Raw genomic sequence first — 126,898 nt, forward strand, 5'->3', positions numbered from 1 at the left:
GTGCAATATATTCCACAGATAACCAAGTCATCTTTCATTTGAGACTTAAGGATAACAAGGACATTTTAAACAACTTTTAAGAAAGGATGGAGATGCAGAGAGGAAAGTTGACATGCCTTCTTGTAGAAGAGATTTCCTATCCAGCACTGAGCAACAAAGAAAATATGAAGTGGTTTATATGTAACTGATTAAGTATAAGACCTCCTCCTGATCAAGCAGGACAAGACTGAAGTGTAAATTAATACAATGGAATTTAAATCAGAAAGATAAATGGCAACCCCAGAGCCTAAAAACCACAGAAGTGCTTTTAGACTTTGTGCAGCTGTGGAGGGAGACGGAGATGTCTGTGGTGAAATAGGGCAGGCTGAGGTGGGCAGCTGCTGCTGAATCATAGGCAGACACAGACAATTTCGAGTGTTTACACACACTGTATAAAATGAAGTTGCATTTTACCCAGCTTATGGTTTTTTTTGAGTCACATATACTACAAAATGTGAATTACTTTCATCTACATAAAAACACCCAACACCAAAATATTCCCCCAAATGTATTGTTAAACAATTTAGCTGATTTGAGAGTTCCCAACGCATTGCAACATGAATCAGTTATGTGGTTAGCGTTACAGTGTTGCCACTGTTAGTCAATTGTTGTGTGAAAGTTCTCATATTGCGAATTGATAGTTGGCTGAACAAGAAATTAGTAGTTCTCTCATCAAAAATGTCTGCATTTAGTTAACAAATTCACTTTTACTAAAAGCAGTTACTGAGGACAATTATTAAGACGATCTGTGCATCTTACTGCATCATGATGCTCTAATTTTTTAATGTTTGCTCAATTCTTTTTTACAGTGCGTCTAGTTAATCTAATATCACAGCATGGAAGGATATTCTGCTTGGAGTGTCAACGGAAGGGCTTAAAGGGATAGTTCACCCAAAAATGAAAATGTAGTCAGTGTTTACTCACCCCTGTGTTGTTATAAACCCGAGGGCTGTGTATTCTGCTGCTCTCGTGCATTCAAACAAAGAGCAACAGAATTTTCATTTTTAGGGTGAACCATCTCTTTAAGAGCTTCACAGCTAAATGCATTGATTAAGAGGGTGGATAAGTAATTATCAGTGGCACTTCCATAATTAAATCAACTATGGTTTTTAAAGTTTCCTACTTGAGTACAACACCGTTTGATTCAAGACACTAAAACTATATTTTCAGCTAAATAGATGCACTTCTGTTTCCCTTACATCAGTGTGACGAGGAGGAGGGCACACCCGGCCCCCAATAGGCCTAATCAGCCGAGGAGAGGGGTAAATGCAGCAGTTCGGGAGAAAGCCACATGCAGCTGCTGTGTGTGTGTTTATTTGTGTCTTAAGTTTTCATTAAAATATTACTTCGTTGCATCAGCCAGTTTCCACCGCCTCCTTGCCCATTTTAAACCTTGTTACACTCAGGGAAAACAATTTTCCACAGCAACTGATTTACAAGAATTCAGCTTGAAGAAACCCACAAGACATTGTGTAAATTTAAAATAAACTTTGTGATTTTATTGGTTTTATACTTACTTGTACACATCATACAATCCTAAATTTCAAAAGAAAAGAAAAAAGGTATCTGGTTGTGTCTCTGGGGGACTGGGCACGCTGGTGAATTAATCCATGAATGCTGGTTAATATACTGCTCAATATGCCTGAGCTGAAACTCACATCACCCATCTGAATGTTCTGATGAACTGCTTGAAGTGAATAAAACCTCAAAACCTTCACTATCACTGTATTATGTAGAATCTGCCCTTCTATTTTTCTCGTTAACATGCAATAATGCCTGTGAATCATTGCTATTGTAGAAGGGATACTGCATTAGATTGACATAGTGCCAGCGATTTGAAAAGACACTGAAGGCAACATTAGAGGTGAGGAACTGTGACCCAACAGGCTTTCACTGCACTGGAGCTTAATATGGTTAGACATGATAAACATTACCAAATATTTGGCTACATTCACACTGTTTTGTGTACTCAGTTTTAAGCAGTGGCATCATAACTTGAGCCCAACATTCACATTTTTGTACAGTCTGACAGGACTGTAAAGACTTGTATGTACTGGGAGAGGAGTAGGACATACAAAGAGTGAGTTCCAAACCCACATTAAAAGGCTTATATATCAGGCTCAGCCAACCATGGTGTGTATGCATGCCAGCTTTTCGAGCCACTTTCAGAGAGCTGCTTTCACACCTGCTTTCGCAAAGGCTCTCTTGAACTGTCAGCACCACTGAGGATAATGCTCCAATCACAGACGGTACTAATTAAAGCTCGGGTCATTTCCTTAAAGAAGCAAAGTCATTAAATAAGCTAAGGCCAAAACTTCAAATCACACAGCAAGGTATTAGTTTGGTGCCAGTGTTGGCTATAAAATTGGTTACATCCACCTAGCTGCTTTCAGGATTAGAGCCACATAGAAAGTGAGGTTGTATTAAAGTGAGGTTCTGCCTTGTTAAGTTAGGTAATTGCTTATGAATCATGCAAAAAGTTGCACTTCAAGAGACTTTTTCAGGCTACCTTGCTGGACAACGTTAAAGACAAATACAAAATGTCCCACATGGTAGTTTCAGCTCTTTTACAAAAAAAATACACAAACAGCCAGCACAAAGACACAGGCCTCACTCAAAGCATGGCAAGAAACTCAGTGCTGCACCTTTCTCCTTGCATATGAGTTAATAAACACTACATACACACAAAACAAACTTTCTGCTGAACCTTTCCCCCTCTTCTCAGAACCTTGCAACATTCTATTAAGAATAATTCAACATGATTGGTAGCCACATAGTATTTACATTAGGGAACACAGTAGAAACCTTTTAATTTGGATGTCAGTGAGTCAGGCTCCATTCAATGCATTGTAACAATGGAAGGACATCAGGGCTGGATTGGTAATCTGGAATACCGGGACTAAGCTGAAATGAGCCGCCGAGTTATGCAGAACGGGCCACAAAACGGCATCGCGATATCCCGAAGGGGGCAACGATATGCAGAAAAGGACCGATTTCTCTTCCCAGTCCACCCCTGAACAACATTGCTTTGTTTTTACATTCTTGTTCAGTTCAAAGTTGCAATCTAGAATGTTGCTGTAGCAAACTTTGCATTTGGCCTAATATCTGTGCAAGCATGCCAGGCTTGTCTGTTTGGGGAAGTGAATGCATCTTCCACTATGAAATCATTAAGCCTAGCAGTATTCATTTGTTATTGAGGAAATACACATCTCAGAAAATGGAAAAGTGTTATGTAATAAATTATCAACCAGTTCCGTTAGCTATCATTCATTGGTCTGCTGGTGGTTAATAACAAATACCTCGCTTCTCAAAGCTCTGTGACTCCGAAGGAAAGGTCAAAAGAGTTCATCGCTGTGTGCACAGGCATGCATTAAAATAACGGGCCTGCTTGGTTCCCTACAGCTCTAAAGATTCTATGCTGTTAAACTTGTGTGATGATACTGAAGTGGTTCCTTTTGTTGTGATTGGATTCTGAATTGACGGATAATTTTTCAGCCCAAACTTGTCCATTTGTTTTTGAAGATACAAACAAGACTCAACTCTCTGTAAAATCAGAACCTATAATGCTTAAAATGGATGCATAACTAGAGAGAAATGTTTAAGTATAGTTAAGGGATTACATACAAATGGAACAAATTGATTATTTTTGGGGGGACACATGCTTCCAATCCTCCAGTACCAACCAACCAAATGATAATACAAAAATAAATAGAATGCAATCACACAATTCAAGCTACATACAATATATTAATATAGATCTTCTGATGCCATACACTCATTAAAACAGAAAAGGAAAGAAAAAAACCTCAGTCACTCACTTATGTCAAGGCTCTGGCTACACCCCACCCCACCCAACTCCCCCTTTAAAACACATCCAATAACTATTCATGCACCCAACAATATCATGATAAATCAATATATAAAAGAGAAATATGTTGTAAATGCACAGGCTGGGATTTGACATGTCAGGGTTATTAACCAGAATAAAGAAAAACACACAGAAAAAGAAAATTTTACATGGGTAAATGTGGGAGTAGTCATTAAAATCTATATTCTTCAGCAACAATTTGCAGTATCAGGTAAATTCCCATTCTCTCGACGCCCCCCACCCCCCTGTATCAAAGCCTCCGCTCTCCAGACTCATGAACCCACATCCCAAGGCTTCTATAAAAAAATAATGTTATTATCCTAACAAAATCAATGCCAGGGTAAAAACTAAAGAGTCGAGTCCACCCCCCCCCCACCCCCAATTCATATGGATGCACACCCGACAACCAATCCCTCTTCCCCCTGGCTCTCCAGAAAAAAGAAGAAAAAAAAAAGAAAAACACTCACTCACACACACAACATTTCTCATCATGTGTCACACATTCACACACACACACTTTACACTGTCCTTCCAGGAGAGACAGGGAGATTATGGTTTAGGGAGTGGCCAAGCAGGGGCAGTACCCTATGACCTCACCCACCTTATCCTACAATGAAGAAATGAACCCATTTTTAGAATGGTGTTATTCAGCGCCATGGTTCCAAAACTTGAAGGTCAAAGAATTTAGCTCTCTAAGCCATCAGTTCTCATAACTTCTGAATCTTCTCAGCTACCACAATGGGGTTCTCCTTGCGGATGCGAGCCGCAGCAGCTCCTCGGTAGTCGTAGGGACAGTCATGTTTGTCAGAGTAACGGTGGATAGCGCAAAACAGGTTACCACAGCGACAGTCGAAGCCTAAAGACAACAATACATCATGCAAAATATTTTGAGTTAGTTCAGTCTTTCAATTGACCAAATAATTCTTTAGCTAGAGTGTTGAATTCTCTGAAGTCAAGGCTGGATACCAGCACCACGTGAAATGCAGCACCAACCTGCAGTATGCTGACTGATCCCAACTGTTGAAACTATGAAAGAACCTATGATTTACTCACTGAAATCAATGAAACTTGGTCAAAAGAAATTCACAATTATGTTGAAGTTGATCTTACAGTCAGTCTGTAATAGTTCCTGACCGATATATCGGTCGATATATCATGCTTTGCTGTTACCGATTAAACAGTCCTAAAATGGCACCGTTTAATCGGTCTCATGCTGAAGAGCCGCTTAAGTTTTGTTTTCTCTCATGTAAATGTAAACGAGTGTAAATGCCAACATCATCATATATGTCGAAAGGACTGATGCCTGTCAACCAAAACATGAGCTCAATGATGTCATTAAATGAGTTTGCTTTTTTATTTTCTGGTCAGAGGCTGCCGTATATATTTAGTTTATACGAAGGGTTACGTTCTACCTAAGTTTGATGGTGCAACAGTCAAATATTTAGTAGAGCGTAAATTGTGACTTAGTGCCCATTTACACCACAACTAGGCTAAGTTGTAACGTACGTATAGCTGGTGCAACCGGCCCCTGATGTTTATTTAGCTATTTATTTTATTTTTATTTATTCTTTATTTAAATGATCAGCCACTGACTGATACTAAACAGTACTGATGTTTATTTAGATATTTATTGTATTTTTATTTATTCTTTATTTAAATGGTCAGCAATTGACATACTAAACAGTACTGATGTTTGTTTAGCTATTTATTTTATTTTTATTTATTCTTTATTTTAATGATTAGCATTTGACTGATACTAAACAGTAATACTGATGTTTATTTAGCTATTCTATTTGAATTTATTCTTTATTTAAATGGTCAGCATTTGACTGATACTAAACAGTACTGATGTTTATTTAGCTATTTATTGTATTTTGATTTATTTAAATTGTCAGAAATTGACTGAGAGAATAAAGAATAAATAAAAATACAATAAATAGCTTAATAAACATCAGTACTGTTAGTATGTCAATTGCTCACCACTTAAATAATAAATACAATTAAAATCAGTACTGTATGTTTAGTATCAGTGTTCATTTCTAGACTTTGTTGACAAAGTATAATAATAATGTCAAATGTTCTTTTATAGAATATTTGTTTAAGAAAGCAGCCTTTGCATAGTCACATCGGTGCAAAATCCACATAGAAAAGGTCTGTTTTCATTCCAGCTAAAAAAAATTGCTATACCAATGGTCACCATATCGGTAATTGGTGAATTTTCCCTCTCTAAAATCGGTCTCAAAAATCCCATATCGGTCGGGTTCTAGTCTGTAATATATTATAGACATAAACAGACATACAAATACAGTATGTACATATACTGCATGTCATACGTCTTTGGCTGCTGCATTGTGTCTCGTTGTTCCAACGTCTATTCATTAACATAGGCTGTTATAATGTAGTCTGTTACAATAAGTACAAAAGAGGGCATAATCAAAATATAATGCATAATATTTTGTCATTGTGAAGACTCGCAGATCAGTTCAATGAAATAATGTTCAGAACGTGCATCTCTGTTCTTCCTTCAGGTTACTGTAATAAGCTTAGCAATTGCGCACCACTGTTACTGAACCGTGTATCTGCAAACCGTGGTTTCAGTGACACCATAATCATCATGTTTTTAAAATGCTGTGTTAAGTTGAAAATAGTTTTGAAGACCCCGCATTCTGTTACATTCAGATTTCTTTCTTGAAAGAAAGATTTCGCCTTGTGTGTGTGTGCGCTCTTCTCCTGAGTGTAGAGCACAGTCTCTGCCCCGGACATAAAGTCATGCCGTGCTCTGAAGGAGTTTGTTGCTGTGATGATTCATGCATCCTCCCATTTAACTTAGAATTTTAAACTTCATACTGGGAAAACTGCAATGGAACGACACTTTACGTTGGACTTACAACTTGTGCGGAAATCTTCAGCTCTGATTTCACTGAGATGCAGGTGTGTCACGCTACATAAACATGTAGGCACCGAGGGAGATTTACAATCAATGATAAACCTTTTATTAAATAATATACATTAATGGGTGAAAGTTTCTACATTTTATGACAATAAAACCTGTTTAGAAAACGTGTGCAGAGACAGATGTTCAAAACACAGTGGATTAAACTTTCTTTTGATTATCGTAAACCTGTAGAACAAACGTTAGCATTGCAGCATTGTTTATCAGTTTGGTTGCTATGAGGTGTCTCTGTTGACAATCAAGGTACCACTGAAAATGACAACGTAATCAATCTCAAAATTAAAAATAAGGCCCCTCTTTGATATGTAGTGTATAGTTGTCAGGTAGTTGTCACTGAATTTCGAATTCAGTGAAAGTCACATCAAGCATTTTTCATTATCGATCATTGTTTTCATGATCGATCATTTCTGTCACTTCCGAGTACTCGGGTGCTCGAGTACTCATGCCCATCTCTAATATTAACATGCAATTGTAGCTTCCTACCTCACAGATATATGCTTAAAGCCCACATTTTGGATGCAGATGTTTAAATGCACAAAGGGAACAGAGATACGACTAAATGCCAAAAGAAACACAGAAGTTAGAGCATATAAACTTTTGTGGTCTGCTCCCAAAAAGTGCACCCCAGCCCTATGCAATAACACTGCCCTTCCCTTGGATCTTACCTGTGAAGCCAACTTTTTTTCTACAAGTGAAGCATCGATTCTTCTTTTTGTTCTTATCAGGAGTCTGATCTCCATCTGAAGAAGCCTGAGCAGCCTCCCCTACTGGCCCTGTTATGAAATGCATGGTCAGCCTTAAGAAATCATTTTTAAATCACAAAGAACTTCCTTGCTTCTGGGGCAACATGTTACTCTGACACTCAGATCAATGATTCATCAGCAAAAATAAAATGAGCTGAACTGCTTTCTAATGAAGATTGAAAGCAGGGCTTTAGTTTGGATGTTGTTCAAAATTTGTTTCTTCTTTTTCCCCAAACTATTCTGATCTTTCATAATTGGCATATGCTCAAGATTAAATCTATCAGACTGTTATCAAAACCAGCAACTATAAATTACAATACATAAAAACTCACAACAACGGAGAGAACTGAATGTACAAAGGGAATGATATACTTGTGTCAAGGGTAACATATTGACAGTTAAATGTGCTTTTAAAATCTTAAATTCCTACTAATGATTTTGCTCCACATACAAAAGCAGAGACAAAGGATTTGTTTATAATCTCGTTCACGAAGAGATTCCAGAAAAACTTCCAGAAAATTAGATCTGGCAACCAATAAATTTAGCTTATTCACACTGCCTGAGCTCTCTCATAATCTGTGCTCGCATTCACACACATCCAGGAAAAATTCCATAAAGACAAAAGTGACATCACGATCTAATGATGTCTAACGTTCAGTGCCTTGAGTTTACTGATAACCTGTGACTTTTCTCTCAAGAAGCCCCGGTCTTTTATCCTCTTGTATAAAAATGCATCATGTACGGTACCCCTAAACCAACAGTTAATTTCGTTGTCTGCATGAATAGCAGTTAGCTCCCTGGTCTTGGTATCACTCTAGTTCGCGGTCACCGTTATCTTTTTTGCATTTTTTTTCCGATATTAGGGGTGCGACGGTAAGCGACTTGCATGGTAGCCAATGACTATTTCTGGCAGTTATTACTTTTATAAATTCAAAAGATCATTTTTATATGGTTCGATGTTAATTGTTTTTGTTACTGGCTGCTGTCCACCTACTGAATTGCTTTGAGGACAACAAAGATGGAAAGTGAATATTAATATTAACATTGAATAATAATGAAATAATATTATTAAATATTATTTTTAAATAAATGTTAAAACAAAAAACAAATAATTTGCACTAAGTGCCTTGCAACAGTTAAGACGTACATTTGATAAATGGCTGCTTTTGTAATATAGTTTGATTCTAAAAAATATCTATCGGAAAAAAACGAAAATAAAATCTATCTACTCGGACAAGGTAAAACTATATTTTTTTTTCTTAAGACATTAGTATTTATTACAATCCAAATTAAATATTCATTTGCCATTTATTTGTTGGTGTTTTTTCTTTTTTTTCCCAAAATACTTTCTATTTCCATGTGAATACCTCAAACATAAACATGGTGCTTCACAGTGTTTGTATACAGCTTTTACTCTTGTTTTTGAGGACATATTTAAACATATGGATCCATCATTACATTGCTCAAGATTGTCAGAGACGACATCTATGCTAAATACGACAGGTAATGTAATTACATTATATTGTATGAACTATGGCTTAACTTGCTAAGTTCTGTAAACTGTTACAGTGGAATCATTATTAACATTGGTGTAGCAGATGGTTGTATTTGGATTTTTGCCATTGCATATAATATTATTGATTGAGAATCCTACCGTTTTACTTAACAGATAGACGCAATCTTCCAAACTTAGTGAGTAGGTGGTAAAAATCTCATTACAGAACAAAACAATGCACAAAATAAGATGACAACAGTGTAAGAAAAGCTAACAAAGTTGGAAAATATAACAACTCACTGAGATCAGCTGCAGAGGACAACGGCGATTCACTGTTTATCACAAGCGTTACTGGCTGAATTCAATGCCCCGTTTAGTTATCAGGCTGGTCAGTGTCTGAGTCCAAAACATCATTGCACTGTCTACTGTCGCTTTTGCTTATGTCCTTCTTATGGTCTCTTAAGTGTTTTTCAATTTGTTTATGATTTGGTCAACTGTCTGATTAAAGGTGGCGTGCATCATTTAGTGCTGTATCTTCATTCTCGTAGAGTATTTTTTCCTTTGCGATCTCTCTAGATTATCTCGGATCTTCATAAATACCATAGAGCACTAGTTTCGTTGTGTTACCTGAACACTTTTCATGTCTGATAATTGTGTGTTTTTTTATTGTTGTTGTTATAGAGTGAAGTACTCCTTGTTGCAGACTGTAGCTACTGTTGTTAGAGATGCACCGATGCTCCGATACTGAAGCTTTTAGATGGATCGGGCATCGGTCCGACGAGCCCGTTCCAAATCCGATACTATGTGTTAGTCATGTTTGTTACTGTCAAGCTCCAAAAATGACAAAAGAATCATAAAAACACCATTAAGGCAGTTCATGTGGCTCGTGCATTTTATTCAAAGCCACTTGAAGATGTATGACAGCCCTGTGAATCACAAAAGGCTGTGTTTAATAAATAAATATACAGTATGCGCAGCGCCAGCGCATTAATGAATGGTGCTGCTCTATTGACACAAACTCACGCACAGGCTGGTGATGCACTCGCGGCTACTTTTAGCCTTCACAGCGGTGCGCAATATTTGAGCGCTACTCAAGAACAGTATCTCAGATGTAGATGCTCAATAGTTCGGTTCACTTATAATATGCATATAGAACGGCACCAGAGGTGCATTTTACCAGAATTTGAATAAGAAGCGAATTAAACTCCTGTGAACTTGCCAACAAACAGACACATACAGGACTTCCTGGAGAGTTTACAATGTCAAAATAAAAGCGTGAGGGTTTAAAAAGTGCACGATTTAAATATATTACTGTTGAATTTAAAATTAAAATTAAGTCAATAATAATATAACAATTTATTATTATTGTCATCATTAGTATTTGTTTACAATTTATAATATTTAAGTTGAATGGGTTCCAAAAAATAACTGTGTGAATGAAAAGTGGACTGATGTCTTACAACTAAATTGAACAAAAAAGAGATCTGAATCCTTTAAAGACCAGATGCAAGATGAAACATTTTCGGGGGGAAAATAAATAAAAAAGGCAAAAATAAAACACTGGTTTCTTTTCTACTGTAAACTTGAAGACTGGAATTATTGTTAATTTTGCTGCTACATTATCCAGTATACTAGTTAATAATAAAGTGTTTTTTAATAAGCTATACGTTTATATTGAAATAATGTGTAGTTAGAGGTTTGTGTTTCTTTACATATTAAAGAGTACTACCAATTAGTTCCACACAATAATGAAAAGATATTCTAAACTGATTATGCAAAAAAACAACACTGGTATCGGCATTGGCAGATACTGAGATTTCCGATATCGGAATCAGAAGAGAAAAAGTGGTATCGGTGCATCCCTAATTGTTGTTTGGGAAAACTTTACCATGGTGACGAAACATTATCCTGCCCTCCGTCCCGACATAATCGGGTCCTGCGTAGAGACCAGCAAGCTTTTGGGGCCGATGCGGAACCAGGTTTTCAGCCCTGGAACGGTCTATTCTGCGGTGGAAATGCGCGGAACAGTTCGAGAATACGCACCGGCCCAGGAACCCGCACCTGAACCATGTCAGTGGAAAACAGCTATGAGGAGACCCTCTCTGTGTAGAATAAAACAGCTTTTATAAGGCTACTGATATGACTACAGTCTTCATCTTATGTGAGTGGCCATGAATTTACACACGTTTCAAAATTACAATTAATTTCTTTAGGAGTAAAACTTTTTGAAGTGTAAAAAATTACTGAGTGCACCTTTAATAGAGTCCATAATTGATCAGCCTATATACCAACTGTATTTTTACTTACATCTATGCAAATTCCGTGGGATGATGCTTATAATAATGGTACTTCAGATTTGAAACCATCTGCAACATTTTTAATACCCAAAGTATTCCCACACTGCAGACTACAACTGCTCAAGTGAGAGAAATAGATTGAAAGTGTATTGAGAGTGAATATTGAGAGTGCTGCGCTCTCTGATTGAAAGAGGAAATGTATTAATGTATAAATGTGTTTATTTTATCATGTCAAATTTATGATGCTGTAAATGTAGCCGTTTGTCTCTAAATTGAACATATGGCACTTTTCCATTGCACGTTACGGTTCGACTCGACTCTGCTCGCTTTACTTTTCTGAGCTTGCTTTTCGACTGCAGTTTAGTGCAGCCTCAACGTGGGTGGGATTATAGGCTGATCGTCATAGTTGCGCCGCCTCTTCGCGTCGCCCCATCCAGCTCTCGTTGGATCCTCTCCTCGGCTACTAACAAGAGGAACATCTGCATCTCGTTTATTGACCATGCCGTGGTTTTGCGCACAGCCATTTCATTTTAAAATTCGAAAGTCGCGTGAACAAATGATACCGCTATCGCTGTTGCTAACTTTAAAACTAGCGGGTTGATGTCCCGTGTCACAAATCCAGTGACGCTGGTAGTGACGATTCTCTCTGACCAATCAGTGATCTGCAGGGTTTTGACGTCACATTTAGTATCGGTTCAGCTCGTTTGGAACCTCAACTGAGGTGGTACTAAAAAAAGTAGCAGGTACTATCCACAGTGGAAAACCCCCAAAGAGTCGAGTCGAGCCGTACCGTGCAGTGCAGTGCAGTGGAAAAGCCCCATTATATTTACAATGGAAACATGAATTCCTCTACTTGGATTAAAAAATTAAAAATTAAAAAATAAAATAAAAATCCGAAAAAAATCCTGACTTTATTTTCAAACAACGTCAAATGTCAACAGTATGACTACCGTCTGTTTTTAAAACCGCGGTATACGATAAAACCGTTACATCTCTAATCTGAATACAAGCTTTCTCTTCCGCATGATAAATACATAATCCCTACGAAACACACCATTCACTTTATCAGCTCTGCCTTTGTTTACACAGACATGTTCCATGATTGATCCCAGCAATGTTAATAGAGTCTGATCCCGGGGAACACATTTTCTGGCATTCCGGATTGCATTCACACAGAAGGCTCCTCTGCAATTTTTCTGGAAAATTCCCGGAATCAAAGCCCAGGTTGAATGCAGTATGTGTTAGAGAGAACATAGAACATGGGTCAGCACCTGTGCTTTTAGACGAGCCCTCCTCTTCTTCCTCCTCCCCTTCTGCTTTATCTGAATCAGTGGTTCCAATGTCCTGGGAGATGCTCATAGCAGTCATTTGTTGGGTTACTGGGCTGGGTGAACTGTTGCATTAACACAATCCAACCAAATACTTGTATTAGTTATTTGTTATAATTGCTTTATTATCATAAGTGGAATTTGCTTGCCAAGATAACAACTTATCTATTATTTGTTTTTATTCGTACAGCGTTTTTGACAACACACTTTGTTTCAAAGCAGCTTTACAGAAAATTAAGCTGTAACAGAAAATGAAGCTGTAATGTCTTAAAGTCTTCATTGTAAGGTTAGACGAAAAACGTGACCCTAAATATGAGCAAGCCAACGGCAACTATAACTTAGAACAGACAGTTTTGGAACTATAGTTTGTGCAAATTTTAAATTTCTTACCTAGACATACGTTCTTCCGATGGGGTGACAGCTTCCAAGGTGGGAACAGGGACAGACTCCACCGTCACTGCAGAGGCACCTGAGGAACCTACAGGTGATGTGGCAGCTGGAAGAGAGACATGAGCTCACCAACTCATGGTCAAACCAATCCAGTCCAAGCACTTCTTAAAGGGTTAGTTGACTCAAAATAAAAATTCTGTCATTATTTCCTCACCCTCATGTTGTTCCAAATGCTTTTCTGTCTCCCGTGGAACACAAAAGGAGACGCTAGGCAGAGTGCTAGGGACTGACAGCCTCAGTCACCATTCACTTTTATTCTATGAAAAAAAAGATCCAATGAAAGTGAATGGTGACAGAGGCTGTCAATCTCTAACATTCTCCCTAACATCTTTCGTGTTCTGTGGAAAAAAAGTCATAAAAGTTTGGAACAACATGAGAGCGTAGAAATGACAAAATTTTCATTTTTGGGTGAACAATCCCTTTAACTTTCAAGTTCAACTGAGTGAACAAAATTGGTTCCCAATGGAATAGGTGCATGTGAATGGCAATCTTAGGTTCTCTTGCTGTTCAATGATAGGCTTGGCAGCCTCATCTGCTTCAACACTGTCCCTTTTAGCAACCCGATCACCTGACTAAATTAATTTCCCAGTAGCCTACCTTTCTCACCTGGGGGGCTGCTTCGCCCCCCTCCTTGTTGTCTCTGCAGATGTTCCTTGTAGCAGACAGAGCACATTCCATTGGTGCGAGGGTTACCATAGAAACCACATCCCATTGTGCAAAGCATTGGCACCTGCGTCTGATTTGTCTCCTGAGCCATGCTTTCTGAGAACGGGGGTAAGGGGGACGGGAGAGGGCAACCCTGGAAATAGAGTTGAAGAATTAATATTTTAAGAATTAGTGTAATGTATCATGAAGTGGCTCAAAGACCTCAGACAAGTCAAACTAAACAGATCATTGTATCCACCTCCTTACTTTGGGCTTTAGCCTTGAAAAATGCTGACATGGTTAAGGTTTGGAAACAGCAATCCATAAGTTTGCACTGTATTAGGTGCTGACATTGGTGATTGATTTGCACAATTTCATCAGCACTAGTGACATAGAAGATAACAAGATTTGTTCATACACAAGATAGAAAGAGAAACTGATACTTAAAATATCAAAGCAGCTCGAGCTGTTCAGCCGCATGAAAATGACAAGACTAGAAAGTGATTTTCCCAGTGATTAATGCTTGCTTGCTTTGCTATGGTGAAATTATTTTACCATATTAGTCAGACCAAACACCAAAATTTAAACCAGATGGCTTATTTGTTGGTGACCCTGCTAGAGCCGGGTGCAGTATTTACAATATGTTGCATGAAAACAGAAGTTCTTTTGTTTGTCTGTTTGCTAGCTTTTCGTTTTTCAAACAAACAAACGAATGATCTAGGTTATTGTAACCTTAACAGCCTAGTGATCAAATGACGATTAGCAATCTGGGAACAGTAGTGTTATAATTCGAAAATAATACGCACATTACATCTTTAATATGGGAATATAGTTTTTATAACTGTCTGAACGATAAATCCCCCTGCAAACAGGAATGAATGCGGTTATTTTGGAGGCTGTCCAGGGGAAACCAGCTGAGAGCAGCTCCGCAATTAGGAAAACATTTTGTCTTTGACCCTAGTATCGGGACAAACAACAAACCGTCGTGCTGTCAACGTCAAAGCGACACCGAAAGAGAACATTTCCTTTCAGAAGTAGTTAATAGTGCGTACAATTGACCATGTTAACGTCGCTGACTTGATGAAAGTCGTTTTGTTTGCGATATTCAACTAGCCAGGCTAACGAGGTAGCTGTGCTAACGGCTAGCTTACGTGATGGCATGCACACAAAACGGTCAGCTGGGACCTCGAGACCATCCCGCGGACGATTACGGTGGCTTAAAACCCCCTTTACCTCGGATATTTACCCGTATTTCGGTGTGACTGAGGAGAAATCGACGACCTTGATCCACAAAAATCTGTCAGAGTAGATTCCTTCTACGCGCGTGCGGCCTGCTACTCAGCGTCATCTGAAACAACGGGCGTGACGTCACCCAACGATTCATTCTTTTGCCATCATCGAAAGCGCGTCATACTTTTCACCAGTCAGCCTCAGTAAAGCTGCCAAGTATATTGATAACACGCATTTAATTTGGTTAAAAAAAAAACTTGTTTTGCGCAAACAGCTGTGTAAATATGCAGTTGTTTTTCAGAGTTGTTTATGTAAGCAACAGGGTTACAGAAAGCCATACTGCAGAAGCTGGGGGTAATCTTTTAACATACTTAAAGGTGCAATATGTAATATATTTACTGTACTTACGCATAAAATTAAACTAATATGTTATCAGATATTTAGGAAACATGCTAAGTTTAAATATTGGCTTCTCCGAAAACAATGCTACGGCCAGTATATTCTACTTTGAAATGTCCTTTCCGGGCCAGAATTTCTGTTTGTGCTTTGGCCTGTGTGATCCCGCCCACTGCCCATTTCCCAATTGTATTTCGACACCAGGGTTGCCAGATTTGAAACAAGTTAACGGGCAAACACAGCGCGCTGCAGCCATGGAAGCCAGCAATACATCTAGCTAATATTGACAGAGTTATAAAAAAATCCACATGAGCTAGTTATCATTTGCGAACAATAAAAACAATGCAAACGTATACATTAGCTGATCAACTTACAGCGTAAGACTCGTCGCTTGCCATTGTCAGTTTCCTCGTTCCTGTTGCGTATCCTCAACCTGGCAACCCGCGTGAGCTTCGCGTCAGTGGAGATGGGGGCATGGGAGACAACTCTTTCCTATATTTTGAACTTGTACTGCAGTACCCATTTTAAACGCGTGATATCAATGTTACATATTGCTCTTTTAAAAAAATTTAACTGTTCACCCAAAAATTTAAAATCTCTCATCATTTACTCACCCTCATGCCATCCGAGATGTGTACGACTTTCTTTCTTCTGCTGAACACAAACGAAGATTTTTAGAACAAAATCTCCACTCTGTTGGTCCATTAATGCAAGTGGATGTGACCAAAATTTAGAAGCTCCAAAATGCACATACAGGCAGCATAAATGTAATCCATTTGACTCCAATGGTTTTATCGATGTCTACTAAAGCAATCCAATCGGTTTTGGGTGAGAACAGACCAACATTTAACTCCTTTTTTACTATAAATCTTGACATCAGCAGTCTTTTTCAAGCTCCATTACACTTCATGGCACCATGTAGCGCTCTGTGCATGCGTCAAGCACTAGGAAATGTAATTGAGCTTGAAATAATGATTGTGCCTAGAGACTGCAATGGCAAGATGTACAGTGATAGTTACATTTCGGTCTGTTCATACCCAAAATCGATTAGATCGCTTCAAAAGACATGGGTTAAACCGCTAGAGTCATATGGATTGATTTTATGCTGCCTTTATGTGCTTTTTGGAGCTTCAAATTTGTATCGCCATTCACTTGCATTATATGGACCTGTAGAGCTGAGACATTCTTCTAAAAATCTTTGTGTTCTGGGGAAGAAAGAAAGTCATACACATCTGGGATTGTGTGAGGGGGAGTAAATGATAAGAAAATGTTTTTAAACTATTCCTTTAATCTGTTTTTCTCCAACTTTTTACTGGAATGTGTATGCTTTCATTTCATTACCATTTTACATTTACATTTATGCATTTGGCAGACACTTTTATACAAAGCGACTTCCAGTGCACTTATTACAGGGACAATCCCCCTGGAGCAACCTGGAGTTAAGTGCCTTGCTCAAGGACACAATGGTGATGGCTGTGGGGATTGAACCAGCAATCTTCTGATTACCAGTTATGTGCTTTAGCCCACTACGCCACCTACTTTTTTCTTTTCTAAGATTTCCTTGTAAAAGCCTCCTACTTCAGCCCCTTTCTGGAAAGTATTCAGTCTTGACATGCTTTAAATAATTGCACTCACATATTAGATGTACAGTTTTATTCATTCATACTGGATATACAACTAATATACAATATTATATTAACAGTGTGTATTTTGCTTTTATATATAACCTATTATATAGCTCTCTGTAGAATCCTTAATTTGTGCCAACACAAATAAAACAATATAAGCAAAAACCAAAAAAATATTTCAAAGTTATTTTATTTCCGCAATTTATTTAGCAAATTAGGTAAATACAAGCAATCTCAACTTTTTATGATTAAAAAAATAATAATGATTCAGTACAAAATCAGGGACAATGAAGTACTGTGTTTTCTTTCATTCAGTGAGATCATCTTCAGTAGACATTTATTAGTGCATAAGCATGTCCAATACTCTAGGTTTAAAATACTGACATTGATGAACTAATAATTTGTATTTCTATGTGCCTTTTGAAATGGAAAATTACAATATGACCATTTGCAGCATATATTAATCTCTTTCATCACTACATGTCTTTTATTTAGGCTGTGTGCCATTTTCAGATTCCCCTTTCTCTGTTATCTGAGGTGCAAAAGGCCCAACCAACCAATTGAGAGGCGTGTTATGGAGGAGATACTCTACGACTCCATCCAAAGACTGTCGTACCTGTTGAAAAAGATACACAATTAAAATAGTCATTACAATAGACCAGTTTTAGAACAGAATAGAGCACAACAATTGGCATACACTCAAAAAGACTATACCTGGGTTATCTGCTGGCGTGTCTGCTGTAGGAGGAAAGGAGTGAGTGTTCTGGTGCTGGCCAGAGATGCCTGGAGTTCTTCAGCTGTATGTCGAGCACTGAGAAGCTGTTCCTGCACAGTGCCTGGGAGCCCCTGCACACTGGACACAACCCCTGAACACGCTACCTTCAGCTGGTCACTTAGACCTCGAACCATTGACAGGGCTCTCCCCTCCAGCTGCTATGGGGAGAAAACGACACATAAAAACTATCATGAAAAACCTGTGTTTGAGAGCAAACTTTTGTAATGCACTGCAAGTCCAAAAACTACAAATACCATAAACATCTCTACCTCTCCCTGGTCTTGTGCAGCATCCACCTCTTCCTCCAATTCCTTGGGTTGCCCTTCCTTCCATTCTTTCCATCGCTGAATTAAGTGCTCTGGAGCACCTCCTAGCTGCTGGTTGGCACTGGCCAAGGTAGCCCGGGCAGTTTCCAGCAAGTCTAAAGTGCTGGTGATTTGAGTCACAGCCACATGTGTGGCGTCTCTGGCTTTGTGGGCCCTAATGAGGGATTGCTCAAGTGCCCTCTCCCGAACATTGGCAGACAGCTTACCCAGGCGGACAAAGTAGCTGGGATTAGAAGTTACAATGAACCCTTCCTCTTCACCAGGTCTTGGTTCAGCCAGGGCAGCTGTTGGCAGAACATACAATAATGAGGTAATTACCAACACCTTGAAATGGTACATTGTTTGCTCCATGTAACTGTGTAAGCAAACAACCTAACTCACATATTTGTTCAAACCAAGTAAGCTTAAAGGGATCGTTCAAACAAAGATAAATCCGTCACCATTTACTCACCCTCATGTTGTAACAAACACAGTTGACTTTCTTCCATGGAACACAAATGGAGGTATCTAGTAGAATGTTAGCCTCAATCACCATTCACTTTCATTATATGGAAAACAGATGCAATGAAAGTGAATGAAGACGGAGGCCAGCATTTTTCCTATCTCGTTTTGTGTTTCACAGAGGAACAAAAGTTTTACAGGTTGGGAACACCATAGGATGAGTGAATGACAAAATGTTCATTTTTGAGTGAACTATCCCTTAAAGACACAAAGCTCTGCGGGCAGAATTTATAGTTTCTTAAACTTACGCAAACATGTTTCATATTAAAAACTTTAAGATTAAGTGTGTTGTAACAGTTTATCTCGACTGCTTAAACACATCTTGAAATTATGCCTCCTTTTCTCGAAACTCTAAACACAAATCCATAACGTCTCACCCAATTCCCCAAACTTCCTATTTTCAGGTCAAAATGAAGCTCTCCACTCAAAACCATTCAATCTTGCTGAAAAAACAAACTTTGTCCTCAGACATGACACACAAGCCCTCAAAAACACACACACCACAACACAGTCTTACACACTGGTGAGATAAATTCAAAATAACACTACAAAAACCGATAATAAGTTATAATGCTTGTGGTTCTCCCCCTCAAAAACCTTTTCACATGATGAACACAACAAATGTATACATTTGCACATTTATTCCATAAAAGTACTGTACAGTACAATACACCAAACAACAAAAAAATTATTCAGCCCCAGCATCCCGTCTTTGGTCTGGGACAGGCCAGAGAATCACGTTGTCGACTCAAGTTTGGCTGTACTTGTTGCCCAGCCTCCCTCATAGTCATACCATGGACAAGGACATGGTCAACTAGAGGGGCATGAATTTAATCCGAGACTGCTTGTCTCCTTGCCCTTCCCCTTCCCCTTCCTCTTCGTCGTCCTCCTCCTCCTCCTCCTCCTCTTACACTTACTCCACTCCCTACTGGTGTCCTTGACCTCTTCCTTCACGTCTCTCTTGATCCATTGTTCCAAAACTGAATGAACAGACTCCGGCCCTTTTATCTATCTATTGAAGGTTCTGATTGGTGTGTGATCAATTTTGACTCTTAGTGTTTCCACCTGGGTAATTGTGTGCCAATTCAGCTCAAGCTGTGCTGACTTGAGTGAACGATATTGAATGCTAGTGCTTCCTAAATGACCACATGGTGTAGGCAATGAGAAATGAAGGGATTTGTGTGTAGAGTTTTGCAGTGACAGTTCATCAAATCTGACTCGTGTGTCAAAACAGGGGAATAGTGTTTACAGTTTAGGGAAATGGGTGTGCTTTTTGATAAATGCCATTATGGTTTTGAAATTTTAGTTCAAAAGCCTGGTTATAGTGTTTAAGCAATCGAGAAAATCTGTAATCGCATTAGTGGGTAATAATGCAATAATAGGACTTGAAGTGAAATGGGCTATTGCTTCATTTAGCATGCTGTTGCCAAAACTGAAAAAGAAAAATCTTTCAAACAAGAATGTGTTCTTGTATTTTTAATGTGACCATGTGTATTCAAACACAAAGCTAATTTAAGAAAAGATTATGATTATTCTAGCAATTGTACCTTTAACCTAACCTTTAAAAACCTATAGTTTTCATCATTTTCAATTTAATTACTTCATTGTAATTACATTACTAGGTCTAAAACACAGCTACACTCACCGAGCTCCTTCTCACTGAGTGGAAGGTTTTGGTCCACCCAGTCTTCAGAATGGGTGAGAGCCTTATTTACTCCATTACTGACCATCTGACCCATACGGGACCCCATGACTGTGTTTATGCCTCCTGTCACGGCCATACGTGTCTTCTCCACACCCCCCCACACAGCCCCCATCACAGCATCCTTTGCTCCTGATACAGACTGGTACACCATGCCCACAGTGTCTGAAACCAACTGCAATGGAGAAATTAACAGAGACAATTGATATCCCTTTAGCAAATTAACTAACATATAAATCTTACAGTTTACAGACAGAAGAGGCATTTCATGGCGAACACATTTTTGCATCCATCTGTTCTGTTTTTTTAATGGTTTTTCCTATATAAACATGCACTAGTTGGTAGTCTTTGACCACTGCAGTGAACAGGAGCACCACGTTTTTCACATGGCGTGACAAGTTAAAACAAATGCAACTTTTTTCGTTGCCCTGCATTTAGCTTTTTAACGCAAGAACGTTTTCCGTCTGAATGGCCCTTAAAACTGTTAAGCATTACCTTGTCTGCTGGTTGTTGTAAAATGGGAAGTTTTTCTTCTACCTTGTCCAGCCCTTTCATGGCATACTCATTTACCACAGAGACTGCAAAAGAGAAAGAACACAAAAACAACAACTGTTATACAGTTTTCAACTATCAGCAGGTAAAAATTTGTCAATACTAAAAATATGCATGGAGAATAATGCAGTAAGAATAAATGAGCATAAAAATAAATAAATATAAATGATATCCAAAAGGAATAGTTCACCCAAATTACAAATTCTGTCATTCTTTTAATCACCCTGTCAAGTTACAAAATAGACAAAAAGCACAGAAATTGAGGAATAGGTTGTGAGGAAAAGGTTATAAGTTGTTAGTGAATAACAACTTAAATTTGCAGTCTGTTTCTCACACAAAGCTTGTATGACTTAAGAAGACTTTGAATCTAGTGCATGAGTAGTATGGACCACTTTTATGGTGTTTTTGTCCTTTTCTTTTACTTGAAAGCCCCTGGTCACTGTATGCTTTTGTTGTTGGAAAAAAGCAAAGTGGACATTATTTAACATTAACCTTAGTGAACATTATTTCTTCTCCTTGTGTGTTCCACAGAAGAAAGAAAATCATATGGGTTTGGAATGACATGAGGGTGACTAAATAATGAAAGAATTTTCATTTTTGATGAATTATCCCTTTAAAAGGCATATAAGACATTAACTGCATCCAGGCTTAAGATACTTACTCTGCGGTTCCAGCCGGTCTAGAATGGGTTTGGAACCTGTTGTAGCAGCAGCACCTAGAGTGCGCACCCCACTCTCTGCCACCTCCATTACACCTTTCAGGAGTGGCACACTGTCTTTAGTAGTGCTGTAGGCATTGTACACCGCACCACATGCTGAACTCACGAGCGGCAGATTACCTACTCGGGATACTACACTCTGAAACAAGTATCAAAGCTTGGTGAACTGTATGCGTTGATTTAATAGTTTGATTTTATTCTGTTGTTTATATACAAAATGGGACTTATTAATGAAACACGAGCATGTCTAAATCATTCGTAAAACCATTCGTGCAACAATTAGTAAGAATGGTTTCACTAATGATTTACACAGCAATTCGTACTGTTCATGTTTCATGAATGAGGCCCTGTGGTTTTTTAGATAAAAAAAAATAAAAATTTCTGATCGGAAAAAAAACAAAGAAATTAACTACTGTGTATAGCTGAGTGTTAAAAAACATAACTGACCTGTTGCTCCTGGCTAGCCTGTGATGTCTCTGTGTCCATCCCAACTTTGTTCTCGTTATCTGCCATTCTGTGGGAGATACTGCAGAATTTAACAGAACCATCTCAAAAATACAAAGCCACAGTCACCAATAAAACTCACAGCCTGGTCAGAAATACATCAGGTGACCTTTTCTAGAAAAAAAAAAAAAATGTATGACACCCACATGACAATGAGCCAATGAGTGAGGACCACAGAAAAAGTAGATTAACTACTGCACAACAGACGATGCAATGTAAAATCCTTTGTTGGCCCTGGAACAACATTCCTAACAAACAATCACAGGCAAACTCTACCCCTAACCCATAACCTACCCAAATTAAAGAAAAGTCATAGGTTGATAAGAATGTTCTTTAAGAGTCAAACCCCTGCTCTAACCCTACTGTAAGTCTAATCCTTACCCTAACCCCAAAATTGGTTGAAAGGAATGTTGTTCAAGTGCCAAGAATTTTGCTCTACAAACATGTCCTACTCAGGTAAGTCCAGTGATGGGTAAGTTACTCAAAAATACGAATCCACTACAAAGTACTAATTACTATTTACTGGTTACTTTATGGAAAAGGTTATCATATTACAAATATCTTTACCTTTAAATTTACTTTAAATAATTTTTACAAAAAAAAAAAAAAAAAAAAAAAAAAAAAGTTTAGTTTTTCTGCCCAACAAATTCAAAATAACGTCTTTATTTTCTCCTTGTTAATATGAACATAATTCATGATTTAAATGTATTCTTCATAAATAATATTATTTTAGAAATATCTAACCAAAGGGGGCCTGGGTAGCTCAGTGGTAAAATACACTAGCTACCACCCCTGGAGTTCACTAGTTCAAATCCCAGGGCGTGCTGAGTGTACTCCAGCCAGGTCTCCTAAGCAACCAAATTGGCCTGGTTGCTAGGGAGGGTAGAGTCACATGGGGTAACCTCCTCATGGTCGCTGTAATGTGGTTCGTTCTCGGTGGGGCTCGTGGTGAGTTGAGCATGGTTACCGCGGTGGATGGCATGAAGCCTCCAAACGCACTATGTCTCCATGGCAACACGCTCAACAAGCCACGTAATAAAATGCACAGGTTGACTGTCTCAGACGCAGAGGCAACTGGGATTCGTCCACCGTCACCCAGACTGAGGCAAATCACTATGCAACCACAAGGACTTAGAGCACATTGGGAATTGGGCATTCCAAATTGGGAGGAAAAAGGGGAAAAATCCCCCCCCCCAAAAAAAAAAAAAAAAAAAAAAAAAGTCTAACCAAAGTAATGTACTTGTAATAAACCTTTTCAACTCAGGTGCATTTTTTGGCTCCAGCCTTCAATTTTTCACTCCCAAATTTAAAAGCTACACACATACATGGACTAACTGCATAAAATTGGTCTCTTTACAGAAAATCCCCCAAATTTTAATAAAAGATTCCAATCATTCATAAATAATATTCTATAGGTTTACAATCTTAATCTTAACTTCATAAGCTTGTAATTCTGGTTCTGCTTGCTCTCTCTCCTTGCAAAAATTATTATTCATTCCACTAGATGCAAAATAATCTTTTATTTGATATACAACTTGTGTATGTAAGGGCTATGTGAAAGACTTTTATATGCATATGCATATTTCTACATAGTCACCTCTAGGTGGTGCTCATTTGCGACAAAGTTTTTAAGGATTTTGTCATTTTACATAACATAAATGCAAAAGTGATGGTATTCTCTGAAAAGTTCAGTTTCTAAGCTTTCAACTGATACCACATACTGTATGCCTGACTTCTGTATCCAGGGACTTTATTGTTTTAAGCATAAACTTATTTCGCAATATGGCGCATCATTTGGACCCGCCGGTGGGGTTTTAACTTGATTGCAAGTCAGTAACTTTAATCTTATGTACTCACACTTTTGGAGCTCATTACTGAGATCATTTTTTAAATATAATTTACTACATAAAATCACAACAGAGTGATTAATCACTTTATTTTAGAAAGAACAGTAGTTTGCTACAACTCTTGACACTTTCGGAAGACTGTCTACCGGAAGACTGTTAAGCCCCTCAGATTTGGCCGGAAATACGTAGGCTAAATTTCATGCAGAGATTTCATACCAGCACAGCATATGAAAATCGCCCTGTGTCTCAGTCAGCTCCCTATGTCGTGAATCAGTATCTCGTGAAAACGAATTAGGGCACTGATCCACTCAGCATTGGGACACTTATGACTCAATCACCTGCGACACGTTAACGAGCTCGCGCACTGAAGCGCCGCTGTTATTAATCAGCACCATCGCGGTATAAAATTACACTATCCTTCATTTTCCTTTAAGATATTCAAACATAGTTTTATTATAACAAATAAACGGCGTAAAGGAATACAAATATCTTGGAGTGTATTATAAACCTTTTAACAACTCAAATATTCAAAAGATTGTTTCACTTTCATGGTAATTATGAATGAAAGACATTACAAACAACATCTCTTAAAGCGAAAATAAGGCTTGGACTTCATAGTTTTATACTAGTGCTCGTCATTTAACAACTTGAGAAACTTTAGAAGACATGACAAAGTTTCCGCTAAGGGAACATAGTGAGCAACGATGGGACTGTCTCTTTCTAAAAAGAGGCCCCCTGAATAAGGTTTAGTTCAAGTGAGGAAATCACATATTGTTTTAGGTTTTGCCACACTTAAAAGAAAATTGGACGTTTTGCATCTAGACAGCGTTAATTCTGTAATGACGAAAGCGTTGTAGAGAAAAGGGTGTAAACTTTCACCCACTTCCTCAGATATTTTATTGTTGCGCCATTCCATGTGGAATCTGAAAGCTAGACAGTCGAGACTGAAACGACAGACAACACACATATTCACACAACAGTAATATCTTACGACAGACTAATAGACTTACTGTAGTAATCAAAATATACAACCTGCTTTACTGTTTCAGAGGTATGCGCGACTTGTATGAAAGAACAACAATAGCGAAAAACACGTCATCGTAAACTCGCCTTCGCTCTTTGAGAAATGTAGTTAAATTAAATGACAGCACTTTTATTTGCTTAAAACTCGTTGCCACCGAACCCACTATAGCAATTTCCCAAATTTCTTAATCAGCCGTTCCTTATGCACTGACCTGTTATTGACGCGCTGACCCTCGTTGAGTTGATGTGTGAATCTCTGATCGCTGTCTAATCAAACGCATTCAACATTCGACTGCAGTTAGGCGGAGTTTTCTGAAACAAACCAATCACCCTCTCTAAAATCTTATTGTGAAACTACCCACGGTCATTTTTGGCCCATTTGTATTAGTTTCTCCTTTTAGCCTATTTAACATCAGGTTTGATTATTTCCTACTATCTTGTTGTAAAAGGCAGATTATGCAGCATTTTAACATTTTCTTCATTTAAATGTTGAAAGTTGTCATTTTAATGTGTATTTTTAATGTCATTGCATGTCATTTAATATATATTTTTAATATATTTTTACAGATATTTTATATATATATATATATATATATATATATATATATAGATAGATAGATAGATAGATATCTGTAAAAATGTGTGCAATATTCTTTATTGCCTTTTAAATTGAGAACAATATATAATCTAACAACACAAAATATCTTTGTCAATTTTATTTGTACCCTGTTTCACTCCCATAGTATTTTGAACCTATGCATCACATTTATGAGGGTACTGATGAAGAATCTGGGGGTTTCCAATCTGTCATTTCCTGAGACTTTCTGAGTTATTTTGAGGTTAAAAGGGCAATATGACAACTTAACAAGATAAGATATGTAATCTTAACCAGTGACAAAAAGCAACATCTACACTTCTGCTAATCAGTTGAGATAATGGCAATCTGTATGTTGTTGACTTGTAACCATTAACAAACCGGGATACTTCGCTATACTGAAATAATATCTACCAATATTAACTATTTTGCTATTTTATTTACTACTTTTGAATGTTACACTGCTAACATCAATTAACAGCAATAAGACAGTTTTCATGTGCATTTGTGGATCAAGACACTATTCACTATTGACTTGAGTCATCTGTTTAGAATCAAATAATGGAAAAGATAAGAATTACAAAACAAAACAGCTTGGATGAATGAATCATAGGCCTATGTGGGAAGCAAACATATTCCAGTCAATTTTCTGAGTTCTTGTCAGTCTCAATTTAATTCATGACAGGTAATATTTAATTACAAAACATCATTTTTCATAATTATAATAATTTATTCACTAACTTGTTGTAGATAGACAATTCTTTGGTAGTGAAGAAATATTCAAAATAAAGAATTAAGTAAATTCACAAGTGCTGATTGGATTTGAAAGACAAATAATCAAAACAAACACTGCTGCCAAACTACTTTTAAAACACTAAATTTGATCTTTGTTGAAACTGTTAGTGTCATCAAAGTCTTGTCTTTTCAATGTAACAAATATAAGTGTCATTCAGCTATAGTGAGAGAACAAAACAAAGCAAAGGAAAGTTTGGGACATTCTAAATTTGGTGTCTGTTGATGTATTGCCCAGAGTGACCCCAGGAAGTTTTAAACTAAATATGGACAGAATACTAACAAGTATTAGACACCATACTAACAGGTATTATGATATGAAGGGCATTATGTAGAGAGAAAATCCGGTTTAAGGCAGGAATTCCATAAGCCTTTCAAAGCCGTTAGGTGTTAAAAAATGCCTGAGAGTAATGCAATTAGTTTTGGTGTAAAACATGTTTTTGTATAAATATAAGTAATATTCATCAGATGCAGAGAATGAACATGTCTCAAATGTTTGGGAAAATGTTTCACTTGGTGACAGGGTTACTGTGAGAGTGAATTGTTGGACTGGTTGAAAAACGTAAGCTATACAATGCGTCTCGCAGTCCTCAGAGTGATTGTGGAAATGTCTGACTTGTTTTAATGTTCACTTTACAATCACACAAACTCGTATTTCACAGTTTTTTAAACTTTCTCTTTTAGTTAAACAAGTATTTTAAAACTTTCAAAATCATTTTCTTATAGATATCATGGATATTACTTCAGCTCTTACAAAAACATATGTATAAAAAAAGAAACAAAAAGAAAAGTATATAATTATTATAGCGTCGCTAGAAGACAGAAGAGAGGAAGGCTACAACAATGGACCAAGCGCTTTTTGAAGTACACACCAATTGACTCCGCCACCCCTTAAGCAAGTGCCACTGTATCAGTGAGGAGGGCAGCTCAATCCAGGTTTCAAAAGAGAAACCCATCCTATTGGTGTGACTACACATTAAAGACACAACACTGATCCAATCATCAAAGGAAAGACAATTCCACAGACTTGATAAAACCAAGTAGGAACCAATCAGAACGCATATTTTCTGCATTCGTCACACAGCTCACAATATGAGAAATACATAGATAAAATGCTTAGAATAGGCAGAGAAGGTTGTGAAAAAATAGGCAGCATGAAATTGAGTGTCAGGCCACAGACTTCATAACACCTTGTGTTTTATCATAGGTGTATCATTCACAATACCTAGATGAAACAGTTCTTTTTTTCTTAAATTTGGCCTCAACAAAGATGCTACAATTAGAGTAATATTAAAGAAATCTAAAAGAGGGAATCTATGCATTGCTATGCCAGGATCTTAAGTGACAGCAGCCAGTCTAAGCACTTTAAGTCTATGTATGCAGTCCACATTGTCCACACAGTGCACAAGGGGACACAAAAAGGACACATTGACAATGACGACAACATCACAGCTCCTGTAGGTCATCTTCAATACTGATGCAATATTTCCATCATTACCATTTAAAAAAGGTAACATGGATGTCATTTAAGTTCTCCTACAGCTTATTTCCTTCTCTATCATTCTCTGAAGAAGTTGTGTAGGCCTCTTGGCTGGGAAGAGATGTGCTCTTATGAAAATACTGACAAAGAGCAGGAGGGTCGGGGTGTGTGGAGGCACATGCTACTAATAGAAATAAGTATATTTCTTCAAAAGGCAGAATGGAAGACCTTGAGATGCCAAAATCAGTCAATAGACTATAAAGCTCATTTTCTAGGTCTCCACCCTCTGTAGTCTTTGTATACAGTCCTCTCCTGTCCAAAAAAGGGCAGAGGTCACAGTGTGACCTTGCTGAGCCTGTGGGACAGACTGGAGCGTTGCTGTGTGCGTGGAAGTGTGGAGCTGCAACGACTGCGAAGCTGAACTGGCCTTCCCTCAGACCCACGCAGACGCAACAGAAAGTCAAAGTTTGCAGAGGTGCTCATGGCGTAAAACACATTGGCATTATCAGGGATAAGCAACTCTGGAGACACAGAAAAGAGAACAGGATGTGAATATGATGAAGAATTACACCATAACAAACGCAAATAGACAAAATACACAAGCACCAAGGCTTCAAAACATGCTAGTCCTTCTCAGAAGGCATTTTGTTTACTGTTAGTGTTCTAAAACAATTAAAAAACAGAGACTAAATGCAACTGTTGACTACACATTGAGTAATGCTTTAGTGTAAAGATGAAAAGTTTTAAAGTCATACCTCTCTCCTCAGAAATCACCTGCACCAGCTCATAGTCAGCAGCCTGCTCGTCCTCCAGGTTGTGTTTGGCCATGGCTCGAGAGATAACTGCAGGAGTTTTGTCCTGACTAGTCAGCTGCACAAAGAGACAATAAGGCATTTTACAACAGAATCTGTGCTTCTGTAAGAATTTAGTACCCATTAAAAATCACTTTCACATCTCCCTAATTTGAAACACATAGTAGTTAGACTTATTACTAACTTATGAACTTAATATAAGAAAGCTCTTAAACTGACAATTGGAGCTCCTGAGCAGGAACTTAATCTCTCAGTCTATATTAAGGCTACAAATTTTTTTGTTATACTTTTCTCCCCAATTTGGAATGCCCAATTCCCAATGCACTCTAGGTCCTCGTGGTGGCATAGTGACTCAATCCGGGTGGCGGAGGACGAATCTCAGTTGCCTCCGTGTCTGACACTGTCAATCCACGCACCTTATCATGTGGCTTGTTGAGCACGTTACCGCGGAGACCTAGCGCGTGTGGAGGCTTCACGCTATTCTCTGCGGCATCTACGCACAACTCACCACCCGCCCCACCGAGAGCGAGAACCACATAATAGCGACCACGAGAAGATTACCCTATGTGACTCTACCCTCCCTAGCAACCGGTCCAATTTGGTTGCTTAGGAGACCTGGCTGGAGTCACTCAGCACACACTTGATTTGAGCTCGTGACTCCAGGGGTGGTAGTCAGCGTCTTTACTCACTGAGCTACCCAGGCCCCCTTTGTTACACTTTTTTAATGCTCTACCAATATTTTTAATGGACTACAAAAATGGCACACCGATGCCACTGATGCCAGACATTCATTGGTTCTCAGGTGTCTTGTGATTAAAAGCACCATATTAGATTTTAAGGAATAGTTCACCCAAAAATGAAATTTCTCTCATCATTTACTCACCCTCATACCATCCCAGATGTGTATGACTTTCTTTCTTTTGCTGAACACAAGCGAAGATTTTCTTAATAATATTTCAGCTCTGTAGGTACATTCAATGCAAGTGAATGGTGACCAGACCTTTAAAGCTCCAAAAATCACATAATGGCAGCATAAAAGTAATCCATATGACTCCAGTGGTTAAATCTTCAGAAGTGATATATATAGGTGTGGGTGAAAAACAGATAAATAGTTCAATCCTGTTTTACTATAAATATCCACTTTCACTTTCAGAATGTGAGTAAAAGTGGAGACTGATTGTAAAAAAGGACTTAAATATTGATCTGTTTCTCACCCACACCTATTATATCACTTCTGAAGACATAGATTTATCCACTAGAGAAGTATGCATTAATTTTATGCTGCCATAATGTGATTTTTGGAGCTTAAAAGGTCTGGTCACCATTCACTTGCACTTCTTCTAAAAACCTTTGTTTGTGTTCTGCAGAAGAAAGAAAGTCATACACATCTGGGATGGCATGAGGGTGAGTAAATGATGAGAGAATTTTCCTTTTTGGGTGAACTATTCCTTTAAGAGCTACAGTGGAGGGAAAGATTTTCAGAGAATAATGACTAAAATTTCGGTCTGCTCCTTACACAAATTTATTGTACAACTTTAGAAGACTTGGAATATAGCGCACAGGTTTTATGGACTAATTTTATGATATTTTTATGGTGCTTTTAAGTAATTTTGAAGCTTGACAGACCCATTTTCCTTTCATTTTCAATATATCGAAATAATTTGGTCTTGCATAGTCCATCCAAAATTCACTTTTGTATCACAACAGAAGAAAGAAACAAACAGATTCAAACAGGTTTGGAACGATATGAGGCAGAGAAAATTATAATAGAATTTGTATTTTGGGTGAACTATTCCTTTAAAAACAGTTGAATATGTAAGGAATAATTAACGACGGACTGTTGGAATTGTTTAAAAAATAATGCACACCCGAGGTGGTAATGTGGTCACGACATGCAGCGGAGTGACCGTTACACCTTGGGTGTGGATTACTTTTAAACAATTTAACAGGACGGAGTCAATTATTCCACTTATACCACGGTTACCACACCTTAAGACATCATTCAGGGTTTTATCTGAAGACATTTTCTGGTTTTCGTCCTTAAAACGCTCTTATGAGATGAACTACTTTCTTTTGCCACAGATTCAGCATCTTGCTTTAATACAGTCTGAGTCTGTTGCTAATTCAAAAACGTCACTTCAGAACTAGCAACAGAGGATTGCGAGGCTTGCGCTGCTTTACTGGAGGACTTACTGGAGTAACAAGTTAGTGCGTTTGTGCGTGTGTGTATGAGTTAGTGTGTGAGTTTGTATTTGATGGATCGAAAGAGAGAAACTGAGAAAATGGGTGTGTCCACGAGTGTGGGAGTGTGTGTGTGAGAGGGGGAGCGCGAGGGTTTTTCACAGAGATATTTCAGATAATATAGAAACTGTTGTATTGATCAAATGTATCTAGCTTTGATACAGCTCAAGCCTTCGTTGCTAATTCAAAAACGTCACGTTAGAACTAGCAATGGAGGATGCGCTGCTTTTCGGCATAGGAGTAAAATGGTAGTGCATGCTGGTGTGAGTGTGTGCGTGTAAGTGCAGGGGAGATGAGGGAGGCTCTTTTTAACCGAAACTGAAATAAATGTAGGATATTTTTGACATTGTTTTGATGTTCTTAACCAATTTACTTTAACCAATGACTTTGTTTTAATTTGTTATTTTGTTGTGGTAGCCTGTAGGGCTCTTTGAAATAACTTAAATAATTTGGCGAAGTGATATGGAACTGTTATGCGGTCAAGACCAAATATTTTATAGTCATGAAAAATACTTGAAAAATAATTGCACACCTTAGAACGTCCGTGAACCAATCAGAATCAAGTATTCAACAGACCCGTGGTATAAATTGAAGAAAGGATCAGCAAGAATGCATTAAACACATTGATAAAAGTAGAAAAATGTAGTAATCACTAACCATGATGCTCTTGTAGAGGTTACCGTTGCCCTGTTCAAGGCTTACTCTGATGATGCAGGCATCCTGAGCTTGTGTGTTATAGGCAGGTGGAAAACTGGGCGAGGTAGGAGTCATGGGCGTCAGCGAAACTGAGCACCGGTGCATACAGGGGGGCCCAGACAGCGTCGGGGAGGCCAGAGATATGGTAGCACTGGCCGAGGAGGAGATGTCCATGGAGTGCAATGATGTACAGGAGGAAGACTCTGACAGCTACCGTTACCATACAAATGTATTTTTAGTACATGCACTGTAGTTCATAAAACAGTGTTATCAACTCTTAGCACGATTTAAGATGTTTGTACCTTCTTTAGATGTGTATCTATGACATGTGTGGGCGTCATGCCCTCGCTCTCTGAAGGACTAGAGTCACTGGAAGACACGCTGACCGAGTCCATGCTCTCCCCTGAGCTTCCAGTAGGGGGCGACCGAGGACTCTCTCTTACAGGACAGTTTACGTTTGTAGCATCTGATCCCAAGAAGAGTCTAGTGAAAAGACAACGAGACAAAAAACTACTAAGTATTTTTCTTTGAATATAACACACATATAATCATTCCCAAAATTCCCAAAATGACTGTAGCAATATATTAGACATCTTAGAGAGTTTTTCCTTAGGGAGACACTTTCGCCATTGTTTTGCTCACTTGTTAGTAATGCACTATTCTTTGTAAAACTGCTTTGGAACAATATGTATTGTGAAAGCACTATATAAATGAATTTAACTGAATTAAAGACCCCATGAAATGGCTTGACGGGGGCAGTTTTCTTTGCTGTGTTTAAGTTTTTCCTTTTAAAGCAGGAATTTGAGGCGGGGCATATCGAAAGGTTTGTTCCTTTTTTAATCGCCTTTAGTTTACATCAAAGCCGTGAAACATGATTTGCTACTTGTGCTATTGCTAGTCTAAGGCTGGTGATTTTAGGGGGAGGGGACATTCTCATGCAAGAGAGCATTTAATTGAATACAAAAATGTATACACCCATGGTTGTAAGATGAGTCATCAATATATTGGTCTGTTTTCCCAGGAAAGAAATGTAAAAGTGTATTTCTGCTAAAAGTTAATTGTCAACTTGGATTACACTAGAATATAGAAAAGCCACAAAACTCAGATTGTGATTTCATGAGGTCTGTAGTACAAAATAACTTTTTGATTCAGATGTCAAGTTTTTTGTATTGTTACTCACAGGCTCAGTCTCTTCACCATACTCTTACGGGGTTTTGGCGACGTTGGGCTGTTGTCACCCAGTCCTTCTATCTCACATGAGAGCGCATAGCTGCAAGAAATTGGAGACTGATATTAGCTCCTCAGACTCCCAAATTAACCAGATGTGGGACAAGACAGGAAGAAAAGGGGTAAAACTGTGTATAAAGTGACAAAATGTTTGTACCTCTCCTCCTCTGTGTGCTGAGGTTGACTTTTAAACCAGCGCAGAAATGTGGGGTCAGGAGTCAGACAGTAACTGTTACATGCAGACTGCAGGAGCTTAATCTGAGCGATCACCTCAAACTCCTGCAAAGAGGTATAGTCAAGAATAAAGGCTTGAACAGTTGTTTGACTAAGACAAAATAATGATAAAAAAAGTTGGTACTCACTCTGCGACGCTTTTCAAAATTAATCAGTCCTCCCTGTGAAACACAGAAAGACACTTTAGCCCAGATTCTCCTAATGTTTTTCCTCATAACAAGCTTTGACTAAAATCTACCAAGTTCTTGCAAAACAATTCACAAGGTCACATTACAAACCTTGCTAACAAATACCTCAGCACCCTAAGAATCAGAGTATGTGAGTGGAGTGGCAACAATTTCCCTTCCGCACTCAAAGCATTCTATAATCACTCAGCTCCAGCTCCACTCCGGGTTGTCTATTTCCCGCTCCACGCACCTTCCTGCTCCTTCCTCGCTCCAGTATGCTTTTATATGTTACAAACCTCCATGTAGAAGATGTATTAAATGAAAAATAAACTCAAAATACAATGTGAAAATAAAATGTGCTTTATTACAACACCTACATTAGCCAAAGTCTATATTAATTATTTAAATTAACTTACTTTTGAAATATGTTGGCAACATTACCAAACCCATTAAATTAAATAACCATTTTTTTTAAATAAAATAAATAACAAAATTATAAAAAGCTATATATTTCCCAAAAAAAAAAAAATCAACTCAAAGGAATAAATTACCAAACTAACATATATATATATATTATATATATATATATATATATATATATGCCTTGTTGATGAGAGAGGACAACAGAGAATGGCCAGACTGGTTCGAACTGACAAAGTCTACGGTAACTCAGATAACCACTCTGTACAATTGTAGTGAGAAGAATAGCATCTCAGAATGCTAATCTGAGACACGGGTTGGCGATGCTTTGGCGGCACGAGGGGACCTACACAATATTAGGCAGGTGGTTTTAATGTTGTGGCTGATCAGTGAATATATTTATATTATCATTATTATATTATTATTATTATTATTATGCCTATGTATTATTATTATTGCCCTTTCTTTCTTTAATTTATTAATTAACCTTTGCCTATAATTCTGTGAACGAAAAAAGCCTGGTTGAATGACATTCTCAGAATGTTCTACACTTTTTGTTTTATCAATACTAGATAAGACTATCAAAACTATCAAAATGTCTAATGCTGAGTTCTCTTTCAGAAATACCAGCTTTTAAATATTATCTTTTTAAATTGTAAAAGATTTTAAATCTACTCCTCTACTTCGATTTACGCTGAGCTTCTTCATCTTCATCTAAATTTAATATATTACGGCACTTAAATACATTTTAGATGGCAATCAATTAAAGTCAAACTACGCAATATTAACAAATTGATAAGTTCAGTTGGTGTTTCAGGTCATTAAAACAGTTGAGATGCCGATACATTCGATTAGAATGATGATATGATTATTCAAAATAATTTTTCCACATGTGAATGGATATTATCGTTTTTTTCTGGAAACATGCCTTTTAAGATTCCACAACAAACCTTCTCCTTCGTCATCATTAATTTAAACAGATGTTTGTATTTATTCATCATATTCTTTCTGATTATATTAGAAATGCCATCTTTCTTTCATGCCAATAGTGTATAACACAGCTTAAAACATGATGAATTCTTGCTGCATTATGGGCCGTTAAATGTGTTGTGCTGGTGATGGAGCGATAGAAAACGACGCTCCGACTTTCAAAAAACCCACTCCTCGCTCCAGGCAAAATCAAGCCGCTCCGCTCCACTCGCATACTCTGCTTTGAATGATATGTCATTAATATCACAAGGGATACTGTACTTCTTTCCCATGTTCTTTTGAGCTCTCTCATTGTTGCTCTGTAAATGGGAGTGGTGAATACAGCTGACTCACCTCCACATGGTCAGGCAGTGCTGTATCAAGCATGGTCAGATCTGTGAGAAATGTGCCCAGATATGGGATCGTCCCCTGCATGGCACCCTGGAGACCAAAAGTTATATTTAAGACTGTTTTTGTCCACTTAAGATCTTCCGTGAAACACAAAAGGAGATGTTAGGCAGAATGTTAGTCTCACTCACCATTTACTTTCATTGTATGACAAAAAGATGCAATAGTGACTGAGGCTAACATTCAGTCTAACTTCTTCTTTTGTGTTCCAGGTAAGAAAGAAGGTCACACAGGATTTAAACAACTACTGTATGTTGAGGGTAAGTAAATGATGACATAATTGTAATTTCTGGGTGAACTACCCCTTTAACTCCCACTCTCAAAAAAAAAAATACATACTGTAGCTATATTTGTTCTTTGCTTACTCACCATCTCTTTCTGTAATTGCAGTCTCTTTTGCGATCTTTTCTGATGGTCTTTGGCACAGCTGTCCAAGCTGGCAAATTTTGAGGTGCCCTCCTGAGGAGATCAGAGTGATGGTTAGTTATAAATTATAGCCAAATTACAACACAGCCTGTTATTGAGACAGCCTGTGAAATTGCCTCAGTGAAAAGAAAGTTGCCTCAGAGATGAGAAAACAGTGTGTGTTTGTGTGTGTGCGTGTGTGTGTGAGAGAGAGAGAGAGAGCTCACCCTCATTAGCAGTTCTCGACTTGTAAGGTAATTATTGTGGTCAGAGAAAATATCAGACAGCTCTTCAAACATCTGCATGCTGTCTCTAATATAGCAGAGTGGAACAAAAAAATAAAAGTCAGAGAGTATCATTACAACTCATTCCAGATAACAGTAATTATAGAATATATCCATTATATCAATATACAATCCAATGTATATACAGTATCTAGATACTTATAACCAGTACCCATAACATAATCAGTATTATGAAAGGTATACAGTATATAAAACAATTGTTCACATGCCGATGATAAATAAATAGTTGATTGACAGAACTCACTTGGAAACAGAGGCCCATGATTTTTTTAGTCTGTATAAAGGGTTGGACTGCAGCGCTGACACAATAGCTCTCAGAGACGAGAAGTTCTTACGAATCCGACACTCCTAAAAAAAAATTTAACACAGGTTTAAACATTAAAGAAAATTCAGTTACAAATGGACCCAATAAAACATTTCATTTGAAATCATTTGTGAGGTTGAATTAAGTTTTATTGCAATTTCTCTGTCTCGCATCTTCTCCCCATTATGCCCTGTCCTCTCTATAATTTTCCTATCAATAAATGGGGCAAAAAGTAAATACAAAATACAGCAAAGCTGCCCAGTCTAGGCAGCTAGACTAGGTCTAGGTTTTTACCAAATGCATTAAGTATGGCAAATGTATTTTAAATATTCAATTTCACATCGACCAGCCTTTTTCTGTGGCAGGAAATCTGAAGTATTTTTAGAATTCACATAATACTAAAAAGTGAATGTCTGCTGTTTGACCATAAAACTGTGTGCGTTAGTTACGCACCTGTGCGATATCAATCCAGCTTTGGATGACACGAGCGCGCAGGTATGGGCGTATTTGCCGATGGCGGAGGATGGTACTGACCACGCATGCAGCCACTGCATTAAACTGGGTGATGGTGGCACGGATGGAGGGTGCACTCTGTTTACCATCCTTCTTATCACGCTGAGACCAGACCGATCCCAAACAGTGATAAGGAACCACTTTCTTAAACAACAGCTGTGAAAGAAAATCACAAATTTAGTTCTAAAGAAAGGTTAGAGCTGCAATTAACTCTACATTTCATAGCCTGTACCAAAAAAATCAAACAAATGTGTAAAACATAAAGCTATTGTTGCTTCCTGAAACTATTGACACTTCATTATGATGAGCAGTGTCTCTTGAGTGTTAATATTTGGGTAGTTGAGATGAAATACTTCTGAAAAGTTTAAATGTCCTGCAGTGTGATATGCTACACTCCATCTAAAACTATTTAAAACAGAATTTTGCTCATTATATTATAATTATTATGCATGGTGGAGCTTTTATGACCTTATATTACAGCTCAAGCGTGTAACTTCTGCACCACTAGCGCCACCAAACGGAGTTGCAAAAATAATGATTTTTTCAAACAGCTTTCCTGAATACTCCCCCCTTCTGGCATTGGTTGAATAAACAGATAGTCCCGCCCCCAAACTCACACCATTGGTGGGGTCAATATTGCTATGTCATGCAGTCGGGACACTCAAGCAAACAAAGCAATGCTTTGATTGTTTTGACATCTACAGAGCAACAGTGTTTACAGTTTTTGGAAAAATCAACCGCCAAATGGCTTATAGTTGTTTCTGCATACTAAGCATATTAGAATATATGTATTTTATGATATACATTTTCCCCTTTACATTCATATGAATTATAACCTAAAACATGGACATGTTATGTGTCAACTAATTTCATGTCTCCTTAAGTCCAGATTTTTAAAAAATGTTTCTCTCTCTCACCGCATCCATGTAGGTCAGCTGCTCCGCTACAAGGTCAACCTCGAAGGAAAGGAAGTCCTCCTGCACCTCGATCTCCACTTCCACATCTTCTGCCAGGCAGAAGTTGTTGTTTCCAAGAAAGCTTCCTGCAACAGACCAACAGCAAGTGGTTTTAAATGCAAGAAAAAACATTAAGAGACAAATTAATGCAAAGATGGATTGGGAACATGAACAGAGATAAAATAAATGAACAGTGACCGAATAAGATTTACCATCCGTTTCATTCTCTAGGCTGGCCTGGACACGCAATTGTTCTAGCAGACTCTGAGCTCTGCGCATTGGCTCAGAGCCTGGCATGGCCTTCTGCAGGAAACCCAGCACACGATGCAGACTTGGATATGATGGAGGTTCCTGGAAGTCCTCTGGACACTGATCCAACCAGGCTCTCAGGATAGAGGCTAAAGCACTGCAACAAAATCAATTACAGATGTGAATGCATACTCATTTAAATCAGGCCATAAGCAATGCAGTTAGCTAGGAAGGGAATCCCTAGTTTCTTCTTAAAGTAATTTAACTGCAACATTGTGATTCATGTAGCAACCAAACACTATCATTCATCAGTTTCCTTTTTAACCCTCATACTCACAGAAACTCACAGACACATTAACAAAGAGTTTCACCTCTCTTTTAAAGCTTCCATGGAAATGAAACAAAAAACACGAGAGCTGCTGATAACTCACTGCAGATAACCACAAGGAAGACAGAAACTCACGTTCTAACAGCTCCTCTGCTCTTTCCAGCCCAACTCTGGTTACTCTCCCCCTCACAATCTTCAAAACTGCCATATCTGCAGAAGAGGCAAGAGACCAAGTTGAGCAAGTTGAATAACAGGAAAATAATCACTTCAAAGGCAGTAAGGAGCCAAAAGTGGAACACATACATCATCTCATACATCTTTATTAAAAAAAATTCCACTCATCATTTTAGTAAGTTTTTTTTTGTGTGACAATAACAGTACATTTTATCCCCTTTTCTCCCCAATTTGGTATGCCCAATTCCCAATGCGCTCTGATTCCTCATGGTGGCATAGTGACTTGCCTCAATACGAGTGGCAGAGGACGAATCTCAGTTGCCTCCGCTTCTGAGATTGTCAGCCCACGCATCTTATCATGTGGCTTGCTGAGCGCGTTACCGCGGAGACCTAGCGCGTGTGGAGGCTCACGCTATTCACTGCGGCATCCACGCACAACTCACCACGTGCCCCACCATGAGCGAGAACCACCTTATAGTGACAATGAGGAAGTTAACCCACGTGACTCTACCCACCCTAGCAATCGGGCCAATTGGTTGCTTAGGAAGCCTGGCTGGAGTCACTCAGCCCACCCTGGATTCGAACTCACAACTCCAGGGGTGGTAGTCAGCATCTTTGCTTGCCGAGCTACATAGCCCCTCAACACGAACGCTTAGCGTATATGTACAGTCGAATGCGAGCCTGCCAAATATACCTTGTTTGACTGTGCGCACATACATAGGCGGTTGGCGCAGGCGCGCTACAACTGCTATGAGATACTTGACTATTCCTCTTCAGGAGTTTAGACACATAAAGATGTCTTGATATTCCTTCAGACTCAAGGACAGGTATCTCATGACCTCCTCACACACGCACTCTTGACGTGCACATCCACTGCTGTTGTTGTTTCAACATTCGTCTCCTGTTGTTTACTTATCTTCCTCTAGCGCTTCTTTGTGACTGCAACGGCTGTCTAATTAGTCTAAATAATTCCAGGCGCATGCGCATTCTGCGTGTTTTAGCGCAGTTAGAAAAAAGTGGCTGCATATGTTTAATGCTCGAGCCCTCTGCTGATGACGAAATTTGCGTCACGTTCTGACCGAAGTATACCTTGGGTTTTAGAATTAAAAAAGCCCTTGTTGTGCATTTAAGATTTCTATCTTTGCATGTTAAATGAACTCACACAAAAGATTTGTTGAAAGGATTTGTTGTCAAGTACAATATTTTATAACTGCCCCATTCTTCAATAACATCCTCTTTGCAAAGCCTACATATATTGAGTGGTTCATATAACAACCTGCACTGAAATGTGCTGCTAAAATTGTTAAAATCAGATTGAAATGACCAGGGACCTTGTTAAAAATAAACTTTAGCCACCTGTTTCTAATGTTGCTGAAGTTTATGCAGAGTGGCAGGTGCTACACACATCCAGGAACAGCACAAGTTTTGGAAGCGTTTGCCACTTTTTACTCTTATCATTAGTTCCTCTTATGTTTAGGGAAAATAATATCTATCCTACTTCCTCTTTATTAATTCACTGTAACTGTGCGGGAACTCCCAGCTGTTGTTGACGTGTTAATGTTGATGATCTTGTGTTAATAAATTAATCGGTCCGACATCAGTAAGTTGTGGAAGAATGAGGTGCTTTTGCAGCTTTGTTTCAATAAATGGCCTTTTTTCGGTTATAGTATGTTTTCATAGTACATCAAACTCTTTTTTCTGAAAAGATCAAGGAAAAATTTTATTCCTCATGACATGACACTTTAAATGGAGTCTCTTTTCCAAATGAGTTCAAAAACTTCCTTTCCGACAGGTTTCCTGTGACATTTATGATGTGGATTATAATGTGTACATACACACACACATGTACACACCTGTCCAGCAGCAGCTCCAATACACGCTGTGTGGTGGCAAATGCTCTGTATGTGGAGAGGAAGATGCTGGTGTAGGTCAGGTCATTATCACCGAATGCTGTGAGCAGTGTCTCCACTAAGCGCTCCAGTGTCCCCGCACGGATACTCCTGATCTTACAAGTCTCCAGCTGACTGACTGTGTGACCTGGAGGCAAGCGGTCACCCTCCGCCTGATAGTGGAGAATGAGAGGGAGAATAGAATTTAAATAAAATATGTCAGCTCTTTAGCTTTAAAGCAAGTGTCCAACTACTAGCAGAATTTAGAGTGAGAGAAATAGAGTAGAAATGTAGAAATGAACAGGGACAGAAAAAGAATGAGACCTTGATACTGCTAGCACACTACAACAAGAAACTCTACAATCTGTTTTTAATCAGAGTAACCCTCCTCCTCCCTCTTCTCTCTCTCTCTCTCTATCTGAGACACACTGGAAAGTCGGCAGACTTTTTAATGCTTCATTAGGAGATGAAACAGCTGTGTGGTTCACACAAAGAAAAAGTGACCACAAAGTCAGACACAAAAAGGTGGATGGGATATCAATAATACTGTAATAGGGATTGCAAAAAGAAAAAAAAAGAGAGGTTTATACTTGAAACAAAAACTTCCCTTTGAATTAATTTTTTTTTTTCGTGTTTTAGGCATAAACCTCCCTAAATTTGATTGATTTCTCTCAAAACAAACTTAATTTCTTATTTTGCTTCTCAGGTAAATTAATCTTGTTTTAAGATATTTTGATAATTTTTTCGCACTGTACAACCTAAAAAAATCTTTAAGACCCACAAATAAAGTAAATGGTTTGCAGTTGTTAAAACTAGGTCACACACGAAGCACCATGACCTCTCTAAAATGGGCCTCTAACTCATGTCGGAAGACATGTGCTTTCTTTATATTACAATGTCAATCAAATTACTGTGATTCAAGAGCATGATTTTAGTTTAGTTGCTATTGTAATCAGCAGCATTATCACAATTCACATTTATGTGGCTGATTCTAGATTAAACTGACCACGTTTCACTTTACACTCATTCAGTGCTGAAACAGCTGTATGACAACAAACTAAAACAACATTTTGTTAACTTTTAGTATGGAAATAAAATCAACCCATGAGCGTAGTTTTTTATGTTGATTTAGTAAGGTGTTGACAATATGGACAAATGTTACTGTAAGGTTAAAGCAACAGACAGATTAAACCATATTTACAGCTGTAATTTGGAATGGAGACATAACAGCATGCCTCCACAAAATAACAATGTTGAAACCACATGCAATATATTTTTTGTTGCAAATGTTTAACATTGAACTGAGTTCAATGCTTTCCTGATTTGATAACATTAACCAAGCTGTACTTTTACCAAACAAACAACTCTATATAATGTTTAAAGGGCTTTCTTTAAATATCCTACAATCCATGAAGACAGATAATGACAGGAACACTGTAAGAACTAAAATACTTCCGAAGACCATAAAAAGTTTTACAGGGTCACCCCTAATATGCCCTATTGTCTGTCCAACCCAGCATGGGCAGTCGAAGTGTTTCTTTAAATAAGAGTAGAAGTACATTCAGATCAAAGGCCTGCTCTCACCCCCAGCCATCTTGCGCCTTTATTCGCCGCCTGCTGGATTTGGACCCTCTTTAGAGTCACGTTGTATATGGCCCCTTCCTCAACCTCCTCCCCCCAGTCCTGCACAGAGCTCTGTGGAAGAGGAAAACAATTTTAGAAAGCTCTGACATAAAACTGGCAAAAAAAAAACAAAACAATTAAGATGTCTCAGTTCTGCAGAATCAAGAACTTCTGCAGGCTTCACATTTTAGGACCAAAACACAAAAAGAAAGATACTGGATGGGGGTGGGGGGAAAACACAGATTATTTTATTATATTATTTAATCTTATTTTAAATGAGAAATTATAATTATTATTAACATAACTGGCAATTCTTTCTCTTATTCAGCTGTCCGTGTTCCGGAAGTGTTTTTCAAATACATTTCTTTGTATAGAGTTTTCATTTAATTGTTCATAAAAAGAGTTTCATGTCATGAAGAAAACCAACCAGATCCAAGGTGAATCACAACATTACAAACTTTGATTAGAAGCAAAAAAGAATTTGAAAATCGAACTGAAAGACAAAAGATACGAGACTGTGTAATGAGGGAATGAACTACAATCCCATGAAGCATTTTGAATGACATAATCGAATTAAAAACAATTGAAAAATATAAAACTATTGATTTTAAAGTGTTGATTATAAGTATAGAATCAGAATATTTAAAGTATGTCATAAAATATTCAGATATATACAAATATAAGTAGTTTGAGTGTAAGGGAGACAGACTCGGTTGCATCGTTCACAGTTCGCTGCGATTATCTGATTGGTGGATTATTTTCTGCTGGATCATGGATATGTAGCTCTTAACAAGGAATTCCACTATTCAATGTGATTTTTTTTTCTTCAAAAGTTGAAATAACATCAACTAATGCCATACCATTGATTAACAAACCTCAGAGCTCAGAGTAGGTCTGTCTTTAACCCTTTAAGCTCTGAGGGTGTTTTTATTATGATCAATTTTGAGACTCTCAGCCTAAGATACTGCTGAAAAATCACAAAACATTTGTTTTAACTTTCTTTCTTATTTTTCCGATTTGACATTATATATCTCTGGGTGTAAATAAGGTGGGTCTGAAAAACTGCTTTTGTTTTGTTGTGTCAACTTTAAATTTAGCGTTGATTTAACAAAGCAATCAAAAGTTATGGCATTACAAATATAATTTAGCTCCAAGTGTCCAACAACCTCCCCAAACAAATAAAACATAATAACTGTACATAAGATCTAGTTACACATGCAAACACAACAATGATTAAAGGTTTGCAAAGCATGCAGACATGATTTTAGTAATGAGATTTCACAGAATGAGTGTCATTTGAGTCGTCATTGAGTCTGCATCATGAGCTTGACGCCATCTCCTTGTGGCCAAATGTAACAGTGTCTCTGCCCAAATATGGATGACTTTTTGCACCGATCTGAACCCAATCCGATTGGTTTAGTGTTCAATGACGCTACATCATTTTCAATGACGTCATCTGATCCAGGAATGCTAACGTGTTTTCAGCCAGATTGCAAGATGTCAATTATGCATCTGATTACCTTGTGCGTAGGCTCGTTTGAAAGATAATCACCTCTTCTAAGTAATAATATGTGATATGTTATGTTATGTTTATTTTTTGTGAAGTTATAAGCAAAACCACGGCATATGAGCAACACCTGTTCACATGAAACATAAATATCAAAGACATATACTTAGCTATTACTCGCTATATTTTTGTCTGTGAGTAAAACAGGCTGGTTGTATTCTACTCTTTGAGAACTTTCCAACAACATATGATGCATGGCTATTTGATGAGTTTGATGTTTTTACTGATTACAATAATATGTAGTGCAAAATTATTCATAAAATATCATTTAACAGAACACTTCTGATTTGTCTGCCAATTTCAAAGCACTTGTTCTGTTTTGATCATAATGCCTACATGCATTGTAAAGTAGAGCTTCTAAGCTTTAAAACAATACATATTTTGTGTTGGTCAATACTGTAGTTATTCATATTTTGACAATGATTTTTTTTCTAGCAGGCCCGCCGGCGAGGGTTAAAGGTTTACAAGTTATTGTTAATAATCAATTTCCCTGTGGGAAAAAAAGTGAGTGGGATTTTTACTTCCAGAACCAGACTGTTGCGCTCTATAGATGCTTTACCAATACTGTATTCAAAACAGTCATGCCAAAAAAGTTTTGAAACTGACAAATTGACAAGTGGGACTCAGAGAATGAAGAAGAAATGAGATCAGGGTTGGCATCAGGTTTTGAACAGCTTTTACAGATTCTCAACAGTGATGGATTTCTCCATCCAGCCTTGGACTTTAAGAACCTTCTCAAGGAGAAGACTATAAACACACACACTCATCCACACACACACAAGTTCTCTCTCTTTCACACACACAGATACAAACAGTATAATGGGATGACCAGCATTAAGTGTCTGGTTGAGTGAATACTTATACATTAAACTGTCAGACAGTGAATGATGCCTTCATCAATACATTCTGCCCACTTCAGTCAATAAAAATAAAGCAGAGTTGTGTCTCTGTGAGTGATATGGTGTATGAAACCCTGCATGCTCTCTCATCTCCAAAACATTTCTGCTCTTCCTCTTAAGTGCAAAACAAACGATGGGACCTCTTATCAAAGATGAGAGTCCCTGTTAGATTTGCACATTGCAAAAAAAAAAAAAAAAAAAAAAAAAAAAACTGCGGGTAGATAATGAGACATAATAAATTAAGCCAGGTTTCAGTTTAAAAAAAAGTGTGTGTGTTGTTTCCAATGAAACAGGAATAAAATAGACTTTAATTCATGATTCTGTAATCTCTCTGAGAACAAGTATTAATATTTGATTTTGTCATTTATTTATGTAAATGTTTTAATACTAATTAATTTATCTTGTTTTTGAAATGTTTAAATATTTTTTACATAAAAACAAGACAAGGATAATGATTTACAATGCATTTTTTTCCCCAAGATGTGGGAAGACTTTGAATGAACACAGTTGTTTAGATACTTGAGAGACTGTTGCCTAATGCTGTATTGCACACTAACGATGTCACCAGACCTTTTTCCAAACAGATTCCAGAACCCCAGAGAAAAAGTCAGGCTCTACTGTGCCATCGTGGGCCTTTTCTTAGATATGCATTTAAGTTTCACTTACTGTCTTTTGATTATTGTGGAAGTCAGCACAATGTACCAAGACATATTTATAAGCAAGTATTTCTGTAATAATTCAGCCAGGGTCATGCTTTGTAGGCCCAGCAAATGTATCCAGCTCTATCTTGGGTACCAAAAATAATTTATGAATGCCAATACAGACAAAACTCACAAAACCAATAGATGGTGTGTATGCAGGGCCATAACCACCATAGACATTGAGGGGGACATTCTAATTTTCAGAAAAGTATTTGATCAATACATTTTTTTCAATTACCGATTCTTACATTTTTCATTTGGTCACCTCCAGTCTTTTTTTCCCTTTTTTTTATAACAAATCTACAGTACAATATTCATGTGTCTTTAGTTTTAAAGGTGCACTCAGTCATTTTTCGTCATTTAAAAAAGTTTTACTTCTAAAGAAATAAATTGTAATTTTGAAATATATGTATAAAATCATGAGCACTCACATAAGATAAAGACTTCAGTTATATCGGTAACCTTATAAAAGCTGTTTTATTCTACATGGAGAGGGTCCGCACATGGGGGCTGCCATGTTAGAATCACATGACTAGCCGAATACGACTCACTTATTCTCATTAACCGCAATGTTATTGGACACTTTAACTCATGGATTACATAAATCATGGCTGACTCTGAATATTGATTTTCTACAACGACATTGATAACTGAAAACTACTGAATTTGAATGATGCTGCATCCACACTGCTAAGTGTCAGTGTAAGTCCAAGATGTCATATTTAAAAAAATCACTGAGTGCACCTTTAAAAGACCATTTTTGTATATGCCTTTCAAAATCATTGACAATGAGATTCAAGATTAGCATGCATTTCTACAAATGTATACACTAAAATATAATTAGATGACCTTACTTTACCTTTTTTAAGGCAATCGGTTTGCAAGCTTTTTTTAAGTTAACATATGGCTTAAGTAAAGTGAACTTATTTACTTAAATGCAGTTAACTAGTTACAAGTAAACTTAACTCATCTGTGATTAAAGTATTGTTGTTTTTATAAATATATTATTTATATTACAGTATACTATAAGGGAATTTATGACTGAACTCTGGGTTAACCATATGGCACATTGGATTCTCTGCCGTACTTCTTACTGCACATAAATATGCACTTTTGTGAAGTAAAACGGAGTAGAGAAGACTAACTTAAACTTAACAGGCTCCAAGTATAACATCACCCTAATAGTGACTTCAAAAAAATCACAACTATCAACTAGCTAAAACAAAACAACAGCAATAGTCATAACAATTAAAACTATATACATTTTTATTACATATTTTTAATATATTTCTACATAAGTTCCCTTGTCTTGACCAACCATACATAGCTTATTCAAGAGCAAGAGCTTATGGGTATTCCACGCAGCCGTAATTTTGTACTTGATCATTTTGAGTAAGTAGTACTCGAAGTCAAAGTTTAAAGAACGTATATATTTGAGTTATGATTCCAAAATTTCAAGTACTGTTTAATCAGGACCACTTGATTGTTTTTTATTAATGACAACTTTAGGGTAACCTATTTAAAACTAGTAAGAATGGTAAAAACTAAAGCCTAAGTTGAGTCAACTATTTTTTTTTAGATAACTATTAGTATTTAATGTCCATGTTTCTTCCATTTTAAAAGAAAATATCTGTATATTCCTTTCAAATTCATTAACTTAGAGATACAAAACATCTTCCTATCAAGTCTTTCTACTGCAACACATCAAGACTACATCTGCATCTTTATGGGCCTAAAAGAGTAACTGTGCCTGGAATGAAATGGATCAGTTTGTCTGTATTTCCCGGCCCTTTTCCTGTACAGTGTGTTCAGATAAATACTCAGTGGATGAGTCATGCAGTCCTCACTCAAAAACAATGGCAGGAGGTCTGCGCGCTTGCTGCCCGGACGCTGAGTCCACAGTCTATGCGCTGTGCTGCCCCTTTGTACTGTAAGAAATGTTTTCCAAAGCGGCTTTTAAAGCCTGCTCAGCGGAACAGGCAGATATAACAGAGGGTGGGGCTACATGAGGGGAAACAAAATAGTTTTGTTTCCCCAAAAGTTGTGGAGTACTAGAACTGCAGCCATATGTGATGCATCATACTAGATGGGAGCTCTTTCTAGGTTAAGTTGAATTTTTTGGCAGCAGGGACTAAGAGTCTATCTGGATGGATAACATGTCCAAGAAAAATACAACTCTTCCTTTAAACTCCTTTAAATTGGAACATGGATATTTAATACACAATAATAAAAGACCTGAAAAGCATTATGAGAAATTAACTAAACAGTTTAATTGAAAAGTGAAGCTATGGAACATTTTAGTACTCTGTTTAGGTCACTTCAAATCCTGTAAACAAACATCATCCTTTAGATGCTGTCAGTGTTAAAAACAGAAAAGTCTTCTACCCCCCTGCAGCCTGCATACAACAACCCAGTCCGTGAGAAACAGTCCCTCACATAACAACAACAAGGGTCTTTAAGCCCATCTGTCCGCTTTGTTTTCGTCTGCAGACTCACGCCTGGGGGCTATTCATCATCCAACTACAAGTTCTTATTTCTAGAGTGAACTAACGGGACTTTTTCATCTGCCGCCTACGTGGAGACTATCAGATCCAAAGTCATGTCATGCGTGGATGACATAAACAGACGAGTCCAATACATTTTCCTGCGCAACAATGCAACTTAAAAACATTATTTATATTCCCCACGACCCCCTCCCAGACGCTTTCTTCAACCTCCAGTCCAGGCTCTCCCCCCCTCCCGTCTTTCTCCCTAAAAGCTCAACACTGCAAAATCAACAGTGTGCAGAGGGCAAAGAGAACCGTCCGCAACCTCTTACCATTTTAGCTTTCCAAGCGAATTTCATGGTGAGGGCCTCTCTCATCGTCCGGTAGCGTCATTAGAACACAGCATAAGTACAGCAAGAAAGGGAAAACGTTTTCAAGTGTATCGGCCGACTGAACTCGAATTGTCCTCCAGTACACACATGGACCGCCCTATATCTCTCTGGAGTCTTCGGCAGCTCTCTCTCTCTCTGCAGTCAGTCCACCCCCGCTACTCTCCTCCGCCTCACTAGTGAATGACTCAACTCCGCCTACTTCACTCACTGCCTCTCTATTGTATTTCCTTTCCACATCTTTTATTACTGAATTAACAATTATTACGGGACGCTGAGTATGTTCTCTATTAAGTATTTTATTTTCCCGACATAAATAAAGCGCAATAGTGCCCTCTCACTTATTTAGCCGTCTGGGTTCCGGAAGTATTTTTCCCATTCATTTTTCCCATAGACTTTTCATAAAATCCTTCATAAAAGAGCTGTAAGCAATGAACCAAACCAGCCAGCTCCGAGGTAAATCACAACGTCACAAATTTAGTTTTGAGGCAAAAAAGTAGCCTATTGGAAAATCACAAAAGACCTCTTTCATGAGGGCACGGACTTTTATGCCATTGAATAAAAAACGTTCGGTTGTTGATTATGAATATAGAAACAATATATTTAATGTTTATTGCAATGTATTCCGATATGTACAAATAGATATACCGACTCGATTACATCAATCACAGTGCGTCATTGGAGTGGGCGGTTGCTCCGAGGCACGTTTCACGGGCTTGGTTGGACACGGTTCTCTGATTGGTGAAGCTTTCTGTGCTGGACTTGGGTAATGTAGTTTTTTACCATAAATTCCACTATCAAACACAATTTTTAAACCATAAATTTGAGACAGAGCAGAATGATGGCTTCAACGGAAGCATATACCCTCAGTGAACAACCTATGTGCTCATGGTAGGTCTGTCTTTAAAGGTTTATAATTTTTTTATCTATCCCCTTTTTCTCCCCAATTTGGAATGCCCAATTCCCAATGCCAAGTCCTCGTGGTGGTGTAGTGACTCACCTCAATCCGGGTGGCGGAGGACGAATCTCAGTTGCCTCCGCGTCTAAGACTGTCAGCCCACGCATCTTATCACGGCTTCACGCCATCCACCGCGGCATCCACGCACAACTCACCATGCGCCCCACCGAGAGCGAACCACATATAGCGACCACAAGGAGGTAACCCCATGTGACTCTACCCTGCCTAGCAACCGGGCCAATTTTGTTGCATAGGAGACCTGGCTGGAGTCACTCAGCATGACTGTCTTTGAAGGTTTATAAGTTACTGTTAAAAATCAATTGTCTATTGAAAAAACGAATGGGATTTTTACTTCAGAACCAGACTGTTCCACTCTATTGTATGCCGCAGATCATGTATGGTTTTGATTAACTAGCCTGAGGGTAAAGAATGTGGTGAAGAAACTTTTGAAATGCCCAAGCATGTAACATTTTCAGCATTAAAATACTTTCTACTATCCCAGTTTAATATGCAGCGACATCTCTAATTAAGTCATTCATGGGTTAATTTTCTTGAAAACTGTACACTGTGTCTCTGTTTGTTTTGAGTGACCCATCTCAAGAGAGACAATAACATTGACTCGACCAATAGTGTGAGTTAGGGGCAGAACTATCAGTCGGTTCAAGCTAGGAGACAGAAGGGGGGCGTATTCAGAAAGGTGTTTTGAAAACAATGTTTATTTTTGCAATTCCGTATGGTGATGCTAGTGGTGCAGAAATTACATTAGCTTTAAAGAAACAGTTCACAAAAAAAAAAAAAAAAAAAAAAAAAAAAGGTAGGTGCATACACAGAACGTTCAACTAACATTAGTGTATGGTTCCCATTTGGTTATTTCTTTCTTTTTCTTTTTTTTCTAGGAACATTCATTTTAGTTTTTAGTTTTTAATAACCATAAACTAACCTTCCCAGAAGGTTGCAGAGAGGTTTTTGAGTGACAATCTATAAAGAACTTATAAGTAACATTAACATTATTATTAGGTTTTATTTTTCAGAATCATATTTTTCCACTATTAACTATTAATTATCAACTGTTTTATTAATATTTTATTATTATATAGTTCACCCAAAAAATTTAAATGCTGAACTATCCCTTTAAAGGTGCATTCAGTAATTTTTTGTGTGTAGCAAAAATGTATGTAGAAATGGCTTATATTGGCTTACACTGACACCTAGTGACCTGGTGCTGCATCATTCAACAGTTGTTTTCAGTTAGCAGTACTATTGTAGAAATTCACAATGTACATGTAGAATAAAAGAGCTTTTGTAAGGTTACTGATATGACTGAACTTTTAATCTCACATAAGTGGTCATGATTTGATACATATTTTTCAAAATGACTATTCATTTCTTTAGAAGTAAAACTTTTTAAATGAGGGGAAAAAAATTACTTAGTGAACCTTTAAAGACTGACGGTCACAGTTTACAATAAAAATAATAATAATAATCTTCATGCCAATGAAAAGAAAGGTGAAAGATGCTTTAATGTGTCAAAGAGTTCAAACACAACCATGAGAGCTCAAAGTGGAAGAATAGGGGCTTCTGATGGGATTGCATGGCTAAACTCATAGATAATATGAAGAAGGTTGACGCTGGAGATGATAGATTGGTTGAAGGGATTTTCCTAATGTCCCTTATGTGCAGGGCATCTGGCTTTTCATTTGTATGAACCCAGGAACCCAGTAATGAAAAAGTAGACTTTAGCAGGTGTGATGTGTCACACACACTCTTGGGCTTGGAGCTCGTACTTCGAGCTACAGGTAAGCTTCCTTAAGAGCAATTGAGATGCCATAGAGATCCAGTGTGATCATTCATGCAACCACACTGAGGAGCACAATAGAAAGTGGTTCAATGCTCTCTCGGCCCTTCAGTTCTATCTTAACAAGGCCAACGGCGAGATCATAACCCTACAGGCCAGTTTTATGAAGACAGCTTCAAGGAGTTCTTCTCATACAAAAATACAGTACATTTTACAGGCAAGGTTGCTCAATCATGAACATTGAAATTTTCTAATAAATTCCCTTATATTCTTTGTTGTGGTTTGAAGAAGGACTGGTATTTCTGTCATTTTAGCTATTCAGCAGAGAGAAGATTAGAACTAGTAGATTGGTGCAGGAAAGGGTGGTGGTAGTGTTGTGGAAATCTGAACTGGTAACACAAAGGTCATAGGTTTGAATCCTTTTAGAGATAACCTATCACTATTGTGCTTTTGAATAGGAGACTGAACAATCGTTTGCCCAGGGGGACTTTCCCAAATCAATTAGGGTACTGTATATTTTGTAGGATTAAATAACGAGTACTTAACCTAGTGCATCATACTTCAGACACATTAAATGAATACACAAAACTTGTATATTTTACAAAATGTTCAGTTTGAACACAGGTTGCCTTAAAGTTGTTGTTTATCGAGTGTGAAGTTTGATTGTCCTATGTGTCTTGCTTTAATAGAAGTTAATTTAATAGTTGAGTACTGAGGCCACATCCACACTAATATGTTTTCATTTGAAAACACACTGATTTTGCTATGGTTATGCCTCTATTCCACTCTAGAATGGTGTTTTCCTCCACAGAAAATGGAGCCTTTTAAAAAAAAAAGAAGGCTCTCCATTATGGCACACTTGGGAAAACGAAAATGAGTTTTAAAACGAAAACTGATTAGTATGGATACGGCCTAAATTTCACTCTTTAGGACAAAAGACTGTTTTGAGGAGGCCGCCAGTAACATCATTTGTTTACATTTTTGCTTACAATGTAAGAAACTATTTAAAATATGTAAGGTTAGGGCTGGTCCATGGATGCTGAAGATTTTAAATCTAGAATTTCCATTGACAATGGAATTTAGTCAAGGACTGTGGTTAATCCATGTGGTTAATATCCTGGACTGTGGTTAATGTTCTAGAAACAATAAAAAAGATTGTATTAGTAAAAGTGCATATGTTTGTGTGCACAAGAATACCCTGCCAACCTACAGTATCACATGACTCCCTCAAACCACTCTACATCACTCTCAACGTCATGCACCATTAGCTGCCTACAGTCACAACAAATTCAATATAATGAAGTGTGCTTTAGCAGGGACCCCCTCCCACGTACAGAGGAGTTGTCTGGTCGCAGCCAGGCCAGCGAGGGCAGCGGGGCTCCAGGGGGAATCCCTCATTCTCCTGGATCTGCTCCAGTTCCCAGGCTGGTTTGACTTGGTGTCCCCTGCTCTGCTTGTCCTTAGGGGCTCTGGGAAGCATGGAGGAGCACTGGGAGAGGCCGTGACCTCTTGGCCCCCCTCAAGGGATAGCTGTTTGCCCTCAAAAGGGAGTGATGTCATCACAGTGCACAACAACAAGGCCTGACAAATGTCAGGCGCTCGGGGTGGACGCGGCTGACGCACACACACACATCTCACACACAGCGAGATCCCCAGTGATTAGATAGACATAGTTTGTATGTGCCATGATAAGAGCACCACACCACTGCATAGAAGTAGTGATGCCAATCTCTAAAAGAAACATCTCCATGTTGAAAAATTCAACATACTGTAGCTGGTCACTAGCAAATGTTGTGTTCCCTTACGATTCAGTACACTTGACATTGCGTCCTGCTGACACATATGGGAAGTGTCCTTCTAAATGACCTAGTTGAAACCCTGCTACAATAATGCCAATTCTAATATTGGCTATGGTGTTTGAGCCCCACCCTCTTAGGCGCAAAGCTGTCTGCTATAAAAGTGGTCGCGAAAACACCATTCCTCAGAAATTCAGCGATTCATCTCTATATAAACCAAATTATAATGCCATGTAAAGAACCCTATTTGGAACACTGGAAAGAAGAAACTAAAAGCCAAAGTAGATTAGAATATTATCTGGCCCTAAAAAGAGATTATGAATCGGCAGAATATATCTCTACTGTCAGAGTTAAAAAGCAGAGACAGATCCTAACCAAGTATAGGCTCAGTGACCATAAATTGGCAATCGGAAAAGGAAGACACAAAAAATCATGGCAACCAAAAGAAAACAGAATATGTGGTCACTGTTTGACAGCATGCATGTATATGATATACTGTACATACATAATCAATATAAATCAATCTTAATGTTATATTAATGTTTATATTACGTTATACACTCACACCCCACACCCACTCTGACCTTCACACAAACACCAACACCTCCTGCAACCCCACTCCTCCCCCCTCCTGTTACTCAGCCTGCACTTAAGATCAGTGAAGATGATGTGAGCCGCATCTTTCGACAACAAAGGATAAGGAAAGCACAGGGCCCAGATAGCATTTCACCTGCATGTCTTAGATCCTGTGCTAACCAACTGGCCCTCTTCACACAGATCTTCAATAGATCACTGGAGCAGTGCGAAGTTCCATGCTGCTTCAAACGTTCCACTATCATCCCCATCCCAAAGAATCCAAAAATCACAGGACTTAATGACTACAGATCTGTCACCCTGACATCTGTGGTCATGAAATCATTTGAGAGACTGCTGTTGGCCCACCTGAAGAACATCACTGGACCCTTTCTAGATCACCTTCAATTTGCTTATCGAGCAAACAGGTCTGTGTATGATGCAGTCAACATTGGATTGCATCATATCCTGCAACATCTGGACAGACCAGGGACATATGAATAGATCCTTTTTGTGGACTTCAGTTCGGCTTTCAACACCATCATCCCAGCTATACTCCAGAATAAATTACACCAACTCTCTGTTCCCATGTCTATCTGTCAGTGGATTACCAGCTTTCTGACAGACAGGCAGCAGCTTGTGAGATGGGAAACTCACTTCCAGCACCTGTACAATCAGCACTGGTGCCCCCCAGGGATGTGTTCTCTCCCCACTACTCTTCTCCCTCTACACCAGTGACTGCATCGCCAAGGACCCCTCTGTCAAGCTCCTGAAGTTTGCAGACGACACCACTGTCATAGGCCTCATCTGAGATGACGATGAGTCTGCATACAGAAGGGAAGTTAAACAGCTGGCTGTCTGGTGCAGTCAAAACATCCTTGAGCTGAACACGATCAAAACGGTGGAGATGATTGTGGACTTTAGGAGGAACACCCCAACACTGACCCCCCTCACCATTCTAAACAGCACTGTGGCAGCAGTGGAGTCATTCAGGTTCCTGGGCACTACCATCTCACAGGACCTGAAGTGGGAGACCCACATTGTACTTCCTTCGCCAGCTGAGGAAATTCAACCTGCCACAGGCGCTGCTGATACAGTTCTACTCAGCAGTCATTGAGTCTGTCCTCTGCACTTCAATAACTGTCTGGTTTGGTTCAGCTACGAAATCAGACGTCAGAAGACTACAAAGGACAGTTCGGACTGCTGAGAGGATTATTGGTTGCCCCCCCCCAACTATACACTTCCAGAGTGAGGAAAAAGGCTGGAAAAATCACTCTGGACCCCACTCACCCTGCCCACTACTTTTTGAACTGTTGCCTTCTGGCCGACGCTTCAGAGCTCTGAGCACCAGAACCGTCAGGCACAGGAACAGTTTTTTCCCTCAGGCTATCCATCTCATGAACAGTTAAATTGCCCCATTGAGCAATAACTATGTGCAATACACAGTTTAGTCTTTCTTATATTTATCCAACACATCCAACCTCTTCTGCCATTTCATTCCTCTGAAAAAAAAAAAAAAACAACATTTGCACTGTACATAACAGATTTGTATTTACACTGTACATAACAGATTGTATTAGATTTGCACTGCCCATGTGTATGTGTGTATGTATGTATGTGTGTGTCTGTACGTATGTGTATAATTAGTTTTTATTTTTTTATTATTATCTATGTCTTGCTGCTGTTTTTGTATTGTTTTTGTATTGTTGTACACTGGAAGCTCCTGTCACCAAGACAAATTCCTTGTATGTGTAAGCATACTTGGCAATAAAGCTCATTCTGATTCTGATTCTGATTCTGATTCTGATATCACTGTTATTGTGTACTGTCCAAATATTTGGACAAAATTTTATTGTGATGCTTTGGCAACATTTGTTTCTCCAAATTTTCATGCCAGTAAAGCCCCGTTGAATTTAATTGAACTATACTGCAGCAGCATCCATCAGCATTGTTGATTAGCAATCACCCGCATTCTTCAGGAAATGCACATTTTGACTTTGAAGTAAACATTCAAATAAATGGTCAGGTTATAGTTTACCCTTGCCTATTTCCTTGGGTTCCTTTATAGTCAAACACATACAAAAGAAATGCTGGAATCACCACAGGCCTATTTCAGTTTTGGGCATCAAAAATAAAAAAATTGTCCAGGAATCTGAGTGGTTTTCAGCAGGTCTGTTTTAAATAATATCTGTTCTAACCAGTAGTAGCCTAATATTGAGTAATATAAATAATGTATATATACATATATAATGATAGTATAGTCAAAGATTTGTGCATTTTGACATTAGTCAGAATATTTCTAAAGCATAATTGAAACAGCATTATTCTTATTTCAACTCCATATATCAATTTAACATTCAACAGCACACTTTATTCAGAGGCATATATTTGTGTGTGTGTGTGTGTGTGTGTGTGTGTGTGTGTGTTTGAGCGCGCGCACATGTCCATCATGCAATCAGATGAAGCAGATTCAAATTTGCTTCGTCCCGCCCAAAACGACCAATGCCGGATGTATCATAATCGCTGAAAGAGCAATAATTGGTCACATGTTTGACAAGTTTGACAAATGTCAAATGGTTGGCAGAGCTGTCTCTACTCAACGGCTGTGATGGTTGGGCAGGGGCGGACTAGCCAATGGGAGAACCGGGACTTTTCCCGGTGGGCCGGCTGCGAAACGGGCCCGAATGGGCCGCCGCGTTATGCAGAACGGGCCACAAAACGGTGCAGCGATATGCAGAAAAGGACAGCGACTCACAGAGCGATCGCATTGTGTCAGAAGATTGGATTATACTACACGAGCTGTATGGAGTCATTTTATGGACATTTGTTGTGCTTTTTGAAGCCGAAGGGCTGGACTCCATTTACTGCAACTGTTTAGAAGAGAGCTCCCCTGGCAGTAATTTTTGGTTGAACTATTCCTTTATTCACAGTCATAGCCCCTGTCACTTTCCTGATAGTAAAATTTTATCTTGTGACTGTATGCAAAGATTGCTGAAATCACACATTCTGATCACATCTACATTACCTTGTCTTCAGGCTTTTTATCTGCAACCTGCACTCATTGCTGGGCACAGCCTCATATCTTTGGTTTATTAACATCAGGACTGGGACACTTCCCTTGAAGTGACATTGAACTTGGTTGAAGTTTGGGTTGTGGAGTTTAGTGGCCATGACATAAGTCAAAATATTGCTAATCGTCTTCATCAGCTGCTCCTGTGCTTCACAAGTGTGGAACAGAGTATAGACTCCCAATACACATTCATTGCATTGGGGGATAAGGTCTCAAAATGACTCTTATTGCACATAAATGGGCAAAAGGCAGATTCTGCTAGTATATGTTACAAAGACTCCTGTACTCATGTAAAAATTAGGCCAACTTTTGAATTGTGACATGCCCCCCCTGCTAGAGCAAAGACATTACTGACTCAGTACACAGACAGTAAAAAGGAAATGGTAGGCTAATCTTATCATTTATAGGTGAAAAAAGTTTGCAGTGGGATACTTTTAACAGAATCCACTCGGTCTGAGTGAATTTTAACAGTATCCATTCAGTTTCTGTTTCCAGTTTCGCCATGCAATGAATGTGTATGGTGGGCTATTTATGTTTCCTACTTGTGGAGCATAGGAGTAGCTGCTGGAGATGATCAATATATTGGACTTACAGCATGGACAGTACAACACAAAGTTCTACCAAGATTCAATATCACTTTAAAGGATAAAGCTGGTGTAATTTTGTACTTTTTGTAAACATGGTCTGTGAAAAGAGCAAAAACTGCATTGCTTTTCTGTTACTAACAACTATGGTCCATCTCACCACCACCAGAAATACTTCATATCATGTAACTAATTGAACTTCATGGTATTCTAAAATTAAAACAAGTCACAAACTTGCAATTTTGCTTTGATCTGCATAATTTATCGTTACGATGACATTTCATGAAGTTGTTTCCCAGAAAAGTGTAATGATGAATTAAGCTGATCAAAGAAAAAATATAGGTCTGTTACTTGTTTTCACAGGTTTTTGGAATACAGCAGGGTTTAATTAGTTACATAATATAAGGTGTTTCTGATGGTGGCTATATGGGCCATAGCTGAAATGCACTGTAGGTTTTGCTCTTTTCATAGGCCATGGTGACAATAAGCATAAACGTACAAACCCCATTTCCAGAAAAGTTGGGATATTTTGTAAAATGCAATAAAAACAAGAATATGTGATTTGTCCATTCTTTTAAACCTTTATTTAACTGACAAAAGTACAAAGAAAAGATTTCCAGTGTTTTCATTGACCAACTTAATTGTATAAATATAATTTTTTTTTGCATTTGATGCCTGCATCCCATAAAAAAAAATTAAAAAGAAAGTTGGGACAGAGCCATGCTTACCACTGTGTTACTTCCCCTTTCCTTTTAATTACACTTTTTAATTGTTTGGGAACCGAGAATACTAATTGTTGCAGTTTTGCAAGTGGAATTATTGCCCATTCTTGCTTGATACAAGATTTCAGCTGTTCAACAGTCCGTGGTCATCATTGTCTGATTCTCCTCTTCGTGATGCGGCATACATTTTCAATAGGAGACAATTCTGGACTGCAGGCAGGCCAGTTGAGAACACGCACTCCATTTCTACAAAGCCACGCTGGTGCAGAATGAGGCCTGACATTGTCTTGCTGTAATAACCATTGACTTTCTGGGAAAAGATGTCATCTTGATGGCAGCAAATGTCTCTCTAAAATCCCAATATACGCCTCCACGTCAATGGTACCTTCACACCTATGCAAGTCACCCATGCTGTGGGCACTGATGCACCCCCATACCATGACAGATGTTGGCTTTTGCACCTTTCGCTGATAAAAGTCAGGTTGGTCACTTTCATCTTTGACACAGAGAATTCGACGTCTGTTTTTCTAAAAAACAAGCTGAAACGTGGACTCATCTGACCACAGCACAGATTTCTACTGTCTTTCGGACCATCCGAGATGAGCTTGGGCCCAGAGAACTCGGCGGCGTTTCTGCATAGAATTGATGTATGGCTTTCTCCTTGCGTAACAGAGTTTCAAGTTGCATTTCTTGATGCAGCGGCAGACTGTGTTAAATGACAACTCCCAAGACCATGTGGCTATATTTAACACAGTAGCGTGAAAATTTTTCATGCAATGCCGGCTGAGGGCTCGAAGGTTATGCACATTCAACAGCGGTTTCCGGCCTTGCCCTACACGGACTGAGATTTCTCTGGATTCCCTGAATCTTTTCACAATATTATGCATGGTAGATGGTGAAAGACCTAAATTCTTTGTAATCTTACGTTGATACATTTTATTTTTAAATGTTTGACAGTTCTCTCACAAAGTGTTGAGCCACAACCCACCTTTGCTTGCAAAGACTAAGCCTTTGGTGGATGTTCCTTTTATACCCAATCATGATACCCTCACCTGTTACCAATTCACCTGCTTGTTGTGAATGTTTCAAAACGGTGTAACTTGAATATTCTATAAACGTTTCACTCTAATTTTGCCCCTGTCCCAACTTTTTGTGTGTGTGTGTGTGTGTGTTGCAGGCATCAAATTAAAAATGTGTTTATATTTAAAAAAAATATAATCAAGTTGGTCAGCCAAAACATTAAAAGTAATTTATTTGTACTTTTGTCAATTAAATAAAGGTTCAAGAGAATTAACAAATCACAGATTCTTGTTTTTATTGCATTTTACAAAATATCCCAACTTTTCTGGAAATGGGGTTTGTACATTTAAAGTGCCTCACCACTATGCCATGAAATAAATTAATATAAATTAACACCCCCTGAGTTTAAACCCTCTGACATATGTGATGTGTGGTTAAGCATGTGCTAAAATAATACAGAAAATTATTCTTTAAAGTAGTCAACTGTACTATAATTTTACTATTTAATTTTTATACACTTGTAAAACTTGTATACTTGCATTTTAATGTGTAAAGACAGGATTGCTGATGTAAATCCCTTAAATGTGAAGAGATTTGCTTTCAAAAGCAACTTGTGATGTAGTTTGAGATCTTGAGCATTTTGATATTTTCAAAATGAAAGCTGAATAGTGTAAATAGAGATTTACAGTTTGTATGAATTACTTGGGGACCTATTTTGCAATAATTATTGAAATTTGTACATCTTCATACCTATATTTAAACAAAGAATGTGTAAAAACTGGTCAAATCCTTAAAATGTCTGATTGTGTAAATATACAGAAATTTCTCTTTGAATGTAGCTACTTATTAAAGGAATAGTTTGGTATTTTGAACTCTGGGCCCAAATGACATGTTTTCGTTCATGATCGCTATTAGTAGAAACCAGAACTTCGCTAGCTCCCTTTTCCATCTGTCCGGTAACGCCAATCCCCCTCCTAATCTACTGCATCGGCATACGCGTTTTTGAAAACAATGATAAACGTTGTTTTGCAAGACACAACGCTCACAGTGTAATCATACCGGTGTCAGTATGTTATCTTGAAAAAATAAAGGTCAGCAGTAATATTTGGATTCTTCTGGCTCTTGTGGAGCTTACATTGGCTGAGAAGGTAGTGCGTCTTTGAGAAAAAATAGTTCCTATCCAAATAGCACACAACCATTGACAGAAATCTTGTTTTTCTAATAATTTTTGTAAATTATGTACTGACACTGGTATGATTATACTGTGAGGGTCATGTTTTGAAAAGCATTTATCATAGTTTTCAAAGAATGTCGCATATGCCCATGCAGTACAGTAGGAGGGGGCTTCCCGGAGTTACCGGACAGGTGGAGCAGGGGAACTAGTGAAGTTCTGGTTTCTACTAATAGCGATAATGAAAGCGTGTCATTTGGGCCCAGGATTCAAAATATTGAACTATTCCTTTAAGTATTTCTACTTATTTCCTAGTTTGTTTGTTTGGTTTTTTTTTTTAACATAAAAAAACTGTATTTTGGCAGTAAAACACTTTATCGAACAATTGTATAAAATAACTACTGAATACCTTAAATTTACAGAGATTGCCTTTTAATGTAGCTATTTTTCATGTGTTCTGACATAATAAGCTTGTTTTTCCACTGTCAAATGAACATTTTTAACAATAAATATTTGTTCGCAATTCACTAAAATAACTTGTTAATGCTATAAATTAAAAGTACATATTCTGTGTTTATACATTGTGTTGTAGTTTTTTACTTGGAGAAACAAAATTCTTACAGGAAATAACTGTAGGTAGATGTGGCAGTTGCATAAAGTAACTACAAAATACCTTTAATTTACAGAGTTGGTCTTAAATGTAGCTATTTTTGATGTACTATACTTGTTTTTCCACTGTCCAATGAACTTTTAAAAATATAATAGTTCTGTAAAATGACTCATTAATACTGTAAATGTGCAGACATTTGTTTTATATACTTATTGAGTTTTTATACATTATTTCATAGTTACTGTACATTAAATTTGTAGATAGACTGGGCAGTTTCATTAAGAAACCAATAAAAGCCCTACATTTACAGAGATTACTTGTTTTTAATGTATTTTGACATAATATATCTGTTTTTTCACTGTTTAACGTTTATCAACGATAATATACTGTAATTTAATTAGTTTTGACTGTAAAATCTGCTCAGTATTTTTTTTATTTATTTATATTTATATATATCTTTATTGCATGTAATTTTGTGGTATGGTTATTTACTGTAATTTGGCGGTATCCATCTGTCTGACTGTCTTTTTTTTTTACAGATTTGTTTCTACAGTGTTGGTCTGATCTTTTAGAAAAGTAATAACACACCTCTACTCAACAAACTGCACAGTTTGAGGTATCATCCATGTCTGTATGTGTGGGATGAGTTAAATTTTTATCCAGCAAGACTTTCTTGGTGAACCAGCATCAATAGGAACTTTGAACAGCTAAAAACAGCTGAAAAACAAATGCATATTGGTCAGCAGCATGGCTGTGATTAGCACCAAACCAGTTCTTACCAGCATAAACCAGTGTGCTGGTTCAAACTGGTCTTTTCAGCAGGTATAAACAAATAGGGCTGCACAATTAATCAAATAAATTATATAAATAATAACAGCTGCCAAAATTGTCTGATCATGAATGTTGATTGAAGCATTCCATTAAGTACTCCTGTTGCATTAAAAGTTTATTTGTGTGTTACTTTTGCAATGGTTTACCATCAAAATCAATCACTGACATATTTGTTGCTCACATTGTTTAAAGTTTATTTAAAATAATCTGTTTTGATTTTCATGCTGCTAAGAGGGCCAATGTGTAGTTCAGGCAACATCTTGGAAAAAGTCATTAATGAACATAGTTCTCAGCTTTTTTTGGATGTGTAGTCAGGGATGCAAACTCATGAGAGGTGAAAAAGTCATAGCAGGTGTCCTAGATGTATATTTTTAGTTGACTTGTTTGTCGTATTGTAGGCTTTTTTGTTATTTTTAAAGCTTTTTAAAGTGTATAAGCTTAAAGGAATCCTTTCAAGTGATTTTAATAAGGAAATTGTAGAAAATCCTACCAAACAATTTGGGCAAATTAGCTTAATAAAAGGTGACTTTAGCTGAAAGATGAGTAGTTTGCATCCCTGCAGTCAACATTAAAAATATGGCATGCAAAATAAGTACTGTAATATAAACAATTACAATATCAAGGGTAACACATGACAGCTAATATGAATATTGGGGGGAAATGTGTACACCTCAATAATTGATCTGTATATGGTCCTGATTACATCCTTAAATTAATTAATAATGTCTGTTTGCCTGATTTGCGAAGTAACCTGTTAACAGACCAATCATCTGACATGGAAACAACCTTACAGGGCAAGATATTTAATTTGTCTAGTGTTTTTCCCTGGTGTTCAGTTTGACATGGGGATAAAGAGGCATGGGGCTGGGCTTAGGAACAAGCTTATAGGGGGAGTCTTGGAGGGCATGTATAGACCTCTAGGGGGGCTAAAGACATCTATTCTGTCGACACCAAGTAAACTCCCCAACAGAGACACACATTCCAGGAAATCTCCAACTTCCTGCCTGCTGCCTTCCAACTCTAATGTGCCTTTCGTCATCGTACCTGACTGAAGAGGCAGCTATCATGTCCACACTGACAATTACAGTAGCAAAAATCTGCTGGACAAATAAAATTCTGGACTTGCCAGTTCACTGCATGTATGGGAAGATATACAGTCAGATTTAGGACAGCTGTTGCTCTATCGTCACAGGGAGAGTTATAGGCAGGGCTGATGCAGGCAGTGTGAGCTGGATCAGAACACTGGAGCTAGAGGGTGCTGGGAGGAGACCTTCAGTGGTGGCGTATCTGTCTGTGTTATGATGTGCCAGGCAGGCATAGACACTAAGAGAAACTCAAGTTCTTCTTTGCGGTTGCAGTTTGTGGTGGCACTGTCTAATAGAAAGCTCAAGATAAGCTAGAATCTGTGATTCACAATTCTCAGGAATCTGTGATTCACAATTCTCAGGAATCTGTGATCCATTGTTGCCATAACACCAAAGCAACAACACAGTGAAGATAATTTTTTTGCTTTAACACATACATTTTCAAATGAGTAGAAATCGTAGAAATTCACTATTCACAGTTAGCCATGATTAATTCAACCCATGAGTAAAAGTATCCGGTAACAAGGCGGTTCCTGATATTTAGTGAGTAGTATTCGTCTGGTCATGTGATCCCAACATGGTAGCCCCCATGAGGGGACCCTCTCCATGTAGAACAAAACAGCTATTATAAGGTTACTGATATGACTTGAGTCTTCATCTCATGTAAATGGTCAAGATTTTATACATATGTTTCAAAATTACTTTTATTTTTAAAATAACTTAAAATTTCTTTAGGAGCAAAACATTTTAATGAGGAAAAAATACTGAGAGCACATTTAAGATTTAAACTTTTTGACTCATTATTTGAGCAGACTGCCAAGAGTTAACATGTTTTAACATAATTAACAAAATTGGCACATACATGCAAAATAAAAGTTTGTATTTTTTTATTTCTGAGATAACAGGACGCCTCTCGCTGAATTAAACATGCAACATAATAAGGTAATGTGACAACCATCTAGAATACTATACGGTTTTAAATGTATTGCTAAGTTCGAAAGAGCACACTACAATACTTTGAAAACTAAAATAAAAAAATAATAGGAAGTGTTCAGTATAACTCTGCAGTATGCAGTATGTATCCTATTCATACTCAAGTATTCTATTTGTACATTTTATGTGAAAGCTGTTTCTTTTCCACCAAATATTATCAACGCAATTTAATATCGCAAAAACATTACTGTAATCACTGCACACAGATGAATGAAGATCTGAAAGTTCTTGAGCAGCTTCAGAGGTTTTCAAGTGAAAGAAAACTGAAACAAAACAAAGAAGAAAGCAACATCTTCCCTGATGAGCACCATCAGAAGCACAGACTAAATATATACCTCAGTGGAAACTTTGTCATTGTGAAATATGTGGTAAAAATATTTGTTTGCATCCTCTGGAACTGTAAAGCACTCTCATATACATACACTTCCCAGAAACTCGACCGTCATTCCTCACTGATGCAGGAGAGGAAGAGATAAAGTTTGTGAGAGAATGAGTGTTTTTGTTCCTCAATACTTGTATTTTATATGTCCAGTAGTGGGCAGTGTGGAACGATTTGCTCAGAGTTGGCATTAGCAACTTCCAGACAGAATTAATTTAATTGCTAAGAGTTATGATCTGCTCTAATGCCAGTTTGGGTGTTTTACACTTTATCCAAGAAACAATTCATGTGTTTGATACAACAACAACACTTGTTAGTTTTCTTTCTTATTCAGTAGGCTATCTTCCTCATTTACCTAATTTCCACCTATTTCTGCAAATTTTTCTAAAAAAAATGTTATAGAACATTTCAAGGACTGTTCGTTGGTGACGTCAAGTGATGTCACTGTTCCATTAACATTTCCTGCTTGTCAAACAGAGACCATTTAGCAGAGACTGGCCACTTTTATTAAAATGTATGGAAGAGATTGGAACGCCCAACGGCAGCTAACGGTCAATGAAGAAAATACAGCCTCATCGCCGCTGCCTTTAAACACAGAGCGTGCCTCTCCTCGGGAGACCGGTCTCTACCTGCTGGCGTCTTCGCGGGTCCAGGAACGGAGCGGTGAGGGTCTGGTGCGAGTTAGATGTGTCTCCGGACCCACACCCCCTGGCAGACTGAGTGTACAGTCAGCATTAAGATTATTGTAATCATTAAAGTCTGGGTTCAGTATGCTTGGTGATTGGTCTAAAACAGGAATAATCCTGGACTGCATTCTTTGATGACTAATATATGGCGAAAAGTTGTTTGTGCGAGTTGGTTGGTGTTGTTAATCTTCCCCTTTGACCTGCACCTAATAAGCTTTAATTAGCCAGTGTGATCTGATTTGGACCCCCCACTTTAGCCAAACCATCTGCCACGATAGATAGATAGATAGATAGATAGATAGATGGATGGATGGATGGATGGATGGATAGATATATAGATAGATAACAACTAAAGGTCCTGTCTATCACACTGTCTAACTATCTTAACTCTCTCAGACAGTTCTGGAGAGTCTGTCTGACTATGATTCTACTGATTCAGTCTGCCAAGATTGTTTTCTGATCAGACACTATTGGACCCGACCTTGTCTGTTTGAATCTCAGCCCTCCCTTGCCTCTTTCCTCATCCCTCTTTATTTCCTCTCTTGCCACTCTGACAGAGGGGGCAGTAAGTCAGTCCACATGACTGGGATCAGGCCAGCCACTGAGAGAGAAAGAAAGAATGGGGGGTCTGTAGGAAGGTGGGGGTAGTTATTGTTTTTTAGCTGTGTGGGGCTAAAGAGGTCTCTGTACGTATGTTTGTGTAACTGCTGCAGTGAACACACACACACACCTGTCATCTACCACAGCTTAGATGATTCACAGACCTCCCTGAACGTGAGTTTAATAGCACATGGACAAAAACACACCCACTTCTTCTGTTGTTTTTTCCATCACACATTTCACACACTCTGGCGCCCACTGATCCTCCCTGTATAACCCCTTGTGTCCATCTGGGCTATTAACTTTCTGCTCCAGTTGAGTGATTTGCCCCCTTTGGACTTCAGCCTGAAGCATGATGTCAGAATGAGGGTGACAACAGTCATATTATCAGCTATTATTAACTAGTGCCATCACCATATACTCACTGAACCAAACTATACTGTGGAATGTCAATAGTGCAGACATGCAGACTGACAAATCTATGGAAAATACTTTCCATTTTAAACTGTTTTTTACCGCAATACCTAAAGAGCATAAGCATTTCAGAGCCATGTAACAGACTGTAGCAAACTTGCTCAGGATATTTAAAAGCTGTTGTCTCACACTATGCCTCACAGGAAACGCAGGTTTGAATCCAGCCTCTCATTCTCTCCCACTTTCCTGTCTACCTCTCCTGCCCTATAAATTAAGGCTGTACAAGCCCAAAAATAAAATAATAAAAATAGCAAAAGCATGTTATGCATGTAATGTTTAGGAAAAGCCTGAAGCCCCTGCTCCAAGCTACCTGCATGCTCCATTCCTCCTAAATCTAAAAATCTACCATTATGCATTTTTTGTAACTATTCATAAGACATTGGAGAATGGAGAGGAAATTATTAGGGATAACGGGATCGTTGCAGGCCAGGTTACTATAAGGCACTTACAATAGAAGTAAAAGGGGGCCAGTCGATGAACATTAAAATATGAACTGTTTCAAAAGTATAGCTACAAGGCATGAACATAATACCTGTAATCATGATTTTACTGTGATAAAATCACTTACTCTGTTTAAAGTTAAATTCAAAATTACATTGTTGTTGTCATGAAGACGTAATGTCGGTAAACCCTGTAATCTGGTAAATGCCATAATATTGTTAAATCTCTGATTTTATCACACTAAAATCATGTTAACACATATAATGTTTACGTCTTGTGGCTCTAATTTTGAAAAAGTTTATTTTAATGTTTTTAGTCAGGCCCCATTGACTTCCATTGTAAGTGCCTTACTTTAACCGTGATTTTTTCTTTTTTTTTCTTCTTTTTTTTTTTTAAATAAATGAGAGGTATGTCCACAAATGCTTTCAATTTATGTTAACTTAAAAAAAGCCTCCTTAACTACTTTTTCCATCTTATTTTCTAACTTAAAGTTAAGAATATTTTTTATTCCCGAAAAGACTTCTAAAGAATGTTCTGCATGAATTACACTTAGGAACATTCTTACTAACTTCTTATCATATATCCTAAGAACTTGATTTTTTCATAAGGTGATTTTCATGAATCTAGCCCCAGATTCAAACCTAGCTCTCTCAAATGAGCACCTCAGCTCAACATGAATGAAGCATGTGTGTTAAATACTAGGCCATGGCTCTGACCTCTTTTGCACTTCTTCGTTCACTTTTTACAGGGCTTCATTCATTACTATAGTTCTTGTGCAAGATCTGACAGTCCTTGTGTTTGTTACCAGTTCATAAGAGTTGCATAATTTAGTTCTCCAAGGTTACACGTGACTTACTCAGCACAAGCAAGGAAACACCAGCTAGCAACAATCAATGTCACTTTCAACAAACATCTTCCACAGTTGCTTCAAGCTGATGGCAAAAAGAGAAGTGATGCGAAAATGGAGAATGCTTTGTGTTTGCTTCTTATATTCAGCATAATTCCCGACATGCGCTTGGGGTCTGCATAAAGCTTCCTTAATGTGGAATAGCAGTAACCCATATTGCCATCTAGTCTGAATATGTCAGGGCATTGACCCTTGTCACTTGACTACAAAGGTTTTTCTCCTTTGTACTGAGTCTTTGCTACATCAAGCAAAAAATTCACAGCTATATCAGCATTTATGGCTGGTAGAATGTGCGGGGAGCGATGTGGGGCATCTTGACCCATATTACTTGAACTTTGCTCATCTTCCTCATTAAGGCCACAAAAAACAAAGCCATTATTGACAATTAAAGCCCTATCACACTTTAACAAGCGGGTTTTGTAACTATGAGGGAGAGATATTTAAAGCAGTGATTAAGGATATGTGCAGTGTACAGTAAAGTCGTAAAAACGAATGTAAAAACAGGAGCATTACGCAACATTCTCTTGTCTCTGAGTAAGCAGATGACGAGGTTTATGAAGCGGTTATGGAAGGAAAGGACTGGTATACAGGATAAATAATAGGGTGCCTATAAGTGAGGTTACGAGGTGACTTGGGAATGGGACACAGAAAGAAAGAGAGAGAGAGAGAGGGAGAGAGAGAGAGAGAGAGAGAGAGAGAGAGAGGAGGGGGACTATTGGAGCTGAGGTGAAAGGTGAACCGGGGTCCTACATGCCAAAATTGATAAACTGAGGGTTTCAGAGCTGTGGGACGTTTGTGGGAAAATAAATTTTGTGTCGGTCTGTGTTTGTGCGTTCTCTTGCAGTTTTGTGCATATTTGTGTGTTTGGTACATGACCGAATGTGTTTGAATGAATGTGAGAGAGAGTGTGTGAACTATGTTAAGTATGTGTGTGGAATCTATGGGTGAGCGTGGGATAGAGTGGCATGGGGGGGGGGGGGCATTCTATGGCCTCATAGTCAAAGGAACAATACACGGAAACTCTCCGGTGTGAGAGAAAGAGAATTGAACCAGGATGTCGGATAAGAAGGATGGATCTCTCCCTCTCTTCTACCACACATTATAAATGTGCTGATAAATATCTTATACTACCAGTAAAAAGTTTGGGTATACCAACTCATTCTTTATTATTACTATATTTCACATTTTTGAATAATAGTAAAGTTATCAAAACACTATGAAATAACACAACTGGAAGTATTGGAATTATGTAACCAAAAATGTGACCCAAAAATGTATGTAAGATTCTATTTAAAACTTAGCTTATGTTTTATCTACTTCAAAGAGCCACCATTTGCCTAGCCACCATTCACCTGGTTATACTTAAACAGTATTAGAGTTGGTTGCGTTTTCGCATCTATTTAAATAAAAGAAATCCATTTAAAATCAAAATTATAAAATAAGATATTATTTAATATATAATTAAATATATATAATATATTCCCCTCCTATTCTTAAAAAAAAAAAAAAAAAAAGCCCAAATTTGATGTTACAGTGAGGCACTTACAATGGAAGTGAATAGGGCCAATTTTTTAAGGGTTTAAAGGCAGAAAAGGGAACCATATAATTTTATGAAGGCACTTTTAATAATTCTTATGTTAAAACTTGTGTATTATTTGAGCTGTAAAGTTGTTTAAATTGTTGTTTTAACTGTCATTATGGTTTTAGGGTTTACAACGTTACTTCATCATGGCAACGAAGCTGTAAAATTGGATATACTTAACACAGAAAAGGTGAGAAAATGATTTCATCACACTAAAATCATGTTAGCACAAATATTGTTTAAGTCTTGTGGCTGTACATTTGAAACTGTGAGTATTTAAACGTTTACGGATTGGCTTTATTCACTTCCATTGTAAATGCGTCATTATATCCTAGATTTTTGCTTCCTTTAAAGAAAAGGAGGGACAAAATAATTTTTTGTGTTAATCAACATTATGCCAAAAATGTGAGTTTAACTTGTATTGAACTGTGAATTTTCCTTTAAGCATGCATGTACATCTTTAGATCAAAACATTTAAAAAACGAGAAACATTAAGTCAAGCGTTACCAAACTTTTGACTGGTAGTGCATGTAGCTTTACACATTTGTAAAACATTATGTAACCATCTAATGCATTGACATATTTGTTTAAGCTGTCAAACACAGACACATAACCCCCCCACCCCCCACCCCCCACTTGACCTTCACATCTCCCTCTCTGAGTGTCCACCATTTATAACACCAGCTAACTACAGTATGTCCAAATCTTTGCTCCTATCCAGAGAATATGTTATGATGCTAAGGCTCTTTCTGTGGAACACAATGATGCTGTTTCCCTGAATTGAAAGTGTGCTGGTCAGTGGGTGGTCAGACAGACGGAGTCACTAGCAGTCAGCTCCACCGTGTGACTATTAAGAAGTGCTGACAGAGAGAGATTTTCCCGCTTTGCACCCACACACACACCCATCACTGCCAAACATTAATAAAAACACACATACACACCTCATCCTCTTAACAAACCCTACTGGTCAATGTACTGTGTATGTGGCCAAACAAATCTAAGGGCTTTCATGTGGTAAAAATTCATTGTTGTTTTTCATTTACTCCCCAAAGGTTTTACATATTTCCTGAGTGGATTGGCTCACCCCTTATGTACACTTTAAGCTAATTATAAAACTACATCCTCAACCCTTACAGACAGATTGTATGACATTGCCTGGCCCATTTACAGTATGAATCCTTTTTGCTTGTATAAATAGGTTTAAATAGGTTTTAGCACTTTTTCAGAAATATGGTCCTCACAATTACAGTAAACAACAATTACAAACAAGTACACATAAAACTTAAAAAGAACATGTCTATGTTGGAATTTGGTAGGAATTATTTTGTCTTGGAGAAACGTTCTGCTTGGCTTTTATTTGTGAAATTTGAGCAACTTTCAGATTGCAGCATGTAGCTGTCTGCATGTCTGCTCTCTACATTATTGTTACTTTATATCTCAATAAATGTGTTACAATTCATTCCTACTGTGGACTTGGGACTTTCTGCTGATTTAAAGCCAAACAAAAATGTACATAAAGCAAATCAGCAGCTTTTAAAAGAAACCAAGCCACAGTAAACAAATTCCTAGGTATAATCAGATGACAAATGGAGCTTTCTGACCAATTAACTAGAATAGATTCTTCTTTGACCTCAAGCAACCACACAACTCAGAGCCCAACTCGGATAGTAACTGTATATTCTAATCACATTATTGCTTATAAAGACAAACCACTAAACAAGCACTAGTGACAATTAAAAACCATCAAAACTGCCTGACACAGACAAAAACACAGTTAGGTGACTGACCCAGTGTTGTGGACTGCTCTCTGGGGACCTTGGTTGGTACCTCTGCAGGGCCACCCCTCCATCTCCATCTACCTCCAGGTAGTGTGGGATGGGTGGCCAGGGGAGCAACGATGCCAATGGGTAGTGAGAGATCATGATGCCTGTGCAAGTTGCCCACACATTTTCAAGCTGGTATGGCAGACCCGGTGCCCCTGTGATAAATTATGATGACTGTGATGAAGGTCTTCCCCTTGCCACCCTACACTTACACGTCTGTGAGATGGGATTTGCAGTCCTGTGTGTGCTTATGTGCCTGTTGGCCTCAGAAAAGCATTCTCACTTGCAGTCCAAGGTTTTCAGTGCTTTCTTACATGCTCCTTTGACCCCTTGTGTGAGATGAAACAGTCAGATCTCTGTTTAGAAGTCCACAATTACGGTTGCCTAAATGTCTCTCTTTCTCTCTGTCGGTCTAATGCGAGAGCCTCTCTGTTGTGACCACGTGAGTTATTGAAGTCTATTGTTTTTCTCTCTCTCTTTTCGCCTTTCTGTAAGGAGGAGGGGTGAGTGATAAGCCCTGCCCCTGCACTAGTACCAAGAGTGTCGAGGAACAGAAAGAGGGAGAAAAGGATAGGAAAAGAGAGAAAAGGGGGGTTAAAGTGGGTCCTGTATTAAAGGAGGGAAACAAAGAGGATTATAGGTTTAAACAAAAGAGTTGATTTAGCAAAATTCTACACTAAAGTTCTATGCTGTCAACAGAATATGCCACATCTGAATCAACTAAGATCAATGAAAATGTATATTTCAAAAAGCTCTCTGAGCACAAACAAACACTGGTCACAGAACAGCAGTAGAACCACAGGGAACCGTTAAGGGTTGAAGGAGGACCTGACTGAGTCACTTGCAGTCATCTTAGTTATGCAGTAGCTGTTAGTAATGGAACATTCCTGTTAACCAATAATTCTGCAGTGTGTCCTTTGATACCAAGACCAAAGACAAGGTTCAATCTGAGGTGTGTGCGACATTAAGAACCAAATATTCTATAATGGGGGATCAAATGTAAAGTTTAATAATCGTTATTGGAAAATACATATTGATCGACCACTATCCTGAATATTAGGAGGGGCTGTCTCAATGTCTGTAGTGGTTATGCCCCTGTGTGATAGGCTGTGTGTGAGCTAAGTAGGAATGACTGATCAGCCATGTGTGAACAAGTAATATTGCTGTCAGCGATTTTTAAGAAACAGAGATAGCTTACTGATACACACACATCCTGTACAAACACAAGTATGTTAAGGCATACTTAGGACAGTTAATAAAACACTTGTGACTTAATAAAAAGTTGTGACTTCCGACTGTTGCAAAAATGTAAATCAGTAGCTAACATAAAATATAATAATAAAAAAAAAAAAACAGTAACATTTGGAGGACAAGTTTAGAATTTTTGACAGAACTCAGATGAGCGAACACGCACAAACTTACACTGACCTCGCTTGAAGAATGTTCAAGATTAAATACAACTGAAGCTCTAATGAAAGCAACTGCGACTTATCCCTCAGTTTGTAAAAACAAACATAAATCATGCTTATAGTTTTGCACTTATCCCTCATAGACAAATTGAAGTCTATGAGGGAAGACATTCTGAAGAGTTTAAAAGCATAAATGCAACCAGAGACTATTTAGCAGAGATGGGCCACTTCTATAATAATGAATGGGAGAAATTAGAACAGACAACAGTCAACGGATGTAGAAAGGAAGTCTCGCCTTACAGATAAAAGACCCAATCACCTTTTAGATACAATCATTGCCTGTCAGTCAACTCGAGAATGTCCATGCGCATTAGCTATACAAGCCGGGAAAATTTAGTTTTTTAGTGTAATCTGAGGTAAAGAAGCACAATTTGTGATTCCAGTGTTGACTGATTTGAAATATGTTCATTGATAGTAATCTTGACCAACCATTTTGGAGTATATAGGAGCTGTCATGTCATGACTGGAAATAGCTTCCTGGGAGCGTTCCAGAGATGGCCTCCAGTGAACTGACTTGCAAGAAAGACTTTGATGCAACTCCATTTTTGTTGAAGCTCTTATAATAATTCTTGCACATACAAATGTTAACACTGTGTTATATGAGCTGTAAAGTTGTCTAAATAATTATTTTAGCTACGGAACTACTTCATTAGGCAGATGAAATTTTGGTTTCGTGTTACTAGTAGATCCTGTAGGTGGAGTTTGCTTCATGTAAATAGTGCAAAAGCTACTGGATTTACTTCTCTTACATAGTCATGACAGGGGCTGAAAATTTGGACATAACTGTGCACAGACAAGGGTAGTAATATGTCATATGGGTTTGCAACAGCATGAGAATGAGTAAATGATGACATTATTTTCATTTCAGGGTGAACAATGCCTTTAACTATTCTCTATAAACCCTTATCAACCCAACCATGGAGTGCTCAATTCTCTCAATAACTATCGACTGAGTATGGATATTTGTGTCCTTTGCATTATATACTCTCTCTCACACATGCTCACATACAAAAACAGGGATCTGAGAATTATTAAGCCAATTAAACCAGAGTGCTACTGATTTTCTTTTTAACATCTGTGTCAGGCTCCTACCTCTGTTGTTAAATATAAGCGGATTTTATTGTGAACCACAGAATGTGGTTTCTGAATCCCCTCTTTCTACCTCGAGGATTCCTCTCTCTCCCCCTCTCTCTTCCTCCTCCCTCCTTGTTTCCTCTCTGTGTTGTTCATTCCAGCTCATTCCGAACAGCCATCTGAACTGTTTTGACATTTCTTAATGTTTCTCTCCTTCCCTTCATAGACTCTCCGCTGGTACGTTTTGATCTCTACAGTTTGCTGACATAGCCTTAGTTTGGCCTGTTGAAGTTTAGACAGCTGCCACAATATTTCGCCCTGTATACGCACACTCACACACGTATTCATAAGTTATATCACCCAATTCCTTTCCTTATTTCAGATACGGTCTTACTACAGACTTTGGCAACACAAGAAAGATTATGTTAAGTACTATGAAGATTCCAACACCATTCAACTCATGTTTACTGCTCATAAAGCTTCTATGGACACATCTTAAGCAACGCTGTTTGGCATGGCTGTCATTTCTCAGCAAAAAGTGCTGATGAGGGCATCCATGCAGAACAAACTGAACATGTAACACTCTTGTAAATGACAGGGTTGAACTCTCTAAGGCTAAAGTTCACCAGGACTAGTAATGAGTATATAACTGTAAGAAATTCCAAGTAAGTGTGTGCCAAGAATCCTAAAACAATTTTTTAGGTGTGAATTTTAAAAGCCGAGGCTTAAAATGAATTATTTGTTTGTAGCAAAATCTTCTTCTCAAGACCCAAACATACTCTACTGCTGCCCTCTACCAACACCTAGTGGGCATTAGAGGAACAATACATAAATTCCAACTTCAAGAACCCATAAATCATCTCCATGGTGCAAGACCTTAACAGCAACACAAACTGACCCTTTCTTGCATGGGAAGCCCCACAGAGACATTCTTAATCAGATATCAGAGAGTAGAAGACAGCTTATTGCAGAAACTAAAAATCAGGTAGAGAAAGACTGTTTTTTGCTGGGACGCATACCACACATTGTGAATAAGACAGGAATAGCTCCAAGGTAAGACCAAGCTTCATGCAAATAAATCGATCCTGTGTAATCCTTTATGCAGGTGGAGGAATAGAAAGAGGAATCCTATCCATCAATCCATCCATCCATCCATCCATCCATCCATCCATCCATCCTTTACTTATTCAGCACATATTTTATTATTTAATTATTATTGATTTATTATTATATACACACAGATCCCAAAGCCTCTGTTTTCTATTCAGAGTTCTGCAAGGCATTTGGTTTTCCTGTGGGACCATCTAGCTCTCAGAAACTGCTGATTCTCAATGAGTTCTGGAGCCAAGATGGTAACCTGGTTCAGAAAGGGAGAGCCAGTGGCTACTCCAGCATGGGCCTCCATCCAGAAGAAATGTTGTTTGGACTACAGGGGTGGGTGGCAGCTATTACACAGAAAGATCAGTTGAGAGTAAACGATCGAGTACTTGAAATTAGAGATCAGATGAGAGTAATATCAGGGATCAGTGCTTGGGCCACTTCTCTTCTCTATATACATAACATCACTGGGACCCATCATTCAGGCACATGGTTTCTCTTACCACTGCTACGCTGATGACACGCAGCTTTACTTGTCTTTCCAGCCCAACGACACCACAGTGACTGCTCGAATTTCTGTCTGCCAGGCAGACATCTTGGCCTGGATGAAGGAGCACCACCTGCAACTCAACCCAGCCAAGACTGAGCTCCTTGTCTTTCCAGCCAACCCTGCTGTTGAACACAACATCACCGTGCAGCTGGGTGCAACTACAGTAACGCCTTCCAAATCGGTCAGAAATCTAAGGGTAACCATCGACAACAGACTCAATTTCACAGACCACATCTCAAAGACCACAAGATCATGTAGATTTACACTCTACAATATCAGGAAGATAAGACCCTTCCTCTCTGAACATGCCAAAAAACTGCTTGTCCAGTCACTTGTCATAACTAGACTGGACTACTGTAATGCTCTCATTGCAGGCCTTCCTGCATGTGCAATTAGACCCCTGCAAATGATCCAGAATGCAGCACCACGTCTGGTCTTTAATGAACCAAAGAGAGCACATGTTACACCACTCCTTGTCTTTCTCCACTGGCTGCCGGTTGATGCACGTATCAAATTCTAGGCTCTGATGCTGGCATACAGAACAGTCACTGGGTCTGCTCCAGCATGCCTAAAATAATTTATGCAGAGCTACATGCCCACTAGAAGCCTGCGGTCGGCTAAGGAACATCGCCTTGTTGTACCAACACAAAGAGGCACCAAAACACTTTCCCGGACTTTCAGCTTCATCATACCACGTTGGCGGAACGACCTTCCCAACTCCATCCGTGAAGCTGACTTACTCTCTGTCTTCAAAAAACGACTAAAAACACATCTTTTCCATGAGCACTTAACCAGTCATAAAAAATAAATAAATAAATTAAATAAAATCCTGTTGCACTTTATTCTGTTTTGAATACTATTCTGATGCTAGTGAAACTTTGTAATATGGCACTTTTCATACCACTGTCTCCTTAAGATGATTCGCTTATGTTTTCCTCTTTTGCAAGTCGCTTTGGATAAAAGCATCTGCCAAATGAATAAATGTAAATGTAAATGTAATATGTCTTAGTGTCAATATAATTCAACAAGATTTATTCTGTAAATTTGTGCTTTGTGTTAGTGAAAGCTTACAGGGAATGTTAGCTGAAATGTTAGCTAAAAGTTAGCTAAGTCTCAAAATGAAAAATGGTTTATTTAACAGAGGAAAGTCCCCAAAATGTAGATAGCGTGGTAAACATATGTATCCTTTGTAATCATGATTTTAACCTTAAAGTCCACATAATCTGACTTGTAGCCCAGTGGCCTCATCTCACCCTCAGCCCCCTCTCTGGCAACGAATGGGGGGAGATGGTCTGCAGGTTTGTCAGTGATTCTCATGGTCATGTAATATAAGGCAGGATAAATGCAGACTGCCACAATGCCAAGTAATTATAGGCCATCACAGGGTTAGGACCCACATTTCTGGACCTGCATATCGTCTTAAATATACAGCCCAGGATAAACCTAGAAACAAACCTGCACTCATTAACAACACTTCCCCCCTCCTCATCTTTACCACCCCTCCTCATGCCCACCAAACCTCCTGTGGGCCCAACAATCTCAGCCGCCCATTTACAGAATATACGAATGCACATGCGAATGCCTCCAGCACAGCCAGTAGAGTCTGAAGCTGGAGCTCAGTCTTCCATTACTACTACATTGTCCACCATTCATCCACTCTCTTTAAAGAACAAGCTGTTTGGTGGAAGTAGAGCAGGTCAGAGAAAGAGACATCACCCCCTCAGAGTCAGCAAACAGGAAACAAACCACCCACAGGACGCAGAGGAGATAAAGGGTATTGGATAGGGTGGACATGCTGTGGATGCTTGATTTGTGGCAGTAAGAGAAGGACTATTACTTAACTCAACTCTAATAACTAATCAGAATAAACCCACAAATAAATAGAAAGTGATATGGTGACAGAATTTAGTGGAAATGGTGATTGGTGCAGCTCACCAATATAATGAATATATGTGGCCTAAATAAAGAGCCTTAATGGAACTCAGCACAGGCTTATTGCAGTAGTTATTGTTAGTAGTAAAGTTAATGCAAAGTCTACAAGTCCAACATTTCATAAAAACTTTATATATAGCGGCACCAGAGACAAGCAGAGCTTTAAATATCCTATGAAAACATGAACCAAAATTGCAACTTCACTGCACTAGTTGAATGAGTGCACAATACACAGCATACAGAGTGGGCATGAAGATAATTTAAAGAAGCAGGTAAACACCTCCTGGTGCTTGCAAATGTTTGTCTTGCCAAAAAAAGTGTAAGCTTAAAAACATTATTAAAAAAATACAAGGGAGGAAGAATACATGTGAGATTCAAAAAACAAATTCAGATCAAACAACTTCTAGACCCCTATTCAAATCATTACAATTCTGCGAATGTATTTGATTGACATTATTAAAAATCTTACATGTGCATCACAAAACAAAACTTTTAAACATGTGCAACATGCCCCAAGATGAAGATCTCACTGCCATCACCTGAATTAATTATGATCTACTGTATATCTGTAGCTGAAGTCTATGTGACTTTTTAAGCTCTTTGAAGTCTTGTTTGAGTGGTGACTGATCAGCAATTCAGAGCATTTGCCTGTTTCCTGGTTCTAGCAATTCTGATCATTCTTCTGTGTTTCTTGCTTCTTGGTGTCATGTTTTTTAGATTTAAAAAAAAAAAAAAAAATTAAGTTTGGCTACCTTATTATATCTATACAGTGTATAAATATTGATACTGGTATTTAACTTCTAGAATGTTTTATGATTTTTGGATGATCTTTTATACATAATAAACCTTGCACATCGCAGCATACCTCCTGAGCCAACATTGTTACAGCAACTAAATAAAAGTGTAACTAAATGTTGGTTAAGAATGTGACTTAAAACAGTTTTTCTGAAGGACACATTATTATGTGCCTACTTTTATACATATGTTCCTGAAGAGCAGCACTTCTATCTGCTGATGCTTTGCTGCTTCATCAGAATGCATAAAGCATTGTGGAAAACAAACTGCACAGACAGTGAAAACATGATAGTTTAATTTCATTGACCCTAAAAATGTTGATTTAGCTTGTAGAATAAAAAAAATTAGCGGGATACATTTTTGAGAAAATTATTGAAAAGGGGGTTACTGCAAATACTGAGATCTTAATATAACAAATGTTTTCAAGAAAAACATGAAAATATGTTGAAAATTACAATAAATTTGTTGCAAAAAGTTGTTGCCTTTTTAAGGATTAAAAGCAAAATTTAGGTAGCATTTGATTTTGTGGTCATATAAATTGGCTGATATTCAAAAGAAAAACAATAATATAACATAATTAAGTTCTGGGACCGTGACACCATCGCCCCATATTCTGTCTTGTGTTTCGTGTCCTGTCTTTGTCTTCGGTAATGTCACAGTCCTGTCACTCAGTTAGGTTGGGGTTTTGTAAATAAATCCTTTCTGTCCTGAAAGAACAATCCAGCCATGATGGACCCAGCGGAGGAATCTACTCTTCACTCCGCTCTGTCTCAGCAGGGAGCTTTACTGGGACGTCAGCAGGATCAAGTCTCCGCTAATAACCGGGCCCTGGAGATGTTGGCGTCGCAGCTCGCTGAGCTCACCTCAATCATCCATCAACTCCGCCAGTCTCCCGAAACCAGCCTCACCCAGAAAGCACCCTCACTGGCTCCGACGTTTTGCCATGTTTCTGGATGCTCCAAGCCCTGCCCCAATCCTCCAGCCCCGTTCTCAGGTGAGGCGGACTCTTGTTACACCTTCCTTGAACAGTGCTCATTGTACTTCTCGTTGCAGCCCTCTGCTTTCCCGTTGGAGACAATGAAGGTGGCATACATCATCACGCTCCTCACCGGAAGGGCCGCTGATTGGGGAACCGCCATGTGGGACAACTGACGTCCCTGTTGTGCTTCATTCCTAGAATTCGGCACGGAGCTCTGCCGAGTGTTCGATCCGGCACTGTTGCAGTGTGGATCAGCCAGTCATGCTGTTCCTGCATTGGTGGATTCCGGAGCCGAAGGGAACTTTATAGACATCGACATGGCTTCCAAGTGGCAAGTTCCTATGGTCCAGTTGGACGAACCCATCACCACCTGGAGGAGGCAGAGGAGGAGGTCCTGTCAGTGCTCACGGCCATGGAGGCCATTCCCCTGCTGCTGTTAGCACCCACGGCCACTGAGGCCATTCCCCTGCTGCTGCCAGCGTCCATGGAGGCCATTCTCCTGCCGCTGTCGGTGCTCATGGTCACGGAGGCCGTTTCCACTTCCCTGCCTGTGTCCATGACCAAGGAGGTCGTACCCTTGACACTGTCTGTGTCCACGGCCATGGAGGCCATTTCCCCTTCCCTACCTGTGCTCATGACCACAGAGGCTGTTTCCCTGTCCCTGTCGGTACCCACAACCACGGAGTTCGTTTCTCTGTCAATGCCTGTGCTCATGACCAAGGAGGTTGTTCCCCTGCCAGTGCCCACGACCACGGAGGCTGTTCCCCTGTCGTCACCTGTGCTCACAGCCATGGAGGCTGTTTCCCTGTCCCTGTTGGTGCTCACAGTCATGAAGGCTGTTCCCCTGTCACTGCCAGTGCTCACAGCCACGGAAGCTATTCCCCTGTCCCTACCAGTCCTCACAGCCACGGAGGCTGTTCCCCAGTCTATGTTGGTCTTCATGTCCACAGAGGCTGTTCCCCAGTCCATGTTGGCCCTCACAGCCACAGAGGCTTTTTCCTAGTCCATGTCGGTGCTCACTGCCACGGAGGCTGTTCCTCAGTTTCTGGCAGTCCTCGTGGCCACAGAGGCCATTCTCCAGTCTCTGTCGGAGCCCACGGCCATGGAGGCCACTCCCCAGTTGCACCAGTGCTCATGGCTGCAGAGGCTGTTCCCCTGTCACGGCCAGCATCCACAGCCATGGAGGCTGTCCACCTGCCTAGACTAGTGCCCACATCTGAGCTTACCATGGCTCTGCCTCCTGAGCCGCTCCCTCCTAAATCCTGTCCAGCAGCCACCGCCCAGTCCTCTGACCCCTGTCCAGCAGCCACCGCCCAGTCCTCTGACCCCTGTCCAGCAGCTGCCGTCCAATACTCTATCCCCTCTGCCTCCCAGGCTGCCAGACCCCGCCTCTTCCCTGAGGGCTCCTCCCAAGCTGTCAGACCATGGCCCTTTCCTTATACTTCCTCCCTGGTTTCCCTCCCTCTCTGTTGTGTTTCCTGTTCTTTGTTAGTGCTCATTTTGTTAGTCTTGTTTTTTGTTTTTTGTTCCCATTTGGGACACCAGGAGGCGTAATGTCATGGTCCTGTCACTTTGTCAGGTTTGATTTTTGTATGACTGGACCGTGACATCATTGCCCCATGTTCTGTCTTGTGTTTCGTGTCCTGTCTTTGTGTTCAGCGCACAGGTCCTGGTGTGAGTTACCGCTGTGCGCTATTCGGTAATGTCATGGTCCTGTCACTCTGTCAGGTTGGGGTTTTGTCTGATGGTACTGTGACAGTACCATCACTCTCTTTCTGTCTTGTGTTTCGTGTACATTTTTTGTGTGAGCGCATGGGTCTGGTTGTGAGTTTCCGCCATGTGCTCTTAGGTCGGTCTTGTTCGTGTCTGGATCCTGACTTCCTGTCTGGTTCGGTTTCGGTCTGTGTCAGGATCCAGACACTCATGCTCCATGTTCTGTTTGTTTTGTTCCAAGTGTGTTGACGTTTTCTCCCTCATGTGTTTCAGGTGCCGCTGGCACATAGAATCAGCGTTTCCATGGGAACCCTGATTGTTTCCATGGGAATGCTTGCCCTTGTTTGTTCTTGCCTATTTTAATCCCCTCGTGTGTCATGTTCTTTGCTGGATTGTTGAATGTAGTTTAGTGTTGTTGAGTGTGTGTTATCATTATAGAAAGTTGTTTGGTGTGAAGTAACTTACCTCACTCTCTCTGCCTAGTTGGTCCTGTCTCGTGTATCTGTTTGGTTGCCTGTCTCTGCCTGCATGTCAGGAGTGTGGTTACCTTCCAGTTTGCTGTACGCTTGTTATCAGCGCTCACAAGTCTTCAACAGAGGATTCCTTGTCTCCGCCCGCATGTCGGGAGAGTGGTTATCTTCCAGTCTGCTGGGTGCTTGTTCCCTGCACCCACTACGCTTTAACAGAGGATTCCCCAAAACTCTGCTGAAATTATTATTTGACTTGTAAATAAATCCTTTGAACTGTTCCTCTGCACTTGGGTCTCTGTCTTGCTCTCGCTGTCCTAACAAGTTCAGTATCCTGTTAATTATATTAATATTAAATTATGGGTACACAAATGGCAGTTTCCAAAAATGAAGTCTTGTACAACATGACTTGAAGGAATTACTATTAAAGATCACAAGACTGAATGTGATAGAGACTAAATAAACTGGTTTCTGAAAGCTCCAGACCATGTGACTGTGATTCATAAGTCAAACATTTCAGAAGAGACTTGCATTTTAGAGCAGAACACCTAGTGATAATGGAGTCAAGAGCATTGTATCTACTCATGCTCTTCTGTTTTCTCAATGTCTGCAGTCCTCATCCACTCATCCATCCCAGTAATGGACTTCGTGAGTGTCGTATAAACTCAACTTTAACAGCATTAGAGGTGCTCCCAGGTGGAGGTTGGGACAACTTGCGCAACATAGACATGGGCCGGGTGATGAACCTGAGCTATTCCCAGTGCCAAACAACAGAGGATGGTCTTTATTTTATTCCAGATGAAGTCTTTGTCATTCCACAGAAAAAGAGCGGAGTGGAAACCAACTCTGAGATCATTACCTCATGGCTGGATTACAAAAGCTCTACATCAAGCTCCATTAATGCAGATGCATCCTTCTTTTCTGTGGTCAATGGTAAATTCTCAGAAGAAAACCAACGTGTGAAAACACACCAGGTGAAAGAGAATTCTGCAACATCGCGGGTTCAAGTAAGTCAAAACAAAAAAATTAATAAATAAGCAATAAGAGTGGTGTAAACGTAAAACCAAAAGTAGACTGTAGAAAGTAGACTCTAGCTCGCCAATGCAAAAACCCTTTGTAAACGTACATTGAGAATTGGAATAATAGGGTTCAAATCAGTGTTACTATGAATGCAAACTTTAATACAGTGAAAAAGACACTCTATTAGCATAACATAAATATGTATATAAATAAATAAAAAATTCCAACATTCTTTTGAATGTCCATGTACTAAAATAAAATATTTGATGCCATGCGTGTACCTTCATTTACTATTACTATTATTTTGAATGGCCATGAAAAATGAAGCAATGTGATAACAATTTTACCTGGTCGCAAAAAGTAATCTGTTAATTTACCTGATGAACTTTCACCTTTATGCTTAGCAGAGCTAATGTGTGCTTCTAAATCACTTGCACCTTTATTAGCAGCTGACACATAAGTGCCAGCTTTACATGTCATACATTCTGCTTCCCACGGATCTCGACCTGGACGAAAGCACGGGAATTTTTTGTGCAAATTTTCTGTAAATTTGCATTTTTGTTTGGGCATTGTTTCCACTCAGCTATCATTTGCTGCTACTGTCAAACAACTGTTTGATGCCGAACACAACAGCACTTCACGCATTCGCGGACAGATTGACAGGCAGGAATTTGACCAATAGTTGCTGCAAGCCTCTTATAATCGACCAATTGGTGTGCGAGAAGGCGGGACTTACAAAGAGGGGTTAAAGCACTATAAATATGCAAGCACACACAATGAAGTATTAGACCAGATGCACATCATAATGCAACTAAAGCCGAATCCCTGACATTTTCACAAATTTAGAAATCCCAGCCGCACACTTTTTTAAGGTCCGAAAAAGAGGACATGTCCGAGAAAAAGAGGACGTATGGTCACTCTACCATAAACAACAATAAAATTAATCCATAAATTTATTTATTTATTTATTTATTTATTTTTTTTGCTATAATCCAAATCTTCAGACTACGTTCTGTGAAGAACAGACCCAAATTCAAGCCTTTTATTTAACGTTTAAGAACCGTCGCCCCGCCATAACCATCAACAAGCCTGGTTGGTTTCGTTTTCAAAATAAAAAAATTGCCCCCTCAAAAAACATTTTGTCCAGTGGTTTTACAGCAGTGATGTCAAATGCTCATTGGCTCTTAAGTGTCTCGTGACCATTTGAGACATGCCGTATTCTGCGATGTATATGTTTGAATGAGGTATCAAAGTGCTGTTATTGAGTACATCAGGAGAAGATTTACAGCGATTAATAATTTAAATGTCACTCTTCTCCCCACACAAAGCTTATGCCGTCAGGGAGCACATCGTATGCGGCGCATCGCCCTTTGGACTACTTTTGTACTGAATTTTGACATTTTTCTGAATACATTTTTATGATTACATTTATCTGCTTGTTACGTGTTTTATATGCTTAAAAATGGTTATGGTTAGGTTTAGGTGTAGGTATGGGATTAGTTTGGGATTAGGCTGTAAAAATATATAAATTAATATATTGTATACTATGTATTGCTACTGTACATTAATCTACTTATTACATGTTTTTATATTGTTAAAATGTGGTTATGTTTAGAGGTTGGTGTAGGGTTAAGGGATCTAAAACATTATATTAACATTAAAAATGTACAAATATATTTATAATCAATTTGTGTATTCAAATATATTTGTAATGGATTCATCAATATTGCACATTTCTAAAGCTGTAAATACATAAACATTTTTACGTTTTAGATGCTTTCAAACATCCATTTTCTACGTTTTAGTGTCTATCCAAACCTACATGTGCATTTAAATGTTGCAGATATTACTGTATATTAATGAGATCAGGCTGTAATTTCCCATTCAGTAAAAAATGTCTTCTGTTTTCTCTTTTCTTGTATATTTTTTCTTTAGGTACGTAACCATCTGTACACAGTAAATGCATATCCTGATTTTACCCTGGACGCCCGGTTTGCTCACCAAGCAGAGGAAATCGCAGACGCTATTGAAAACAATCAAACCCGTCAAGCTACTTATCTGTCAGAGAAACTCATACTTGATTATGGTACTCATGTCATCACAAGTGTTGATGCTGGGACTACTTTGGTGCAAGAGGACTATTTAAAAAATTCTTATGTCTCTAGCAGTCTTACAGACATATCTTCTATCTCTGCATCAGCAGGCATAAACTTTTTAAGCAAAGTTACATTTAATATTGGTAGCAAGGAATCTCAGCAAACTTCTGAAACCCTCAATTACCAGCAAAACATTACATATTCTCTAATTCAGAGCCATGGTGGGGCTTTATTCTACCAAGGCATCACTCTGCAGAAGTGGCAAGAGAGCACACTCAATAATCTGGTGGCTATTGACCGATCTGGTCTGCCACTACACTATTTCCTTAATCCATCCACATTTCCTGATCTTCCACTACCAACAGTACATAAACTAGCTTTATCAGTCCAAAAGGCTGCAGAGCGTTACTACAATATAAATACCATTCCAGGGTGTATAGATCCAGATTCAAAAAATTTCAATTTTCAGGCCAATGTGGATGATGCATCCTGTAAGGGCCCAGTCACTAATCTGAGCTTTGGTGGCATTTACCAAACATGCACTCCATTGACTTCAGATGGAAACGTTATCTGTGATGAACTAGCACAGAAAAATCCAACCACTGGGGACTATTCATGTCTTTCACCATACACTGCCACCCCATTACACTCTGAGACAATAGAACGTGGTTACAATAAATATGAGTGCCACAAGCATTGTCACTCATGCTGGCTCATTTTTGATTGTTGTGACAACGTATGTGGAAATACTTACTATGTCCGTCGTGCAAACATTGACACCTACTGGTGTTCCACAAATCAGACCACTCCTGAATACTCTGGATACCTCTTTGGAGGTCTTTTTGGACCATCTTTACAAAACCCATTGACCAAATCACATGGTTGTCCTCCAAATTACTTTGCACAAACTTTTTTGGCCAATGGCATGATGGTTTGCCTGAGCAATGACTATGAGGAAGGAACAAGATCTTCTGTGCCATTTGGGGGTTTCTTTAGCTGCCAGTCTGGCAACCCTCTTGGAAATGGCCAGTACCACTGTCCACCTCAATTCAGCCAGCATCTTGCTGCCATTAGTGATGGCTGTCAGGTATTGTACTGTGTCCAATCAGGTGTATTCACTGGTGGTCAGTTAAAACCTATTCATCTCCCACCATTCACAAGACCATCTCTATTCAACATGATAGCCACAAACACTGTAGCTGTAATGATAGAAGGTGATCAGGCCTGGGTACGAATGGGAGAAACTAAGATGTGGCGACTGGCAAAACCTGGTGAGGTTAATCAAATGGTCAGAATGTTTGATACCTCTTCTTCCCAGATGTCTGGAGGTGAAAAGGCCGGTGTAGCTGTTGGTGTGATCACTTCGATTACTGTTGTGTTGGCAGGAACAGTCTTCTTAATGAAAAGAAGGAGGAGGATTTCTGGTTTCAGGGCAAGCAGCGGGTATGAAGAGATTAATTGTGAGGGCCAACTTGAGAGTGCTTTAGCAGAGAGTCAGAGAGACCAACAGAATGCAAATGAAAACCTTACTCAAGCTCTACTAGCATAATTTTTAGCACATAATTATGCTAGTAGAGTAAGATTTATATAAGTAAGATTTACTCATTACTCATTCCTTTGGAAGGTTTACTCATTCCTTTGGAAGTAATATCTTGGTAGTTTTGTAATCAGTTGAACTGCAATCAACTACACAATGATTGGGATGTGGTGATGGGTAATACACTGATATGGGTGATGGGAATAAGGGCTACTATTTGAAGGTCATAATTATGTACACACTTATCAAAACATTATGACTTCTATGAATGATGAATGGTATTGTGTTTGTACGTGTATGTAGCATGCAGAATTCCAGCAGCATTACTGGTGGTTCAGCGCTAATGAGTGTGTGGTTATGAGTGTGTTTGGTGTGTGTTCACCATTTTGTGAATTGGCATGTCTACACTTATTATACATTATATACATCTACAGTATATGTAAATACATTGTTTTTTAAACTGTTTTTGTGAGTGTTCTCTTCTGTTCTGGTCAGGTTGTTACAGCATGTCCTGTTTTTGCATTTATGTTTTGTAATTGTTTACTTTAATAAAAACTGCATTTGGGTTTAGCATTGTCATGTCTATTGTTACAAAAGTATCAGAATTAACTGCAAATTATCACATTTTACAATGACATCCTGTTTTTGTTACTTCTTGACATACTATTTACAGTTTTTGCATGCTTTTCTCAATACCTATTATGCATTTGTAAAACTCTTCATACTATTAACACAACATCAGTGTCTGTGAATTGAACTGTGGATCATCTTATCAATGCTTTGATACTAAATGCATTCAAGATGACCACATCTTTCAAAATTCTTGAAACCTTTTCTCCCTCAAATGCAACCATTAAATAAACTCTGTGTATCTATAACCAATTTTGCACACTTTTACATACTGTTTTTAAAACTGTTAGATTTATGTTCAAGCAATAAGACAGCAATATGCTTTATTTCTACCATAATTTCATATTTACTGATCTGCTAAATGAACTACCTAAATTAGGGGATGAGCAGAAAAGATCCCTGGACAAACCAATTACATTGCTGGAGCTCACAGAGGCAATGCAACAAATGTCTACCGGTCGATCCCCACGGATTTATGGTTACTTGCAGAGTTTTATAAACAATTTTGGGAGATTCTTGGTCAAGATGTATATGAAGTACTTTTAGAAAGTATTGAAAACAAGTCACTTCCTACAAGTTGTCATCGTGCAGTACTATCTTTAATCCCAAAGAAGGGGATCTTGGACTTCTGAAAAATTGGAGACCAGTTTCTTTGTTGTGTCTGAACTATAAAATATTTTCAAACTGTCTAGCAAACAGACTCAAGTGTTATTTAGAATCATTAATTCAGAAGGACCAGACTTATTGTATTCCTAATCGGTCGATTATGGACAGTCTTTTTTTACTGAGGGATGTAGATGATTTTAATCAGCTCAATAATTCTAACCTTGGCATTTTATCATTGGATCAGGAGAAAGTTTTTGATCGAGTCGATCATGATAATCTTTTCAATGTCTTACAACAATTTGGTTTTGGTGACATTTTTATATCATACATTCAATTATTGTATTCTAATGCCTTTGTGATAGTAAAGGCTGGTGGTGGTTTAAGTGCACCAATACCAATATTAAGAGGTATTAGACAAGGCTGCCCACTTTCTGGGCAGTTGTACAGCCTTGTGATTTAGCCTTTTTTGTGTAGACTAAGAAGAGATCTGTGTGGAATTTCAATTCCTGGAGTAATAAGTAATTCCAGAGTGTCACTATCAGCCTATGCTGATGACATCACAGTGTTTATTACAAGTCAAAATGATGTTACAGTGTTAACAAAGGCTATTGAACAGTATGAGAAAACTGGTGAAAAACTGAAGGTTTTATTATCGGGAAGTGGGAGGCGATAGGACCCCCACAATCCACCTGAGTGGATTGATGTGGGGAAGAGAAGGGCTGAAAATTTTAGGTGTTTTTTTAGGGAATAAACAATTTCAAGCTAAAAATTGGGAGGAAATACTGGAGAAGGTGTCTGCCCGATTGTCTAAATGGAAATGGCTATTACCACAATTGTCGTACAGAGGGAGAGTTCTGGTAGTAAATAACCTGGCTGCTTCCACATTGTGGCCTCAAACTGTTGTTATGGAGCCACCTAATGACATGATTTGTAATATTCAAAAGGCATTTGTGGACTTTTTTTGGAGTGGAGAGCACTGGATTCGTGCAGCAGCGCTTTATCTTCCTGTTCAGGAAGGAGAAAAGGGCTTTGTGGACGTAAAGAGCCGTATTCGCACTTTCAGAATACAAGCAGCACAGAGACTCCAAAACCATAAAGACCTGGCTTGGACTCAGACTGCAAAAGGGATTTTACAGAAGGCTGGTGGTCTTGGATTGGACAGACATCTATTTTTAATAAGGCTGGGAGAGGTGAGTCTGTCTGAACTTACACCTTTTTACCAGTCAATGCTACATTCTTGGAGAACTGTTTTTAAAATGGAAAGAGTGTTGGATGAACCAGGACACTGGGTTACTGAGGAACCATTATTTTTAACCCAATGTTGCAGACCAGGCTGTTGTCTTCAGTAAGTGTACGCACATGCTTACTGAGAAATGGGGTTGTAAAGTTGGGGCACCTGCTGAATGAAAATGGGGGTAAAGTCGCGAAGGCCATTGGAGAAGTGACGGGCTTGAGGTCTTCACGTCTCACATCAAAGCTGGTAGAAGAAATTTTAAATGTGTTGCCAAGCTGTTACAGGGAGTACATTGGGAGGATACATTTTATGGACATTCAAAGTGAACTGGAATTTCCAAGGATTAAAGTCACCTCTGTCATTGATGAAGAGCAAGAAAGTGGAGTGGCAGATTCAATATTATCATTAGAAACCCCTCAGTTGGAGTTTTTTGAGAATACACCAAAGAAAGCGATATATTACACTACAGTGAAAGTTCTGTATAAAGACAAAAATTTTCGAAGTGGCCAGAAATGTTGGAGTCAGACTTCCTCGTGAGGGACAGGTGGAGAGCCTTGTATAAGCTTCCCATCAAGTAGCGAACTGCTGATCTACAGTGGAGGATTATTCACGGGGCAATCGCTACAGACAGACATGTGGCACACCTGAATCCAGCAGTAGGTGAGGAATGTAGGTTTTGTGGGAGGGTTGAAAATTTAGAACATTTGTTTTTAAGATGTGAAAGATTAGTAGGCCTTTTTAAGATTCTTAAGAATTGGTTTCAAGCATTTAATGAGGAGTTCTCAGAGAAAGATTTTATTGGAGGGGTGAAGTATAGTTTTTCTATTAGAAGGAAAGCATGTTTATTAAATTATTTGATAGGAACAGCAAAACTAGTGACTTGGAAAACAAGGAAAAATAAGGGACTACAACATTTTAGTACAGATGCTGAAATGTTTAGGAGTATAATAGCAGGAAGGCTAAAAGCAGAATTTGCTTACTATACTCTTATCAATGATGAGATGAGGTTTTCTGAAATTTGGGGAGTTAATTAAATTTTATGTACAACTGATGATGGTCTGTTGGTTTTACTTTTTTAAAAGGAATAATATTTATTTTGAGTTTTTTTGTTTTGTTGTTTTTTTGTTTGATAAGAGGTTGATGATGGTTTTGGTGTTTTATTTTTTATTTTTTTAGATTGCATAACTAAACTATTTTGATAACTTGTGATGTATGATTGTAAATTGTAACAATAAAGTTTGTGTTAAACCTCTCTCTCTCTCTCTCTCTCTCTCTCTCTCTTGTCTAAAGACAAGTTTCTTCATCCACTACTGGGATAAGATGGCCCCAATTCATAATGTTTTAATTTTATGCTATGACAACTAAATTAGCAAATGTATCTATTTATTTCCTATAGCCTAATATATGGATGATGCATCATCATCCTGTACATGCTAAACGTATATCTAAATATGCTACAATTGAAAAGTAAATAAAACGTTGTTAAGGTGGCCTTTCCCCTCTGAGGGATTTTCCTTCGTGAGTCTGCTAGTAGTTGGCTACTCACCGTAAAAGCAGACAGTTCACACTACCGGTAATCTTGCTTTAGCGCCCCTTGTGGCAACTACATAATTGCGTAGGGAGGCAGTAGCACTAAACTCCAGCAGATGGCAGTCACACCCAATATTACTGCACAGAGTGACAACCAACGTGCATTTTTTATCAGTTAGGAAAGAGATGGCGTTTAAAAAAGTTCACCTCTTAAATAATATATCAAAGACCTCCATTGTTCTGCATATGTATTGTGCATGCATATGTATGCTCTTGCTATTGCCTACTTACAGCTGGTTTAAGCCAGCCTCTTTGCTGATCGGCCTACTTGTCATCCAGCCTGACCAGCTGAAAAGTGCCCAAAACCCTCTAAAACTAGCCTGACCAAGCTTGGAGACCAGCTAAGACCAGCAGGTTGGCTGGTTGAAGCTGAAATTATCAGCAGGGAGTTTAGCACAGAGACAGCCAGAGGCCTATGAGAACTGCATGCTTTTCAAGATGACAGTAAGAAAAACATGCTGAGTAAATCTCATCATTTACTCACCCTCGTGCCATCCCAAATGTGTATGATTTTCTTCTGCTGAACACAAACGAAGATTTTTAGAAGAATATCTCAGCTCTGTTGGTCAATTCAATGCAAGTGAATGGTGGCCAGAACTTTGAAGTTTCAAAAAGGACATCCAGGCAACATAAAAGTAATCCATATGAATCCAGTAGTTAAATCCAAATCTTCAGAAGCAATTTGATAGGTGTGAGTGAGAAACAGATCAATATTTAAGTCCTTTTCACTATAAATTCTCCTCCCTGCCCAGGTGGTAGTATGCACAAAAAATGTGAATTGCCAAAAACAAAACAAGAAGAATGTGATAGTGAAAGTGGAGATTTATGGTAAAAAAAAAAAAGTCGAAGTATGTAGGTGAAGTATGTAACTTTTTTGATGTCAAAATATGTTCTACTATCCCAGTTTATTGTTCAGTGACAACTATAAGTAAGCCATTCATGGGTTAACCTCCAACCAAAAGTATAAACACTGAGCCTCACAGGCACTATAGAAACATTGATGTTTATATTTTGATCGGCCAGCTCAGCTCCACCCATCCCCTTCTACCTCAGCCTATAGCGTGAGTTTGGGGTGTGGCTACTTAAACTAGCTGTTCAGCCGAAGGGAACATGTCAGACGTGTACAGAGGAAAAGAAAATTAGCTTCGCATACAGATGTAAAAGCCAAAAACTTAAGACTTGCTAAAAGACACAGAGACAGAGAACGGAGTAAAACCAGAGTGAACACTGGCGTCGCATTTACAAGGTGGATGACATACACACCACCAATGATGAGATCGCTCTGGCAAATGGGAGCACCAATAACGAGATCACTGTGCAAGTTGCTAACATACCGCCACCTCCGCCCATCAACAATAGCGATCTAAAGGGGCCTGGGTAGCTCAGCGAGTACTGACGCTGACTACCACCCCTGGAGTCGCGAGTTTGAATCCAGGGTGTGCTGAGTGACTCCAGCCAGGTCTCCTAAGCAGCCAAATTGGCCTGGTTGCTAGGGAGGGTAGAGTCACATGGGGTAACCTCCTCATGGTCGCAATTAGTAGTTCTCGCTCTCAATGGGGCGCATGGTAAGTTTTGCGTGGATTGCGGAGTGTAGCTTGAGCCTCCACATGCTGGGAGTCTCCGCGGTGTCAAGCATAATGAGCCACGTGATAAGATGCATGGATTGACGGTCTCAGAAGCAGAGGCAACTGAGACTTGTCCTCTGCGACCCGGATTGAGGTGAGTAACCGCGCCACCACAAGGACCTACTAAGTAATGGGAATTGGGTATTCCAAGTTGGGGATAAAAACAAAATAAAAAAAACAAAAAACAATAGCGATCTAGCCTAGGGTGCCAAAATGGTCCTTACTCTTACTAGTTACCAGAAGAACCAATCTTCCACATGTGCTGGATCCCCCGCACTGCACATCCAGCTGCTGTTCAGTCCAGCGATGTTATCAGACGACCCGATTCCTCTGCCGGGCTTTCTGTCCGGTGTGTATATGTTATAGTGGTCTTGTTCATTACGACGTTAAATGTTTATCAGCTTTTATTTAGTATGGCCTATTTGTTCATATCAGAGAGTGTGAAAGGGCGTGATGAGTCTAAGGAGTGTTGGCAAAGTTGTTTGATAAACATACTTTATTTTTGTAATTCCGTTTTCTGCCACTATAGAGCAGAAATTAAACACTTCCCCTGTAAACATTGATCTGTTTCTTGCCAACACCTATCATATCACTTCAGAAGACATGGATTACACCACTGGAGTTTTATGGATTACTTTTATGTTGCCTTTATATTCTTTTTGAACCTTAAAAGTTCTGGCCACCATTCATTTGCATTGAATGGACCAACAGAGCTGAGAAATTCTTTTAAAACTCATTTTTTGTGTTCAGCTGAAGAAAGTCATACACATCTGGGATAGCATGAGGATGAGTAAATGATTAGAGAATTTAAATGTTTGGGTGAACTATTCCTTTAACCACCCAAGCACATCAAGAAGGCTGGCATAAAAAATTAGAGGCCAGTTTTTTTGCCAATACTAGCATCGAACAACTCCGCCCAGCTGACATCAACATAGACGTATTATATTACCAATCGGTCAGTTTTATTGACACAGCCCCACCACCAGCACCATGACATCTTCAGTGTTCAGAAAAGTTAATGAAATCTACAGTCAGAAAACAGGAACCAGCCTGCTGAGTGAACAAATGAGGGTATATCCAATGCCCTTTCGAATTATGACAAATAACATACAGCACAGTAGAACCAAACACTCAAAGTACACACGTCTCCTGGAATTTTCTGGAAGTAAGTATTGATGTCTCTGCTGGAAGACAATGTGATGTTCACCATAACACAGATATGCTTTTGCTAAATATTCGCCCAGAACAAGACAGTACATACTTAAACAGTTTGGTAAAGAGAGTACTTCAAATGTTGATTAAGTTTCCTCCAATACCTCTTAATTTCAGGCACCTAAATATAATATTGGACACATAAATGGCATTTACAAGAGATTTTATAATGTTCTTTATCATGAAGAGCATCTGACTGAACAACTGTTTGATGTTTCCTTGGTTTGAAAATAGTGAAAGGCTGCAGGATTCTTTTATTTCTTGTTCTGCCCTGAAATTATATATTTTATGTACAATATAAAACCATATAAAATCTTTTTAAATAAAAATTCCTCTGCATAAGTATTGTTCTTGCACACCCAAATGTTGTTACTCCCATAAGTCTGTCTCTGTCCAGTCCTTGCAAGGTGTTCTCATCCTTCAAGTGCTTTTAAGTTTCCACCTGGGACAGTTTGGTCCCTCAATGTCTGTGGAAGGCATGACGAAATAAATCAAGTGGAAATTTAAGGAGCTTGTGTGTTTTTGTGTCTCTTAGTGAACAGACTTTGCAAAATCAGCCAGCCAGCCAATGGTGTTTGAGCAGCCCAGCCAGCTGTCATGCTATTGGCTGATGTGTCGCCAAAGGGGCGGGGCCTGGATGATATTGAGGAGTGAGCTGAGTTAGTCAGTTGTGTAGTTTGAGAATGTCTGAGTTTGTGTTTGTTGCTGGGGTGTGTGATTTCTCTTCTCAGAGTTCATCTCGCAAGGCTCGGGATGCAGGCGGTGGTGTGTCTCCAGTGACACTGTTCTGGGCAACAGGGCATATTTGTCCCTGCTGAGTAGTTTTTTGGGCGTACTTTCTGTCCCAGTCCGTGCTGACTGCTTCATCATCCCAAATAGTGGAGGTCTCAGTGTCACTGAAGTAACCAGGCTCACCCGTATAATGTGTTGGGTACAACAGTAACGGCTCAACAGAGAAAGCACGTAGTTCCCTGGGATCAAAGTAGGACATGTATGCTGCACTGGGAGAGAAAAGGGGAGAGAGGATAAGAGGGAGGAAAAGCAATAGCGTGAGACTTTATTTCAAACAGGAATTAGGGAAAGAGTTTTAGAGAATCTGATTATTAAAATGATGAGATAATGATGCTAATTTTTGTTAGCAAAAATGTGATTCAGTAAAAAACAAAAGGTGAGGAAAACCTCTACTGTGAGTTTTCTCTTTAATTGTCATAGTGGAAAAAGAGAATCTTGCTGAGCAAGTTAATTAAAATAAGGTAAAACAGTCAGTCCAACATTCAATAGACATTTGATTTACTGTAATGGCTCAAACGTTTGAAGGTATCTCTTTTGCTCCCTTGAGTACTGAGGTTTGTTACTGTAATCTGGTAAGCACTGTAATGCTGGTATATCCCTGATTTTATCACACTAAAATCCTGTTAAAGGAATATTCCAGGTTAAACACAAGTTAAGTTCAATTGACAGCATTTGTGGCATAATGATGATTACCACAAAAATTTATATTGACTTGCCCCTCATTTTCTTGGGTTACAGTGAGGCACTTACAATGGAAGTGAATGGTGCCAATCTGTAAACATTAAAATACTTAATGTTTCAAAAGTATAGCCACAAGTCATAAACAATATGCATGTTAACATGATTTTAGTGGTATAAAATCGCTAACCTTTTCTGTGTAAATTTATGTCCAGTTTTACAACATTGCTGCCATTTGTAATGTCAACAAACCATAAAATGACTAAAAATTATTCAAACAACTTTAGAGCTGAAATAATACATGAGTTTTAACAGAAGAATTAATGTAAGTGCATTTTCAAAATTATTAGCTTCACATTTCTGCCTTGAAACCTTCCGAAAATTGGCCCCATTCACTTCAATTGTAAGTGCCTCACTGTAACTCAGATTTTTTTTTTTTTTTTAAAGATAAGGAGGGATGAGTCGAAATGACTTTTTGTGGTAATCAACATTATGCCACAAATACTGTCAACTGAGCTTAAACCTGGAACATTACTTTAAAAATGTACAATGGCGCTACATACATGCAGTGAGTTATATGAGTTATTGTGTATTGTCTATGTAGTCTAGCAAAACTCAAAATTATTTATGCTGAGGGCATACAATACCTCTGTCTCATGAACATATACATGCATACCAAAGCAATCTGTTTATTCAGCATACACTGAAACACACATTTCAATTGGCATCAACAATACCGCAAAGACAATCACTCACGTACCCACTCAATCTCAATCTCTCTCTCTCTCTCTCTCTCTCTCTCTCTCTCTCCAAACACACAGTAAGTGGAGTATATTTAAAAAGTAATCCATCTGTTTTAAACCAATGACCCTTCCCCCAAAACTAAGAGAGCTATCAATGGGAATGTTGTCCCTCGAATGCTGACAACATGAAGAATTGACCCTTCCCAAAATTCCTCAAAGAAAGAGAAAGAGCAAGAGACAGGGGAACCCAGAGAATCAAACAACAAGGCAGGAGGACCGCAGGGTACTGAGGGTGTTAGGAGAGAGAGAAAAGGGCCAGCGAAGGTGAAATATGCTGGGGGCACAGCCAGTGCTGTGCAGGATTCCCACTAGAGGAAATTAGGTAGAAAGGCAGCCATTGTGTGACCCAGCAGGGACACCATAATTATTTTCCCCCTCTGAACAATCTAGCACTTTCTATGTTGGCCTCACTCAGCAGTACAGGAGTGAGAGTGTCTATGTGTATAAGTACACTCAGTATCAATGTATCAATAACTGTGTTTACCACCTGTTGCATAGAAGTAAAGCAGATACTATAGGTAGATGTGGGTTTATGACTGACTACCCAGTTGAAAGACCAGCTTATGTTGCATTATAGGTGCTAGTCCCCCAGCATGGGATGCTGGTGTGCTGGTGTCTACACCAGGCTTTTAAACTAGCTTATCCAGCTTCGTCAGAAAGACCATGTTGGTCAACCAGCTTCACCAGGTAGGTTTTGCTGGTGAAAAGCATGGCTATGCAGACATTCACACCTTCAACCAACAATCCATCCATCTACACAACCCATCCATCCATCATCATGCTTACTTTGGGTGTTTGTTGAACATGATTGGCAGGAACTCATCCACAGGGAGCATCTTGCCAAGCGGCTGAGCAGCGAGGAGTTTCTTGGCCCCCTGCAGTGAAAGAGCGTAACCTAGAGTCCAGTATGAGTAATCAGCTTCTACCAGGTTATTCACACCTTCTACGGACACCTCTGGCTGGGCCACCTGCATTCGCTTACGACCCACATATCTACAGAGAGAAAGAGAGATGTAGAAAAAGGCAGTAAGAGAGAAAATCAATTACTTTGTTAGCAGTGAAAAGGTCTTATTCTGTGCTTTTTTATAGCTAGTGTTATTCTTACGTACATGAGGTCCCAGTCCAGCTGAGCTCTTTTAACATCCTCCATGATGATCTGCAACCTTCTCTTAAACCGAGGCTCAAACCTCACGTCATCCTCCAAAAGCAGCACACACTGTAGACCCCTCTCCACCACCTAAGACACACACACACACCTTTTACCACCTTTAAACTATCGGTATTTTATCAAAAAAGGTTATGTAAAACACTAACTAAAAGAGAAAAGCTTTACAGAGGTCATTAGGGGTCAGACATAATAGAGTCAATGTTATTCTAGTGTGTTTGGGAGTCTATGCATATCCTATATATATTTGTTTAAATGTGAGTGTGTCTGTACCTGTTTCCAGATTAAGTGGTGGCTGAGGAAGCAGCCAATCTCTCCACGTGTCAGCACCCTTTTGGAGTACGGATCCATATACCCCGGTAACATTTCTATACCTAGAGCTTGCAGCTGAGATGTATTCAGAGCCCTGAGAGGAAAATAAAACAGAACAAGTTTTGAAGCGTGTTCTCTCATTGAACAAGCATTGGCTTGCTGAGAGAAAATAAAAAATATAAATAAGACCAGCAACCAGTTGCAAAAACTTGTTAACATAATCCGTAATACATGGTTCCCTTAAGGCCCCGGAATGTGTGTGTTAGCACATTAGCGTCATGAATTCAGAATGTAAACAAAACTAATTGCGTATTTTCTACTGCATATACTGTATATTACTTTAAATCATCATCAAGTGGTTAAAAAGGCAAATTTTACTCATAGAATGAGGCATGAAGTCATTGATAACACATTTTAAAGTCACATGAAATGAGGTCTAACTGAGTGTCCTCATATTTAGAAGTAATTGTAAATGCCTCCCACAGCAGTGTGGCATGTGTCTGATTGTTCGCAAACAGTATACAGTTGCTCGGCTGTTTCGACCTTTTTTTCTTTTTTTTTTACCCCTGAACGAAGAACAAAGAAAAACTTCTCCGGAAGTATATAGTGGCCTTTACAATTAAAACTAAGGATTTTTTTTTCCCCACTTAAGGTTTTTTTTTGCAGCTGGGCACAGATCAACAAAGTTAGAAATGCTTTACCTTAACCATAGTTCTGCTACATTTTGAAAAACACAACTCACAAAGCTCAGTTAGCACTGACTACTGCTCTGCTGAAAAGACCAGCATGAATTCACATGCTGATCCATGTTGGTTTATGCTGGTTACTGCTGGTTTGGTGCTGTTCTAGCTTGTCAACCAGCATAGTGATGCTGTTCACCAGCAAAACTTGTGTTGTAATGCTGGTTAATCACACTGTTCTTTCTGGTCTAGACCAATGATATCTTGATGGTTGAGGTAGTTCACAACCAGCACACTAGTATTATTGGGTGGTACCAATTAACATCCTTTTGATAACCTACTTCCCATCTACAGCATCAAGCACAGACACCTCAAGTCTCAGCACTTCCAGGGTGTTCAACATTCGCTCCCTCCGGTCTAACCTCCGTTTTAGGTTAATCAGAAAGATCTGAGGGGGAAAAAGAATGAGAGTGTTGGGTAGAAGAAGGAAACAGAGGAACCAGGACAGAAAGAAACAGAGGGAGAATGTCACTTTAAATCAGCAGAATTTCTCTGCAGACTAACTATCTTTATGAGTGTTCATTCGAGCAAGACATTCCAGAAATTCTGCTCTCTCTCACCTCGTCAAAGCCCATCTTGTCCTGGGGTTTAGGTGGAGCGAAGATGAACTCTGAGGGTTTTACATTATGATCAACTGAAAAGAAAGAAAGGACAGGCATTTTCTTCACATTAAATGCATATATGGGTGAAGTTATTTTTTACATTCGTCATACATTTATATATCGCGCACGACAGAATTTATGATGATGTTATTATGTGCTTCACTATGGATGTGTGTGTGTGTGTGTGTGCGTGTGTACAAGTGGACATGAGTTTCCTCATGCTTGTAGACATGTATGAGTGCATGCATGCTTAATGTGTGAATAGGTGTGTATGAGGGATAATACTCACTGCTGGCTTCAGTGATAGTGTGTGTGAAACTCTCCTCCTCATCGTCCACACTTTGCTGGGCTTTCAGAGGTACAGGCAGGAAACCATAGTGCTCTTTGTTACACACGTACATCTGCACACCTATACACAAAAACAACAGCATCAATTGAAATGTACTAATACATACTGTACGCTTGACAGATCTGGACACAAGAGGTATGTGTTTTTAAAGGGATAGTTCACCCAAAAATTAAAATTCTGTCATTATTTACTCACTTTTATTCCATCCCAGATGTGTATGACTTTCTTCTGCTGAACACAAACAACGATTTTTAGAGGAATATTTCAGCTTTGCAGGTAAATGGTGATCAGAACTTTGAAGCTCCAAAAATCACATAAAGGCAGTATAAAATTAATCCATTTGACTCCAATTGTTTAATATATGTCTTCTGAAGCGATGCAATCACTGGGTTGAGAAACAGCTCAATATTTACGTTTTTTTTACTATAAATCTCCACTTTCACTTTTTGCATGTGAAAAAAATTGAAAGTAAAAGTGAAAGTGGAGATTTATAGTTAAAATGGACTTAAATATTGATCTGTTTCTCTCCCACACCTATCATATCGCTTCTGAAGACATAGATTTAACCACTGGAGTCTTATGGATTACTTTTATACTGCCTTTGAGTGTTCTTTGAAGCTTGAAAGTTCTGGTCACCATTTACTTGCACTGTATGGACCAACAGAGCTGAGATATTCTTCTAAAAATCTTTGTTTGTGTTTAGCAGAAGAAGAAAGTCATACACATCTGGGACTAGAACTATCCTTTTAGGTGTGTTTGTGTGGATGTGTGCATTCAGATTTACGGGTCTCTGTCTATGGGTGTGTTTGTAATCATGATTTGTCGACTTTGTTTTAGTTGTGTGTGTGTGTGTGTGTGTGTTCTCTGTCTTAACTGAAACTTCACTGCATGCTCTCACACATTATTTCCTCAATGGAATATCCACAAACACCCATTAAAAGGAGCCCATTAAAGCGGCCAGCTGGAGCTGGTTATATTAACCACAAGATTATCCAACATAAAAGCAGCAACACAAACACACAGATGCACACACCCTCCTCACCACCAAATACTGCACTAAAGCAGGACAGTTGGAGGTGGTGTAAATGATGTGTTATATTCTGACCTGTGTCTTTTCTGGGTTCCAGAAACAGTAGACCTGCCAACTTAACTGTATTCATCTGTTCATTATGAAAACCAAATTGCCATCACAATATTATAAACCTGTTGAAAAGACCAGCATGGCTGGTCTCCAGAATATGCTGTGATTTGGATGCTCATACTTGTTACTTGTACAACGTTACTTGTCAAGCTTTTTTATTTTTTTCATAGGCTAGAAATATGGACATGTTTGACATCTGTAAACAAAAAAGAAGGTCTGGTTAAAAAAGCAGATATATCCTGATGGATTCCCCTTGCAGTCCACCCATAAAGAAACCCTCTACAGATCTCTCACCAGCTTGTCGAGCTGAGAATGCAAAGACCATGATATCGTCGAAAGCCCAGCTGTAGTCAGGATGAGGTGGGTAGAAGGCCAGATCATGTGTGCCGCTACGTCTTAGATCCAGCAGGAAGGTGGAATGCACCATGGGCACTGAAAAACATCCCAAACGCTTCCACTCACGGATAGGCTGGTAGTCTGGGGTACGCTTGTAATAACCCTGAGAAGAAGGAAGATAGTGTGTGCTTGTAATGTCTAAAGAATTTAATCCTCTGTTTTCAACAAATTGTGGGTTGGGCATTCTACACATCGTGATACTTCAGGGCTTACAAGTAATGTAGCCTGTACCGGCAGAGTTGCAACAGTATGATGGGTAGTTAAGTCTAAAAATATATAGGATTACACCTGACGGATCATTGGCTGTAAAGGTAAACTGTACCTGAGGAGTGATGCCACACCAGAAGTTTGAGTAGAGGGATCGTGAATCCAACATGGGTGCCACCAGTGTCAAATTCTCTGCTATCAATAGATCCAACACCCGTGGGTTAGTTAGGAGGTTATCACTGTCAACAAACTGAGAGAGAGAAAGAAAAGAGACAGCTTTAGCTTTACTTTAAATCTTGCATTCATACAAAATTCATACATACTAAATCTAAAAAATAAAAAAAAACATATATAAAAAAATTAAAGGGACAGTTCACCCAAAAATTTAAATTCTGTAATCACTGACTCCCAAATTGTCCTCTGTTGGACACAAAAAGAGATTAATCACCCTTCATTAGCCGCGTGTCCAATATTGGGCCAAATGAGGGGGTGTTATAGTGCGTACCAGGGCCAGTTGCATTCCCACTGTCACTTCCGGGGAGTCATTGTGCCTCTGGGCTTCCTCTGGACCAACAGCCAAACACCTTTGGCCAGTCGATTAGCCTTAGGTCAACTGAGGAATGGGGATTGGTCAATGTCAAAGGCAGAGTTTTACTGAGTCCGGTCTCGCTTTCCACCAAGCAAAGACCAAAATAAGCAAGCAAACAGCAGCTTCAGTCTCCACCATGTACATTTCGAGCGATAGCTAATCTCCAGAGTCTGATACCTCAACTTGAGCTTCCCTCTTGCTTGTGAAATGGGTGGGGTGTATGACATAGGCACCAGGGCGGCATAATAAGGGTGGGTTTTAGGGCAACGCTGAGGGGCTATTGGCCTGATAGTGGGAATGCAGATCGATTTTGGTCTCGCAACTTGAGGTCCGAGGCTATTGGCCCCAGCTGACCAACTGGTAGCGCTGGCTCGCACTGGCCCGATACTGAAAACAGCTTTTGTCATTGTATTGAAAAATGAAATGAAAATGCAATAAAAGTGAATGGTGACTGAGGCTAGCATTCTGCCTAACATCTCCTTATGTGTTCCATGGTGGAAAGAAAGATATAGGGTTTAGGAACAACATGAAGGTGAGTAAATGATGACAGAATTTGCATACTATTATATGTTGAAACACACTTACTGTATTACTTCTTGTGGTATTTAAATATAGGTGTAACAGTTGCAGCATAAATAAATCTCAACTTTAAAACAAACCAAGTTTGTTGTGTTCCTGTAGCTTAATTAGTACATCATGTTGTTAAGGTCATGGGTTCGATTCCAAAGGAATGCATGTAATGATAACATTTAAAGTTTGAATTTACTGTAAGTTGCTTGGAGTAAACTTTTCTGGCAAAAGAATAATAGAAAAAAATCATTATGATCTCACCAGTATATAATCAGCCCAGCGTTCTCGTGCAGCCTTCAGTGCTGCCTGTCTGAGCTTCATCAGATGGTTGAACCGAGACGGGGCCCAGTGCTTCGGCCCCCACTCATCTGTGTATGACCTTACACCAGAATAGAGACATACACACTTTAAAGGGATAGTTCACCCAAAAGTGAAAATTCTCTCATCATTTATTCACCCTCATGCCATCCCAGATATGTATGACTTTCTTTCTTCTACAGAACACAAACAAAGAGAAGAGAATATCTCAGCTCTGAAGGTCCATACAATGCAAGTGAATGGTGACCAGACCTTTCAAGCCTTATAAAGGCAGCATAAAAGTAATCCATATGAATTCTATTTCTTCTGAAGCAATGCAATCACTTTGGGTGAGAAACAGATCAATATTTAAATACTTTTTGACTATAAATCTCCACTTTCACTTTCAGAATGTGGAAGAGAAAGTGGAGATTTATAGTTAAAAAGGACTTAAACATTTATCTGTTTCTTACCCACACCTATTATATTACTTCTGAAGACATGGATTAAACAACTGGAGTCTTATGGATTATTTTTATGCTGCCTTTATGTGATTTTTGGAGCTTGAAAGGTCTGGTAACCATGTACTGAAATATTCTTCTAAAAATCTTTGTTTGTGTTCTGCAGAGAAAAGAAAGTCATACACATATGGGATGGAATTAGGGTGAGTAAATAATGAGATAATTTGTATTTTTAATTGAACTATCCCTTTAAGATATCTCTCTAATTAATCTGCCATTACAGGTTGTAGAAATAAAGCAAGACCTATATGGTAGAATCTTTGGGGAAACCAGTGAAAACCATTATTTTTTTACAATTTCGTTAGGTGATACCAGTGTTGCAAAAATTACACACTTCATCTGTAAGAAATATAAATGATGAGATTTGGAGCTTGGGTTCATGTGAAGGCAATTAAAGTCTGTTTACAAGACAGAAACTCAATTCAGCACTAGAGGCATTTTCAAGGAGTAAAAATCCAACATTTATTTTGTTTAAGACTAGCCTTAATGCTAATTGACTTTGAAAACATCTGCTTTGGAAGAAGATCAACCAACCTTGGTTCCTCCATAGGCCTCCACTCCACATAGTGGTATCTGCTCTGCCTGTTCTTCAGCCATTCTCTCAGCACGGCAGTGGTGTTGTCCACATTGTGATCTGTTGCAGCCCTTCAACCCATGACAAATGAGAATTGTAACTTATTTTTAACGTAAACACAACAATCTCCAACAACAGCTGCACAGCAGGAGCACTGCGGCCCTTCAAGCCAGGGTAACACTCCCCAACATTGTGTTTTGAGTTTTTCTGTCTGAGAGAGCCAGATAAGACTTTTTATATTCACATGAAAATGTCAAAAGTGGAACTGGATGATGCTAGTAAACAGCTAGCTCTGTATTCCCAGGCTGATAAATTCCTCAAGGGTGGTTATGGGCTTGCAAGAAAGTGAGGCACTTAACAACAGCTTGCTAACTGTGAGAGGTACAAAGATGTATTGTCTAATATTACCATTAGTATCTCAAGAGCCTTTTTAAAAGTACTAATTGCTAAACTTTTAAACAGAAAGAAACAGTAGTTATGGGGAAACTATTCCTTCTAAGTATGCAAATCTAGACTTCATAAGTACCATTTTTTACCATGCCTTCTTTTCTATGCGACAGTCTCAATGTGACAACAACACTTATGCACAACTGCATAACTAATCCATGTTTTGACTATAAAAATGGTAAATATGCTGTGACATAACAGTGTTATTTTCCAAGCATGACACTGTGGTTTGTGGAGATCACATGTAAATACTGACACAAACACTCACACACACAGTGTCCTCAGTGAGTCAGGGCTGTTTGGCTGTACCAGTGGAAACCTCCACAGCAGAAGGACTCTGCAGTAAAGCAGCCTGGGAAAGCACCAACAAACAAATATCGACATCAACTCAGTCCACACATTCACACACACCCTGCACATTTCCTCCCCCCACCTTTACCAGAAATAAAATCCAGTTAGTGTGTATACTCATATTTACACAGTAACACACAACATTGCAGTTAAGGGAAGCAAGCAGTGCCAGAGCAACTGGACAAACTGTCTACTGGATCCGTCTCACCTAGTAGTCAATTACTGAAAGGCCAACTGAAAGAAAAATTTAGGAAAAATCACATTTTTATTCAGTACCTTTGTTTTGTTTCCCAGTAAAATCGTGTGAATGGCCTTTTCACAATATGAATTAACCTGACATGGAAAAGTACATAAGATTTTAAGACTCATTGTTGCACTTAAGCATAGGCTTTACTAAATTTACACACATTTGTGCTTAAAAAAAGCGGAGAAAAATGGAGCAAGATGAAGTTTTAATATCTTATGCAATGTTGTTTCACAAGTGAATTTATTTTGTTTTTAGGATGTTTAGATATTTTTATTGGAAAACAAGACATTAAGGACATTTTGTTTTCAGTGGGAAAGTTTTTTCCCCACCTTCTTTAACCTCGTGCGACCCCGCATACACGTGTGTGTCCGTTGTATTATGGCTTCGCTATACGCAAAGCATAATTTAAATTAATTTAAACCAACTGAATACTGTTCACAACACTTTAGATTGCCATTTAAGGGTTAAAATTCTGACGCACCGAGTCAAGTGACACAACAGCATGGCACTGATTTCTGTGAAGTGCATCTATGGGTGCAGAGCCAACAAAAGTGCCTCTGGTAAGAAACCTCTTTAAGTTTTTTCATTGAAACCTGTTTGGGTGTAAAGAGTAACATATCTACTTTTGTTTGATATGCCGCTTAAAAAATTCATAAATGTTTTGCTTGTTAGCACGATAATAAAGATGATGTACACATACGTGTATTGTAGGACATTATTCTCACAAAAGTTGAAAATTAGGGACTCAACAAATCTGTGGCTTATTTTGCTTCATTTTAATATAAATGTTGTTATATATTATTTTGTTATCACTGTACAATATGGTTCACTGGCATTAGTAAATGCATTCCTATATTCACTGTGCATTTTCACATTGAGAATCAATAGGTTAATCCAAAAACTGAGGCTTTGTATGGTGTTAGGGTGAAAATAAGGTGCATTTTGAACTGTTCTGAGACCAGTGCAGACAGACAGCACACTGGAGGTTAAGTCATTCACTAAAAAGGGAGAAAGAGGACATCATATATCTTTCTATGCAATTAAGAGCATTCACTATTCAAATCCAACCAAAAGTTCAGTTTCAGGCTGCAGATGAAGTTTGGACCACTCAACAAGTTTGGCAAACATGGGACAATGGTAATCAGTATTCAGAATTTACAATGCTAAATGGTTGCCAGTGATTGGATGATGCTGGCCATTACTTTGAATCAAAATTATTTATTTAGCTTTACAGAACATCAGCTGTAATGTCTGTAACATAAAATAATAATAATAAATAAATAAACATGAGTAACCAACACCTCTGGAAACATAACCAATAATTTTATGAAAACAAATTAAAATTAAATTAAATATGACTATCTTTAGCTTGGTATTCTTTAAAATTTTACAACTTTGTCCTGCTGTCCACATGTGAGGACATCAATTTTTAGGAAAAGTATTTGCTCTCGAAATTAATTATTTATTTATTTTTGCTTGTTTATTAAATGCTATTAGTTACAAATCATAAAGGGAAATGGAAAATGCACAAAGCAGTCACACTAAGGTCTCAGGAAGGTAAAATACACACTCATAAAATCTACAGTGAATAATACTAGTTTAAACCTGCAAATAAATAGCCACCAACACATTTTCAGACAACAAATAACAGTGAACACAAAAGTTTATATGTACGTTATTACACACTCTTCATCTAAAATAGCAAGTAAGAGACCAGCTATTGAATCTCACGACTGCTATTTTGTCACTCAAACAAACAAACACAGACACACAATTATTCAGTGTGGTAAGAGTCAAGACAGTCTGGCTTTTAAAGGGATAGTTCACCCAAAAATTTAAATTCTGTCCTCATTTACTCACCCTCATGAGGTTCTAAATCCGTATGACTTCCATGGAAAACAAATGGAAATGTAAAGCAGACTGTTAGGGGACTGACAGCCTCAGTCACCATTCACTTTCATTCAATATTTTTTTACATATAATAAAAGAAACTCATTTTGTGTTCAACAGAAAAAAGAATGTCATAACAGGTTTGGAACGACAGAGATTTTCAGAATTTTGGGTGACCTAACTTTTTAACATGATATTAGGGAAAAAAAAAAAGAGTCCAGCTACAGTGAAAACACAGGCCAAGATAATATAGGTTTTTGCCCAGTGCAAGTCTGTATGACTAAACTTTGCATAGGCACTAAGAATATGTACAGTATGTGTGCATGTATATGTGTCAAGTATGACTGTCCAAGTTTTACAAGTGTATAAGTAGAGGGAACAGACAGCATCTAGCTTGATAACAAGTTTGGTTCTTTATAGCTGGTTAGAAACACCTGATACACACGTAATGACAGGTAATACAGAGTGTCAAAAAGATTACTAGCTTTCAGGCACACACACCATTTTCGATGATCTCAGCGATAAAGTGTGCCACAGTTGTTTGCAAGAAAAACAAGCCTTCGAGCAGCAATACTTTTTCCAGTACATCTGTGAAAAATCCATTAAAATCAGAATGAACAATAAAGCAAAACAGAAACAGTAAGGACATTGTGTATGCATATGCCAGTTTGTATATGCATATTAATGGAAGTGTGTATTTGCTTATTTCTTTTAACACACTTTTCATCTACTCTCTGCTCGGTTTTGGTCTTGCATTTATATGAATTAAATAAATATGCTGTTGATTAATGGGGCTCTGTCACTGCTGCATTAAGACGGACACGCATCTCTCTAGAATACCTTACTAATGGCTTATATTTGCACATGTGTTCTCTGACCTCACAGGGAGAGACCCACACAATGCATTTTATATTATGCTGCTCCATGACGTACTTCACATTCACATAAACACACAAACATGAGCTGAAAATGCATATTTATGAGAGTATGTAAACACAATGTACGAGGCTGCATTTCTCTTCTGGCTGCATTTCTCTTCTAGTGCTTTTAGGTCTTCTGCCTTTGACACCATAGATCATGGCATTCTCTTGAATAGGCTTGATAATTATGTTGGCATTTGTGGACTTGCATTAGCCTGGTTTAGGTCCTATTTAGCAGACCGCTACCACTTTGTCTATGTAAATGAGGAATTGTCAAATCAAACAAAACTAAGTATGGAGTGCAACAGGGATCAGTTTTAGGGCCTCTGCTTTTCTCCTTATATATGCTTCCCCTGGGAGATATTATCAGGAAGCATGGAATAAGTTTCCACTTTATGCCAACGATACCCAACTTTATATTTCTTCGAAAGCTGATGAAATTTCACTATTTTCCAAATGTATCAATGAAATCAAAGATTGAATGGTCAGAAATGTCCTTTTACTCAATTCCAACAATACAGAGGTACTAATTATTGGACCAAAAACCTCAAAAAATAAGCCGCTAAAATATAATTTGACTCTCGATGCATGTACATCGTCTTATACAGCGAAGAACTTAGGTGTTATATTTGATACCAATCTGTCCTTTGAAAATCAAATTTCCAATGGTTTGTAGAACACCATTTTTCCACCTCAGAAATATTGCTAAGTTATGACACATGCTCTCTGTTGCTGATGCCAAAAAACTAATTCATGTGTTTATGACCTCAAGACTAGATTATTGTAATGCATTACTGGGAGGATGTCAATAGATAAACTTCAATTGGTTTCAAACGCAGCAGCCAGAGTGCTGACTAGAACCAAGAAATATGATCATATTAGCCCCATTTTATCATTGTTACATAGGCTACCTGTTAAATTTCATATAAATTTTAAAATTCTGTTAACTGTGTACAAAGCTTTGAATGGTCTAGCTCCGCAGTACTTAAGTGACCTTCTACCACGCTATATTCCATCACGTTTATTATGATCGCAAAATTCTGGCATGTTAATAGTTCCTAGAATATCAAAATCCACAAAAGGAGGTAGATCCTTTTCTTATTTGGCTCCTAAACTATGGAATAGTCTTCCTAACAGTGTTCGGGATGCAGACACACTCATTCAGTTTAAGTCTAGACTAAAGACTCATCTATTTAGCCAGGCATACACCTAATTTATACTTCAACTCACAATTAGGCTGCTTTAGTTAGGTCTGCCGGAAACAGAAACATTTATCATGATCTGTAACTCTGCAAAACATTAAATGGCATCTATGCTAATATTATTCTATTTGTTTTGTATTCTATTTGATTCATATCCTGAGGTTACCAGAGCCGGCCAGATCCAGCTCCGTTCCTACTTGGTGTCGGACTACTCTGCTACATGTCTCTGAGTGATGATGACTAAATGCAGCTGGTGCCAGCCAGACATCACTTCAGTCTATTATGATGGACTTCAGGGGATGAACTGATTCCAACTCCAACTATAAGACATGGGATTCTTCATATGCCACTGCCTGAACCTTGGACTTAGGATAGACCTTGCTGAAATGACCTGCCGGTTGAACTGTGATGCAACTCACTAATTTCTACCTGCCTCACCTTGGTCTAATGATGGACTACACTCTTAAAATGTAATACATAGACTATCAATTGATTGCCAACAAATGCCTTCATCAGCCAACTAACAAAGGACAATGCATCTATGTGAACTTCTGCATTTAATCCAGGATGGACTTCAAAGACATTAGTCATTAATCTTACAGTTCATACAAAATTTTTGTTTAAACACTGACCCTTAACACTTACTTAGTTTACTCATTTTAAACCATGACTTGCACTGCACATAAATAACTAATATTGGCATTATATTCTTGTTGTTTAGCCATTGGGGAACTGGCCCCCACAGTGAGCCTGGTTTCTCCCAAGGTTATTTTTGGTTTTTATATGGAGCTTTGTGTCCCTTGCTACAGTCGCCTTTGGCGTGTTCACTGGGCTCTAAATACAATTATTATTTAATTATTCATTTTTATACAAAATTTACAATCATATTTAATCAAAATACACAATGATGACTTTATAGATATTACAGTTTTGTTTTCTGTTAATGCATGATTTTCTGTAAAGCTGCTTTGAAACGATGGGTGATGTGAAAAGCACTATACAAATAAAAATTACTTGACTTGTTACTGCTATGGCCTTGTTTTACTGTACATTATGAGTAAATGGGTGAATCTCACAAAGAACATGTCTGGGACCTATTTCACCCAAAAATCAGTAAAAAGAAAGAAAGAAAGAAAGAAAGAAAGAAATCAGATTTTGCATAAGGAAAATTAAGCCTATTTGTTGGACCATTAAGATTTGTTGCATTACGACATTATTTTCATGATAATTATGCACCCCCAAATGTGTGTGTGTGTGTGTGTGTGTGTGTGTTATGGAAATAAGGGGGTCTTTGCATTACAGTAATGAAATATGGTTGGAAAAATGTCACTATGCAAAAAAACCTTAAATGAATAGTTCACCCACAAATTAAAATTCTGTTATCATTTAGTCACCCTAATGTTGTTCCAAACTCGTATAACTTTTCTGTGGAACACAAAAGGAGATGTTAGGCCGAATGTTAGCCTCAGTCACCATTCACAATGGTGATGGAGGCTGTTAGTCCCTAATATTCTGCCTTAATTATTTTTCCATGGAAGAAAGAGTCATACGAATTTGTAACACCACAATTCTGAGTAAATGATGAAGGATTTTCATTTTAGAGGGAACTATTCCTTTAATAGCCCTAAAAAAGGCTCATTTTCTTTAAGCAAAATCTGAGATTTGTAAAATTCACCCAAATGTCTGTCTGTATGAATTCTTTGGACAGTTATAGTCATGACCGGACAAGCAAACTGCCTGTGGGATTAAACCTCTGAGCGTTTGAAAGACTCAGACTTCTGGTTTTTGAAGGTTCTGTCAGTCATATATCCAGACAGACACACTCTCCTTACTTTTTACTCTCACCCCTCATTCACCTGACAAATTTCCACACCCAGAGGCCTTTACAAGCTGAAGACACTTAACAGGAGCCTTTCCAATCGCTCCAAAAACCTCAATCCAACCAGCAAATAATGTGATCTCCTTTTGTTCCATGGAAGAAAAAAGGTAATACAGGTGTGAAACAATACGAGGGTGAGTAAATAACTACAGAAGTTTCATTTTTGTGTGAACGATCCCTATAAACACAATCCATTACTAAAAGTTATATTGTTCTGTCAGTCAGTGGACCTCATGATAAAGGATATTAAATGTGTTTGGGGTGTGTGTGCGTGGCAGGATATTTAGCTCCAGATTTGTATGTATGCTTACATTCTTGCTGTGTTTGGAGGAAGCAGGACTTTGCTTATAAAAACCTTTTTTTCTTTCACTGCCCTTTTGAAGTTTATTGTAACTCTCATTATCTGACAGCCCGGGGCTCACTCTCTCTTTGTCTCTGTCTCTCTGTTATGTCTTTATTGACAGCATCTGGACACCACATGTTATACACCTTCATACCTGCACATTATAGCCATCAAAGAGATAACAAGGGATGTCCCCTGACAAATAAAGTGATAATCTTTGAGAACAGTTTAAGAGGGAGACTTTATAAACAAAATCTTGAATTAGGTAAAGAAGCACATAGCAGAATTTTAAAGAGATAGACAAAAATGAAAATGTTGTCATTATTTATTTTCCCTCAATTTGCTCCAAACCCGTATGACTTTCTTTCTTCTGTGGAACACAAATGGAGATGTAAGACAGAATCTTAGCCTCAGTCACCATTCATTTTCTTTGAATGGACAAAATAGCAGTGTCAATATTCTTCAAAACTTCTCTTGGGTTTCACAAAAGAAAGAAAGTCATGTGTGTTTGGGATTATATAAGGGTGAGTAATTGATGACAGCATTTTAATATATTTTAATTAATATATTTTAAAAGTCTTTTATTCTTTAATTGTGCTGTATTACAGTTTTTCTCAATTGCTTTGGCTTAATTCTCGAATGAGAATAATTTTTTCCAAAACATTCAAAATATTTACTGGCACATGTGTGCAAAAGAGTAAGTACTATTGTCTACAATTTGCACAATAACTAAATGCACATGGCTTGCTGATCAAAACTAATGAGTGAAATTGTCATACTCATCACAACTTCTAAACATTCTTTCATCGTGTGAGCCTCACATGCAAAACGTCCATTCAATTATCAAAATCTGTCAGACATACATGTATATTCCAGAAATATCTATGACATGGAATGTTTTTTCATTGTTGTGTTTTTTATTTGTATTTTTTTATTTTTTTTCATATTGTGGCAATTTTCTGTTCACTATATATGACTTTACATGTAAAACATTTTTAAAAATGGACATGCAAATGTGAATTTTCTGTTTACATGTAACACACTGCTACAAAAATACATTTACTGTATACATAAAAATGTGCATATCCTTTTTCTGTGTACTACAGTATTGTACAGTATTGACTTTTCCCAGTAAACTTTTACCTACCGTTGAAATCGGTAACTAAAAAGCTCAGTGTTATACACAATAGCATTCAGCTAGACAAAACTGACATTCTTGTATAGTACAGTAAGCAGTCAGTGTCAACAAAAAAGTAAAACATAAATGAAATTTGAATATAACAAACATTTCCAGGGTTGACTGCCATGGTGCAAAAAATATCTAAACATTTTGACCAGTACGGCTCACAAGATGACAAAAAAACTTTTCATTTTGGTGGCACTGGCCAATTTACTGACACAATAATTAGGTTCTGAAGCATGAATGAAATGTTTTGGGTGAGTTACTACATTTTGCAGACATGCAATAGAGTTGTGATGTCCATAAAACAGTTGTGACAATTGCACTTACAGTTTAGAAAATGTTAAGACTGTTTCAAAAAATGAGCCAATGCGATTGAGAAAAACTGTAAGTGTGTGTGTTTTAATAAATACAGAACAGTTTTATAGGTATCACTTGTTACGCAATTATAGAACAGCTGGTGTTATCAGTATGTTTCCTATATCTGTACTCATTTTCTTTTTAAATGGTCTGATGCCTTGTAACATTACCTGTGGCAGCCCACTATGCAATGTGACTCATCTTGTTCAGTTATTCTTGTAATGTGGTTTAAAGGTGACATCTGTCATTTTTTAATGCTAACATACTTTCTCCTATGCCCAGCTTACAGTAATATGCAGAGACAACTATAATCCATTTGCAGTTTGATTCCTCTGAAAAGTGTTAAAATTGTGAGGCTATCAAAACTTTGCTCAGTTTGTTTGAGAATCCCGACCAGCCCTACACAGCAACATAAGCTCAGACAATACCGTGAGTTTGGGGCGGAATATCTGTTTGTCGATCAATGGAAGATGGAGGAGTGTTCTGGAAATAAAAACATAGAGCTAAAACAAAAATTAACATTGTACTTGTATTTGACAAGAAATTGTATGTTAGTATACATCCACAGTACACTGAAACAAATGTTGTAAATATCAATGAAAATGTCATAGCACAGCCAGTTTCAGAAGTGTGTGTGTGTGTGTGTGTGTGTGTGTGTGTGTGTGTGCTTTGCAGTGGCTCTGCCCCTTGCACGGGCTGACGTGGCTGCCTGGCTCTTAAGATTGAGCAGGGGGGCAAAGGGGCTTGTGAAACCTCTGCTGCACTCAAATTCCTCCAGCCACCCTCTGTCAACAGCTAATTATAATCACTAATCCTACCTCTAAATGAACACCATTTGCATTTCTACAGTTCTAAAAAACAGTATTCGCTTTATTTATTAATCAAATTTCCAATATAGAATGGCCCTAAACTAATTTTGTGACCCCTAATGACACTTTTGGGTTTAATTTTGTTGTCAAACTAAAGATAAGTATTCACACATACCTAGAGAGTATAATGCTAATTATGCCTGGTTTTTATGCCAAGTACTGGCTTGAGAACATTCAATGAATCTATTTTACAGATGTACATACAGTAATTATAACCAGATTAAAAGTACAAATACATAAATTTCATTTTATAGTGCTGCACACCAGAGCCTCCGAGAAGACTGTAACAGATCCACATGTTAACATTACAGCTTCACTGCTGTTTTTGTATTGTTCTCCTATATATGTGGTTTGAAGAAACAAGTCAACAGCAACCAAGGAGGCCAAATTACTTGTCAATAATTTAGAAGAAAAATCACACAAATGCACAAACACACATCTGTGCAAACAGACTTGGTATCTGACGTTTTTTTCCTCACAGGGTTGTAGACTCGTCTGGATCATAAGTTCACCTGACACACTGACAGCATTATTCAAACATTCACTCACATCTCACTTATGAATTCAGAAGTTCTCCTTCCACCATCCCGTGAATATAAACACATAAGCTACACTGTGAAAAAGTATGTGAAATGTGTGTGCTTAAAGAGAGAGGATGAAAAAGAGATAGTTGAGAGGTAAAGAGAAAGGGGTGTGAAAGAAACAAACTAAACACTTCAGTTATAATCAACAAAATTGTCCACACTGGAAGCCCAGTGACTTTGGTAACTAGATTGGAGCAATATAGTCTCATTGTTTGCAGTGCACAAAATGTTAGTCATCCCTGTGGTTTACCGGAATGATAAAACCAGCAGACAGCACTAAAACTGCAGTTCCCCTCGAACAACATAAATTCTTCACCCCTAAATACCTTGCTATATACTAAAATATTTCCCCGCAGAGTTACTTGTTTCACGCATACCACTCATTTGTGCTGAAGTCTTGTGCTGAAGGATCAACCTAAAAAACTGTGATGACAAATTTGTCCAACAATTTTAGTGTCTGACCTATTAAGTTACCCGTTAAACTATAATTTAACTTTTCAGTCCTAATGCATTATCATAACATTTTAACAAAACAAATCTTTGTTACCTGACCCAACACACTGCACACCACTAAACTACTGTTCGACAAGGGTCACAACAGGACACACCCCAAAGCCAGCGAAATGAGTCCAGCAGTGACCACCCACTTCCACGACACACTGTGAATGACACAGTCGGGTCACTCTCCCTTCACCCTCAAAATACTTACAGTATATATTTGTATATATCTGAATATTTTGGAATAAACATTAAAGGTATTGTTTCTATACTTATAATCAACAACCTAAAATCAATAGTATCATTTAATTCCATAGTTTTTTATTCGATTACATAATTTGCAATTCTTCAAGTGATTGTACTGTAGTTCATTCCCTCATGAAAGACGGTAAGTACACAGTCTTGTACCTTTGTCTTTGATTTTCAAATAGGTTTTTTTTGCATCAACACTAGTAATGTTGTGATTCACCTTGGAACTTCTTGGTTTGGTTCATTGCTTACAACACTTTTATGAAGGATTTTATGAAAAGTCTAACAGAAAAATTAACGGGAAAAAGTACTTTCGAAACCCAGGCAGCTTACAAGCAAAGCCCAGCACACACAGTACAGTATATGTTTAAGCTAACACTGCTTATCGGAAAATAAGGCATCCCGACTGAACCTACCACCAGGCGCGGGACACAGCTCTTTAAATTGGGACTGTCACGCTTTTACCAGGATGTCTGGTCTCCCTACTCTGCCATGGCTAAAGTCAGCCATCGTACTGCCGTTTTGTTCTATCGTTCCTCAGGAGTTCATTAGGAGTCTTGGACTTTTGCCTGTTTGAGGCCTTCTGGGCTCTCTGGGCATTATAAGGTAAAGCTGTTAGGGTGGATGTGGAAGAGGAGTTTTTTCTGGGTGCACGCTGGGCCACAGACTCCATCAAACTGATGCTTTGCCAGGGTTGTGATCATAGAAAACTCATGCAAACCTAATAAAGGCAGATAAACACACAAACAGCTGTAATGAAAAAAGCATGATACAAAATTATTTACAGATCTCTCCATCAGAACAAGACCCAACAAATCTCTGTTGTTTTTTTAAGGCCATTGTCAGGGCCTATTTACACTTAAGTCACTTCATGCATCTTGATTGACTGTATTGCTATTGTACTGTATTGCTATATTCAGTTTACCCTTGGCCAAACTAATAAATCCGATCTTCTATTCCTGCATTATGCTCTACAGCATGCAAATACAGGTGCATCTCAATAAATTAGAATGTTGTGGAAAAGTTCATTTATTTCAGTAATTCAACTCAAATTGTGAAACTCGTGTATTAAATAAATTCAGTGCACACAGACTGAAGTAGTTTAAGTCTTTGGTTCTTTTAATTGTGATGATTTTGGCTCACATTTAACAAAAACCCACCAATTCACCATCTCAAATTAGAATACATCATAAGACCAATAAAAAAAATAAAAAAAAAACATTTTTAGTGAATTGTTGGCCTTCTGGAAAGTATGTTCATTTACTGTATATGTACTCAATACTTGGTAGGGGCTCCTTTTGCTTCAATTACTGCCTCAATTCGGCGTGGCATGGAGGTGATCAGTTTGGTGCACTGCTGAGGTGGTATGGAAGCCCAGGTTTCTTTGACAGTGGCCTTCAGCTCATCTGCATTTTTTGGTCTCTTGTTTCTCATTTTCCTCTTGACAATACCCCATAGATTCTCTATGGGGTTCAGGTCTGGTGAGTTTGCTGGCCAGTCAAGCACACCAACACCATGGTCATTTAACCAACTTTTGGTGCTTTTGGCAGTGTGGACAGGTGCCAAATCCTGCTGGAAAATGAAATCAGCATCTTTAAAAAGCTGGTCAGCAGAAGGAAGCATGAAGTGCTCCAAAATTTCTTGGTAAACGGGTGCAGTGACTTTGGTTTTCAAAAAACACAATGGACCAACACCAGCAGATGACATTGCACCCCAAATCATCACAGACTGTGGAAACTTAACACTGGACTTCAAGCAACTTGGGCTTTGAGCTTCTCCACCCTTCCTCCAGACTCTAGGACCTTGGTTTCCAAATGAAATACAAAACTTGCTCTCATCTGAAAAGAGGATTTTGGACCACTGGGCAACAGTCCAGTTCTTCTTCTCCTTAGCCCAGGTAAGACGCCTCTGACGTTGTCTGTGGTTCACGAGTGGCTTAACAAGGGGAATACGACAACTGTAGCCAAATTCCTTGACACGTCTGTGTGTGGTGGCTCTTGATGCCTTGACACCAGCCTCAGTCCATTCCTTGTGAAGTTCACCCAAATTCTTGAATCGATTTTGCTCGACAATCCTCATAAGGCTGCGGTTCTCTCAGTTGGTTGTGCATCTTTTTCTTCCACACTTTTTCCTTCCACTCAACTTTCTGTTAACATGCTTGGATACAGCACTCTGTGAACAGCCAGCTTCTTTGGCAATGAATGTTTGTGGCTTACCCTCCTTGTGAAGGGTGTCAATGATTGTCTTCTGGACAACTGTCAGATCAGCAGTCTTCCCCATGATTGTGTAGCCTAGTGAACCAAACTGAGAGACCATTTTGAAGGCTCAGGAAACCTTTGCAGGTGTTTTGAGTTGATTAGCTGATTGGCATGTCACCATATTCTAATTTGTTGAGATAGTGAATTGGTGGGTTTTTGTTAAATGTGAGCCAAAATCATCACAATTAAAAGAACCAAAGACTTAAACTACTTCAGTCTGTGTGCACTGAATTTATTTAATACACGAGTTTCACAATTTGAGTTGAATTACTGAAATAAATGAACTTTTCCACGACATTCTAATTTATTGAGATGCACCTGTATAACAAAAAATATAACACTTCCATGATCATGCTTATGCCAGGCATTGAAATTTTGCAGTTGAAAGTTTAAGATGCCATATGGCAAAAATGTTTGCACTTGCTACATCCAAGCTTCATCCATGATTGATTGAAGTTTACATATGTGGCCTGAATGCAAAACGCATGAATTGCAAAACCACCATCCATCTCGAATGTGTCTCGGAGGAAATTTACACTTGGTCTTTTCATGATCTAATAGCTATCCGATCGGTAAAAAAGCAAGAAGTGACAAAGTATAAATACGTCCTACAATAACCATTCATCATTTATTTCTTATTTATCCTTTTAAACTTGCCAAAATGCCCAGCATTCCACAAAAACAGCATCATAAACCCTGGCATGAACACCTAAGTCAAGGAGAAAGCTGCTTGCATGGCTGTCCAGAAAATCACATCACATCAACCATTAACCAAAAACAACAGGTGAACATTTGATTCTTATAAACACAGAGTCTGTTTTCAATAAACTTTCACAGTAACTGCATCAGGCATGTCCAGATACAACTCATCATGTAAGAATAGTGCAGGGGTTCTCAACGGGGGCAGTAACGCTCCCCAGGGGGGCGTTCAAAGGATGCCAGGGGGGCGCTGAGAGCAAATTAATAGAGGGGGGGGGGGCGTTAGGTTACAAATAGGGGGTGTTTATCAGTCATGATAGTCAAATCTATCAAGTTCCATTTTGCATTAAACCGTTTATCTAGACTTGGAGTATATCAATTGGTTCTCAGTTATACGGGTTGGTACGCATTTATACCGCGGTTCATCTGATTTTGAAGTCTAGCGACGCATCTGAAGTATCTGATTTAGCAGCGTCAAATACACAGGCAGAGTCACAATCTCGGCTTATGCACCTGTATGGCTCTGTAGATGGATAAGGCTCAATGGACAGAGCAGCACGAGCGCAAAGCTCTCAAAGATCAAGCTCTTAAACTCGCAGCTTTGTGAGAATCAATGAGAAGAAACCATTTGAGTTCAGCACAGAATTCGACATCACTACCCTTGAATTTACTATAGTAACACTAACTGTACTTTAGGCAGAAATAGATTCATAATACATATTATCATATCACTACTTCAGCTCTATTAAATTTGTCATAAGCTATATTAGGGGAGTGAAGGAAAATAATACATTTTTGTTACAACTTATAAATATTTAGATTTTGTCATCACTGCTGCTATCGCCATTGAGAAAGAGATCCTTATGGATTTAAAAACTAGATATTCTGCATGACCATGTGATTGCTTAATTTATTAAACAGGAAAGGAGGACTGATTTTCACTTCAAGCAAATTGGTAAGTGTTTTTTGCATTGTTATAGCAACATCAGGAGTTTTCTAAGTGTAAATTAGGCTGCTTGAGCATTCAGTGTCGAATCAAGTTTTGAAAAGTAGTGCTGCATTCCATTCAACTCGGAAAGTCGGATTTTACAACTTCCTACTAGGAAAATTTAAGTCAGAATTAAAACTTGTAGGCTTGTGCAGTAATTCTCAACTCCGATTTCGCCGAGATGCAGGGGCATGATGTCACACAAACATGTCGACACTCAGGGAGATATACATAGTAAGTGATAAACATTCACTTTATTAAGTAATATCGATAAATGAGTTCGTTTCCACATTACATGATATTAAAGCTTGTTTAACAAACGCCTGCAGAAACAGGTGTATAAAACATTATAATCTCTTTTGATAATCGTACACCTGTAGCACAAATGCTAGCTCAAAAAAAGGTTGAGAACCACTGGACTACCGCAATTAACTTGAACAGTGGTGTTGGATTCACACTCTTAAAAACTTCCTTCTGAATTACTTAAGACTATGTATGTTGGATGAGCCATTAATCAAGGCAGTGTCTGTTAAGATTTCCTTCTCTGTCTTTCTTGTCGTTTCCTATATCAGAATTCTGGTTTTAGTCCTGCGCAAGCTAAAGCCCAACAATCACAGTAGCTTCCACTGTATCCAATTTGTGATAGGCTTCCATGACCAATCACTAGCCAAGCTCCAACTTCCATAATTAATCAGAAAATCTTTGATGTCCAATCCGTAAGAAGAGGTGACACAATAAGTGCCCTGTGCACATGGGCAGTAAGGATGGAATGTGGATTGTTAAGCCGCTCGTGGTGCCCCACCCCTACCCATTCCTCTCCCTCCATCCTTTCTTTCCCAATAATTCTCCACATTCTTTCACAAGGCAGTGTCATCTGACTGCTCCGTTTGTTCAGTAAACTCCTGAGGGTCTCCCTGGTAGTGCAAAGGGACAAGGTCACACATACACAAACATATAAATGCAGTTCTGATTTGCAAAAATAAAATGAGGGGTTGCAATGTAGGTTGTGCCCTAATCCCAGTAATAAACAAATCCTTATTCTCTTGGTAATGAAGCTGACCATTGGCTAGATCATACAATCAGACATGATTTTAAAAGGTAAATCCCTGTATACCTCATGGATATTTGATCTCCAGCACTCCAGATTTAATTTACCAATAAAATTAGGAAATAAGAATGAAATGGTAGGCCTACTGATAATTACGTTTTGATAAACATCTTGGAAAAACAGTTTAGCATTTACTTTAACTACTTTGCATCATATGTGCATCAAAAATAATGCAACTGCACACCTTCACGTTATGTTGTAGTGCAGACCAAATTTATGTATTTCCCTCTTTAAAGGATTATTCCGGGTTCAATACAAGTTAAGCTCAACTGTCCGCATTTGTGGCATAATGTTGATTACCACATAAACTATTTTTGACTTGCCCCTCCTTTTCTTTAAAAAATCTGGGTTACAGTGAGGCACTTACAATGGAAGTGAATGGGGACAATCCGTAAACGTTAAAATACTCACTGTTTCAAAAGTATAGCCACATGACATGAACAATAGTGTGATAATTAGCATGATAAAATCGCTTACTAACCTTTGTGTGTAAAGTTATAGCCAATTTAACAACTTTGTTGCCATGACGATGTAATGTCAACAAACCCTAAACTCCAAAAAAGACTGTAGAAATGACGATTTAAACAACTTTACAGCGCAAATAATACATGCGTTTTAACAGCAGAATTAATGTAAGACCTTTTATAAATTTATAAGCTTCACATTTCTGCCTTTAAACCCTCCAAAAACTGTCCCCATTCACTTTATTGTAAGTGCCTCAAAATGATTTTTTGTGGTAATCAATATTATGCCACAAATGCTATTGATTGAGCTTAACTTGTATTGAACCTGGAATAATCCTTTAAACATGTTTTATTCAATCAGAAAACACATTTTTTCAAACTTACCAGTGTTTGAAAAGAAACTTAAAGTGTTAAGAAAGCCCAGGGGCAAAAGGGGTCAAAGTGAAGAGGTGGTGGTGTACAATCTGCAAAAACAAATGGAATTAAAATTCTCCAACTTGCGGTTCAACTTGGATGGCAAAGCAGGGCAGCATTAAGGGTGGGAGCTGAATTGAAAACTTTGTGAGTGTATTCCTTTATCTGATGGACAGGTGCTCACTCTTTTGTCTGAGCGCTTTCAGTTCAACAACATGTAAATCAACTTGATGTATAAGCTTGTAAACTGTCTACTACTGAAAATTGCCTCTTTATGCCAGAGATGAAGTTCATCTGTGGCAAATACAGTAGCTGTGGGCAGAGGCTCAATGAGGAGAGAGAGGCACTTTGCAAGCAAATAAAAGTGTTTAAAAATGTGGGAAATGTGTATGTACCAGGGTGCGAAATAAAAGGGGGCTCAGGGCACAAATGCCACTAAAATTGACAAAAATGTCCCGGAAAATACCTGTTGACACTGTAACTGAAATATTCCCAAATGATTTCATATTGAATTGAATCGTAATTGGAATATACAATAAATGAACTGATTCAAATTGGGGAAAAAATATTAAAAGTATCTGACATGAAAGGATGACAGAGAGTGATTTTATAAGGTCAGAAACAAAATTGTCTTTAAAAATGTAAAAAAAAAATAATAATAATAATAATTCCCCCAATTCCAGAGGGCATATATTGCTCCTTAATGGAAAAGTTAATTTCTGACCCTGGTGTGCACACGACAGAAAGAGAGAAAGGGGCATAGCCTAATCTTTGATTGTAACATCTGGAAAATATTGGGTTTAACACCTCTCCAGTTGCATTTGCTTAACTGACCATCACAATCCATGTTCTTGTTACAATTACACATTGCAGAATAGTTCTGTTCGTCCAGCTGTCATTTCTGTTCATTATCAAGATAAATGAGTAAACTCATAGCATAGGCAAATCAAACCTGTAATGTTTTCCCCACGTGTTTTCTCCTAATGTACAAGTTTAATTATGTTTAATTATTATAATAAGGGGGAAAGAAGGAACATGTTGCTTAGCCAGCAAAACCCTTTCATCTCCGTTAAACATGTAATTAAATCCGTGCACACACGCGTGGCCGGAGTGTAAAAACTCTTTAAAGGTCTACTTCACGCAGACAGCGGCGTCTCTGTTCTCCTATCGGCCAGAAGGTTTTCATTAACCAAACTTTAGTAGCGCACCGTCCACAATAACTCCACTATGCACCAGACCTTCTCAATTTTCAACCACCTCCATCAACACCATATACGCTGTAAAAGCAAACCAGCTCGTGACACACATCATCCGTCCACAACATACCAACACTCCATAAAAAGTCCAGTTTGGCCATTCTCACCATATCGCAATCCGATCCTTCGGGTAGTCCAGTCTGTCGATGCAGCCCAGGTAGTACGGCAGACTGTGCGCCGCGTTCCGAGCCAGAATCGCGATCATGACTTTATGCTTGAGCAGGGAGGATTCGGGAACGAGTTTCGGGTCCTGCACGGGTGTCGTGAGCTCCGCACGGCAGTTTTGAGCCACCAGAGCGCAAAGCACAGCTACCCTCACGAATCCCGCACCCGGCATCTCTGCCCGTTGGACACCGATGTTACAACCTGAGCAGCGCGGAGACTCGCAATCAGAGCGTGTGGGTGAGTGGGAGGCAGGAAAACAGAGAGGGTTGGGTAACGAGGGTAGAGAGAGGTTGAAAGTTTTTAGAGAGGTTATATTTTTTACGAAAGATGGTCTCCTCCCCATTTTCACACCCTCTCCTTGGACACATCATCATCATCATCATCATCGAGGAACAACAAGCATGAGACTTCAACTGTGCATCTGGGAGCTGATGAAAATTGCTCTATAATAATAAACCAATAATAATACATAATAATAATAATCCAAGTAAACTCAGACTTGGCAGGCAACTGTATCTGTATGGAAAGTGAAATTATCTTTTAATGTTCCCAGCGTTACTCGTCATAATTTCATTTTTACTAGTAAGAATTCCAGTTACAGAAATAATGCCAGGGTAAATGTAAAAAATAATATGCAGAAAAACATTTAATTTTCTTTAAAAAGAAGAAAAAAATATTTCATGCTAATATCTTACCATGTCATACATGGCCTTTATTTTGAAATGTAGCCTATACCCCAGGTGGGATTTGGAAAGGGAAATGGGTGTATTCGCCTCTGTTTTGCATCTAATGAATACAAGTTTGTAGTAGTAAAAATCAGTTGTAGATCTCTTTAATTGGAGTTTTTACTAGTGAAATACCATCGCAGAGCTCTGTAATTATATTGTAGAGCTCTGCAACTGCATTCGTACAAGTAGAAACGCAAACAGAGAGCTCTGTAATTGGAATACTTACTAGTGAAAAATCCATTATAGAGCTCTGTAATAAGAATTCATACAAGTAGAAAATATGTTGTAGAGCTCTTTCATTGAAATATTACTAGTACAAATACAATTACAATGAGTAACTCTGGATGCATTAAAAGCAAAATCGGCTTGCCATAGTATCTGAGCCTATACCATGGAGTTTAAAAGCTTTTAACCATGTGCAATAAAATAAATAAATAAATACATTTTTGTTGTGGTTGCACTGATATGCAACATAGAGGTCTATATGATTATTGTAATAAAAGAAAATGCATTGTACAGGAAATGTATCAACTGTATATCGCATTAATAGCCTAGAGATTACCCTTAAAGGAATAGTTCACCCCAAAATGAAAATTCTCTCATCATTTCTTCACCCTCATGCCATCCCAGACGTGTATGACTTTTTTCTTCTGCTAAACACAAACAAAGATTTTTAGAAGAATAATTTAGCTCTGTAGGTCCATACAATGCAAGTGATTAGTGAACAAAATGTTGAAGCTTCAAAAGCACATAAAGGCAGCATAAAAATAATCTATACGACTCCAGTGGTTTAATCCGTATCTTCAAAAGTAATACAATAGGCGTGGGTGTGAAACAGATCAAAATGTAAGTCCTTTTCCCCATCAGTCTCTACTTTCACATTCATCTTTTGTTTTTGGTGATTTGCATTCTTCATGCATATCGCTGCCTACTGGGCAGAGATGAGAATTTATAGTAAAAAAAATACTTATATATTGATCTGTCTCTCAGCCACACTTATCATATCGCTTCTGAAGATAAAGATTGAACTACTGGAGTCTTATGGATTACTTTTATGCAGCCTTTATGTGCTTTTTGGAGCTTAAACATTTTGGTACCCATTCACTTGCATTGTTGAGGACCTACAGACCTGAAATATTCTTCTAAAAATTTTAATTTGTGTTCAGCAGAAGAAAAAAAAGTCATACACATCTGGGTTGGCATGAGGGTAAGTAAATGATGAGAGAATGTTTATTTTTGGGTGAACTATTCCTTTAATGCAAAGTTTTTAGTTATAATCATTAATTATTATAATAATTAATTAATTATTATAATAGTTATAATAATTAATTCATGCTTTTTTCCTTTGTGTGTTTGTGTGTGTGTGTATGTGTGTGTGTGGGCGGGTTTGGGTGGTTTACCAGCAGGGCTGGAGTTGAGGGGGGATGCGAGGTGATGCCATCCCCCTTGTTGCAAGAAATACCAAACAGCATCCCCCGTGTAAAACCACCATCCCCCCTTACCATCCCCTTTAGGTCAACTGTGTCATGTATTACTTAGAACTAATCATGCAAGTAAAATATTTAATATTTAATTTTAATACGTTTGATAAATAACAGACTTTAAATAAGGGCGATTAGCCGGTCAAAATTAGATTTCGACATGTGCGAGGCTGCCAGATTTCCATAGGTGAAATCCCCCAATCAGATCTGGACACTTGGATATATACTGCCAGGGTGACGCTTAAGTCATGCAATCTGGCAACCTTGAGTGCGCGAGCTCTCGCTCTACTGCGAAAAAAGACTCTAAAAACACTGTAAAACAGGTATGTCAGAGTATGCGATGGGTTGACTTGTCCTTCCTAGTGTTCACATGAAACTTACGCCACAAGTTTTAAAATGTTTCACACACTTTCAAACATGGTCAGTTAGTAGATTGGAGTAGAAACAATGCGTGTCTGCAGTGGGTGAGCGATCTAGAAAGAAACCTTTTTCATGATCACAATGTGCTGGGCCGTGGCATAGGCGACATAGGCAGTTGCCTAGGGTGCAAAATGACAGAGAGGCACTGCACAAGAGGTTTTTTTTTTCTTTTCTTTGTCGGAAGTGTGCCCTCTCATGACGACTGTGTGCCCCTCTACCCATGTTCACAAATGAGTGAAAAAAGAACCAGATTATCAGGTGCACAAGGCAGGATGTGGCACAAAGAAGAGACTGTGGGCCGTTTGTTTGCTTGTTTTATTTAAGTTTAGTGCAAATTAAGTGCAGTGTATTTTCTTTAAAATAAACATAAGCTTCTATAATGTTGTTTTAATTTCAGTCATATATTGCTGCTTGCGTTCACTTCACCAAAAAACTCCTAAGTGTCTTCTTTTAGGACTGTAGTCTAAAGCATTCATGCTAAGCACCCTCAAACGAACCTTAGAGCACTCTCAATTACAGACCAGGGCAAACTACTGCCCGCGGGTCGATTTATCATGAACATTTTTATTAGATCTTTCATTTTTCTGGCTTTGGGACCTATCGGGCATCCACATGCTTTTAATATGCTTAGGGTTGCCAGATAATAGATGCAACACCCCAATCAGAGATTTATACTTGCACAAACAGGAAATATTGCACCTTATGGCTGTGTCTCGTTTGGAAGGCTGCGTCCTCCAGAGGTCGCATTTGTCGGCCACATACGTCATTGAGGCTGTCTCGTTTCAGAAAAGCGAGTAGGACACTTCGAATGCAGCCTTCAAATGCGACCTTCTTTCATGGGAATTTGGAGGATACATGAGGTGTATCCTTCGTGGGCACTCAAAACCCACAATTCTTTGCTTCAACGGAAATGTCTAAAAAAATGAGGCCAATTTGCTCGTAAATATGATGTTCAAATGCAAGGAATGTTAATTCCCAAGTTGAAGTTCCTCAGTAGATGGGTGCAGAATAGATCATATGTATAATTATATTAATATATAATTAAAGTATTAGACTAAAAGTACACCTGTAAAATCTGTTTTCTTTTCTCTTTACATCATTATAACTCTCCTAAAATGTACCTCATGTATTCCCTTCTCACTTAAAGCACTTGCAATTGTTAAAGAGTAGCGTGCTGTCACAGCAACCATGTTACGTTCCGTTTCCGTTTGTCCTACGAAGGCCGTCTCGTTTAAACGAGGCTTGTTTAAAGGAGGACACTCGGTATACTGCAGCCTTCAAAGGACGCATCCTACCTAGCACGCAGCCTTCGAAACGAGACACAGCCTTTGTCATAATTTATGCAATCTGGCAACCATGCATGCGAGTGCGCGCTCTCTCCTATTCGGAAAAAATGAAATAAAAAAACTTAGCGCTCAATAGTGCAATATTCTGCGCAAAGAAAAGTGTGATGCAGCCACTCCATGTCCATTTGTGAGGCTGCATGTGCTGTTTAATGCCAAAACTGTGAGCAAACCTTTTCAGTGATGAACTTTAGTAAAATCCCAATTGATCTTTGCATCATTTGAACACGGAGGGAACATGCGAACAAAACCAAGTGAGAGAGACAATGTTTGTTCTTTGTGTTCTTGTAAAATGCTGAAGTTCCTCACACTTGTATGCGAATGTTACTCTGGCAGTAATCATTTATCAGTGTCATGCAACCCATTTTATTCAGTTGTGTGCGGAATGGGATGCCAAACAAACCATTGACGAGACTCACATCATGACCCATGAGCCTGTAAACAGGTTGATGTTTTCAGAATAAAACAACTTTATCCACTTTGTGGCAAACATTAAAATAAGCTTTTAGAATCTATAATTTCTGAATATATTATTTTACTATTAAACCAGACTCCTGATGTAGAGTGTTAAATTGAATACTAAATTACCACTGCATTGAAGTATGGTAAAATAAACAATGAATAATTATACTCAGCCTTTATTCAGCAACACTTGCCAAGCTAAAATCTTGCCTAGGCCGCCAACAGAGCCTGGGCCGGCCTTCTTTTCACAAAATTAATCAGAAAATACAATTACAGAGGGTAACAGGTGCATATTATGGCCATGTGTCCTAAGGGTCAATGAAGTGATGCTCAATTTTGTACTGATCTATTAAATTAAAAATACATAAAAAATGCAATTCACACAAACCATTTACTTGAATACTTTTTTTACAAATCGACCACTGTTTACGAGGACATTTTTTTTTAGGTTACAAACTGGTAATTGCAAGGGTATTATACTATAAATGTGGTTTATGAGGACATTTCTAGTGTCCCCATAATTCAGATCGCTTAAAAAAAAACAAAAAAAACATACTATGTTTTTTAAAAAAAGTAAAAAAGTAGAACGAGGGTTAGGTTTAGGGGTGGGGTTAGAGTTAGGGGACAGAATCTATAGTTCGTGCAGTATAAAAATCAATATGTCTATGGAGAGTCCTCATAAGGATAGCCGCACCAACGTGTGTGTATGTGTGTGCGTTTAGTTTGATTCTTTTTATCTGGGCCACTGTGAAACAATGTGCAGTCCAGAACTCTTTCCTTTCCCCCCCATTCTTTCCTACTTGCTCATTAATTGGAGCGCCCTCATTCCATTCTGAAGTCTCACTTCTCTATTCAGTCATGACATCATCATCATCATGGCAAGTTCAGTTCAGCAGACACCTGCTGCTCCCCGCACAGTAAACTCAATACAGTCTCACTGTGAAATCGTAAGGATTCGTACAACTTTTCTAAATTTGGCTAATTCGTATGATATCGTACGACTGCACTTGTAGAAATCGTACGAAATCATCCGAAATACCCAACTTGTACAATAAGTATGAATTTTTATGAAATCGGGTTGGTAAACTTGACTCACATGCGTTCGCCTTAGCAAATTTACAGTACATTAATACGTTTGTGAATTAAAAAGATACTGTAAATTGTGTTAACACATTAATACGTTCCTTACAAAAACGTACATTTTGCAACTGTAGTTTCCTCAGTTACAAAGCCTACTTTAAAATCATAATGAATTAATATGAGATCTCTATCAAACAAAGTATGAAGATTAAACTATCTTTCAGTTTGGAAAATATCAAGTTAAAATTGTATTGGATCCTACTAATAAGAATAACTGTAGCTACAATTATATTTTGCCAGGAACTTTGATTAGGTAAATTTGTATAGCGAGTAACTTAAAATTTTAACAGAAACCATTTAACAATTTTAAAAGTACCTTACTATTTTTCTCAAGGGGCGGGTTGACTTCAGCATCTATCGTAATAATGAACAGTAAGTAGGCTAGGCCTATTGGATTCTATGGCGGCCTCTGGTGTTTAAAAGTGGAAATGTTGAAAAATGTCATTTAAAAACGAATCTTTTCCCTGGTACAGAGGAATATTAGAGGAGATAGCTGTTGGTTGGCTACGGGGTTGGTTAGAAGAGTTAATTTGTGTAATTTCTAGTACACAAAATTGTAACATCTAAATGTTCACCTTCTTGACCCTGATATACATGATAGACACTGACTGCAGATCAAGTTTAACACATTGGATATAAAAAAAGAATAGAAAACAATTCATAACCTTCATACATATTTACCAAATTAATACCTCTATATACACACATATAAAACATAACATAATGTATAATATATTAATAATAATTATTATTATTGTTGTTGTTGCTGTTAAGCCTATTACACAAACACATAGTTCAAGCCAAGCCAATAATACAATTAGTTTCTATCATTTATGTGATTTTTTTTTTTTTACTTTTATAGATTTATGTTAAATTTTATTTAAGTGAAGATTATTAAATAACCATGTTAATTACATAATAATTAATCATACAAGACAAACATTTGTTCTGTTGTTCAGATTTAAAATAAGATATTGTTTGTTTTTTTCTGTGTGTTGCTTCTCTCTTAAAATGTTAGTGTTTTAACACTGATGCACAATATAACTCTAATAATTAATTAGAGACATATATAGTGACATATATAGCATTTGTTTTTGTTTTCACCCAATGACTCAAGCTTTCATTTGCACATAGTTGGGGTTTCTTAATGTTTGTTCCAGCAGAGATATTCAACAAAGAATGAAAAGTGTGCCAACCAACCCTGGTCTTCCCTACAGACAAAAAAATAAATAAAAAATAAAAAATAATGAATGAATGAATGAAATTATGCGTTTTGCATTAAAAGTTGCAGCACAAAATACATTTTGTGCCAAATTTTTGTTTATGCAAACATTTAATTATATTTCTTTTCATATTTTGCAACATTTCATGATATAGGGCCTATTTACAGTAATTATTAGTTGTACATTTGATTATTTCTATACATATTTATTTAGGTCTGTCCTTTTTACCTCCATATTATCTTCTCTTTTGTTTATACAGTTTTTAAATTAATTTAGCATTCAAAGTATACTACATGTTTACTGTCAGAAAAAATGTTATGGCCGGGGTCCGTTTGTGATCACACAGGGTACAACTACTGTAGTTGTACCCAAACTGGGTCAAAGTTACAAAGGTACAAATAAATTTCTCTACTGACAT

At 38.4% G+C, this 126,898-nt stretch overlaps 5 protein-coding genes across 10 annotated transcripts; 1 reads left to right on the plus strand and 4 right to left on the minus strand.

Annotated features, from left to right (window-relative positions):
* Nucleotides 1-1,507: 1,507 nt before the first annotated feature.
* Nucleotides 1,508-15,210, minus strand: LOC127415248 (AN1-type zinc finger protein 5-like). 2 transcript variants are annotated; one of them, XM_051653917.1, is made up of 6 exons: nt 15,065-15,210; nt 13,771-13,972; nt 13,114-13,219; nt 12,667-12,788; nt 7,526-7,633; nt 1,508-4,763 (listed from the first exon to the last, which is right to left on the minus strand). In XM_051653917.1, exons 2-6 carry the CDS (start codon nt 13,928-13,930, stop codon nt 4,615-4,617), a joined length of 645 nt encoding a protein of 214 aa, XP_051509877.1. In that variant the 5' UTR covers nt 13,931-13,972; nt 15,065-15,210; the 3' UTR covers nt 1,508-4,614. The 2 variants fall into 2 exon arrangements, with proteins under 2 accessions (XP_051509877.1, XP_051509878.1); XM_051653918.1 differs by having other exon boundaries at nt 15,052-15,169.
* A 1,872-nt stretch (nt 15,211-17,082) lies between these two features.
* On the minus strand, nt 17,083-25,313 carry plin3 (perilipin 3). 2 transcript variants are annotated; one of them, XM_051653906.1, is made up of 8 exons: nt 25,233-25,313; nt 22,094-22,160; nt 21,590-21,785; nt 20,872-20,954; nt 20,320-20,551; nt 18,117-18,457; nt 17,787-18,005; nt 17,083-17,688 (listed from the first exon to the last, which is right to left on the minus strand). In XM_051653906.1, the coding sequence occupies exons 2-8, from the start codon at nt 22,157-22,159 to the stop codon at nt 17,560-17,562; spliced, it is 1,266 nt and encodes a 421-aa protein (XP_051509866.1). In that variant the 5' UTR covers nt 22,160; nt 25,233-25,313; the 3' UTR covers nt 17,083-17,559. The 2 variants fall into 2 exon arrangements, with proteins under 2 accessions (XP_051509866.1, XP_051509865.1); XM_051653905.1 differs by having other exon boundaries at nt 22,094-22,172; nt 25,233-25,293.
* Nucleotides 25,314-25,886: 573 nt separating this feature from the next.
* On the minus strand, nt 25,887-70,381 carry LOC127415236 (ral guanine nucleotide dissociation stimulator-like 1). 2 transcript variants are annotated; one of them, XM_051653898.1, is made up of 18 exons: nt 69,914-70,381; nt 41,769-41,879; nt 40,149-40,357; nt 38,257-38,331; nt 37,757-37,950; nt 37,506-37,630; nt 36,529-36,744; nt 36,016-36,119; nt 35,694-35,778; nt 35,431-35,520; nt 35,008-35,094; nt 33,226-33,258; nt 33,021-33,142; nt 32,817-32,906; nt 31,939-32,119; nt 31,598-31,846; nt 28,643-28,757; nt 25,887-28,408 (listed from the first exon to the last, which is right to left on the minus strand). In XM_051653898.1, the coding sequence occupies exons 1-18, from the start codon at nt 70,046-70,048 to the stop codon at nt 28,221-28,223; spliced, it is 2,409 nt and encodes an 802-aa protein (XP_051509858.1). In that variant the 5' UTR covers nt 70,049-70,381; the 3' UTR covers nt 25,887-28,220. The 2 variants fall into 2 exon arrangements, with proteins under 2 accessions (XP_051509858.1, XP_051509859.1); XM_051653899.1 differs by lacking the exon at nt 69,914-70,381 and adding an exon at nt 47,793-48,020 and having other exon boundaries at nt 25,987-28,408.
* A 10,202-nt stretch (nt 70,382-80,583) lies between these two features.
* On the plus strand, nt 80,584-85,160 carry mpeg1.2 (macrophage expressed 1, tandem duplicate 2). 3 transcript variants are annotated; one of them, XM_051653903.1, is made up of 3 exons: nt 82,278-82,290; nt 82,375-82,429; nt 82,982-85,160. In XM_051653903.1, the coding sequence occupies exons 1-3, from the start codon at nt 82,286-82,288 to the stop codon at nt 84,689-84,691; spliced, it is 1,770 nt and encodes a 589-aa protein (XP_051509863.1). In that variant the 5' UTR covers nt 82,278-82,285; the 3' UTR covers nt 84,692-85,160. The 3 variants fall into 3 exon arrangements, with proteins under 3 accessions (XP_051509861.1, XP_051509863.1, XP_051509862.1); XM_051653901.1 differs by lacking the exons at nt 82,278-82,290; nt 82,375-82,429 and adding an exon at nt 80,584-81,033; XM_051653902.1 differs by having other exon boundaries at nt 82,284-82,429.
* Nucleotides 85,161-91,323: 6,163 nt separating this feature from the next.
* LOC127415238 (procollagen galactosyltransferase 2-like) lies at nt 91,324-119,919 on the minus strand. The gene is made up of 12 exons (XM_051653904.1): nt 119,626-119,919; nt 101,273-101,383; nt 100,182-100,299; nt 98,877-99,011; nt 98,453-98,657; nt 96,958-97,077; nt 96,627-96,700; nt 96,348-96,454; nt 95,288-95,420; nt 94,959-95,086; nt 94,636-94,842; nt 91,324-92,577 (listed from the first exon to the last, which is right to left on the minus strand). The coding sequence occupies exons 1-12, from the start codon at nt 119,853-119,855 to the stop codon at nt 92,304-92,306; spliced, it is 1,842 nt and encodes a 613-aa protein (XP_051509864.1). The 5' UTR covers nt 119,856-119,919; the 3' UTR covers nt 91,324-92,303.
* Between the last annotated feature and the right edge of the window lie 6,979 nt (nt 119,920-126,898).

Source organism: Myxocyprinus asiaticus, chromosome 24 (assembly GCF_019703515.2).
Source record: "Myxocyprinus asiaticus isolate MX2 ecotype Aquarium Trade chromosome 24, UBuf_Myxa_2, whole genome shotgun sequence".
In the NCBI taxonomy this organism is placed as follows: Eukaryota; Metazoa; Chordata; class Actinopteri; order Cypriniformes; family Catostomidae; genus Myxocyprinus; species Myxocyprinus asiaticus.

What these genes read in the sequence shown, in the direction of transcription:
- plin3 (XM_051653906.1), bottom strand. Translation starts at nt 22,159, where the DNA reads ATGGCAGATAACGAGAACAAAGTTGGGATGGACACAGAGACATCACAG. An exon ending in AGACCGGCTGGAACCGCAGA is followed by an intron (nt 20,955 to 21,589) that starts GTAAGTATCTTA and finishes TCTCTTTTGCAG; the next exon opens with TCTCTGTGGTAAATGAGTAT. An exon ending in CACGCCAGCAGATAACCCAG is followed by an intron (nt 17,689 to 17,786) that starts GTATAGTCTTTT and finishes CTTTTTCAACAG; the next exon opens with GTACGACAGTCTTTGGATGG.
- LOC127415236 (XM_051653898.1), bottom strand. Translation starts at nt 70,048, where the DNA reads ATGATCTCTCACTACCCATTGGCATCGTTGCTCCCCTGGCCACCCATC. An exon ending in CCTAGAGAATGAAACGGATG is followed by an intron (nt 37,631 to 37,756) that starts GTAAATCTTATT and finishes GGTCTGTTGCAG; the next exon opens with GAAGCTTTCTTGGAAACAAC. An exon ending in ATGGTGAAGAGACTGAGCCT is followed by an intron (nt 32,120 to 32,816) that starts GTGAGTAACAAT and finishes TCTTTTCACTAG; the next exon opens with ACTCTTCTTGGGATCAGATG.
- LOC127415248 (XM_051653917.1), bottom strand. Translation starts at nt 13,930, where the DNA reads ATGGCTCAGGAGACAAATCAGACGCAGGTGCCAATGCTTTGCACAATG. An exon ending in TCGGAAGAACGTATGTCTAG is followed by an intron (nt 12,789 to 13,113) that starts GTAAGAAATTTA and finishes TTAATGCAACAG; the next exon opens with TTCACCCAGCCCAGTAACCC. An exon ending in AAAAAAAGTTGGCTTCACAG is followed by an intron (nt 4,764 to 7,525) that starts GTAAGATCCAAG and finishes TGTTGTCTTTAG; the next exon opens with GCTTCGACTGTCGCTGTGGT.
- mpeg1.2 (XM_051653901.1), top strand. Translation starts at nt 80,584, where the DNA reads ATGGAGTCAAGAGCATTGTATCTACTCATGCTCTTCTGTTTTCTCAAT. An exon ending in CTGCAACATCGCGGGTTCAA is followed by an intron (nt 81,034 to 82,981) that starts GTAAGTCAAAAC and finishes TTTTTTCTTTAG; the next exon opens with GTACGTAACCATCTGTACAC.
- LOC127415238 (XM_051653904.1), bottom strand. Translation starts at nt 119,855, where the DNA reads ATGCCGGGTGCGGGATTCGTGAGGGTAGCTGTGCTTTGCGCTCTGGTG. An exon ending in AGGCCTATGGAGGAACCAAG is followed by an intron (nt 100,300 to 101,272) that starts GTTGGTTGATCT and finishes TTCTGGTGTAAG; the next exon opens with GTCATACACAGATGAGTGGG. An exon ending in ATTCTCAGCTCGACAAGCTG is followed by an intron (nt 97,078 to 98,452) that starts GTGAGAGATCTG and finishes TTTTGTGTATAG; the next exon opens with GTGTGCAGATGTACGTGTGT.